General features: G+C 32.3%; 3 protein-coding genes across 4 annotated transcripts; all 3 read right to left on the reverse strand.

Moving 5' to 3' along the window:
- Positions 1 to 20,495: 20,495 nt before the first annotated feature.
- LOC139512844 (inter-alpha-trypsin inhibitor heavy chain H3-like) lies at positions 20,496 to 56,683 on the reverse strand. The gene is made up of 12 exons (XM_071300775.1): positions 56,472 to 56,683; positions 52,238 to 52,395; positions 51,777 to 51,887; positions 39,705 to 39,946; positions 38,678 to 38,844; positions 37,908 to 38,193; positions 35,776 to 36,470; positions 34,260 to 34,350; positions 25,673 to 25,807; positions 23,945 to 24,058; positions 23,105 to 23,470; positions 20,496 to 22,171 (listed from the first exon to the last, which is right to left on the reverse strand). The coding sequence occupies exons 1-12, from the start codon at positions 56,547 to 56,549 to the stop codon at positions 21,930 to 21,932; spliced, it is 2,685 nt and encodes an 894-aa protein (XP_071156876.1). The 5' UTR covers positions 56,550 to 56,683; the 3' UTR covers positions 20,496 to 21,929.
- A 6,640-nt stretch (positions 56,684 to 63,323) lies between these two features.
- Positions 63,324 to 97,410, reverse strand: LOC139512853 (inter-alpha-trypsin inhibitor heavy chain H3-like). 2 transcript variants are annotated; one of them, XM_071300794.1, is made up of 12 exons: positions 97,160 to 97,410; positions 83,187 to 83,344; positions 82,575 to 82,685; positions 81,930 to 82,171; positions 80,754 to 80,920; positions 79,660 to 79,945; positions 78,244 to 78,947; positions 76,609 to 76,699; positions 75,534 to 75,710; positions 69,246 to 69,359; positions 68,151 to 68,516; positions 63,324 to 64,884 (listed from the first exon to the last, which is right to left on the reverse strand). In XM_071300794.1, the coding sequence occupies exons 1-12, from the start codon at positions 97,232 to 97,234 to the stop codon at positions 64,643 to 64,645; spliced, it is 2,733 nt and encodes a 910-aa protein (XP_071156895.1). In that variant the 5' UTR covers positions 97,235 to 97,410; the 3' UTR covers positions 63,324 to 64,642. The 2 variants fall into 2 exon arrangements, with proteins under 2 accessions (XP_071156895.1, XP_071156887.1); XM_071300786.1 differs by lacking the exon at positions 97,160 to 97,410 and adding an exon at positions 85,282 to 85,765.
- Positions 97,411 to 117,950: 20,540 nt separating this feature from the next.
- On the reverse strand, positions 117,951 to 140,164 carry LOC139512865 (inter-alpha-trypsin inhibitor heavy chain H3-like). Its single transcript, XM_071300807.1, has 12 exons — positions 139,903 to 140,164; positions 136,470 to 136,627; positions 135,948 to 136,058; positions 133,637 to 133,884; positions 131,852 to 132,018; positions 129,860 to 130,145; positions 128,201 to 128,886; positions 127,693 to 127,783; positions 125,405 to 125,566; positions 123,799 to 123,912; positions 121,022 to 121,387; positions 117,951 to 118,592 (listed from the first exon to the last, which is right to left on the reverse strand). The coding sequence occupies exons 1-12, from the start codon at positions 139,963 to 139,965 to the stop codon at positions 118,354 to 118,356; spliced, it is 2,691 nt and encodes an 896-aa protein (XP_071156908.1). The 5' UTR covers positions 139,966 to 140,164; the 3' UTR covers positions 117,951 to 118,353.
- Positions 140,165 to 144,179: the final 4,015 nt, after the last annotated feature.

Consider the following 144,179-nt stretch of genomic DNA (forward strand, 5'->3'; position numbering starts at 1 on the left):
TCTAATGCTTAGTCCGATGCTGTGTGTGTTACATTTTAATGTTGTGTCGTTGTTCTCCTCTTATATTTAATGTGTTTCCCTCAGTTTTAGTTTGTTACCCCGATTTTGTTTTTTGTCCATAGATTAACGATTTTTGAACAGCGGTATACTACTGTTGCCTTTGTTTTTAGTGTCATTGGTCATTCCAAGATGATCCGATACAGTTAAGTTGTTATGAAGATCAGCTGATAACGAAATTGTTTTTTTTTTTCTCCTTCATTTTTTTTTCAAGAACACCTTAACTTAAAACGAACTGCATCTGTGTATTTCCGAATGTATAAATCATTCGAGTATAACTGGAACATTTACCACTGGGAGCGAATTTGACATATTTTTTTTTATTTCAGTCATATGTAAGAGCTGGATTTTTTTTACGCCTATTGGTACCAATAGGACTTTTGCAACTAATAGGAAATAAAAAAAATTCAGGTCAATACTGACCATAAAATTATTTCATATGGTACTAAATGGTCCTGAATTGTTAATCATATGAGTTACAAATCCTTAAAAATTATGTAGTTTGTCCCAAATGTTGAGTAATTGCTGTTGCTTCTGCGCGGTTATTACAGAGAGTAGCTATCTGTATATACATTTTGAAAGAAGGCCGAAAGATACCAGAGGGACAGTCAAACTCATAAATAGAAAATAAATTGACAATGTCATGGCTAAAAAAGAAAAAGACAGACAAAAAATAGTACACAAAATACTACTTAGAAATTTAAAGACTAAGCAACACGAATCCCACAAAATAACTGGTGCACTAACCATGCACTAACCATGATTACATTAATATCGCGAGGAATCATGAAAAACAGGTATTTCTATTACATGTACTCAACAAGTTTGATTACACTGTCTTAACAGCTATAATCATGAATGATATTGTTCTTGATACAAACGTGAATAACCAAATTCTATGACATTGGAAAACCTGTTTGTAAGAACATTTATAGGAAAAACCCTAACTGCGATTTCTTTGATGTTGTTAACCTGCTGAGTAATTAAAACCACAATTCTGAAGATGTAAAAAGAAGTTAAAGAAGTTTGTGTGTACCTACAACATTTGTCACTGCATGCATGTAATGGATGATGTCATGAATACATCAAACTTCCTACATGTATATGTATACTTTTTGTAAGAATGAGAAAATGCAGGTTTGGACCTATATGTAACATTTTCATTTCGTTTTTAATTCAGACACGATTTGTTTTGTTCCTCTATATATAGCTATAAATACACATCAAACTTGATAATTAACAATTAAAATTTCAAATTTAATAACACATTATACAATGCTGAATATCGTAAATGGGCTTTTTGACCTCCTCCCCCTTTATGTGTGAGAAAGTTTAAAACAATTCAAATGAGAATAAATATCAGATGTCTGCATTCATAACAAGAATTTTTCTTTTTCACATGGTATATTTACAAAATTATCTTACCAATTTTTCGGCGAATACTTTAGAATGTAGAATGATACAACTCGTAACTGTCCAAAACACTACGGTCCCGATCATCGCAAAGATTTGTAAAAATATCACTAATGATGAAAACTTTGAAATTGAATAACTTTATGGTTTTTATATATTTCACAAGATATACACGGCCGACACTCGGCTAACCGAGAGATTGGTCGGTTAATCTATATTGAGTATGCGGCTATATGGGCGGTTGGTCTGTTAATCGGGTTGGTTATACGTCTGTTAAGAGTAAAACGCAATTTAATGTCAAACTCTGTTATATATACAGATTTTTAGAATATTAAAAGAACCAAATGAAAAAAAGAAAAGTGTGACAAAATGATATCTATCATAGAACATTTTCCACCTGTAAAAACAATTTATAGTCTGCGTAGTTTTCAGAAAAACTAAAAGGCGTCGCGCAGGTATGTAGTATTTATGCTTATACGCACAGCAATTTTTTTAATAAAAGGCGAAACAAACAATTTTAGATATCATTTAAAGGACACAAAAAAGTACTCTGGTTGTAAAAAATAGATTGAAATTAGTAAATATTTCATAAATATAATATAACGTGAATAATACCACGTTTTAGTGAAAATTATGGGAATAATTAAAAGTCTGTTAATGGGTTGGACAATTAAAATTGTGTCAGTTTAGAGTTATTTAGCCACGACAATAGTTTTGCTACTTTTATATTTTTCCATTGAAAAAGTTAAAGGGGCACTATCTACGAGAGAGATTTTTTTGTTCAATCAATAATGAAGGTGAAATAGTGAAGTAACAATTCGCTTTTTTTTCAGCCAAAAAGGTTCAATTTTGTCAAATTACGCTAAGAAACATTGATAATTAGTTGTACGACTTTGCCCCCCGCAGAGCTATAGAAAAACAGTACATTAACGGGTGTTACACGGACTCTTTTTAGATGATACATGGACTCTTTTTAGTTGTTACACGGACACTTTTTATGAATAGAATCACTCGTGCATGAACAATGAGTTCATGGGCACTTTAACTTTCAATTAGATTTGAACCTTCTGGTTCACGGACATATTTCCTGTCTATGCATTTTTTCATCAAAGTAAAGATCACAGCCTGTTTATTTCAAATCAATTAAGGCCCCCTCCCGCTTTTCGTTTCACCCATAAAATTAAACGTTAGCTTTCTTACCACTAAAATATTTCTTAAATATATAACATTTCAACGAAGTTGCATTTTAAAAAAGTCTCAAACTTGATTACATAAATCTTATACTCGAAATGGTTCTTTTGTTTTTATCAAATTATTAGATTCCTGATTTTTTTTTCTGAAAAAAACTCCGTTGAAGGAAAATGAAAAAATGTGTTTATTCTATAACTTACATTTACTGATTTGAGGCCCTTGAAGTTTCTCAAATATTCAGCTTCAAAATGTAATACTTCTTCCTTGAAACGTCGTACAAGTCAGACTACTCGTGCAGAAAAACTATCCGGCAACGGTTGTTACCGGACTGTTTCTTTGTTACCTTTGTATTGTATCTAATACTTATTCACTTACAAGTGAATGAGTCGACCTCTTTAAATCCGTATTCATGTGAACTTCAATTTAACCCCTCGTTAGAGATTGACAACGCATGCATTGTACGTGTACTGGTTATTCAAAGGAAAAGAATGTCAACCATGAAAGTGAAACTACGGTAAATCATTTGATTACTAATTCGATGCACATAAAATCATTCTTATACGGTTAAAAGCAATGAGAAACATCTATCTTTAATCTATAAAATAAAATAAAACAGACCTATAAAAATCCAATTGCACGTGTTGGTTTAATCTATTCATATCTTTATTTATTTTACATCGCTTATATGATCATCTGAGGTCAAATCGATAGTTAATTAGATGGCATCTGGACTAAAATACACACGAAACGAACCTATATATTATCTACCCTCTGTAAACTGTTTAGTTTAGACTTTTGATAGTTTGGATAAATGTTTTACATTGTTATCAATCAAATATGAGAATTTGAGTCAAATCGGTGAACATAAAGTTGACAGCTAGTGTCCCTTTAAGAATGAGATGTTCTTGAGTAAGTAAAATGGCAATACGGTGCAACAGTATCCTTCTAGTAAGAGCATTTTTATTTTGACTTTCTTTGCATTTTATTGAAGGGTGTGTCACTTCAATATAGCGTGATATGGATTGGCCGCTGGAATATGCATACATTTATTATTAACGTTTTCAATCAGCCTTAATATTTGTGTCTGTTCAAATTAAAGTAGCACGTTCTAAAATCCGACTGAAGGTGTCTTTCTGATACAGCACTGGGTACAGAAGATATTTTTTTATTTCCTGTTATGGGCCCTAAAGAGCATAAACATTACAACATCAATAATTTTCATAATACAATACAAACAATGATATAAAAAAAGATTAATGAGAACCATTTAAGTTCTCAAAGAATATGTAGATAAAAAATCTATGATATGTGTTTTTTTTTAAATACTAATGCATTTTAATGCAAGTGTGGTTGAAATAGGTAATAAACAAGCAACCCAAAAAGAAAAAAAGAAAAAAAGATATACAAATATATATAAAAGAAGATGTGGTATGATAGTCAATGACACAACTGTCCACAAGAGACCAAAATGACACAGAAATAACAACTATAGGTCACCGTACGGCCTTCAACAATGAGCAAAGCTCATACCGCAAAGTCAGCTATAAAAGGCCCCGATATGACAATGAAAAACAATTCATACGAGAAAACTAACGGCCTTATTTATATAAAAAAAAAATGAACGAAAAACAAATTGGTAACACATAAACAAACGACAACCACTGAATTACAGGCACCTGACTTGGGACAGGCACATACATAAATAATGTGGCTCGGGTTAAACATGTTAGCGGGATCCAAACCCTCCCTTAACCTGGGACAGTGGTATAGCAATACAACATAAGAATATATTTATAGTACACAATAAGTTGGAGTAATTGTTCAATATATACATATAACGTGTTGTCGTTCTCATATGCACATGATATTTGTCACTGGACGTTAAACCCTAATTCGTCAGCATCATCCAATTGTTTCTTTTCTTTTATTACTTGATCATATGTTGTTTACAAATCATTCTAAAGAAGTAAATGGAAAGGAGCGAATGTAGCTACATTTGGTTATTTTAAGTTTTAATTCATTTTATTCCGTTTAGTGTCTTTCTTCATAAGTGTAGAGGAGAACTGCAGTTGTCCGCATGAAAACTTCTAGCATTTGTCACCAATTTGAGTACATCGCAATCCGATACTGTTTCAACACCCAGGGGTGTTTCATGTCTGTATTCTTTTAAAACAATTGTTATTTTTCTCTCTATTTTAGCAATGCACCACTCTCTACTGTCCTTATATATTATTTTATATTCTGCGTCTCCATCCAGATTCTCGTGTATACCATGAGGGTCCGGATTGGGGGTGTTGTTTATTTCTGTATTCTTTAAATTATTATGCCACTTTTCTCTACATTTTATTTATCTTACTCATTATTCTTTCTCTATTCTTTATATTTTAGCTTCCCAATATACTTTACTTACTGATGTTTAGTTACATTACGACGTTTATCTCTGATTTATATACTTGTTACTAATGTAGATGACTTGAACAAGATAGATGCGACCATTCTTGGGTGAAATTAATATTACTTTAATATTACACTTCTTGAAACCATTTTCATCAATTTTCATTTTCTATTGTCTAAATTGTTCATTGTTCATGTGTTGTTTCCGTATATTTTATGTTTCATTGTTCATGTGATGTTTCCGTATATTTTATGTTTCATTGTTCATGTGTTGTTTCCGTATATTTTATGTTTCATTGTTCATGTGTTGTTTCCGAATTTTGTAGCCGCTCGTCCTGAGCCTACCCATGATCCGACAACACCCCATATAATAGCAATAAAATTATATTTTTATTGCCATTCATAACTCTTCACAGACCAATTAACAGACCGAGTTTTATACATCCGACCCATTAACAGACCAGGTTTTAAATAAAAATTGATTAATGTCACCAAAATACAGATTTTCGTGAAGATTTTTCACACAATGATATGTTTATGTCTTTTTTCGATGTTCAAACTATTGCATGCAAGTAAATTCGACCAATTTGCCATTTTTTGTACATTTTGTGTGTGTAAAATGTGTATACATTTATTGATGAGTATCCCGCCTTTTCATTTTATAGAACGTTTATCGAAGCTAGAAAAAAATTATTACACCACTGGATTCAGTACATTAAATTGTTTTGTCAGACATGAATATTTTTTATGATAAAAATATTTTTAAAAAGTTATACAATGAAACATCCTGAACTTGCAATGATTTTCTCGATAACACCTGATTAACAGACTTTAGCCAACCCGATTAACAGACCAACCGCCGATATAGCCGCATACTCAATATAGATTAACCGACCAATCTCTCGGTTAGCCGAGTGTCGGCCGTGCTCTATACCTTTAGCCAATGTAGAGAAAAAAAGAACTATCTTTAAAAAATATATCCGACGTATTTAAATTTGAGTATATGTTTAAAGCTATCATTTTGATAACCGTTACAAATTGTTTTGTGAATATTCCGATTATGTTTAAATAAGTGATGTACAATTTAAATAACATTTTCTCTGTTTGTGTTCAGTACTCTCGGTCCTCGTATCGTTCTGTTTACATTAACCAAAACCCCGCAGAAATCTCACATGCGTAGGTGCGTTCTAAAAGTCATGTACGTTCGTACAACAAAGTTTACATTAAAAATTATATAATTGTCCCGAATAAACAGCTGCCATGGTTGCAAAGAGCTATTGGAGAAACAATTATTTAATAAAAATATAAATCTTTGTAAGTTCTAGTTCAAATATTTATAGTTTTTCACTTGCTTTCCATCACGATATAATTAATGAGACGTTTTTTCAAACACAACCAAATCACCCACCATGACAGCATTTTGTCCAATCACAGAAAGGATTTTCGAGCATGCATATTCTGTTGCCATAGTTAAGCGTCCTTAAGTTCAAAGGGCACAAACCGAAACTATACCGACTACGTCGGAAAAACGCACAGCAATACGCACTTTAAAACTCAGTATAAAAGACGTCCGAGTGAACATTAAAATGAAATTAACTTAATAGAGGACCGACTTTCACATATGATTTTTTTCTAATATTGCAATATTTGAGGAGTTAAAAGATTAACCAGGTTATTTCAGGGTTTTATCAACAGTTACGTGGTAAAAATTTGACGTCTTCCTCTCTAAATCAAATTTTTTACATAATTTTAAAGGTCTCGTCATCAATGTCGTTTGAATCACACAGACGGCAGACAATGTCTTCTTTCGGTAAATCCTGCAACCTTCTGGACTCAATCAGCAGATAATGACTACCACATATATATATATTAGCACAATGTATAAATGAAATTATAAGGTAAAAATTCAAAATATTTATCAAATTGTAAATATTTTAAAAAAAATTACGATAGCATACTTTTCTTCTTTATTTCTAGTTTTAGGCGATTCTGAATCAAAAGCAAAGCATATCTGTTGAAACTTGTCTTTGAGTTTTTACTTGAGTTCAATACTTTTTGACACCCGTTTATCAGCAAACAGTGCATTCCATGTATTAATTATTTGACATAAATCTCACTTATCAAAAATATTTATTCATGTATGGTATCCGTTTGATTTCTGTTACTTTATCGTTATGATATAAAATAAAAAGTGTGTATAAGACAACACAAATTTTACCTTCTTTTCAATTACGAAGTCTTTTCCAGAAATTTATAATTCGCAACTTTACATACACAGTTATAGTATGTCAACAAAGCACTGCATTCACTATGAAATTTGGAGTAGACTGTTTCAAATGTAATGTGTTGACACAGTTGTAAGGTGTATGACCTTTCTGCACTAACATTTTTAATTGAAACAAATTATTACCGACTGTTATCCAAATTTTCTAAAAGAAAAAAAAAATAGAACAACAAATTGTATGTTATGTAAAGGAAATAAACCCGATAATTAACAGTCCATTCTGTCAAATATTGGTCACTGGTATATCATTTAGATCTAGTAATTATATATCAGTGACCTCTGTGGATAGTAAACTAGGAATTGATAGCAAATGGCAAATATAAGTTATTTCTTGTATATTTATGATCAAAACAAAAACGCCAAAATAGATTGAAATAAATAAGAAAAAACCAAATGACGGATTTTGGCAAAAAGGGGGAGGGTTAAAAACTATTGTCCTATCCCCAAGAGCCTATGAAGATAGAAGCGTGCAATCAATTTAAATTTATTTGACAGTTGTTCACCGGAATTTCTGCATGTAATATTTATATGTTTTCTGTTGAAGATGTGTTTTCGAATGGCCATACCGCTCCTCTTCTTTATATTTCGATTGCATCCTGATATCTTTTTTTAGTTTGTCGGTTAAAATTATATATTGATAAAATTTCGGGTTCATATATTATATTAACTAGTTGTAAAGTTTCCATTTTCAGCTTTAAGAAGGTAAAGCCAATTCACCGTGTATTTAGTTCCCACAGGAAGCAATGAAGTTAATAAGTCAAACTAATAGAATTTGAATATTTTAGCGTCTTAATGAATTACCTTAAGATTTAACCACTATCTTTAAATGTTAATCGACTTAGTAGATCACTGTAAAAGGTTTAATACATTTTTTGCAGTGTTTTACTTTGTATATGTGTTTGTAAATTTCAACTGCACAGGTTTCTTTGTGTATAAAAACAAAGAGTTAGTTGAATATTTAATCAGAGACATATAATACACAGATATAGATAGGCAACATCAGCTGTCGTAAGCGAACGACGCGGCCCGTGTGACTTTAACGAGAAGTCGCCGTATCGCCATTTTGTAAATGCTAACAGAGAATATTAATTGCAACTGACTTAAGATTTTTATTCTTGACTACATCATTTATTTCTAAACAGCCTTATGTAAATTTATATTTTGAATTCTTATATCATTTACTTTCTCTTATTCAAATTATAGCATGTCTTATGGTGGAAAATAGTGTGACAATTAACATTCGAATTCAATGTTTTAAAAGGGAAAGCTGGCTCACATACATTATGAAATAGAACACGGTCTTATTTCTAAGTTGACATTTTATCATTAGAAAAAGAAAAATATTTGGCAGACGAAATAGCTTCCTAGGTCACAGGATCATTCTACATAGAGGTTAAATTTTTTTAAAGTTTCACATACTTTGATTAAATTTGCATTTCATTTTTTTTAATAGCTGTCGGTCGTTTTGATTTTGGATATTTATAAATACAGATCTCTGTACTTAAGTTCCTGGGTAAAAGTGGTTCATCTTCGGAGAATGACTTATCACCTGAATTACTTTTAAAGTCACACATGCTTAGTTCATAGAGTTTGAATGTTTATAAAACAATATATTTCACCCACTTTGATATAATTTAAAATAAAAATAGCCGTATTATAGCTATCGGCGATGTCGCATTGCTTATTTATATTGACAGATCCCTGTACTTAAGTTCCTGATAAATAAATGTTCTTCATCAGAGAATAATTGTACTAAACACATGAATTTCTAAAGTAAGTCACATAGGCCTAGCCTATACAATATGAATTTTTAAATATTTCACCCACTTTGACGTAATTTATAATACTAAAAACAAGTTAGAATTAAGGCTTGCCTTATTGATTTGGTCATACAATTAAACGGAACCCTGTTCTAAAGTTTTTGCTTCAAACTTATTTTTAGTTTCATATATTTATTATATACAAGAAAATATTGTTTCATATGTCGCAAAACAACACTTCATGGAAATATTGTTCGCATACAATTTTTGATATTGGTATACTGGATATTTAGTCTACTTAATATAATTTATAATCTTTTTTATTTCAAAGTTTAAACTCAAAATAATTTAACATTAAAAACCATAACCTTCTCTCAGAATAAAATAGTGGTTCCTTAAATCAAAATGTCACCACTTAATACTCAATAAAAATATATTTTAAAGGGGCACTAGCTACGAGATATATAAAAAAAAACTAAAGTAAGATTTTTTTTGTTCAATCAATAATGAAAGTGAAATAGTGAAATAATAATTCGCTTTTAGCAGCCAAAATGGCTAAATACATTACAAAGTTAAGGAGTCTATTCCTTGGGTAGACCGTCCTTAGCTTTTCGAAATGGTCGAAGTTTATATAATAGGACAGTGACTCAAAAAAGAAACAAAAGAGAAACAACTCGAGGTCAGAATACCGTTAGTAATGATGACCGTGCTTGAAAATAGTAAATAGAAAGCATCTCACTGATACTCAGGAAAAGAATACGCATTTGCGTCATCACATATCTTAATCTTATAGTTGAATTCGAATGTCAAACGGCCTACATTAAATGTTTTGACTCCGCATTAATTGACATTTTATCCGGAATTTTTTAGAACGCAAACCGATAGTATGTTTTTGAAATGTGATCTATAATGTGAATGAATCAAGACCACTGTGTCTAAACCACACCGGCAATATTTGCTCGGACTCGATGGTATCTAACATCCGGCACAATGACGGAACACCAATAGACAAAAGAAAGGTAGGTTTCTCCTTATTTTTTTATTTTTTTTATGATATCGAAGAATATATATACATATACAACTATTTTCTATTGTGAGATGCAATATTTTCTACAACCGTTCTATATTAACGGAGAAATAAGTCAAAATGCATGTCAAAATGACGAATTGAGTGAACCTTGCCTCGAAATTGTTTAATTTCTCGTTAAATTGTTCACATTGTACGGAAAGAAAGGTACGGGAAGATAGATATTGACACGGAGATTGCAAATTTAGTTATTATGAGCATCTCCATAATTGTATCTCTGTGTATGGAACGAAAGAAATGGGTCATGTCAAAATGGAACTGGCCGGTTTCGTCAATGTATACAACCCGGTTTCGTCATAGATTTCAAAATGCATAACCCGGTTTGGTCAAATAAAAAAAATCATAATCGCATTACATTATAATTGATTATTTAACTTCAGCGTTCAAAAGGAGTTTTATGGGTCGTTGGAAAACAAGTTCGTTCACCGGACAACGGCTTTTTATTTATATGAGTCTCAGATTCAAATAAATAATAAGCAAACATTTGAATTCCTACTCTTATAGAACACAAATATTTTAATTTACTTTGCATTCCGAAATTTTTTAACAGCATATTGAGATTAAAGCTCTCTAAATATGCGTTTTCTATATGAGTTATGGGAAAATATGTTGAACATGTTTAAACTTGAAATTAAAGTTTACGATCTTAAAAATCGAAACACACAATTGATATGTGATTTTCTCGCACAAAAGGATGGACACCTTTATAAGTAATTTAATCATTCTATGTATGTAATCTTTTCTACAATCGTTAAGGGATAATTTTAACTATGATTCAAGTTTTGGCACACATCGCGCATTTACTATAAGGCTCTGTCATCGGACGAGTTAAGGTTTTTTCATCATTTTTTATTATTTGTACTTTTGTTGTACTGTTTGTGTCAGTGACAACACTTTGACTCAGTCCATTCCCGAATCACACGCTTGTAATTCCATGGTTGTCTTTGGTTGCTTTATACCATATGCGTTTTGAACATAAAATAGGCTAGTTTTCTTGTTTGAATTGTTTTACATTTATAATTTAGGGCCCTGTTATAGCTTGCTTTTATGCAGTTTGTGTGTTTTTCTCAGTGTTTAAGGCATACGTTGACCTAAACTTGATTAATTCAACACAATTTTTGTGTCTAAAAGAAAGTTGTCTCATTGTCAATGTTTATGGGATAAGTGGTTATCGTCACTTCTTCTTAATAAGACCTAGACATAAATGACGGTCATGTTTTGCAAACCAACTTTTATTCACATTGAAAATACAAAACTGTCAGATATTGTTTTCGAAAGTTATCTTGAAGTTTCAATTGAATTTGAACTGTACAAAAAATGAATTTGAACTGTAAAAATAATGTGAAAAACATGCCTATGAAAATAAATGTGCCTACCAGAAACGGGGAGAAAGTTACAAATCTCACTGCTATGTTATGGATGCTTAAGTGTGAAAACTCGCTTTAGTGCGCAAGTAACACAGTATATATAGTACCAGAAAATCTGGCAGGGCTGCATGCATGATTAATTTGTGCAGAACAGTATAGACTACAGTCGGTTTGGGACTGTTCGTCAATGATTGAATGCATAAATGTATTAATAATTGATAGTAAATATTGTAAACTAAGTGTATATAATATAGTATTTATGGCACAATCAAAACGCATCCTTTTATTTTTCATCTTATTATAAACAAAGAAAATATAATAATTTTACAAAATAATTAGATACCAGTGTTTGCTATTCAGTATTTATGTTCCATTTAAAATTAGTTTGAAGTTAAGTGAAATAAGGGATACGCCTTTCATTAGGAAAATGTGTATTATCATAATTAACTATGTCCAAAAGTGCCCGTTTAAAATAGATTTTAACACGCCAAGTTTACTTTACAATAAATATATATTTAAATTCTCGAAAGACAATGTTCAGATCCGTGCCAAAGTTTCTTTTCATAAATTGTTTGTTAAAAAAAAAACCCAAAAAAACCGGGTGATATTTATAGACGAAACCGGGTGATTCTGTATGCCCGCGTCACACTGTCCCGATTTTTACACCGATGGCAACACGATTATGGAAATTTTCAAAATCGGGACTGATCGTATTTAGATCGGACTATTCGTAGTGCCATCTTTAACCATCGTAGAACCATCGGCCACTTTTTCTAGCCTTCGGGGACAACTTCGGGAAGGGTTCTAAATTTTTTAACATGTTAAAAAATCCCCGAAGGTGCGTCCGATGTTGAGGGTTCGTATCACCATCCTCACCATCGTAATGTCACCGGGAATGCATCTTTGAACATCGTATTGCATTCGTGTTTCCATCGTTTCCATCGGGCAGTTTTGACATTACGATGTCTACACGAATGAATCACGAAGCTACCCGAAGGTCTTACGATGGCAACACGACTTCGTGAAGACCTCGTAATCCCGTCGTGATGCCATCGAATAAAAGTACGAAGGTGACAAGATGGAACTACGACAGCAATTAATCCAGCTTAATGTAAGTTAATTTTCGCGCTTAAATACATTTAAAGTGCTATGCGCGATATGCACTGGTCAGTCTAATACGACAGTTAAGAAAGACGTTCACAAAACATGGAGCTCATATCATATGATTCTATGAGAACAAGAAAGGCGACAGCGTTGTTTCTATTAATTCAAATGGAACAAGAAGAGCAGGTATTACAGGCTCAGGATTTACTTTTACAAATAAAATATTATTTTTTGTCAATTTTTCATATCAAATAACATAATGAAAATCATCAACACTGCAGGTACACGTATATAGGGAAACCAACTTTTTCTTCATTATTCTGATTTTTATGTATCGTCTGAGTTGTTGTCACACGAATGTTTACTCCATAAACATTTTGTTTTCTATATGTCATATTTTGCCGTATTTGTTGCTTTCCCCACATCCTTCCTTTAGTCTATATTATTATGATATTCTCCTGGAAAGAGCTCTTTTTGAATAAAAGGGATCAACGAACCCATTACCGTACCTTTAAGATAGATCAGTAAACATGGGCATAATTATGGGTGATTATTCAGACTAGTGCAAACATTTAACAGTTCAAACAAGGCAATGCCGAACGTGGCACCCCCTCGTGGACAAATATGGACACTGTATTTGTATATGACACATGCAGAAAATGATGAATATGCATATTTGATACATAAACTATTTTTTTAGAAATCAACCAAAGGAGTAGGTTCAGTAAGACCCCTTTTTGGCCCCAAAATATAGCAGTTTTACAAAATTGTTAAAATGTAAACCTTTAGTTATTTATTGGACAGTAGAATGCTTCTGCTACACAAATATGGGCTGTTTTTGACAATACAATGCACATATATCCGGTACTAGGACCATTAAGTCATACTAAATTACTGAAATCCTCATAATTCTAGCATTTTAGTTAAATTTCAGACGGTTTTCGTGTAAAACGAAAGTGGCAGCATTCGTGTTCATCCTTAATATTGAAATGTAAGTTGTATTTTATGATATAACATAACATATATAAAGGTTGAGAATGAACACGGATGCGGCCACTTTCATTTTTACCAAAAACCATCTTAAAAGTGACATTTTTCGGCATATTAGGTAGATTTTTCATATTTAAGCTTGAATCGGATCGTTTTTAATGACTAAATCTGTTAAAATCTTTCACATAAACTAATTAATTCAAATAAAATAGACACTTAAGTGTTTAAAAAGTGGTCAAAATCTTTCGTCAGATGAACCTGAAATTTGAGGCCAAAATCCGTCCTTACCGGACCTACTCCTTAGTCAGTAACTGGAAATACCCACGGTCTTCCGTCTTATGATAAACCAAAAATTAAATGCACAATATAATGTACTATGAATATATTGATCAAACAATTTAAAACGCGTGATGCCTTCGACATATAATTTAAATGCATCGTAAGCTGTACACGACGTCTTTTAGACATCGTATGGCCATCGCGCCATCATCGTAAACCATCGTGTAGCCTTCGTGATCCATCTTGTAGGCATCGGCTGAGATATGAAGCTTAGATACCGTCTTCGGTTAACCTTCGTATGTCCATCTTTTGCTATCGTATATACTTTCGGCACCCTCGTATAGACTTCGTTATTCATCGTACTTGCTTCGGTCACTTTTGGGTATTTTAACGAGATCGGGACCAACTTCGTACGAACTTACAATTTTCGCATTCGGGTGTCCATCGTATATAAAAATCGGGACAGTGTGACACGGGCATTAGTAACAACATTGACGAAACCGGTTTATTTTAATTTGACATGACCCTTTTCTTTCGTTCCATACACAGAAATACAATTATGGAGATGCTCATAATAACTAAATTTGCACTCCCCGTGTCAATATCTATCTTCCCGTACCTTTCTTTCCGTACAATGTGAACAATTTAGCGAGAAATTAAACAATTTCGAGGCAAGGTTCACTCAATTCGTCATTTTGACATACATTTTGACTTATTTCTCCGTTAATATAGAACGGTTGTAGAAAATATTGCATCTCACAATAGAAAATAGTTGTATATGTATATATATTCTTCGATATCATAAAAAAAATAAAAAAAATAAGGAGAAACCTACCTTTCTTTTGTCTATTGGTGTTCCGTCATTGTGCCGGATGTTAGATACCATCGAGTCCGAGCAAATATTGCCGGTGTGGTTTAGACACAGTGAAGACGTGTAGGATAGTTGGTCAACACAATGAATACAATTTTCAAAACCGTACCATAGTACAAATATGTAGATGCTATAAGGTTGAACTATTAAAATAAACAAACAAAAATTGAATTAAAGTTTTATTATAAACTAACGTTCCTGTAAGTATTTTTTTCCAAATTCTTTTGAAAATATATAATATCAATAAACACGAACGTCAAGTATAATTTACGGATGGACATTTTATTTATCGAATGAATCTATTTTTAACTTCTAACATTCCACTATGTGAATATATTACTATACAAAATATAAGCAAAGACTTCTCAATCCATAATAAAACAGTATAAAATAATCAACATTATGGTTGTAATTAAATTTTGTTGTGATTATTGTAAATTATTTTTACGGTTGTTGTGAGCTGCAAGGATTTAAAATCATGCTTTATGAATTGAAAACACACAAGTATAATTGTTCACGACCGTTTAAAATTTAAAAATTTAATAAATTTATCTTACTTTCCGTTTTATGGATATATTACAATACAAAAAAATCCTCCTGCCCCCCCCCCCCCCCCCCCCCCCCCGAATATCAAATGGTCGTCCCCTAAGTAGCACTTAAGCTAACTTTGACATTAATGTATCACCATTATACATGAAAAACAGGGGTGAATATACTTAAACTATGCCTTCATTCATGGGTACCCCAGACATGACTAATTACGGTTTTCCCTGATACAACTTAAGAAAGGAATTCCCACTTTTACATATCAGTCTCATTAAGTAGATGCATTCGTTCTTAAGCATTTAATTACACCAATTTTAACCAGTTTGTTAAAATTTCTTAATTGATAAATCACACATTTTCGTGTAATTTCCCACAATACACCTACATAAAATGTATGGAACAGTGCACTCGATATACATTTATTTGAATAATTATAGAAACATATTTTACTGTTGTCCCATTGTTTACCCACTCTTAAAAGATTAAAATCTTTATACCTTTGGCGATGTGGTAAAATATATTCATTGTAATTTGTATATACATATGTTATATATATTCTCAATATAAACGTAAACGACTTTGCCATACATGCACTAGTATATACCGAGTCTCGCATCCTAATAAGTACAGAGAGAGCCGTGATGTAATGGTTAGTGTATCGGACTACTAACACAAAGGTGTTTGGTTCGATTCCCGCTCCGGGGAGAAAATTTCAGCTGGACTGAATATTCGGCTCTCCCTTGACACCATTTGCGAGTATGGTCTTGATGAACGATGATACTCCGTCGGAAGGGGACGATAAAGGGATACCCCTTGTTAAGATAGAGCCATTATCTCTTGCACATAAAAGATAACATTGTAGATTTCGAAAAAGAGCAGGCTAATGCCGCTACAAGGCAGCACTCGCACCTGCAAAGTGGAAAGGGATTAGTATACATTGTAAGTTGGAACAACACTATAGATGAATATGTTTAAACTAAACTAACTAGTTTATAATTTGAACTCTAGTTACCTTCCTTCGTTTGCTTTTATATTCCCAGTCTAGCATTTAAAAAGCTGCGTCCGTCAACCCATTTGCTACATATTTTGGTTATACTTTTTTTAATTAGGTACTTGGTCAGCTGCTTGACAGTGATTATATATAGATGGACAGTCTGTAACGTGTTAGACATTTTTTTTTTTGAGTTTTTTTAGTTTTCAGAAATCAACTTCTTGTTTGCTTTCGCTTTGTTTTTTTCTGTATTTTGAATGAACTGAATGTTTCGTCACATTCTTCTTAAGTACCAACAAGCTTCAAACATTATTACAAAAATTCAATAAAGCGTACTCTAGCAAAACGAACAAGAATGTTTAGGTTTTCGTGGGAAGCATACATGTACCATACCCCTTCGTTATACATCTTATCGCTATTTTGAAATCTGCGCCAGTTGACCCGAAAATATGCGATCTTGAACTATGGACGTCATATGTAACAATCACTTTTCCAGTACTTAAGAAGAATGTGACGCAACATTCAGCTCATTTAAAATACTGAAGAAAGAAAAAACAGTTAAAAAGGGCTTATATTTAAACATCCCCATAACAAACAAAAAGAAACTAATTACAGAGCTAGAAGAACTTGCAGTCACTAACAGCTAGTTCAAGCCAATAACAACTAATGCAAATCATGTTTCTAAGACTAAAATGTACTTTTTGCCAATAAAAAAAGGTGTGCTTTTTTGCAATAACATTTATCAACAGGATTTACATGTAGTTATTCCTATGGGCACCAATTGTGACACTTACATAGGAGACCTGTTCCTGTTTTGTAAAGAAATCCAAAAGCTCACAAAACCTTTAAGCAGACTTATTCAGAAGGGATATAGTTACGATACTGTTGTCAGGTCATTAAAGATTGCATATTTTGGCTTTAATATTGATTCACTTATATTTGCATCGGAACTAAACACATTTATTAAAAAAAAAAAACAGTTGTTGGCATGACACGGGTTATGTTCTTCTCATATATTTTATGATAGTATAATACTAAACCCCTAACGGGAGGGATTGTGCCTGATATTCATATGATGAAGACATAATCTTTCAATCAGTTTAATTGAGGTCTGGAGCTTGCATGTCAGTTAACTGCTGTCTGTTGATATTTATGTATTATTGTCATTTTGTTTATTTTCTTTTGTTACATCTTCTGACATCGGACTCGGACTTTTCTTGAACTGAATTTTAATGTGCGTATTAATATGCGTTTACTTTTCTACATTGGCGAGAGGTATAAGGGGACGGTTGAGATCTCATAAACATGTTTAACCCCGCCGCAATTTGCGCCTGTCCCAAGTCAGGAGCCTTTGTTGGTCTTGTTTGATTTTTAATTTTAGTTTTTGTGTATACTTCGGAGTTTAGTATGACGTCCATTATCACTGAACTTGTACATATTTTTTAAGGGGCCAGCTGAAGGACGCCTCTGGGTGCGGGAGTTTCTCGCTACATTGAAGACAAATTGGTGGCCTTCGGCTGTTGTCTGCTCTAAGGTCGGGTTGTAGTCGCTTTGACACATTCCCCATTTCCTTTCTCAATTTTACAGTTTATGCATGGCTAGAATTAAAAAGCATTCATTTAACTTAATTTCCAATTAATCAATAAATTCAACAACACTTACCATTACCTTGGTGAAATTTAATCGTTAAATAATCAAATATTTGATTAATTCACTGCCGAAAATTACCCAAGGAATATCACCTTACTGTCATTTTCTAGATTAAGTTATCTTAATTCACACGGGAATGTCTACAAACGAATTTACGACAATAGAGACGATTTTTTTTTGGCGGTAATGTTCCAAAGCACGTGTCAGTAGCGGTGTTATAGATTTCAATGACCGCAATATTTGTATCACTGATAAAAAGTAAACAAACAAAATTACTGAATTCCGAGGAAAATTCAAAAAAGGAAGTCCATAATCAAATGGCAAAATCAAAAGCTCAAATTCATCAAACGAATTCGAATGGATAACAAGTGTCATATTCCTGTCTTTGAAAAGGCATTTCCTTATGTAGATAATGGGTTTTATAGCTAGCTAAAATATTGAGTTATATATTTTGAAATATCACATGCTTTACACTAAATCAATTAGAATTGTACTGATTGATATATTGTGTTGGATTCATGTTTTTCCCGTTAGTTGTAATAGGCTTTTAGCTAGATTTCTAAAGCTGCGAATACTCTAAATCAGTCCTTTCTGTCTTTAATATTTTGTTTCGATCAAACTGATCTTGACAGTCTGTTTTTATGTTGTACTGTTATACCATTTTCCCAGTTTAGACTGGAGTAGGGATCAAACATGTTTATTCCCGTCATATGCTGTGTGCGCTTGTCCTAAGTCAGGAACTCGAAGTCATTGGTTTTCCTTTCCCTGTTTGTCGCTTTATATCAAACATGTTTTATTGTTTATACTGCAACTGGTTGTGTTAATTTCCTAAATATAGTAACACAGCTATATTTTGTACAATGTCAATTTCATCATGAATAACCTTTTCTACAATCAGACGAGGTTCATCAAAGGATGATAATACGTTTGAAATTAAAATTACAAGTTAAATAGCTACCAATGTATTGATTTAAGTTGCAGTATAAAATCAATATTAGGTCAATGTCAGAAAAATATAAACGTTTTTGTACTCGACAAAAAACTGGAGAAGGTATCGGTAGAACCTCGTCCTTCCCCAGTTTCTCAGCCTCATACAACAAAGTTTATATTTTTCTGACATTGACCATACACTGATATTTATTGTGTTTAAATATATGCGCGTTCGTCTTTTTGTTGTTGAATTGTTTTAAGTTAATGTTAGTGCTTTATATAGCTTTCTAAGCCGGTTTGAATATTCTCGTTGTTTATAAAACTCTTACGGAACCTATATATTATAGTTGCTAACATTAGTTGCTGATATATTTTTCGATTATTTACCTCCGTGTCTTGTATCTTCGACTTTTTTCTTTTGATTGCCCACTCTTCATTTTCATTCCTGCTTTTCTTATTAATAAAAATTAAATTGAGAATGAAAATGACCATTGAGGAATGTGTCAAAGAGTCAAAAACAAAACAAAAGAGCAGAAAACAGCCGAATGCCACCAATGGGTGTTCAGCACAGCGAGAAAATCCCGCACACGGAGATGGTCCTCCGCTGGCCCCTAAACAAAAATGTGTACTGGTCCGAGAACAAAATTAATGCGTAGTGCATTTCTTTTAGAACATAAATGAAAATTTAAAAAATCCCACCTGCGACTTCTCAATGAAATTTTTACAGTGTGTTCTACTACTTTTGGGACAAATTTTATCAAAATTATATAAAACTTCATCAGCTCTAACTCAAAATATGGACAATTTTATGTTTAGGATGTCTTGAAATCTTTTGACAGCTTCCGAAGTGCTAATTTTTAACCTTTTCCAGCTGGACCAAATCACTACTTTCCTTTAAAATTCTGTTCCCAATTTGTTTACAGTGTAATAACCCCTACTTCCAATTTGAGGCATAAAACATGGAGAAATAAATTTGGAAGGGGTATGAAAAATATTGGCAGAAAACCCACTGTCAACACTAGGGACTATATTCGTGAACGACAATTGTGGTCCCGGACCTACTGTTCCAGTGATAATGGACATCATACTAAACTCCGAAATATATAAATGAACTAAAATTAAAAACATACAAGACTAACAAAGACCAAAGGCTCCTGACTTGGGACAGTCACAAACATGCGGCGGAGTTTAATATGTTTTGTGGGATATCAGCCTTCCCCGATACCACTAGCCAATGTAAAAGAAAACAAAACTCACAGCAATACGCACAGTAAAACCCATTCTAAAATAAGTTCCACTGAGTCCGATGTCAAAATAGACAAACAAAAGAAACTAAGCAAAATGACAATGATACATAAATTAACAACGGACTACTAGCAGTTACTGACATGCCAGCTCCAGACATTAAAACTAAATTAATAAAAGATTACATTCGTATATAGATGTATTTTTGTCTTAAATTTTGAAATTCCCTGCCATAGTAAAAATTATGCAAATCACAAAGGCACAATGATGTTTAAACAAATGTAAAAATTACTAAACTACTGGAGATCGTGTCAGTGGTTACAACGCAACATGTCGAAATCTACACACTTGTATTTTGATAATGTTTATTCGTTAATGTCATTTATATATAAAAATGTATTAAAGTGAAGTGATGGATCGATATCATTAAAATATACAAATATATAAAATAGCATATGAAATTATAGTCGACATCAAACCATGATATAATAAGATAATTATTGTCAATGTTACTAATTATTATATAAAAATACATATGGGCATATGTTACAGTTACAGGGGAGGTAATGACGTTGCTAACGTAAAATGTTATTTTTCGCGACGTCATAGTTATCAAAGGTACCAGGATTATAATTTAAAACGTCATACGCGCGTTTTGTCTACATAAGACTCATCAGTGACGCTCAGATCGAAATAGTTATAAAGCCAAACAAGTACAAAGTTGAAGAGGACCTGAAATTCCAAAAAGTTGTGCCAAATAAGGCTAAGGTGACAATTCCTGGGATAAGAAAATCCTTAGTTTTTCGAAAAATTTAAAGTTTTGTCAACAGGAAATTTATTTAAATGACCATATAATTGAAGTGCTGACTACTGGGCTGGTGTTACCCTCGGGGACGAAACGTCCACCAGCAGTGGCAACTGTCACATATCGGGAAAAGATACATTTTCGACTGATTTTTATCATTCAAACTGATTTAACTTTTACACGAGTTCATGTTTAAAATGACATTCGGTTTTATTACGTATGAAGATTATTTGTACCAAATTTCATGAAAAAGTCAATGATGCAATTTTTTTTAATTTGATAATATACAGCAAAAAATGACATTTTTTTCTACATTCATGAACATTTTATAAACTTTAGTTATTTCTAAACAAAATATTTTATAAGTTTATAGAATACTTATATCAGGAGAATTTGTAAATAATTTAACAAAAAACAGCTTGTGTTTTAAAACAAAAAAGTTGTGCATATCTGTCGAGAGGAATAATACTTCCACAAATCCGAATTTTAAGCAAAACCTGTTGGATATGCCCTTAAGTTGATCACCAAGAGTTTTACAGGACTCACAAGTGATTATTCTTAGATATTTGTTGGTACACCGCAGTTTTAGAGATAAATTTCGCCCATTAGACAGTCATTATTAACACGTCCTTTTAGCTTAAGAACAAATTGCCGATGAAACTTCTCTTATCTCCCCTACTCGAAGAAAATCCAAAATGTGAAGTTTCTCGGAAATAAACATAAGCCAAGGAAAAGTTGGTTATTAAAGGAATTGTTGATCAATCTATATAAAACCTTACTAAAATGGGTTCCTTTAAACGCTTGTTGACAAACATAAAACGGCCAATATTTGGTTCATTACTGAAACGTTGTTCAGTGAATATGAATGACATTGTCATCAAAATCCTTCCCATCAAAAATGAATTGATGGAAGTTAGCATATTTGTATTTACAAAGATATAATATTGGTTATTATACAAATGTAATTATGTAGAAGCAATATCAGAAATAAAATAATGTTTCAGGTCACTAGCTAGAAGTCCTTCCGTTTTCTTGTAGACATTCCAACACAAGACCATTTCGCCAGTAATTATATCTGGCTTCTTGTGAAGAATGGCATTAAAATGAGTTTTATTCGTATTTTCTGTTTCTCTAAAGTGTCCATGTTGTCTTCCTCTTTTGTCCAGACTGATCTTAAAGAGAGTTGTCTTTTTATGAACAAACTCACCTAAAATGTAAACAAAATGTAATAATTAAAAACAAAACCTTAAAATATGCTTCAACGACACTGTTATCAGTGGCAATTATTTTCATGAAAAGTTCAAAAGCGTCTATGACTTTAAATTGTTAATATTGTCATATTACACCAACTAAAAGGTTAAGTATCTTTAGCCATTCGGCAGTATAGAACTTTAAATATGATATTCATTTAGCTCTACATATGTAAAGAATGTATAAATACACTGCCACATCCAGTAAGAATATTGATGTTACATCCGATGGCATTTTAAAGGTACACCTGAGAACGAAAATTTTTTGAAACTTTTTGAGGTGGACTGTTAAAAGATAAAAGAAACTATCATCTGACAATTTTTCGACCTTTGATTTCGAAAATAAGAACGAATTATGAATTCAAAAATGGTATCCTCTACATCCTTATAAGATAAAAGTCCGTCAGACATCAATAGTTTTCAAGTCATTAAAAAGCAGTTGACAACCAAATTAACTTGATCCTAGATCTGCCCTTTTTGTGACTGCTATAGACCTGGACTGCGGTCGTCTGTTTTTGAACAGTCCTGCTCATGATTTTAACCAAAATTTTTTTTTTTCTATGTTATACATATACATTTATATTTATATGATATTATTATTCCAATTAAATTTGTATGTCGGTATGTTGAATCGAGAAACAAGACATTTTTTGAAATTTGCCATTAATCTGTACACAGCGGTCCAGATCTCAAAACAAAATTAAAAGTGAAGCAGACCAGACCAAAAATTAACAATAGAATATAACTTGATGATTATAGGCGGTCTTGTCAAAGTTAATACAGAACTCGTTTTCATGTTAACATTTGGTTGAAAATCTTGAACAACATAATATGTAGAATCGGACCAAGATCTTCTTTGACGGTTAAAATGATGATTTTAGGAATCTTACCTAAGATACCACCAGCCATATTCGATACTCCTTTTTCGTTATCGATGTACATGTTCAGGTAGCTTACATCACGTTCAGTACCGTCTTTCAAAGGTCGGCGGATTTCAATACTAACGTTATTCTCAAAACCTATATATACTGATCTTTCATGAAGTGCATTTCCATAAATGTGGATTTTACTTCCTTCCATTTCAAAGATGCCTTCATCATTCCAGGATTTTTCATCTCCGTTAAATGTTATTTTGTCTGGTTTTATATGAATTCGTGAAGCAGGTGCCAGTATAACAATTTCTCCAATGAATGTTTTAAACTCTCCATCTTTCTTTTTCATTGTTGATCTTACAATGCCAGCGTTTATGGTTATACCTGTTTAAAAAACGAAGAGAAATAAAAGACAGGAAGCGAAGGAATATTTGTGTCATGCAAATGTAAAAAGTGATGTGTCGACCAAAAGTAATCTTAATGCTGTGTCGACCATGAAACCACATGATGTGTCCACCAATAAACCACATGATGTGTCGACCAATATACCACATGATGTGTCGACCAAAACAGCAATTGGTGTGTCGACCAAGAAAGTAAATTAGATTATTTGTCGATCTGTAAAGAGAGAGAGAAGATAAAAGATACATACTCCACCCCTGCAAATTTCATTTCTCTTTTTTTCACACCCCAATTCGTCAATCCACGAATCTAAAACAGTTTATAAATGTATTATAGATGTTCGTTAGCAATTAAAATGTGTGTGCATTGAGAAAAAGTGTGAAATGGTTGTTGGTTTGTTTATCCTGCACCTTATCAAAACACTTTAAGCAGTTGCTGCTAATTGACAATGCGTACCTGCGATTGGATCTTTCAACATCCGGATAACATCTCCGTCACGTGTATCGACATCAAAGCATATCGGGAATTCTATACCATTAATCTTCAACATAAAATGTGGATCTCCACCACCTGAAAATAAGGTTTTATATCATTCAAAATTGAACTAGAATCCACAAGTTACATGTACAAAGTAAGACAAAGGTGTGTCTACTTCACAGCTTGGATGTCGCTAAATAATTTTATGATAAATTATAATTGCACCTTTCCCTTAACGAACTTCCCATATTTATTGAGAAATATTTAAGAGGTACTGTATATATCTCCGATTCAATTCAATAATCGAAAGTTTCTGATTTATCAAAAGTTTCACGAAAAAGATGTCTTTCCTACCTAAAAACTTGTTGTCTTCAGACTTTGGGCGACAGTTATACTGCGTTTGTATTAATACTTGTTATCTGATTCACATAGAATGAAATTCAAAACAGTGTAGCTGTGGCCATTGATTGACACATTAAAATCATCCATTGACTGGGACAATTAAGGTGAACGTTTGTATGTAACGACCAATGCTCACAATGTACTTTTTAAAGACACTTAAACTATGGGGTCACCAAAGGTTCTCAACACCTAAATAAAGTAATTCGAAAAATTAATCAGAAATAACACGATATTTTGATTTATATCAATTATATAAATCAAAACACAAAGGTTATTCCTGATTCATTTTTCGAATTATTTTATAATTAAAGGCGTGAAGAAACCTTTGGTGACCCCACAGTTTAAATGTCTATCGTAGGTACGTCGTGAACAGTGGTCGCTACAGACAAACGTTCGCGTAAATTGTCTCAGTCAATGGATGATTTTAATGTGTCAATCAATGGCCACAGCTTAACTGTTTTGAATTTCATTCTATGCCTGGTCAAAACATGTACTGCCTTGATCTGTTGGTTTTTTGGTTCATATTTTCACCGTGAACCATGTATTACATTTCCTGCTCCTGATTAAAATTCAGTCAATACCTAAGACAATGTCATATTGAAAACAAAACCAACTGTTTTATCCATGTCTGTCTGTCCGTATTGATTTTCGTTGCATTTTCTTTAAAACCTAGAAATTATCATTGAATTGTTGTCTCTTTGTGGAAAACCTCAAATCTCCTTTATTTTATATAATTTATCAATTTAATCTAGAATAGTAAAAATTGGAACGAACTCCTTCGAATCAGATCAAATGCTCAAGTCTACCATCAAATATAAGATGGATCATATTCCATTTTTTTTTAATGCATTTACTATATTTAAATCATTGGTAATTATTGTTTGTGATGACAAAAATAACGAAACAAAAATACCTCAATTGTTAAAAGGAAAGAGAAAATTCACACTACCCGTTTATAGAAATTGTAAAGAATACACTACATCCTCTTAACAGTAAATTTGTTTTGCCGACTCAAACCAAAACTACATTTTTATTTCATAAACATGACAGATGCAGCTTTACACAGTTCTGTCAACTTTCCTATTTTAATTGTAAACATACAGACCTTATCACATTGGCAACATCATTTATCGATTCACGTGACAGCTAGAAATGTTCGGAGTGACATACAATATTTAGATATAGGAAGATGAGGTGTGAGTGCCAATGAGACAACTCTCCATCCAAATAACAATTTATAAAAGTAAACCATTATAAGTCAATGTAAACAATGGTAATAAATTATCCACTTCAAATTATACAAACCTCCTCCTCCCGAACTATAACCTCCACCTCCACCTCCACCTCCGCCCCCTCCTGGTTTTGGGCTATTCTTTTTTCGTTTCATAATACCCGACGTAGAGCTGGTTTGTTTCGTACTAGATACCTTACTAAGAGCAACTATTTAAAAAAAACATTACTTTCAATGTTTATGTGATAAAACTAACTTAAAGTCGTGTCCCTTCTAAACTGTAGATATCTCTTATGAATTTTGTTTTAAAACTGATTCAGAGTAATTTGGAGAATTTAGAGATCCCTTGTATCTTATGAATGGAATCAAATTTTGTTACCCTCAAAATATCAAATAGCTACATGTAACAACATCAAACTTACAGTTACATAATGTTCTCCTTAAAATGTGTTCTAATTTAGCAAAGTTATACCGCAATGAATAAAAAAAAATGTTTACGTATAAACAAATCAGAAGACAAAATCTGCTTGAATCAATTACTAGAAAGTATTATTTTACAGCTAGTTATCATATCACACTGCAATTTATAATACCACTTCGTTGTTTCCCTTTATAAAATTCTCTGCCAACTATTCAAATATAAAGGTGTACAAGTCATATTTACAATCAAGATGTAATATATATTTATCGCGATTGATTAATTATATAAAAAAGAAATGTGGTATGATTGCCAATGAGACAACTATCCACAAGAGACCAAAATGACACAGACATTAACAACTAAAGGTCACCGTACGGCCTTCAACAATGAGCAAAGCCCATACCGTATAGTCAGCTATAAAAGGCCCCGATATGACAATGTAAAACAATTCAAACGAGAAAACAAACGGCCTTATTTATATATATATATATATATAAAAGAATTATGTTTGTTTTGTTATTTTTGTTGCTCAAACAATTTTGTAAAAGTAATTGACTACAAACAACTGGCATATAAGTGGGAAGTTAAACTGGCTAAATAACCTTTATTAGACCGTTGGTTTTCCCGTTTGAATGGTTTTACACTAGTAATTTTGGGGCCCTTTATAGCTTGTTGTTCGGTGTGAGCTAAGGCTCCGTGTTGAAGGCCGTACTTTAACCTATAATGGTTTACTTTTTAAATTGTTATTTGTATGGAGAGTTGTCTCATTGGCACTCACACCACATCTTCCTATATCTATTTAAACCAAGTTTAACCCGCCATTTTTGGAAAATATGTTTTTGTTATTATAACCAGCCAATAAAGACTATACCAATGTATTCCAGCCGTTTAAATAGTTTGTTGATATAATAAAATTTTAAAACGAGATAGATAATTTATATCTTAAGGTGGTGTAGATGACTGACTATAACATCTATAATACTAAAATTACGAGGTCCAATTTGTCAGCCGTCATCACGTAAAAACGACGAATCAAAGAATTCAGCTTATATATAACTAATATAGTACAAAGGTGTAGATTAAAAATTACACCACTCCAGGCCCTTTTGTTTTCCACATAATTAATATTGCCAATAATTAAGAAGTTCCGGGTCGAGTCCGATACCGATACCAATAGTATATTCACCTGTTACCTATTACCTTATCTGCACGTTCCGCATCTAACAGGTGCACCACCAAACGGTGTATTTAGGATTATGCTATATACACGGATCATAATCACAGGGTTGACACTACTAAATTCAATCATTGTCAAATTGTTACCTATTGTGGTATTTTAATCAGTAAGACTTTCTAAGATAACAATACGAATACTAAAAATCTGGACTAAAATAAGGTGTATATAGGAACCGTTTTCAATTTGTTAGCGGGCATGACATAAAACAGTGAATCAAATTATTCAATTTTATTTATAACTAACATAGGACAATGCTGTTGATTAAAAATTACTCCATTCCAGGACCTTTTGTTATCCAAATAATTAATATTACACATAAAACAGTGAATCAAATAATTCAACTTTATTTATAACTAACATAGGACAATGCTGTTGATTAAAAATTACTCCATTCCAGGACCTTTTGTTATCCAAATAATTAATATTACCAATAATTGATAAGTTCCAGTTCGACGGGTTCAAACAGAAAGATTTGAAAACAGAGAAAACTGTGTATCTAATTATCGGCTTGACTTTATCAGATAAAAAATAATACTAAAATAAGGCTTGCGAATAGTTATATACTTTAATTCAGTCACGGACCCGCGATATCACGGGTGTGTTATAGTAGACGTTAAAATGATAAAACAAAAACAAAATATACACATAGACCAAATTAAAGGTTATGAAAATTATTAAATAAACTTGAGGATGATTTTTTTTCTAGATTGTAAACTATATTCAACTTTAAGAGATCAGTTATATTCACAAATCAATAATATATAACCTGGTTATACATGTACAAATTCATAAAAACTAAACAAGCTAAGATAGTTTTTGAAACCTGAAACGTTTGACAGCAGTTTGCGACTGTATAAAGTTATCTTAAGAGTTGTGAAAACAAGGTCCATGTCTATCAAAAGTTACCTTTATCAAATCTATGTTTTATGTTTGAACTTGTACTTCTTGATTATTGTGTTTAAAGGGGACTAGCTACGAGATATATAAAAAATTTAATAATATGATATTTTTTTTTTGCTCAATCATTAATGAAAGTGAAATTATAGTGAAATAATATATCGCTTTTAGCAGCCAGTATGGTTCTATTTTGTCAAAATAAGCTAAGAAGCATTGACGACGAATTATTCACTTGCAAGTATTTATGTGAACTTCAACTAAACATCTAAGTTAGAGATAGATAATGCATGAATGGTGCGTGCTCAGTTATTTAAAGGAAAAGAATGTCAACATTGAAAATGAAACAAAAAGTAAAATCACAAAAATTTAGAAAAAATCCCTTAATTGCACGATTCGATCCCCAAAATATCATTCTTATAAGGTAAAAACGTTGATCCACATATATCTTTAATCTATAAAATGAAATTAAACAGACCTATGCAAATTTAATTGCACGTGTTTATATCTATCTAAATCTATATTTATCTATAATACTAAAATTACGAGGTCCAATTTGTCAGCCGTCATCACGTTTTTACGATGAATCAAAGAATTCAAGTTTATACATAACTAATATAGTACAATGGTGTTGATTAAAAATTACACCACTCCAGGCCCATTTTTTTCCCGCGTAATTAATATTGCCAATAATTAAGAAGTTCCGGGTCGAGTCCGATACCGATACCAATAGTATATTCACCTGTTACCTTTTACCTTATCTGTACGTTCCGCATCTGACAGGCGCACCACCAAACCGGGTGTATTTAGGATTTTGCTATAATACATGGGTCATAATCACAGAGTTGACACTACTAAATTCAATCATTGTCACATTCTTTCCTATTGTAGTATTTTAATCAGTATGACTTTCTAAGATGTCAATACGAATACTAAAAATCTGGACTTAAAATAAGGCGTATAGGCACAGTTTTCAATTTTTTAACCGGCATGACGTAAAACAGAGGTTATTTATAACTTATATGGGACAATGCTGTCGATAAAAAAATACTCCATTCCAGGCCCTTTTGTTTTCCACATAATTAATATTGCCAATAATTAAGAAGTTCCGGGTCGAGTCCGATACCGATACCAATAGTATATTCACCTGTTACCTATTACCTTATCTGCACGTTCCGCATCTAACAGGTGCACCACCAAACGGTGTATTTAGGATTATGCTATATACACGGATCATAATCACAGGGTTGACACTACTAAATTCAATCATTGTCAAATTGTTACCTATTGTGGTATTTTAATCAGTAAGACTTTCTAAGATAACAATACGAATACTAAAAATCTGGACTAAAATAAGGTGTATATAGGAACCGTTTTCAATTTGTTAGCGGGCATGACATAAAACAGTGAATCAAATTATTCAATTTTATTTATAACTAACATAGGACAATGCTGTTGATTAAAAATTACTCCATTCCAGGACCTTTTGTTATCCAAATAATTAATATTACACATAAAACAGTGAATCAAATAATTCAACTTTATTTATAACTAACATAGGACAATGCTGTTGATTAAAAATTACTCCATTCCAGGACCTTTTGTTATCCAAATAATTAATATTACCAATAATTGATAAGTTCCAGTTCGACGGGTTCAAACAGAAAGATTTGAAAACAGAGAAAACTGTGTATCTAATTATCGGCTTGACTTTATCAGATAAAAAATAATACTAAAATAAGGCTTGCGAATAGTTATATACTTTAATTCAGTCACGGACCCGCGATATCACGGGTGTGTTATAGTAGACGTTAAAATGATAAAACAAAAACAAAATATACACATAGACCAAATTAAAGGTTATGAAAATTATTAAATAAACTTGAGGATGATTTTTTTTCTAGATTGTAAACTATATTCAACTTTAAGAGATCAGTTATATTCACAAATCAATAATATATAACCTGGTTATACATGTACAAATTCATAAAAACTAAACAAGCTAAGATAGTTTTTGAAACCTGAAACGTTTGACAGCAGTTTGCGACTGTATAAAGTTATCTTAAGAGTTGTGAAAACAAGGTCCATGTCTATCAAAAGTTACCTTTATCAAATCTATGTTTTATGTTTGAACTTGTACTTCTTGATTATTGTGTTTAAAGGGGACTAGCTACGAGATATATAAAAAATTTAATAATATGATATTTTTTTTTTGCTCAATCATTAATGAAAGTGAAATTATAGTGAAATAATATATCGCTTTTAGCAGCCAGTATGGTTCTATTTTGTCAAAATAAGCTAAGAAGCATTGACGACGAATTATTCACTTGCAAGTATTTATGTGAACTTCAACTAAACATCTAAGTTAGAGATAGATAATGCATGAATGGTGCGTGCTCAGTTATTTAAAGGAAAAGAATGTCAACATTGAAAATGAAACAAAAAGTAAAATCACAAAAATTTAGAAAAAATCCCTTAATTGCACGATTCGATCCCCAAAATATCATTCTTATAAGGTAAAAACGTTGATCCACATATATCTTTAATCTATAAAATGAAATTAAACAGACCTATGCAAATTTAATTGCACGTGTTTATATCTATCTAAATCTATATTTATCTATAATACTAAAATTACGAGGTCCAATTTGTCAGCCGTCATCACGTTTTTACGATGAATCAAAGAATTCAAGTTTATACATAACTAATATAGTACAATGGTGTTGATTAAAAATTACACCACTCCAGGCCCATTTTTTTCCCGCGTAATTAATATTGCCAATAATTAAGAAGTTCCGGGTCGAGTCCGATACCGATACCAATAGTATATTCACCTGTTACCTTTTACCTTATCTGTACGTTCCGCATCTGACAGGCGCACCACCAAACCGGGTGTATTTAGGATTTTGCTATAATACATGGGTCATAATCACAGAGTTGACACTACTAAATTCAATCATTGTCACATTCTTTCCTATTGTAGTATTTTAATCAGTATGACTTTCTAAGATGTCAATACGAATACTAAAAATCTGGACTTAAAATAAGGCGTATAGGCACAGTTTTCAATTTTTTAACCGGCATGACGTAAAACAGAGGTTATTTATAACTTATATGGGACAATGCTGTCGATAAAAAAATACTCCATTCCAGGCCCTTTTGTTTTCCACATAATTAATATTGCCAATAATTAAGAAGTTCCGGGTCGAGTCCGATACCGATACCAATAGTATATTCACCTGTTACCTATTACCTTATCTGCACGTTCCGCATCTAACAGGTGCACCACCAAACGGTGTATTTAGGATTATGCTATATACACGGATCATAATCACAGGGTTGACACTACTAAATTCAATCATTGTCAAATTGTTACCTATTGTGGTATTTTAATCAGTAAGACTTTCTAAGATAACAATACGAATACTAAAAATCTGGACTAAAATAAGGTGTTTATAGGAACCGTTTTCAATTTGTTAGCGGGCATGACATAAAACAGTGAATCAAATTATTCAATTTTATTTATAACTAACATAGGACAATGCTGTTGATTAAAAATTACTCCATTCCAGGACCTTTTGTTATCCAAATAATTAATATTACACATAAAACAGTGAATCAAATAATTCAACTTTATTTATAACTAACATAGGACAATGCTGTTGATTAAAAATTACTCCATTCCAGGACCTTTTGTTATCCAAATAATTAATATTACCAATAATTGATAAGTTCCAGTTCGACGGGTTCAAACAGAAAGATTTGAAAACAGAGAAAACTGTGTATCTAATTATCGGCTTGACTTTATCAGATAAAAAATAATACTAAAATAAGGCTTGCGAATAGTTATATACTTTAATTCAGTCACGGACCCGCGATATCACGGGTGTGTTATAGTAGACGTTAAAATGATAAAACAAAAACAAAATATACACATAGACCAAATTAAAGGTTATGAAAATTATTAAATAAACTTGAGGATGATTTTTTTTCTAGATTGTAAACTATATTCAACTTTAAGAGATCAGTTATATTCACAAATCAATAATATATAACCTGGTTATACATGTACAAATTCATAAAAACTAAACAAGCTAAGATAGTTTTTGAAACCTGAAACGTTTGACAGCAGTTTGCGACTGTATAAAGTTATCTTAAGAGTTGTGAAAACAAGGTCCATGTCTATCAAAAGTTACCTTTATCAAATCTATGTTTTATGTTTGAACTTGTACTTCTTGATTATTGTGTTTAAAGGGGACTAGCTACGAGATATATAAAAAATTTAATAATATGATATTTTTTTTTTGCTCAATCATTAATGAAAGTGAAATTATAGTGAAATAATATATCGCTTTTAGCAGCCAGTATGGTTCTATTTTGTCAAAATAAGCTAAGAAGCATTGACGACGAATTATTCACTTGCAAGTATTTATGTGAACTTCAACTAAACATCTAAGTTAGAGATAGATAATGCATGAATGGTGCGTGCTCAGTTATTTAAAGGAAAAGAATGTCAACATTGAAAATGAAACAAAAAGTAAAATCACAAAAATTTAGAAAAAATCCCTTAATTGCACGATTCGATCCCCAAAATATCATTCTTATAAGGTAAAAACGTTGATCCACATATATCTTTAATCTATAAAATGAAATTAAACAGACCTATGCAAATTTAATTGCACGTGTTTATATCTATCTAAATCTATATTTATCTATAATACTAAAATTACGAGGTCCAATTTGTCAGCCGTCATCACGTTTTTACGATGAATCAAAGAATTCAAGTTTATACATAACTAATATAGTACAATGGTGTTGATTAAAAATTACACCACTCCAGGCCCATTTTTTTCCCGCGTAATTAATATTGCCAATAATTAAGAAGTTCCGGGTCGAGTCCGATACCGATACCAATAGTATATTCACCTGTTACCTTTTACCTTATCTGTACGTTCCGCATCTGACAGGCGCACCACCAAACCGGGTGTATTTAGGATTTTGCTATAATACATGGGTCATAATCACAGAGTTGACACTACTAAATTCAATCATTGTCACATTCTTTCCTATTGTAGTATTTTAATCAGTATGACTTTCTAAGATGTCAATACGAATACTAAAAATCTGGACTTAAAATAAGGCGTATAGGCACAGTTTTCAATTTTTTAACCGGCATGACGTAAAACAGAGGTTATTTATAACTTATATGGGACAATGCTGTCGATAAAAAAATACTCCATTCCAGGCCCTTTTGTTTTCCAAATAATTAATATTACCAAAAATTTCCAGGTCGACGGGTGCAAACAAAAAGTGTTTAAAAGCAGAGAAAACTGTGCATCTTATATCTTATATCTGTCAGAAATATTAAAGAATTGAATAACTTAGGTATATTTTTAAAATCTGCAGAAAAACTTAGAATTTAATTGCAGTAAATAATATTTTTGTTCTCACTTTATTTAAGTGTTATATCATTATATCATTCTCCGCTCGTATTTCGTATTTTGTATTATGTATTATGTATTATGTATTATATGTTCTTTCATGCACACCTTATATTTATATATATTATATATCTCTTGTAAAATTCTTATATTGGTGTAAAATTGTGTATATGTATCCTATAAGCTGTATTGCTTTCGGAATAAAGTATTATTATTATTATAATCGGCATGACTTTATCAGATGACAATATCAATACTAAAATAAGGCTTACGCATAGTTATGTACTTTAATTCAGTCACGGACCCGCGATATCACGGGTGTGTTCTAGTGTTATATATAATCGGAAGTCTACTCGATATTATTCGATTGCGTCTAGACTAAAATACACACGAAACGAAGCTATACATTATCGCCCATGCCTTTTGAATTGTTTATTGTAGACTTTGCACTTTGTAATCGAGTGTTTGGTTTTGTCAGGTATTATGGACTCCCCTTTTTAATTTACATCGGAGTTCGGTATTTTTGTTCATTATTCTCGATTCTTCATTTTTTTAAGGCTCATTTAATTTTTTTTTCTCTAATTCTTTGGACCTTTATTCTGTATGTTTTACCCATTATTCTCTATACTGTAAACCCCATCAAGACCTCATATATAAAATCAACATACGTCTTGCATCTTCATTCTCTTCCAAGTCACCGAGATCTCGTTCATCTGGCTTTATTACAACCATAGAGGTCAATGGTGTAACGAACTTGTACTGAAAAAGGTCGATAGTTGTCAAAAAATTGTATGATTGAAACATTTGTCAACGTCGGTAATGCTTTTTGTTGTAGGATCTATTACATACAGACCAGTTGAACACTATTTTGTGATCGTCATCACGGATATAATACGAGAACATTAAATTCTCTGAATTTCAGGAATTGTATCTGTGAATTTTGCTTTTTTTTTATTACTTTCAACACATTTCAGATTTCATTATAGTTCTTTTAAAAGTTGAGAAACTGTACTCTTAGATAAATGATCGACTCGTTTTGGCTAAAAACAAAACTAAAATCCAGAAAGAGCATGCGCGTTCATCTAGTATGTATATGTGCATCTCCAACATTTTGAACTAAAATAGAATTCATGACAAAAATAACTTTTTTTTGTTGATCTTGTATAATTGCTTGTAATTTTTTTCTGTTAAAAATTGCTCTACATCTTTTTTTCGCCTCAACACAAAAAAGGTAAAAAAAAATCGCAACTTCACGGCAATCACTCTTATAAAGAAAGAGTCTTCTAACGAGTATGGCAAAATTTTACTTATTTTAGAACTTTTCTTATAAAAAAGAAGATGTGGTATGATTGCCAATGAGACAACTATCCACAAAAGACAAAAATGACACAGACATTAACTTATTTATTATTTTTGCTATCTAAGAAACGTTTCTATTTTTTTAGTTTTCAAGATAATAGATAAAGACGCAACAATTAATAAATAGTTATCAAAGGTACTAGGATTATAATTTAGTACCCCAGACGCGCGTTCTGTCTACATAAGACACTCAGATCAAAATAGTTGTAAAGCCAAACAAGTACAAAGTTGTAGAGCATTGAGGACCAAATATTCCAAAAAGTTGTCCCAAATACGGCTAACATCGTCATTAAAAGGTAAGAACTCAAACAAGGAGTCGCCTGCCGATTTCGGTCATGTTGACTCATTCGTAGATTTTGTTATTTGAATTGTCAATCTAGTATAACAATTATATGAAAAAAACACTACCAGATGAATAAAAATCGTCATTCAAGAGCAATATCGAATAACGATATATGTTATAAGCCTTGTTTGTAGATGTTGTCTTGTTTGTAATTTGTGCTACTAGTATTTAAGTTTCTGTCTATGTATTATAGTTTTCAAGATAATAGACAAACATGAACAAAATAGATAAATCTCGTCATGTAAGGGAAATAACTCTTTCAGTAGTCATCTGACAGTTTTTGATGTAAAAAGACACTAGGTGGATATCAACATTTTGAACATTTCTGTTATTCCATATTTTCCTTATTTATATCGGTTTCAAAGATAATAGCATAACGTGTATTTTACATTTTATATGTTTTTGGCATTTATTTAGCACTTATCTTCATTTTATTTCCCATGTTTTAGAGTCATTTAATAGACCAACTATTTACCAGTTACCTTCAAAGACATTGCCAGAGCCCTGTCATTTAAATTCTTCTTTTCTAATTCATTAGTTTCACCGATGGCTTCTTCTAGAAGTTGTTTGATTGTCAAATATGCCCATATTCTTTCCGTGATTTTCTCAAAGTCACCAGCTTTTGTCAATTCTGGATCACGACTCTGAATATCCGACTTAAGCTCCAGTTCCACATTTCCATTCACCCCATTACCAGTAACCAATAGATTCAGCACTTGTATGTTGTCGTCGGATAGTTTGCCAGCAATAACTAATTCTTTTCCGTTAAAAAACGAGTCAAAGTTCCTTTTTGTTGCATTTTCAGTAACATCTGTGTTTTCGTCAAGATATTTAAAAGACACATTTTGTAATGCTGACGATGAAATTTCATCGTAGAAGCCCTTTATCTGTAGCGATGCATCAGAATCTTCAAATATCTTCCTAGCAACGCCTTTATTTTTTACTGCAACTTTTTTTACAAATTCATAATCTGCATTGCTTCCAAAGGCAAGACTATAAATAGGCAACCCTTTGATATTTGTCCTGTCAATGTTATTAAGAACCACATCAACGCCGATTCTGCCTAGCCCATCAGTAAGAAATACCACAATTTTCTTTCGATTTCCCGTAGTTCCTTTACTTGGGATAGAATTCAAAAACTTTATTCCTGACAAAATAGCATGGTTGATATTCGTCCCTTCAAAAAAAAGGAAAAGAAAAACATCAAGTACAGTGTACAAATATATCTATCATAATGACTCACGATTAAGCTACGGAAAACAATTTACTTTTCTTGTTCTATATGCATTACCTTTAAAGCAATCAAAACATATAGTCTAGAAAGGAAAACACATTATCAATCCGAATATATATATAAAAAATGTAAGCAAAATTATTTTATAGTTTGAGTACCTTGGTTCACCCCGGTTGTGGACTGTTGTTGGCCTTTTCGCCGTTTTACTTTTTGTATTGCCTGATTGATTGGACGTTTTGTATCTTCTCCGTATTGATTGGTTAATAATTTCATTATATGTATGTTTTACGAGCATCCGTTAGTTTGATTGGCTAAAAACCAATCGCGCGTCATTAAAAAATTAACCTTAATATCAAAATGGAATGATACATTCGTAAACACACGTGCTTCCACAAAGAGTGCACATGTAAATAAAAGAAAACAACTGGATAGAAACTTTTTTTTCGTGGTCATAAAAAATGTGATAATAAGAAATATATTTTTAAATATTTCTTATACTAATATGATAGGTTTGTAAAAGTGTTGATCGTGCACATTTTTTTAGAATAACTCAAGCGCTTCATACAAAATATGCTTCTGTCAACTATTTAACACCTCAATAAGATTGAAAAAAAAGCATTTGTTTCTTAAAACAAAAAAAGTAAAATAACATCCACCATATCCTCATTCTTTTATATCCAGATTTTCTTTATATTTGCACTACTTTGTGTATATCATGTTTTGATTCGCCTTTTTTTTTATTTGTTTACCTACATATTTTTATTTACCGTTTGTTTTTATTGAAGTAAAATAATTGTCTTTTGGTATCCTTTTTTCAAAATAAGATAATCACAGAATATTGTCGAGAACACAGAATTTCAGTTTTTACAAATGCTCGGTCTTTAAATATTTTCTGATTGATTGATTGTGTCGACAATATTTGACATTTATTAATATTAAAGAAGGAGAAACTACTACGCCTTTGATTATCCCACTATTTTCTTTCAATATGCCGTAAGGGTTATTCCCATATTAAATTTGTTGTACTTTATAATGACATTTTCATATATAGTAAGGGGCCTCGGTGCCAGATAAGTCAGCTGAGTAGTCGAATAGCCTTCAACACTGATATTGTGAGTTTGAATCCCGAACGTGGTTGGTGCATTCGACTCCAATCTTAATTGACTAGGATTGTCAGTTTTCCTACCTGAGGTCGATTACTTTCTCCAGGCATTGCGACTTTTGCCACGACTTAAAACTTACCGTTACGATATAACACTATAATGCTAAAAATCGCGTTTAATAAAATCTAATAACCAATAATATATAAAATCTATAAAAAAAATGGAGAAATATGTTTTTTAAACTTTGTTTGGCATTAATTCTTTACAATATACTTACCTCCGCCTGTTCTCATATTTTCAACATATTGAAGTGCATTCTGTTTATTTTTGTTGTTAGCAGACATCAATATTTGCTGCCACAAATCAATGTCATCGTCGAAAAGCATTATGTTGAAACGATCACCTTCGAAAAGATCTTTCAAAATGCTATTCATTGCACTCTTTTGTTGTGCTACTTTAGTGCCGAACATAGATCCACTAACATCTAAGATGAATAAGACGTCTTTTGGTAAAGGATCCAAACCTTCTGGTGCAAAGAAGTGTACAAAGTATCCGTCAACAACCTGTTAAAAACGATTACATGACGCGCTTATTGTGATGCATGTACGATGTGTTTTTAAAAACTCATTTATCTAAAATATATGAAAATAGTTTTGCAGATTTAGAAAGAAAACAAACACATAAGCAAAATCATTAAGTAAAATCAAAAGATGACACTTTACAAAACTTCCTTAAAAATTATTTACCTAAATGGTTCAACAGTTTGTTTGGCAAGTCAATGGGTTGTTTATCAATAATTATTATACATTATGGTAGTCATTTATAACCTTTAATCTTCATTTTCTTCAAATATTGACAAAAAAAAATGATACAAAGCGGTGGGTGCGGTTAGGTTTTTTCAAAATAGCTTCTTTGGATTTGATGACTAGATAGTTGAAATGTTTTAAAAATATGAATATGTTAAAAACACATTGAAAGCTGATACGGTCACACTATTTCATGTTTTGCTGAAAGCAACCGAGAACAAATTAGATTTATCTTATTTACCATGACTTCACCAGCGTCAAATTTTCTCTGGACATCATACTGAACAACAAATAACCCCGATATTCCCTGGTCAGACATCTGTTTCTGGTCATCGGTGGTCGGAGCATAATGAATGGTGGCTGACTTTAATGTTGGTCGGTCAATAACAGCGAAAGCGTTTTTCTCTTCTGTTAGAAATAAAACAAAACAATATTATAATTTGAATTTGATTTATTGTCAGGGATTGACTATGAGGGAGACAAAGTGCGACCAGAAACATTTTAAATCAATTCATGATAGGTTTTTCAATGTTTGCGATAACGCTGCACGAACTTTTGTTTCCCTTTCATGTTAATTTTTTCAAACATTTGAAGCAACCATTAAAAAGACATACTGAGAAAACATAATTAACTGCTTATAATACTATGATGTCATTTGCTATTTCTAACATAATTATGTACATAATATTCTTATAAACCATTTATCTAAAAAACACCATTATCTTGAGGGAACGGGATATCTTGTTGTTGTGGGAACGACATATATCTTGAGGGACTACACAGTATGTTAAGGGAACAAAATATTGTTTTTTTTTTCTTCCATGGCCGCATTCTGCTATCCTATTAAGGTGTAATTAATAGATATAGCACTTATACTTTATAGCACACAAATACCGTCATTAATTTTCGATTTTTGTGTTTTTGTGTCTGAATAATCATGCACATCATGTAAAAACTAAGGAGCCCTCAGGTATCTGTTGATGCATTCGCGACAAGCTAGATGAGAGGTTGTACTGTGTGAACGTTTGCCCATCAAAGGGGGCCGTATTCTTAATTCTGTAAACACTTAAAAATCGTTTATAATACCGTGCAATCGTCAACATGGGATCAGTATCAAAAACATAAAGACTCCAACTAACTCTAGTACACTTATCTTTAAATTGTCTTTTTTAATGTGTCAATTATAACCTTGTAATTCCTTTCTACACTTACTACTGACGTAAATTGTAATGTTGCTAACCATTTTTTTCTATCAATGAAATAGTTACCTATAGTCCCCGAAATAATATCATTTCGCAACGGTGGCACTGAGACTTTAGTAATGTCTCTTGACTCCTGAAGATACACCTCAATTTGGAAATCCTCCACAATCTGGCCTGGATCTACATATATTATATGCTCATATTGTTCATATACTCGCTCTAATAATTCTTGGTAAGTAAGGTTAAAGGTCACTATACTCTCAGCTGCTACGTTTACATCAACACTAAAACGATTGGTATGTCTAGGTCTGCAATGGAATGAAATGTTATTTGTAATATATGGCTTGCGCAATATGTTATTTACAGGAATTGTCTCCGAATATTACATAAATATCTATCGTGAAGGTTCATAAATTGCAGCTATTTTTGCAGGTTTTGTTTACCTACATTTATTTAAGTTCAAGACAAAAGTTTCCATTAAATAAATTAAATAAAAATAACCTGCTCTAAATTTCTTCTGTTTTATTCATAAACTAGCTTTATTAGTATTTTCGCTTTAAAGAAAATCTAACCGACGGAGAGTTGTCTCATTGGCAATCATACCACATCTTCCTTTTATATATATAATAATTATTAACTGTTTAAAGTTTAAAAATCAGGATAAAATTCTTTAAATAGAATTGGTTTCTTTTATTAAACAGGTCGGGACCACTACCTTATATGGAAATGCATGAATTATCATACTTATGTCCTAGCACATGTAATTGTTTGTTTACGTGTGACGCAATTTATTTTTACCTGGGTTTTTGACCAATCCACTAAATGAGTAACAATGCATGATGGACTACTATGTGTTTACTATCAACAAAACACGCGTGTTATTTACTGAAGTACAACACATTTTTTCGTGCAATGCGGGATTCACAATTTCGCCATGGCCAACTATTCTCCTCAGTAGAGGAAAGTACGAGTTATCTCGCATTATTTTAATTATCTGCCATGTATTGTTCTGATAACATTAGATAGTACACTTCGCACTTGGATTGTGTGATACAAGTACATGTATGTATACATAAAGACGCCCCGCTGCGGCGTGCGATAAATTTCTCTGTGGGAATATTTGTATCAATATCTATGTCAGCATGTGTCCAACTATACTTGTTAATAATTTTAACAACCATGTAAAACATTGAGTGGGGTATATATTTGTCAATGGATTTTTTCAATGAACACAGAGTTGAAATATCTTTTTAATTCAAAATACTTTATAAATCCTAATAAAATATCATCGATCTTAAAACGTATACGTGTATAAGTCAGAACCTGATGTTCAGTAGTTGTCGTTTGTTGATGTGGTTCATAAGTGTTTCTCATTTTTTATATAGACCTTTGCATGGTTTTCCCGTTTGAATGGTTTTACACTAGTCATTTTTGGTGCCCTTTATAACTTGCTGTTCGGTGTGAGCCAAAGCTCCGTGTTGAAGACCGTTCTTTGACCTATAACGGTTTTTCTTTTACAAATTGTGACTTTGATGGAGAGTTGTCTCATTGGCACTCATACCACAGTTCTTATATCTACTGGTATACACAATTAAAGAAATTATCGAGTGGTGAAAGCTTGAGTCGGAAACCTCACCTAAACCTTAAAAAAAACACCAAAAAAAAACACAATACAATTATATTATGAATTGATTTTAATTTTCAAATCTTCAATCCATTCAGGTACAAAAATAAATATTACATTATGTATACACCACAATTTGTTATAAAACATACAATTCATTTTTACACTACATGCGGATAGATAGCACACTAGAAAGTAATCAAATAAAAATTAAGGCATCACAATGAGACGGATTTCGTTAACAAACAATGGTTAAGGACCCACAATAAACAGAATCAAAATTCAAGATCCCGTCAAGGAAGTGAAAAAAATAAACTGTCTCTAAAAATGTTGAACCCGTAATCACCCCTCCTAAAAAAAATCAAATACTTGTTCATTTAAGGGTTACCACTCAGTAGACATATATACATTAAGACCATCAGCACCGGAATCTAGAAAATCATTATACAGTGACTTCGTGCTACTTTTGACTACCGACTGTGAATCGGCTCCTGACACGAGGAAGCAGAAAGTAGCAACGAAGAAACCGTCTATCTCATACTCTTTAAGAGGACTAACAATTTATCCCTGTTTCTCAACCTGGTTTTCGACCCTAATTTTTTTTAGCTCTTCTCTTATCTCGTCTAGAGACAGATTGTCTACGTCAGAAACTGAGACGGTATTAGATTCCACATATTTGTTTGCCACAATTGCCATTTCTTCGACTATTTTTTTCTTTTTGGCGGATCTCTGCTGAAAAATTTCGTCATTCCAATATGTATCTGATGTTTTTTTGTAATCTCTTTTCAAATGTGTTGACGTCTTTTCTATTATATTTATGTGTTATGGTAAAGAAAATTAATCACCGCCTTCATTTATCAGATTTGATTTCGTTCAAAGTAATCAGTACGATATTTTACGTTTGAAGTTAGATTCATAACAAACCTGACATAGTTTTATAATATAGTTAATTGCTACCTCAGTTTTATATTAATAAGAATTAAAATGTGCTTTGTTATTAAATGCAATATCAGTATTTAGTTCAAATATATAATCTTAAATTAATCCTAATTCTAATGACGTCATTTTTTCGTCATTTTTCATTTTTTGATGCTCTGTTTTACTAATTCTAATGACGTCATTTTTTCGTCATTTTTCAGTTTCAAATAGGACGTCACTTGGCGTAGAGGTTTAAACGTATTCGGATGTGTCTACTTTTGTGTTTCAAATGTCTGGTTATGTAAATGTATTTCAGTTGTTTCCTGTAATTAGTTAATACTTCAGCTTTATCATGTACATCTTTTGAATATTCATTTTATTAAATTTACTGTTTGCAAAAGTATAAATTACTCTAAATTATAGGGATTTTCTGGTAACTTAACGGAAAACCCTTGCCGTTTTTGGCACAACCTTTTTGATCTTTTGGTCCTCGATGCTGTTCAACTTTGTACTCGTTTCGGCTTTCAAACTTTTGTATCTGTGCGTCACACATAGGTCTTGTGTGGACAAAATACACTTCTGGCGTATTAAAATTTTGAACTTGTTGCCTTTTGTTGGCTGTTGTTCGTGTGATTCTTTGTCAATTGTGTTCTCCAATTTATTTATATTGTAGTCCTGTGTTGTCATTTTGATGTTATATTTCACATGGCCATAAAAGTGCGAGGTTTGGCATGCCACAAAACCAGGTTCAACCCACCATTTTTTCCTTTAAAAATGCCCTGTACCAAGTCAGGAATATGGTCATTGTTATATTATAGTTCGTTTCTGTGTGTATTACATTATTACGTTGTGTCGTTTGTTTTCTCTTATTTTTGAGTGTAAATTCACATTGCGATAAGACGTGTCACGGTACTTGTCTATCCCAAATTCATGTATTTGGTTTTGATGTTATATATATATGTTATATTTGTTATTCTCGTGTGATTTTGTCTATATGTGTTACATTTTAGTGTTATGTCGTTGTTCTCCTCTTATATTTAATGCGTTTCCCTCGGTTTTAGTTTGTTATCCCGATTTTGTTTTTTGTCCATTGATTTATGAGTTTTGAACAGCGGTATACTACTGTTGCCTTTATTATTTCTCGCGTTCGCAATTCTCTGATGTCAAATGTTCTATGCGTTTGCGAACTTGAAGGGCGTCAAGGGTTGCATCCCATTTGTTCGTCTTGGAGTGATGGATCTTTTTAATATCATCGTTGATTTTTTCAACTCCTTGACCGCTGAATTTCACCAGTCTTCCGTATTTCTGTGTAAGGAATGGAACATGGTATACAAGACAATGCATATAAGGGGTAACGCTGTCGAAACCCCTCCTTTCAAGTGTACCTAAATTCAAATAAGATCTGACCCACTCCTGACATTTTTCAAAGACATCCCCAATGTGGGAAAACTGGTGAACTTCTACAGTTAAAAAACGGTAAAGTTTCAGAAAAGAATTCCAAAGTTCAACTGTAAGATCATGTGTATCGTGGTGGATCAAAAAACACAATTTTGAGGGAAGATTTTCCAATAGTCTCTTATAGTCTGAACCCGTCAATGAAGACCACTCCACTTCACATTGAGTTCCCTTTTTAGTCCATACCGAGAAAGAAACACCGCACTCTCTTATCTTGACAACAAGCTGATGTAGAAAATATGTCTTCTCCCCATGAATGACATGTTTGTCATCAAGCGTTTTCGTATCTTTTATCAAGTTAGACAACAGTTTGTCGCAAATTCGGAGAAGAAGATGAAGCTCATCAATTATAATATGCTCAGGCTCAATCATGATCAAAGGTTGAGCACGAACACCGTAATGATTACATACAACATCTTCTTCCAGGTTCTGTGCTGTTCTATTCATGTTATTGCCATGATAAAAGTCCCAAGGCTTTGTCATGTCCTCTCTCTCACCTTTATGGATTCTACACCAAGGACAGGAGTAATTGCAAAGTGAACCCCTAGGCCAAGCAAAATTTGTAAAAATGTCATGTCGCCACCCAACAAAATTTCCAAATTAATTTTTCTCCCGTCAACTTCTATGGTTCCCCTCTTGTACAGAGAATTAATTTCCTCAAATATGGGCTTACATGACTTTTTCAAACTATCATAATCTTCTTTGCAATTAACAATGCAAAAAACATTTTGATCTTTTGAAGAGAGAGTTAAACCATCTGTAATAACAGAAAAAGAGAACACGACAAAGTTGGAAATCCTGCTAACTCTTGACACATCCCCCGAAATTTTAATTTGTAGCTTATCAGTTTCCTCTGTATCCTGATATTTTACATATTTAATGATTTCGTTTTCTAAGCTTAAGCTAATATATGCACCAGGGATATTGCCAGGAGTTCTCTCATAATGATATAAATGGTTAATATCATCTCGACACTGGGAAATCAAATATTTTCGTGGTAACCCATCACAATATAAAGTAAGTTCTCTATAAGCGCTTTCGCTTACATTGAATTTTTCTAAAATAAACAACAAATCCTTAATTTTTTGTTTTTCTTCATCTGGTAAATCTTGAAATGAAGACTTATTGTAATCAGTAGGTTGAAAATCAACTTTAAAAGCCTCCCCAATGGAGCTCTGTAACTTAATATATTGTGGGACAAGGCCATAAGATTCTGCAAACCAAAGTGCAGTTTCTGCCTTTGATTTAAACTCACGAATTTTTCTAGATTTGTTGTTATCACTGATTTCAGTAAACTCTTTACCAGAATTTGGGGTAGCAACCCTTTTATGAAGGATTTTTACATAATTAAGGAGGTTTTCATTTTCATATGTGACGATGCCAAGTTGTTTTATTAAACACTGTTTTTTCTCAACTAAAATGTTCTTTTCTACAATTTCTGACCATAACTTTTCATGTAAATCGAAACATCTTTGATCAAAATCTAAATTTTCAATTTGAAATTTTTGTAATGTATAATTCAATTTCTTAACATTTTCAAGTTCATCTGAAAATATTGCTAATTTATGAACAGTACTGTCAAATGCTTTTCTTTTTCGGCTTCCTGTAATTTTTCTGTACAACCATAACACATGAATTGTTTTGCTTTCCAGTCTGCGTTCAAGTCTTTCCGTATATTTCAATTGGAATGCTTCCAGCTGCGAATTTAGAATATCTATGTATCTAAAATCTTGGTAGCAATCTTTTGCTTTCGAAAGCTCCTTGAAAAACGAACTAGTAACTGCAACTGTGACACTTAAATTTGGATTTTGAGCTAAATGTTTATTAAGCTTAGGAGAATGTTCTTGGTCTACCGACAGTTTGGACTGAAATTTCAAATGTTCAAGTTCAGACAAATTTGTAGACATTATGAATGTGTCAGTCAGAAATGTACTTTAACATTTGGCAGGAATATATATATTACAAAGAGTGACTCAAAAGGACATAAATAGTCTAAGGATTCGTCCAGGTATTCATTGGAATAATTAAACACATAACGCATCTACTGCAGATATCATTATTAGTCTTTCAATTGGTGTACAGTACTCTTTAATCTTTCCATTTTCATTTCTGTAAGATTTCCTCATGTGCACATGGGAGCGTATCCTAACTGGGAAAGACAGTTTACTGCCCCTTCCGTTTTTCTTTAGTTTGTAATACCATGCAGTCGACATAGGAAGCTTTGAAGTCTGCTTTATAAAGAATCTGGGTTGACTCGACACCGAAGCAAAATCTGTAGACGTCAGTATCAAAATCTAAAACAATCCTGTTCCCAGTAGAATAAAGTCGCTGTTGAACGGCTTTTTCCAAATTGAATGATGCATACTGGAGCCGATCACTGCTGATGTTCGGACACTCAAATGTCTGCAGTATTGTATCTGGTAAATGTATTGCTGGTTCCCACGTCGACTCCGAAATGTGATAACCATCCCATTTCACCAAATAACTGTGTCCCTGTAAAAAGAGGAAATCTTAATAAATGTGTACTTTAAATTAATCGTTTATATAAGAAGTCAAAATGTTTAAATAAACCTGACACATGTGACAATACCTATCATTCGATATTTTTCGCTATTTTTTGACAAAGTCTGATTCATGTATATTCGATCGTTTTTTAATAATAAGGTATAGGTCAGTTTGCATAAACATGACAGAAGCGGATTAAGGGGGAGGCTGCCTGGTCCCCCTTATGTATAGATACATATATGGTAAATGCATAGCCTATATTATTATACCAGTCAACAAAAGTAACAGTATAAACGTTTGAACTCCCAATTTATCATAAAATATTATTAAAAAGAAAAATAATAAATTAGCCAACGAAAGACATTCTTTTGCAAAGCAAATGCATATGATTAAAAGAATCTGACCAAATTTGAAAGTGAGTGGAAATACCGTGTTATTGAACACACGGGTCAGATCTATTTTGCGGGAAATGACGACAATTAAAAGTCGGCACTAAATTTCGAAGATGAGTATAAGTATTGAAATATCTGCAAATTCATTCAAAATTTTAAGCAGACCATGTTCAAGTTTAAAGTTTTAAATAATTCCGCTTTTTTTTTAATTATTGGGTGAAATGAAGGCAGTTTTCATATTCAGATGTGTGTGAAATATTTGCCATTGGACGTTACCGATTTCTGATGAACTGTCCATGATACGATGTTTGTAAAAAACGATTATTCCGATAATTATCTCTAATAGTCAACCCGATTGTAAAGTAATTAATTGTATGTCAATGTTGTAACTTTCGTTTATATGTTACTGTTTGTTCAAAGTAATAAAGAATTGATATGTAGTTCGTATATTACCTGAGCTTGGGTCATATACGTATAACAGTATAAATATATTTTATGGTTTCAATTAAAAGTAGTTGTTATTAAATACAAAAGACGGGAAATAAATAAAAACTGTTAAATAAACATAATTAAGATTTGAGTAAACTATGAACTGTAAAAGTTCGTGTTTATTGTAGACAGCTAAATAATCGGATAGATATTTTTAGGTAAAGAGATAGGTTCCTTCCATCTCACATTTATAAGTTCGAGTTTGAATTGCGTGCACAAACAAGTTAAGCATTTAAACATGGTTAAGTATGCTATATTTGGGAGCAGTTTTGTAAATAGACTTTCTTCCTTCTGTTCCGGAAATATGAGAGTCCCAGGCGAGTGCAGATTTTTCGGTCAAGGTGGAATGACAGCGGAACACGTGTCAAAACAATTATTACAAGATTTAAAATCGTATGGACCCAATGTGGTTTTTGTCAACATAGGTGCAAATGATATTCGGTCGGACAGTTCTTGTAGGACAATATGTCAGAATATTCATAATGTCGTTTTAGAAATATACAAAGCTGGTATTCGTGGCAGAAATAAGTGAAAGGGGATGTTTCGTGAAATCTCACGGTCTAACGAACAATATATATATGAAACAAAAGAACTCAATCAATAGAAATTTGAAAAAAATGTTTGGTGCAAAGTTGGTGAAATTCCCAGAAATACGCTTTCCAGAGGACTACGGAGACGATTTAGTTCACTTTTCGAACTCTGGAAATAACAAGTACTTCTATCGTATTCGAAGAATATTTCTCAGCTTTAAGTGTAATATTTAAAGAGGTAAATTCGCCATCGTGTCACATAAGAAGTCAAGCAGCTAACAGGAAAATATTTCTTTAATTAGTGAACAAACTACTTCTAGATAAGGTGTGAAATGATATTCTTTGGTCATATCACAGCAAGAACTATTCAGTTACTGATATGATATGGAAAATTTTACTTTTAAAACAACTTTAAAATATATCACTTTTAAAATATCCTAATCATGTATATATGTGATCTGTCTGTACGTTTATACAAGCATATATTCAATAATAAAAATACTTTTCGAATTGCTTGCCGACTTATTAATTCATTTCTATATATTATTGGTATTTTATAATTTTAATCATTTATTTCCAGCCATTTTATTTTACACTTGCACAATTAAATATAAAGATATACAGTAATGTGTCATGCGATTAATTTCGACCGTATTTCCAATCATTATGCTACTAGGCACGATAAAACAGTTACTGTTCCTTTTGCCACGGGAAGAAGTCATAAAAAGTAATTTTCTTATTTATTTTAGATAACTATATTTTGTCTCGAAATTTAAATCATAAATGTAATGAATGTGTCACGTATATTGTGAGAAATAATATGATTCATTTCAAAATTATTGCTATACTCAGCTGTATATTGTAGGAATATTATCGAAAAAAATATCCAATTTGCCCCGATATATAAATATATATAACAAAAAAGGCCTTTTTTACTGCAAGATTGAAAAATAATTGATCACTCAAAGATAACAATTAAGTTATAATAATTATAAAAAAAACGTACATTCAATTATAATATGAAAGAAAGAAATTACCTCATTCTTGGATATCTTCCTTGAAATAAGCCTTTCTACTTCAAATGTCTCCGCAAAAGTTGCTCTTTTAATTTGAGCTTTCTCTATTGGCAAAGCTTCACCAAAATGTAGTTTTTTCCAGTCTATATCTCTCTTTGGTCGTAACGAGCGTTCTGATGCCATCATAAGTTAAAAATTAGTTGATACAGGTATCATGCAGGTAGTCTCGAAAAACATCGTAAAACAGTAGTGAATATGGAAGTTTATTGCCAAGACTGGACATGTAAATTGTCAAAAGTAAAAAAAAAACAGCTGGATACAGGAACTTGTCGCAATCTCGGTCATATAAATCTTTCATAATTCCATTTAACAACAACCCTTATAATTTATAAAGTTATTTCGGTTGTTTCCATATGATTTATTAGTGAACATGTTTAACTGTTTAAGTATCAAAATTGTTTAATAACGGCCGGCCGCCTTATTATTTTAAAACACTTTTTCAAAGATATAGAAATTTAGATGGGATTTCAAATTTTTTACATATCCTTCACGAAAAACATCCAAAAGTCTCAGTTAATGTAAAGGTGAAAGATTTTGTATTATCAAAAATGAAGAAAACTGACAGTTGGACAAAAACATTATTTTAAATTAAAAGTTTCACTTCTTTTACTTATTATAACTGAATTTTTGAATTAATGATGTAAATTTTTTTATAAATGTATAAATATTTTATGTACAAATAGGTTTAACTTTGTTTTGTGACCTGTGAGCGATTTACTTGGTAGGACCATGGATGTATTATATCAATATAATAACTCCATGATTGGACTTAGAACTTTTCTCGCAATCTTCAAACAATGACCACAACTCCAGTTTTTGGATAAAAAAGGCCCCGATTCATAATTTTTTTTAAAATACCAAATTTATACCATTGGAAAGATAATAAAGCAGAGAATATATATTTATGCCAATGAATTTATTTCTAAAAATATTGAAATATGTATTCATATATGAAAACTCCTTTGACCACGTTTTTGGTTTTGAGTTGTATGAAGTAATAGGGAATGAACCACTTTTTTAAAAATGAAAAAGGCCGTAACTTCTGCAAACCCGATTCAATTATAAAATATGTCATTAGAAAGCTAAGAAAATGTATTTTCTAATGTGATGCCAATGAAAAATATATTTATTTTTGTTTACTGTCAGCTAACCAAAATTCAATATTTCCTTTAATAATCTATAGTAAATTTATCGATATCGATTGCTATCAAATTTAGCGCATGCGCACTGCGGGTGCTGATAATAGTTGCGTATGTTAGTTTTTCATTTTTTGTATCCACATTTATAGTTCGTAATATAAAGTATTCGTTCCATGCTTAGATTAACGAAGAAATGTTTCTATACGAAGAAATAAGTGTTTGAATTACCCGATATACAGCCATTAATATGTTTGATGATGACTCGGAGATTTCAGGTATTCGTCCACCAGACAGTAGCGAAACAACAGTGAAAAACACAATTACCCATCAAACAAATAGTTTAGAGTTAGTCGTCGATAATAGCCGGTGCTAATATTCATGAGAGCATCAACTTTTGCATACTGGTAGATAGCTAAAGAAAAACATATGATCCTTGAATTTTGTGTTCGTAAAAAGCCGAAGACTTAGAGTTAGTCAAATATCTGATGAGATCTCTAAACTTTCTAAAAAATTGACTGAAAACAACACATTTAGTAACTTCTTGCGTCCGAAGCGCTTTTCTGGATTTACCTTCATCTATGTTTTCACAAAATTCATTTTATGATAGTGTACCTTCTTTTATGATTAAAAAGTAATTTAAATCAAGGAAAAGAATGTGTTTATTCCCTTGTCTTTAAGAAACGAATGTTCATCAATCGGGGCCAAATATAACCGATTATACGGGATGTTTCTCTTCGTTGAAGGCATTACAGATGCCTATCACTAATTACATCCAATTCATTTGAGCTTAAATGGATAGTTGTCCCATTGGCAATCATACCACATCTCCTTATTTTTGTATACAAACATCTTTCAGAAAGTTCGGTTTTTCAGTATAAAATATTTACTGACGTCTGTAGAACACTAAGTTATATTTTCATATTGAGTATTTGAAAGGTACAGAACATGGACAAAACCTATATCATCCATCATATTTCAACAAAACTGAACAAGACCTTTTTAGATTCTTATCTGACAATGTAAACAAAATAGGTATAATTGATTTTAGACATATTTCAGTATTTGGGACTTTCAAACTGTTCCTTTTGTTTTGCAGGCATTTTTGGTCTCTTCAAGTGTTTTTTTTAATAAATAAGGCCGTTAGTTTTCTAGTTTGAATTGTTTTCCATTGTCATTTCGGGGCTTTTTATAGCTGACTATGCGGAATGGGAATGGGATATGCTCATTGTTGAAGACAGTACGCTGACCTAAAGTTGTTAATGTCTGTGTCAGGCATTTTGGTTTCTTTTGGAGAGTTTCTCTTTGGCAATCAAACCACATCTTCTTTTTTTATAAGCTATTTACCGTCCCCGTTTTAAAAACACTGATTTTTAGCATACTGAATATTATGATGCTCTTACTTTTAGTTCAGGTCCTGATAAAAAATAGTTTACACATCCAGTATAGATAGATAGGTTTTAATAAGTGCCAGTTTTCATGTTTTTCGAGGCAGAAATGTTGTTTTAAAAGAGCTCAAAAATTGTTCATACTAGACAGTGGTCAATTTATCTAAAATTTCACTGTTTCACGCCGTGAAATTATTGCACAAGTACAATGCATAACAATGAAAAAAACCTGTTCAACTACTTTTACAAGGCGAAAAAGAAAGTCGAATCGTGAAGCCCGTAAACAATATCTTTTTAATCTGAGCATGCAAATTGAAGAGTATGTTATACATTTTACAATAAACATATTCGCAGATCAAAAACATTTATTTTGAGAGTCCCAGACACTATATTAGTGGACAGTTTTTCCACTAATTCCACGTGTTTTCAAGTTGTAGTCAACTCGTAGTATCAAACAATGCATTGTAGTTCATTGAGTCGATTGGTCAGTTTTTCAAGGCCGTATTGGCCTTGTGTTTTGGAAATTACTATGCAAATATATATATATATATATATATCAGGAAATCTAGAGTTCTCAACCTGTTTAATTTAAACATTTAATAACTTATTGTGTGCGTGTACTTACTTTTGTGCCACATGTCCGGCACTTTGACCCTTCTCCTTTGCTGTATCATATTTCTCTTTCGCTTTCGCTTTCTCGTTGATTTCTCCGGGATACACCTGTCCATCAATTTCCCTGAAAAAGTTACAGCACGATCTATTAATATTTAAAAATGATTATAGCTAATTTTCAGATGGTAAAAAAAGGTAGTGTGACATTTTTAAAATTTTATTGATTTTTCAATTTTATTTATTAATTAATTGTAATTGCAGTCTACACGAATTAAATTTGCGCTCTTATGAATCAGTTTTGCAACGTTCCCATGAAACATTTTAGGTTTTGTTGAAGATTCTTTTGTTAAGTTAACAGACAATTGAATATGTGATTCAAATATTTTGTTTCTAAAGCTGAAAGGTTACACACGTGACGGACAGATACATTAATGTCCTCGTTACTTTTTGTCAACATCAAAATTTTAAACTTACATAACAAATTCTGTAATAAATGCTGCATTTGGAAGAGTGACTTCAAAATGAGCTTCAACTGAAGCGTTTGCACTGTTAGCAACTTTGCTGATTACTAAAGTTGTTGCAAATCGGAATTTCACATCAGATTTTATGTGCATATAATATATTCTAGGATTCTGAAAAACAAAATAATATACCATATGCATGAATATTCATTTTACTATGTAAAGCGGTCTTTACGATTTTCGTCAACGAAACGGTCAAATGAATTAAAGATACTGTCATACAAGACATTCTGCAAATAACCACATAACAGAACGAAGAGAAATTGACTAATGTTGTTTTAATTTTAGTTTTAGGAAGAACAATTACAGTATTATTAACCCCAAGCGATAACTTCGAAGGCTTACAGACATGTCGTTATGTGCGTCCCCTCCCCAAGTTTTTGTTACACAGTAGTAAAAACAAAAATACAAAATAAAAAATAAACTGCTTTAAAATTAAAAGTTTGTACGAGATTGAATTTTGTCGGTCTGCCAGACTAATATATAATAATTGCACATTTGGTAGATGCAACATGTATGTTTTCATTTAGATGTACATAAATTAATATCCGTTGAGTTCGAATATTTCATTTGATTTTATGATACTAAATATTGAAGAAGAAATTATTTTCGCATTCACGTAATTAAATGTAATTGATAAAACATGTAAAAAAAATTGTAATTCCTACTTTGTTTACTTCAAGCATAGGCTGTATTATTTATTATATCGTTAGAGCCGTAACAGAAACTGCATTTCACATGACATATATTCTAGAACATAACACAAATATCATGCAATTATATTCCCGTGATAGAATGTTGACGCCGAATCATTAGCAAAAGCTTGTGGACGGGCACTAGGAGGGATGATTAAAAAAAAAGTTTAAGAACGTTGAATTTAAAACAGGAAACCTGTTTTGAGTTGTTTGTCGTACCAGTCATTAACTATTGTGCCGGTGGTTGGGAATTTAATATATACCACTCCATAGAAGCTGTACAAAACTGTGATGTTATAATCTTGTTGGGAGACACAGATTTGCACCAGTTGTTTTTCATGAACACAAAACAATGATGGTTACAGCCCATTTTTTAAAACGATATAACTTTAACGTACACGATGGAAACGCCTTGTCGAAATGGACAATGATAGACTAACGAAAAGGAATAATAAAACATCCGGTAAAGTAAAACTTTCATCAGAAGAACATTTTTCACAAAGTGAACATGGACTGTTGCAACGCAAAGGAGTAGGGGCTTTAATGGCCTAAAACGGCCCCAGATTTACATGATAATAAAGATTCTAACAGAGCAGATTTTTCTCCATAAATTATTAAAATATGAGTCAATGATTAAAAAAAAATGTTTTTATTAAACTAAAAAAGGTTCAATGACGTCACAATAGTAGGTGCAAATGACGTCATAATTGGGAAAATAAGCAAAAATACAGAAATTTTGATGGTTTTTCTAAATTTTGACCACCGCACCATGCTTGCACCAATTAGAAATTTTAACATTTTGACAAGTTCATACATATCAAACTTCAGATAAAAAATCTTTTTGGTGCAAGGATGGTGCGATTGTTTATTTTATATTTTTCATAGCCAAGCGGAGCAATAAAAAGCTGAAATTTGCTGTCCAAATTGGACCTTTTCATCTGACAAAGTTTAGTTTATAGATTCTTTTGCCAATAGAAACTTATTTTTTTTGTTTATGAATGTAAAGTGTATTCCTCATTATATTTCTGTAAGTTTATCTAGTTAAATTTCTTTAAAAAATCCGACAGCAATGAACTTCATGTGTAAGGGAGTCAATAACAATTTCGAGGACATTTTTTTTTAATTATGTAATTTTTGATAGACCTTCAATATAACAAAATCTGTACATTTCTGATGTTTTTGCTAATTAACAATTCAAAATCTATTGTTTGAATGGGGCAATCTTCTCTCTCTGGTATTAGGGTCAGATCCATGGTTTATCTTACGAAAGGGGGGGGGGGTGGATTATTTTACTTAAATTTCAGTAATTAGCGAGAAATACGAGGTCTATTTTGAAAATGAAACTACCTATATTCCAATTGGATGTGTCTTTGGGGGTAATGTGCATAGAGAACAAGTTCTATAAAATTTGATGGTAAGAAAACGGAAACGGCATAAGGTAGACTATCCATATATCCGTATATGCATATAAGTACGTCTGAGCCAGAGACAACTCTACAACAGATTTATCCATTGGATCACCAGCAGTGATGGTGATACATGGCTGTGTACATTATGTATACACAACTCGTCTAAACATCAACCTTACAATGTAAGATCTGTAAATTTGCTAGAGGGTGTGGGGTGGGGTGTGGGTGTACTTCAATACTTCATTGATAGAGGGTGCCACTGTTTTGTCACCTCACCCAGTTTTACATTTTGAAAATATATACCTTTTCATAAATTGCGTAGGAAAAAAAGTTACCTTTATACATATTGATTTGGTTTCATGAGGTTGTATGTAAAAGAGTAATAGCGTCAAAAGAGAAAAATTGGTTGATAAAGACACAGCGGGAACACCAAACAAGTTGACAGTCAAAGAAGTTATGGGATCTTTATTATCTGATAGATTTCTTAACTTTTCACTTATTCAAGCTTGAAAAGGTGTAAATAGAAGTACCCCAATCCCTTCCTGAAACATAATTACTGTAATGGAAATACACTTTAAAAAACACCATGTGTCTGTATCTATTTATTTAAAATAATTAATATAAAGATTTCTTAGCGCTAAATGTGTCTTGTCTTAAATTATTCTTCTTGTCGCTGATAAGTGAGACCCCTCCCAACATCAGATGCACAATCTGTATATATCAGTAATACCCGGTGAGTTGTGTTGTTTCTTGATGTTTCAATATTGCTTTCCCCCTTAATATTTACCTTGGAGTTTGTTTCTTTTTACAATTTGCATCTTAAATTGCCTTTCTGTTGCAATATATTTAAAATCAAATCTTGTAAAATAGAAAACAAATTGCGGTTGCCATGGGCACAGATGTGTTGCTAGGGAGAAACAACAGTGAATTTGGCAAAAATGTGCAATTAATTATGTAATATTCAAATAGTGTACAAGTGTAAAGTTCACTACATGCTAAACAGGTTTAATTTCAAATATAGATACATTAAAGCTGTATAATAATCACATTTGATGAGTTTAACTCCGCCATTATAGTGGTTGCTAGGCAACAGAATAAACTAGCTAGACCCTAAATTCAATTATTTTCAGAAGGTCTATGGTATAGACTGACAACATGACAAATTAAATGAAATTTGGGGGTGGGGCCAAAAATGGCCCTTATAGCCCCTAGTCCTTTGAATGTAATACTATGCAACATACATTCAAGTATTCAAAACAAAAATTACGAAATACTGTGTAAACGATTGAACTTTTAAAAACTTTGCTCTTCCAAAGTTAAGGAATTACATTACGATTAAAAATAAGTAAGAGACTGAACTTTATGTAAAAATGATTATCCAGAAACAAGAACGATCAGTTTTGGCACAATTTCGCTGTGGTATACACCTATGTGCATTACATCCGGGCGATTTAGACATTAGGTTCCTGATTAACGTTTAAACGCTGCTTTGTTGAACAATTTTGCCTTTTTAACTTTTTTGGATTCCAGCGTCACTGGTGAGTCTTTGTAAACATTTTTTCCAGACCCGGTACATGCATTTTGCTAAGGTCAAAATGTTGGATCAAACCTGGTTTTGTAGCTAGCAAAACCTCTCACTAGTATGACAATCGCATACAAATTCATTATATTGACAACAATGTGTGAACAAAATAATCAGACATAATAGGTAGACAATGTCAAAAATAAGGGTAAAACAGTCAACATTATGTTATAATCTTAATTTCGATAAAAATTAACAAATATGACACCAAGGAAACACAAAAAAAATATGAACAAAACACATTAGCAAAAATTAATGTCAAGAATATAAATTTACAGTAGCACAATAACACCGAAACATTGACTTCTATAATAATTTATTCTTGTCCTCAGCTTAAATACACATTTCCATAAGACAATTCAGACCAAGTCGTGTATATGAAAGTATTTAGTTACGCATAATATGAATTTTATATCGAGAAAGCATCAGTCACAATACGTACCGCTTGACACATTAATTTTTTGAAGCATGACCTTTCACCCGTACAAATAAACTTCTTACCTGTGTTTCTGAATTTACAATCTGCATAATCAAAAAAGAAATCACTATAAGTGAATGAAGAAACATCGTCCCGTCCATGTTCAGTCACTGTTGGTTAACAAAATTAATAAGCATCTATAAAACATGAATTATGTAGCTGCAGCATGCTAATGCCGACAACGTATTCAAAAACCCAGAACACTTAGTTCGCGGTAAGAATCTGAAAATACTGTGTTATACTAAATCACAATAAAAACAAACAAATGTGTCACGAAGGAAACCCATAAAAGAATTTAATCAAAACATTTTTTTTTAGCAAAAATTAATGTCAAGGATTTAAAAATTTACCGTAGCACAATAACACTGAAACATTGACTTCTATAATATTTTTTTCTTGTCCTCAGATAAAATACGCATATTCCTAAGACAATTCATACCAAGTAATGTATATTCAAGTATTAAGTTACGCATACTATAGATTTTCAAATCAAGAAAGCATCAGCCACAATACGTATAGATATTTGTTTTTGCTTAACACATTTATTTTTTGAAGCATGACCTTTCACCCGGACAAATAAACTTCTTACCTGTGCTTCTGAATGTACAATTTGCGTCTTCAAAAAAGAAATCACTAAAAGTGAGTGAATAATCATTGTCCCGTCTATGTTCAGTCACTGTTGCTTAACAAATGTATAAGCACCTATAATACACGATTTATGTATCTGCAGGAAGCCAATGCCGACAACGTAATCAAAAACCAAAAACACTTAATTCTCGGTTGAAATCTGAAGGTCGTCTCAAAATAATATTAACCTGTAGTTTTTCCAAGTGTATTTTTATCATACTTTAATCGTGTTAATAGCTCAAAGGTAACTTTATAAATCGAACAACGGAATTTGTTTACTAGTTACAACACACGACAGTCAGTATTTTTAGGATATAGTACGCTGTGCGGCCAATTCGGAATATTATTGCCCAATTAAAATACTAATTACTCAATATTATCATGAACAAAATTTTCATATGTTATTTTTCCTGTAAAAAGGTAACTCACGTTTTACTTCCTCTTTTATAGATACTAAGTAAGCGAAGAACTATGAGACAATCCTTCAAATTTTAAGGTAAACATGTTTAAAATGACCAAAACGCAAAAACAAGTGATTGTACTTTAATTCAGATAGAAACCTTTTATGTGCCATAACTTCTAAGTAAGAAGAGACAGAAGGCCACTTGGTTTAGTACATTTTATTTTCGTAGTTTGAACATTTTGTTTTATATCTTTTTGTTAAAGTATCATATACAACCCATCTCAATTTGTCCGCATGTGTTTATCGAAACGAATGTACAAGTTTCAATAATATATGATTCGTGACTGATTATCAAATGTTTTCCCTAAGTTCATCCTTTATTATTATACAACACTTAATTTGTTTGTAGTATTTACAGATTTATGTCTTTTGTTGAAGTTTATGTCGATAATAATCTATACAGGAATTAGCATTACTCTTTACGTACATACATTTATTGCTATCAGGGGTGAATTCTATTTCAGCTTTTGTTGGTTTTCCCCTGATACATTAAATGGAATTCCCACAACTGATTTGTAGACAAGTGCTACTTAATATTAAAGTGTACTTGTACCTACGCTGAAGGTCAAACATTTCACTTTTCTGTATACGTGATGACAGTGATGGGAAATTAGTATTATTAATAAAGCTTTTCTTCTAATGTAGCAGAAATGAGTGTTCCCACATCTTTGAACAAAATAGTGAATGAAAATTATACACTTTGTGAGGAAACTTTCTTAATTATCTAATATTTATTGGAAAGTTATTTATTATGATCTCAACGTCGTCTGACGAAAAGATAACACTGTTATTGGCCTTCATTTTGCATGCCCTTTCCATCAAAACATATGCTGTGAAATTTAAAAAAATGGAGGCATTATAAATATAAAGACAGCATTTTCAACGAAAATTAAAGCATCTGACCAGAAGATATATTGTTGGTTATTGATTTCAATTCCGTTATGTGAAACGATGAGCTGAAGAAATAGAAAGACTGGGTGCTGATTCGCATGGTGATTTTCATATTTTGGTATATGCCATATATATGTTATTATTTCAGTGCATGATTTAAAACTATGGGTGCTGCTTCAGGATTATTAAATTGCACATTATATCCTGTAGCCAATTTAGTTAATTTCTTTTCCTGATTAGTCTATTTTTGTAATATTTATCCTGTACCAAGTCAGGAATAGGACAGTTGTTATCCATTTTCGTTTGATTTTGCCATTTGATTAGGGACTTTCGTTTTTGAATTTTCCTCGGAGTTCAGTATTTTTTGGTTATTTTACTTTTGACGTAGCTCCGTACCTATACATCCCGTCGTCGTGCTTTTGTGCTATGGTAAGTTTTTGTATTCTTTCGGGTTTGCTTATGTGGTTTGTTTAATTTTATTGCTTTTCTTTGTTAACCTATTTGTTTGATTTTATAGCTATTAAAATTATAACACAATGTTGACTGATGTACCCCTGTGGTTTACAGTTTTACTTATTATATCTGTTAGTTTTGTTCACACATCGTTGTCAATGTAATGGATATGTATGCGACTGTCATACAAGTGAGAGTTCAGCTTGCTATAAAACCTGATTTAATCTACCATTTTCTACATAAGGAAATGTCTGTAACAAGTCATGAATAAGATAGATGTTAATCATTCGTTTGATGTGTTTGAGCTTTCGATTTTTACATTTGATAAAAGACATTCCGAATTTAATTTTCCTCAGAGGTCGGTATTTTTGTTTTTGTACTTTTTTCAAGAATGATCTTTCAAAGTCAAAAAGGAATCTTTTGATGAAGGTACTTTATTACAAGATTACGCCTATGTGGTTTTTTTTTGTAGTGTAACTGGAGTATACGTGATATTGCATGCTTGTCATTCAAAATGTATTTGTAAATAGTATATAGTTTCCGTTAAATAAAACAGCCTTTTACCATATACCGTACTCCCCCTTAAGACTTTACAAGATTTTTGAAAATCACGATTAACTTTGCTTTAAAAATAAGAAGCGCACATCTATGACATGTAAGACAAATACATAAAGTTATTTGGTTGATATCTATGTTGTGTTGGAAATTGAATCCGAGGAAGAATCATTTTTCGGTTTCTTTGCGATGTTTTCATTGTCTCTCAAGGTTGCCAATATGTTGGTAAAAACGACATTTCTCGTTTATGTGGCCTTTTTAACTTTTTTTGATTCGAGCGTCACTGATGAGCGTCACTGATGAAGAAACGCGCGTCTGGCGTAAATGCAAAATTTAATCCTGGTATCTATGATGAGTTTATTTATTCACATGTTTTTTTTTAAACACCATAAACATATTTGTATATTTATCTTATCTATTCACAATTTTTCCAGCTTAACTATAGGGACCACAAAAATGAGAAGAAAAAAAAGTTGATGAATGAGAATATTAAATAGTAAAACCATATCAAAGTCCATAGAAAATGGTGTGTAAGTACGTACATTAATGGAGTTAGCAATAAATTCAAAAAAAATAAACAGCCATGGAAAAGCAATATAAGAAAGAAATAATCTCTTGAAGGCAAACTTTGCAACGTCAAAAGAAGATGCCCTTTTCGACTTAATTTAACTTAAAACAAAGAGTAAAATGACAAAAATACCGAACTACTTGGATAATTTTAAACGGAAAGTCCTTTAGAAAATGACAAAATCAAAAGCTCAAACACATTGAACGAATGGATAACAACTGGTATTCCTGACTTGGTAACGGCATCTTCTAATGTAGAAAATGGTGGATTAAACCAGTTTTTTTTATTAGCTAGCAAAACCTCTCATTTGTATGAGTCTCATAAAGTTCCATCGTATTGACAACGATGCGTGAACAAAACGCAAAATAAATGGTGAAAATCGCTACTAAATGGTATTAACCCTATCAAGAAGTCGCCGGACTATTTCCTCCATATGTAGATTTTGTCTTGCTGATATTTTTAGTCTATATAAGTTTCTATTTATCTGTAATAACTTTTCGGATATAAAGCAAAAACGCAAAAAACAAATGATGCATATGTTTTTTTTTTATAACTGGATGGCTAGTTGTTAGTATAAAACTTAATATGTACATATACTTCCCAATAAAATTCTATAATTTGTCCACATTTAGATGAAATGTAAACTTTTTAATTGTTTGTTTTCAGTAAACAATCCGCAGATATGTTTTCCGTATGCAGGTGAACTCAGCGTGATCTTTCTCGTAAAAATCCGGTGGTCGCAACACGCATGGATCTGTCATTTAAATAAACTATTATCTTATTGTACATTTTACTCTTTGTTGATTATTTACTATAAATGTGACAATCTGTAACCTACGGCTTCAAAACACGAAAATTAATTAGCTGTCATATTTTCACATCATAACAGACCGAGAGAAAAAAAATACGGTTATACGGTATGGATGCGTAAAGATTATAAATCGTGCACAGAAGACTAAGTTGATGATATATACATGCATTTGTTCAATAATTTGATAAACATTATATTTTCACCAGTAACTCGTTTCATATTACTTGAATTATTTCATAAATACAAAGATTTGGTTTGCCAGTTTATTTGTAACTATTACATTTATTGACCAGCAAACAAAAATTACATATTAGACTCTAGTTTGAAACAAAGATCGTCGATCTTTTAGCAGAATTCTATGTTTCAACCAAAATTATCAATATATTTGAAGTTGTTTTACGTTAAATGTCAACAAAATGTAATGTCTTTCTTTAAACGAACGTATTGTTTACCTTGTCAGACTTGTAGTAGGGTGCCCAGTATCGAAAATGACGTCTAGTTAACGAGTTCAAGTTAACAGATAACACACGGCTACATTTATATGCAAACTATTGGAAAATCATTATATTTTCCAATCATGAAAGTCGTCGTAAACTCCCGTGGTCACGTTTTTCAAAATTTTGTGGTTTCTTATGGTACACAAAGATACCTCATCGTACAGGCCATCTTCCACGAAAAATAAAGTTATTGCTTTCTGTGTTACTTCTTCAAATGATACTTATCATTTAGCTTAAAAATTAAATTTATCATATAACAAAAACTGAGAAAATTTATATAATCTAAGTATAAGTATTTCATGATTTTAAAAGACTATTTTTTAGATGAAATTTACCACAATTTGAACGAAAGAAAGTATATTGGGTGTTACTTTCACGGGATGTCTACTCTGATTACACCAATAAGACATTGTTCATATGTGTGCCAAATATCTTACGTGTATTGTTAATCGTTGAGAAGAAAATAGCAAGGTAAAACAAAAATTTAGTGATAATTCTGCCTTGATTAAAACACGCCTTTTCTTGTGCCGTTTTGTAGCCTACACTCTCAGGTTATTTACTAGGACAATTGTCACTAACTTCATTTCTCTGTTTTGCTTGTTGTATGGTCGATTTGTATGTTTTGAATAGTTCAGTTATTTTAAAGATCGTTGTATTGTTTTAGGAAATATTTTTTTTGTTGGTTTTTATAGTTAGGTCTTTCCACTTTTCTGTGAAAAGACCTATTGTATTTGTTCTGATTATTATTATTTATTTTTTTCCGCCAAATTTTGTCCATTGATTTACGATTTTTGAACAGCGGTATACTACTGTTGCCTTTATTTGTTCTAGCGATAAATGTTTGTCTTAATTTTATAAGTTTTAATGTTCCATTGGTTTCTAACGCCTTTTTTGTTTGCAATTGATTGTAAAATACATCGGTGCTGTACATAACCCTCTCCCTTGTTATATTTTTGGAATGCTTATAGCCAATTATTGCTCATTGAGTCATTTGTATATGTAGGAGGGGTGTTTTACATGTTTTTAATAGACGTTTCGTTTTCTTTACTTTAGTCCCCCCCTTTTTCTCCGTTTGCAGTATTTTTTTCTTCTGTAAAGCAAAGCTAAACACAGAGCTTTATATTCACCCAAATTCGACCGTTAATTTCGAAACAATTCATTTATAAAATAGTACTCTTTTACACCCAATAACAGAAATTTTATATTTACCTAGAACACCTTACTATCAAAAGACATGAAAAACACATTTTGTTTTCGACAAATGATTAAAGTTAAGATCTTAAAAACATATTTAGATCTTACTTGTAACGAATTGAATACATACATTTCAAATTTAGAAATTGAAATACGTCAAGGGTACTGTTGCTTAACAGCTGTTTGAAAATTTCAAATTTGCACCCTATATGCAAAAAAGTCAATTTAAAGTCTTTTTTGGCGATAAAAATATAAAATAAGTTCTAAATGTAGATGCAAATGATATTTTTCTATAAACTAGTTGTTTTTATTTTGCTCCAAAAGCATATATGTATGAGATACAGGCTATCTTAATGTGACTGTGCACTTTTCTTGAATTTATGCTTTACCTTTGACCCCGATTTACAAAAAATCGTGACCACGGCAGACAACGACGACAACGGTATTTCGATGAGGCTTGTTTTTCTCTTTCTAATGATATAAAACATAGCCGTGTTTTATTCCGTGAAGGCAAATCGATCAAATTTGTTTATTGGGCACCCTACTATTGGTGCAACTGCCACATTTTTCATGAATCGAACATAAACTGAGGGTGTCGCAAGAAAATTATCTGACAATAATTCGATATGAGGAATAAAATATTTCAAAAAAATACCATTAAAAATTCAATTTGTAACATTACTTAAAAATGTCAGAGAATTTCATGTAGTGCTAGTTTAACAAAATTTCCAATAACATGACTTATTTATACAAATAAACATTGTTTCCATTGGGGTATATGCCCATGCTTTTCTAGCATGAAAGAAATAAACACCATTTTTCAAAACTAGATTTAATATCTTACATATACAATACTGTGCTGTTATTTTATAATTTGTACATACCAAATTTAAAGAAGATACATGTAAATCATATATATAAATATTATAAATTCAATATGAATTCCTGTCTTTCACGGAATGTAAATCTTGTCACCTAAGCTTCCAGATATCACCACTCTATTGAAAGAATATATGCTGTGGATCTTGATATTGGAGTAAAGCTAATTAATTATAAATCAATATTCGTTAAGACAAGACTTATACTTCGCGACGATCATTGTCACATTTATGGTTCTTGGAATTTTAACCATACTTTAAGCAACAAGATTTCACCTATTTGAAAATATTTCACCAATTTTGATTGTTTGAATATATACAATGTATTCGCATTATTTAAAACTACCATGGTTTCAAAAATTTAACAAGTTTTCCTTTACATCTCGACAAACAGTAACATAAAAAAAATGGAGATTGATTGTTGTAGGGTAATAAGAAGCACACATTGATGTGTTATAAAAAAAACTTTCTATTGATTGTTCTATGGTGTATGAGGTGATAATGTAATATATGTATATTCATATCATATTTAAGATTGCTGTCTCGGTGATGTTGACTAAATCTCTCTCTGTATTCTTCTGTGTGCTTTTGAATAAAAACAAATGCTTCTCCAAATATGAGAACTTGCATTAATAATGGCTACAAAAAGAGGTCAATACGTTGATAATAGGAACTGATGACGTAGTTCTAGCAGTCTTAACGCCATATTACATAGCATATTAATGACATTGCCATTGAACAATTCCAATACAATGAACTCATTTAACTCACTGAGATAAGGGTATTTCGAATAATAAACAATTTGTTACTACATCCCTTGGATGGTGTAAACATCCCAAAAAACGTGTATGGTGTAATGTTGTGTGGCATATGGTGTAATGGTAGAAGGTGTGCGTTGCTATGGTGTGGTGTAAGGGGAATGGTGTAATGGTGTAATAGTGTAACGTGCAATCGGGAATGTGTGAATGAATGGCGTACGACGTTTGAAACTATGCAAAATATTGATAAGAACTGATTTTAATTTTATACATTAATTTACAATATTGTGTTCAAAATTTCTTTTTTAAAAGAAAATAAATAATTTTGTAGTCACACGCTTTTTTTTAAATTAAATTGCGTTATGGTGTAATGTGTAAGGTTTATAGTGCAAAGGTATAACGTGTATTGTGTAATGGCATATGGTGCATTACGTAATGGTGTATGATGAATGGTGTAATGGTGTATGGTGTTAATGGGAAGTTCACTCCATCCAAGGACTTATGCATAACCAATATCAGAAATGAAATAATCTTTCAAATCACCATCTAAAAGTCCTTCAGTTTTCTTATGGATATTCCAACACCAGACCATTTTGCCAGTAATTATATCTGGCTTCTTATGTAGAATGGCATTAAAATGAGTTTTAGTCATATTTTCAGTCTCTCTAAAGTGTCCATGCTCTCTTCCTTTTTTGTCCAGACCAATCTTAAATAGTGTTGTCTTTTTATGAACAAACTGACCTGAAATATATAATACAAATGTTGTTAAGCATGTCATCAACTATATTTACAATATAAAAACTATGATGTGTCTTAGCGGAGAAGATACCCGAGTTCAAACTCAAAGATCAAAAATAACTTGACAACGCCAAGACTGAAAAAGAAAAAGACAAACAGACAAACAATAGTACACGTGACACAACATAGAAAACTTTAGACGGCGTGCACAAAGCTGAGTCCACAAACGTAACGTCTTCAAATTACTAAAATCATTTAAAAGACGTCGGCATTTCCCCTCAGAAAACAAGCGCGTAACAAAAACACTGGACACTTAGTTTATCACATAACTTTAAATATTTACGTTCAACATATTTCTTTTTTCTTTCGAACAAAAAGTGCAGCAAATGCACATTATGGAAATATAAATAAATATATGCTAAGAGCAGTGACATGGAAATGATTAGCGACTATGTCGTGGACCCTTTTCAGAAAATAACTTTAAAACGTCATTTCTTTAGATTGTAACATAAAAGCTGGACATTAAAAAAATTCAGGTGTTCAGTCTGGACTATCGAATCATTCATATTTTGTAGATAATGTTAAACCTCTGGCTATGCACATTTGGAATACCAAGTTATTTGGAAAATAAAAAGATTGCAATTACATATTTTTTCTTGCCGATTCTACCATTTCGATTATTAGTTCTTCCAAATTTCTACTTCTTACACATATCGAAGATCATTCAAAACTTATCTATCATGGTCGTTTTGATTTTTTTGCGATGAATTTCGTGTGATGTCCGAGTCCGAATCCGAACAATTCTATTATAAGAAAATGCAGGAAAATATGTTGAATTTGTATAAGTTTTAGGTCAAAAACTCTAATATATGCTTATTTAATGTTACAAGTTACACCGTATTTTTGCCGTTTTCTATATGTCCGTGTCATGCTTAATAGATTAAATTTTAATTTACCTTACTAGTAATGTGGATTTTAATGGCATGCATTCATCATTTTATCATAAAAAAAATCTTATTCTTATTCTTATTCAAAAATATTTTAAACACGGTGGAATAAAACTATCCAAAAAGCGCATTTTACAGTTGCCGTCAACTTTGTGCACGCCGTCAATTTAAGAATAAACAACACCAACCCCATCAAAAACAAGGGGTGATCTCAGGTGCTCCGGGAGAGTAAGCAGATACTGCTCCACATGCGGTACCTATTGTGTTTTACTGTTATTATTTTAAATGAACATGTAATAAACAAAAGTGTAATACAGTTACTGAATACATCCAGCATGTCCAGTCAAGTCAATATGTTTATATTAATACAAACCAGAAGTAACAAATATATGGTCACTCATGCCCGTTCGACACAATATAAGTAAAATTTTGGCATCAAATCCTTGCAATACTGATAGACATTTTCAGACTCACTCCATGCACGATCTATAAACTGGTATCTACTCGTTCATGAATTCGTAGGTTATCTTTTGCGTTACAGTAAAAGGTATAATGTTTTTCTACTTTGCATTCCAAATACAGTCATTTAAATCCAAAATAGACTGACTTGATTTTTTAATTCTTATGCTTATACAAATGCATCATTATATAAAATATAAATAATTATATAGTTGGTTTTTTTCTTGCAATTCTGATATGGCATTCTTTAAATAGTCGATTGCAAAAGAGAAAAAAATGAATCCATGTGATTAAGTTTTAGCTATCGTAGATTAAATATACTACATGTTTGTTTCCATTGCAAATACTTTTAAATTCACGTTACCGATTTTATGACGTTGTTGATTTAATTTTCTACTATATTGTATGCCCTTAATACAAAACTGCTAAGAACCTTTTTTTTATTGGCTTTTCATTGTCCTTTTCGTACTTTTTTTAGCTTCTTACAATACTACTTTTAAAAACAATTATCATGGCGAACCCATGCCTTTTGCAAAATAAAGCTTGGATAGTCTTTTCCTGTGGTATAAAATTCAATGTATTTCGAAAAATGAAATATTTTGTGAGAAGTTAATTTATAAATATGATCATATATATACTAGTAATAAAAGCAGTATGTACAAAAGTGCTGACTCCTAAATTGGTGATATCCGCATGGTGTAAGCGGCCAGAAACCGTGGATTTGACATAGTGGTTTTAACAAAATCATTATCAAAGATACCAGGCTTATATATGTGTACGCCAGAAGCGCTCCGTCTACACAAGACACCATCCTAGTGATGCTCCAATAAAATAATTCAAGGGCCAAGTAAAGTACAAAGTTGAAAATCATTGAGGGTATTAAGAGATTTTTTTTAAGTTATTAATATTTGCATAATAATGCCTGTTTAGCAATGGCTTTAATTGTGTCATCCTGTTTGTAGAATTGTCTTCAACAGAAAGGAAAATTCAATTCGGAAAGACTTGTATCAAATGGCAAAATCAAAATATCAAACACATCCAACAAATGGAAAATAACTGTCATATTCCTGACTAGTTACATGTATTTCCTTATGTAGAAAATTGTGAATTAAATCTCTCACTTGTTTGACAGTCGCATAAAATTCCTATGTATTGAAAACTGTTTATAATGTGTGAACAAAACAAACGCACATAAAAGGTGAACAAAAAAGTCAAAAATAGGGGAATAGCAGTCAACACTGTGTTATAGTCATAATCACTATACAAACTTACAAATATGTCAACAAAGAAAAACAAAATGACATATAGACAAAGCACATAAGCAAAAACGAAACACACGAATACAAAGAATGACCACAGCAGAACAACACATTGGCGGGATGCATAATTACCGAGCCGTGCAAAAAGGATATTACCAAAAACAGGACAAAACACTAAAGGTTAATAATTTTCAAAAACAAATAAAAGAACACTATAACACGTTTTTAAGATGATATACAACGTCAGTACCTTGAATCTTTACTTAAAGACCATCATGTATTATTTTTGAAGTTACACGGTCATGAAACCTTCCAATGAACTTTTTTTTAGAAAAAGGACGATCGTACGTTCTTTTAATCCTAGTTCATCAACTTTCTGCTCAGACACTGGTGACGTTTTATAAATTCTAAGTAGCAGCTGCAAGCTCTTAAATACCGAATGACTTGATAAACTGACAGACTATAAAGGGTTTGATGGACAATCAGGAAATTATCAATTTTTTGTCTTCCTATGCCAATGATTTAAAATGCAATTGAGTTATAGATTCATGAATATGTAACTTCTGCTTATCTGTAATTAAAATCTAACAAAATTGAACCTTACCTAAGATACCCCCGGCTATGTTTGATATTCCCGATTCTTTGTCAATGTACATGTTAAGGTGGTTAACATTACGATCAGTCCCTTCCTTCATAAGTCGACGGATTTCAACAATGATGTCATTTCCAAAATCAATATATACTGTTCTATCATGAAGTTCATTTCTGTTCACGTGTATTTTTATTCCTTCCATTTCAAAGACGCTTTCGTCATTCCAAGATAATGCAGCTCCATTAAATATAATGTCATCTGGTCTTATGTAAATGCGTGATGCAGGGGCCAAGATAACAAGTTCTCCAACAAATGTTTTAAACTCTCCGTTATTTTTTTTAGCTGTTGATCCAATAATTCCAGCATTAATAGTTATACCTGTTTAAGAAATGAATATAAAGATTATTAAAGAAACTGAAAAATATTATCCGGAAATGTCAAATTGGTATCCACGATAATTATCAGGCTAAACTGTTATCCTTTGTTTCGAGTTCATTGCGATTGCTGCAACGTATTCTATCAACAAACGTTGATCTTTTCAGGGAAAGGACCTCATCTTTATAGCGGTATGTTAAATTAAAGGAGTCTGTTAGATTTATTTACTTGAGAAGTTTCTGTATGAATTCTGCCTCATATAGATATAGGCAAACATTAGCATGAAAAGAGGAACACAGAAATGCCGACTGTCAGTGGAGAATACATGAATCAAGGCATTTTATGGATCAGATATATATTACAGAACAGTAAAAAAGTCATCTGATTGACACTCTCCAAAAATAGATAGATTTTCAGTTAATTTACAGCTTGATTTACATTGCTGATACAATAGCTATAGATACTTTAGAAAAATGTTTAATCTTTTATAAGTAACTTTGGGCGTTTTGGTACTTTCAAGATACTTGTAGTACAAGGTTTTTATTTCAGAATCAAATCAACAACATTTCAGTTTACGAATCTAAATATTTCTGTAGATAAAAGATGTATGCGTTGAAATAATTACACTGAAGAACTAGGAACACTAGAAACCCTTTTTCATGATCTAATGCGTTTCATTGCACATGTTCTAGTATCCATGTATCTATCAAATAAGCAAATGACAATGCGTACCTGCGATTGGATCTTTCAACATACGGATGACATCTCCGTCACGTGCGTCGACATCAAAGCATATCGGGAATTTTATACCATTTATCCTCAGCATAAAATGTGGATCTCCTCCACCTGAAATGAAGAGAAAGATTAAAGAATAAAACACCAAGAATACATGGAGAATAAAAGATACAGATTAATTTCAAGACATGTTCTCAGATCAAATGTAATAGTTATCTACCAATCGTATAGTTTAGAACGCCTGAAACTAGAGAATCATTGAGCCTGAACCGCAAATTTTATCACATTTTTAGCGTTTATATGATCCAAATTCAAACCAACTTATGATATCATAATCAATTAAACTAAGTTGAGCCAGTTAGGATGGGACCCGGATGCACTCTGCTAAGGAATGGCAATACAATCTGAAACTTTTGTGGAAATATATAACATTGATAGATAGTTTGTTTTGTTCACGTACACGTTCCAAATACACCGTTAGATTGCGCAAATGAAAGAATCCCATATAATATTAAATTTTTAGAAAATCAAGCAAAGATTAATTTTGGAACCCCATTTTTGCCAATTTTTTGTGCCTAAAATCGAAATGCTAAATCCACGTTTAGAATATCAAGAATCCATAAAAATTTAATTCTTGTAAAAATCCAAAATCAGTTAAATTTTGGACCCTCTGAATCGCAATGTGGATAAACTTGAAAACCGGGTCCAAAAATAAAACTAGATTCTACTTGGGTTTTTGAAATCATATAAAAAAATATAAAATTTGGCTAAAAGTAACAACACTTGGCCAGCACCTCACAAGGAAAGGAACATTCATGCTATGTTTGATTTCATTCAATTCAGTGGTTCTTTAGAAGAAGACTTTTGTATGCATTTCCCATAGGGTCCTATGTTAAACTAAGTCCCCCGCTGGCAGCCATCTTGGATGATGGATCGGCTACAAAGTAACAACACTTGGTCAACACCTTATAAAAAGATTCATGCCATGTTTGCTTTCATTCCATTCAGTGGTTCTCTAAAAGAAGACATTTGTATATATTTCCAACAGGGTCCTATGTTAACCTAAGTCCCCCGCTGGCGGCCATCTTGGATGATGGATCGGCTACAAAGTAACAACACTTGGTCAACACCTAATAAGGAACATTCATGCCATGTTTGGTTTCATTCCATTCAGTGGTTCTCTAAAAGAAGACATTTGTATGCATTTCCCTTAGGGTCCTATGTTAAACTAAGTCCCCCGCTGCCGGCCATCTTGGATGATGGATCGGCTACAAAGTAACAACTCTTGGTCAGCACCTCATAAGGAACATTCATGCCATGTTTAATTTCATTCCATTCAGTGGTTCTCTAAAAGAAGTCATTTGTATGCATTTCCCATAGGGTCCTATGTTAAACTAAGTCCCCCGCTGGCGGCCATCTTGGGTAATGGATCGGCTACAATGTAACAACACTTGGTCAGCACCTCATAAGGAATATTCATGCCTTGTTTGGTTTCATTCCATTCAGTGGTTCTCTAAAAGAAGACATTTGTATATATTTCCAGTAGGGTCCTATGTTAAACTAAGTCCCCCCGCTGGCGGCCATCTTGGATGATAGATCGGCTACAAAGTAACAACACTTGGTCAGCACCTCATAGGAAAAATTCATGTCATGTTTGGTTTCATTCCATTCAGTGATTCTCTTCATTTGCATGCATTTCCAATAAGGTCCTATGTTAAACTAAGTCCCCCCGCTGGTAGCCATCTCGGATGATGGATCAGCTACAAAGTAATAACACTTGGTCAGCACCTCATAAAGAACATTTATGCCATGTTTGATTCCATTCCATTCAGTTGTTCTCTAAAAGGAGTCATTTTTATATATTTCCCATAGGGTCCTATGTTAAATTAAGTCCCCCGCTGGCAGCCATCTTGAATGATGGATCGGCTACAAAGTAACACTTGGTCAGCACCTCATAAGGAACATTAATGTCATGTTTGGTTTCATTCCATTCAGTGGTTCTCTAGAAGAAGTCATTTGTATGCATTTCCCTTGGGTCCTATGTTAAACTAAGTCCCCCGCTGCCGGCCATCTTGGATGATGGATCGGCTACAAAGTAACAACACTTGATCAGCACCTCATAAGGAACATTCATGCCATGTTTGGTTTCATTTCATTCAGTGGTTCTTTAAAAGAAGTCATTTGTATGCATTTCCCATAGGGTCCTATGTTACACTAAGTCCCCCGCTGGCGGTCATCTTGGATGATGGATCGGCTACAAAGTAACAACACTTGGTCAACACCTCATAAGGAACATTCATGCCATGTTTGGTTTCATTCCATTCAGTGGTTCTCTAGAAGAAGTTCAAAATGTAAAATGTTAACGACGACGACGACGACGGACGCCGGACGACGGACGCCAAGTGATGAGAAAAGCTCATTCGGGCCAGGTGAGCTTAAAATAAAGATACACGGTTATAATCAGATTAAGAACGAACCAATTTAGTTTTTGTTGAAATCCAACAAAGTTTAATTTTGACCCTTTTTGAATTTTACTCGGAGTATTTTTGTGTTTTTACTTTTTACATCTGAGTGAGGACAAATTTGAATCAGACCATTAAATTAACAAGAGGCTGTCACAACGACAGCAAACCGGATTTATTAACATTTATTTGTGTCCTGGCAATATCACAAGAACCAGTACTGATGAATGGTGAAAGTGAAAATCGTCAATATCAAATTTGACCTCCATTTTGTCATCAGTATCAACATATTAAAATTTGAAAAGCTTAGATTGAATGGTTCAGGAGTAAATGCAACAACGTGAATGGAAACGCCATTTTACAATCTTTCAAGAACCATAACTCCTGAACAGTAAAAGTCAAAATCGTTATTATTGAACTTGACTTCTATTTTGTCATCAGTAACAACATATTAAAATTTCAAAAGCTTTGGTTGAATGGTTCATGAGAAAATGCACGGACACTACAGGAAACACCATTTTTCAATCTTTCAAGAACCATAACTCCTGAACGGTAAAAGTCAAAATCATCATTATTGAACTTGACTTCCATTTTGTCATCAGTCACAGCATATTAAAATTTCGGAAGCTTTGGAAGAACAGTTCATGCATAAATGCACGGACACGACTGGAAACTCCATTTTTCAATCTTTCAAGAACCATAACTCCTGAACGGTAAAAGTCAAATTCGTCATTATTGAACTTGACCTCCATTCTGTCATTAGTAACAACATATTAAAATTTGGGAAGCTTTGGTAGAACAGTTCATGCATAAATGCACGGACACGACTGGAAACTCCATTTTTCAATCTTTCAAGAACCATAACTCCTGAACGGCAAAAGTCAAAATCGCCATTATTAAACTTGACCTTCGAATAGTTGTCAGTAATAACATATTAAAATTTTAAAAGCTTTGGTTGAACGGTTCATGAGTTAATGCACGGACAACATTTGATTGCCGCCCGCCCGCCCGCCCGCCCGCCCGCCCGCCCGCCCGCCCGCCGTACATCCCCAAATCAATAACCGACATTTTTGTCACAAAAATCCGGTTAAAAATCCAACTATACATGGTTATATTTGGCGTATCAAAGAATCACCAATGTTTTTGAAATCAGACAAATTTTATTTTTTACAATTTGGATATCAACGAGGACCAATTTAAAAACGGTGCCCGATATCTCAAATCTAAATACACGGTTAAATTCAGCATGCAAGTACTAAAGATTACCCAAAATTCCAGAATTTGAACTAAGTCTCATTATCACTGTTAAAGAAATAAGCAATTGATACATAGTATTTCAAAGTATTGTATAGGTCCCTTTTACCGAACGTCTAGTGCCATCAACCCCAAAATCGATCCCACCATTCTATTTTTTGGTATGAAACCTTGTGGTACAGTTTCATAGATATTCATTGATTTATACTCAAGTTATAATTGTCAGTAAACGAGAAAAAAAGTGTTTTCAACACCCACTTCTAAACAGTTTGGGCTACAACTCCAAAAATAAATCCTCACCTTTTGTATGAGATATGGAACCTTTTGGTACAGTTTCGTGTAGATCCGTACAATGTATATACTTATACGAAAGTTATTGAAACAAGAAAAAATCATGTGTTGACCACTTTTTGGTCCCAAATTTCTATTTACAGTTCAGACAAAAACACCCAAAAGCAATTCAAACCTATTTTGTGGTATGGAACCTTGTGTTTCAATTTTATAGTGATCCATACCTTAATAATCAAGGTATTGCCTAGAAACCAATTTCTTTGAACAAGACGACTTCACAAAGCTGACAATTTTACAGCATTAAAGGACCGCACATTTTTGTTTAAAAAAAAGTATCCTCTTCTCAAAATCAAATTCTGGACTGCATAGTAGACATACGTACTTTTTCTCAAAGCAAAATTTGTCCCCCTTAATGTAAAAGCATTTTTCTAAAAGAGGGACAAAAGATACCAGAGGGACAATCAAACTCATAGATTGGAAATAAACGGACAACGCCATGGCTAAGAATAAAACATAAAAAAAAAGACAAACAGACAAATAATAGTACAGAAGACACAACAAAGAACACTAATGACTAAGCAACACGAACTCCACCAAAACTGGGGTTTTTTAACGTTTTTAAAAAATGATTGACCCCTTAGTAAAAAGGGCGCAAGGTAATCCACGCAATAAATACAAGCTGTTTTAGCTCACCTGGCCCGAAGGGACAAGTGAGTTTTTCTCATCACTTGGCGTCCGTTGTCTGTCGTCCGTCGTCATCGTCGTCGATAACTTTTTACATTTTGAACTTCTTCTAGAGAACCACTGAATGGAATAAAACCAAACATGGCAATAATGTTTCTTATGAGGTGCTGACAAAGTGTTGTTACTTTGTAGCCGATCCATCATCCAAGATGGTCGCCAGCGAGGGATTTAGTTTAACATAGGACCCTATGGGAAATGCATACAAATGACTTCTTCTAGAGAACCATTGAATGGAATGAAACCAAACATGGCATGAATGTTCCTTATGAGGTGCTGACCAAGTGTTGTTACTTTGTAGCCGATCCATCATCCAAGATGGCCGGCAGCGGGGGACTTAGTTTAACATAGGACCCTATGGGAAATGGACACAAATGACTTCTTCAAGAGAGTCACTGAATGGAATGAAACCAAACATGACATGAATGTTCCTTATGAGGTGCTGACCAAGTGTTGTTACTTTGTAGCCGATCCATCATCCAAGATGGATGGCTGCCAGCGGGGGACCTAGTTTAACATAGGTCACTAAGGGAAATGCATGCAAATGACTTCTTCTAGCGAACGACTGAATGGAATGAAACCAAACATGACATTATTGTTCCTTATGAGGTGCTGACCAAGTGTTACTTTGTAGCCAATCCATCATCCAAGATGGCTGCCAGCGGGGGACTTAGTTTAACATAGGACCCTATGGGAAATGCATGCAAATGACTTCTTCTAGAGAACCACTGAATGGAATGAAACCAAACATGACATGAATGTTCCTTATGAGATGCTGACCAAGTGTTGTTACTTTGTAGCCAATCCATTATCCAAGATGGCTGCCAGCGGGGGGGGGGCTCAGTTTAACATAGGACCCTTTGGGAAATGCATACAAAAGTCTTCTTCTAGAGAACCACGGAATTAAATGAAATCAAACATAGCATGAATAGTCCTTTCGTTATAAGGTGCTGGCCAAGTGTTGTTACTTTGTACTTTTATCTGTTTTTATATGATTTCGAAAACCCAAGTATAGTCAGGTGAGCGATACAGGCTCTTGAGAGCCTCTAGTTTGTTTTATTAAACTGTTCATGTGCAATTTGGTAAACATTTTGAGAATTATAACATATAACTCAGTTAACATTTTAGAACAATGTCAGATGAGCAACTTTATATAAAATTAAGAAGATGTGATACGATTGACAACGAGATCTCTCTCTCTACCAGAGACCAATTGAGTAACATGGAAGTTAACAACTATCGGTCACCGTACAGTCTGCAACAAGGAGCATAACCAATACCGCATATTAAGCTATCAATTGCATATATACGTTTTACTGAACAGATTGTTATGTTATGAAATCAAACCCAACTTGCTCGTTCTGTCTCAAAACCAATGCAAAAGTACATGTATGACAATAAATAAACAAAGGGAAGTAATATTATGTGTACTCAATGTAAAAGGATTTTTTTATTACACCCCTTTATACCATTTTTTTTCTCTATAAAATGTGTATAAAGGCTTTCAAATATTTCTTCTTGTTTTAAATGTACACACCTCCTCCTCCTCGACTGCCACCACCACCACCACCTCCACCTCCACCGCTTCCTCTTCTTTTACTATAAGCTATCCTACTCGTTGACGAAGAACCACCGGATGGTGTCCGACTAGATGTGCTACCTCCTGATGAATAACCTGCTGTTTTCGGATCAGTTCTAGTATCAGCAAGGGCAACTGTGCAAAACAAAAATAATTTCAAAATGTAAATGTTAAGAATGAGATATAGACGTTTTCAAGTTATCTTTGATCGAAATGATTCAGAAACAATTGAGTTACCCATCCTTTGCAAATTATGCTCAGTATTAATGTCGTAGCAGTAAAACATGTATCTAAAACGACCAATGTTTCCCATTTCAACGCTTCTTGTTAGTTTGTATCATGTATGCGTTGTTTAGTGGTTCAGTTTGGCGTTTTTATACTTTATTTCAACTCCTATACCGTTCTCGAAATATCATTGGTTACAAGCAACCACGTGGAAAACGTGTATAACAAATCTTATGTCATTTCGAGTATCTTATTAATACCCGATCAGTGGGAGTGGTATATTTTAATACACAGCTAATTAGAAGTAGATTTACATTACTTATTAAATAAATCGGTGTTATTCTCAAATCAACAAACTTTTATTTATAACAAATCTACAGGGCAATTTGGAGTTTGGCATAATAAATATGATGAAAAACACTCGTCCAAATGTTGAAGACAGCATGCTGACCACTGGATGTGTCTTTAATTTGTTGTCCGGGTCTCAATTGCGTATGATCCTTTAAGTTAATTCCTTTGTATGTAATCAAAGTTCATGAAAAATGTAATGTTTTTTTCTCATCATCGATTTTCTTTTCCACCATTCTTTTTTTATGAATTTGGATTCACAACAACCCCTTGTTTGGGGTCACGTCGTACATGTCTTTTCGACAAAAGATTTTTTTTTCATTTGATATAGAGGTAAGAAGATGTGGTATAATTGCCAATGAGAAAACTCACCACCTGAGACCAGAGTATAAATATATAATCTTAATTTAAAGTAAACCAAATTGTTTAATGGTTGAATAAAAAATAAGGTTCAACATACGTCCTGCGTCTTCGTTTTCTTCATAAGCTCCGAGATCTCGTTCGTCTGGTTTTGTAACAACCATAGAGGTCAAAGGTGTAACAAACTTGTACTGAAAATGTAAACAGTTCATATGCAATTCAGAGAGTCGAAAGACACCAACGGGATATTTAAGCTAATAAATTGAAAAGAAATAATGACAATGCTACATGTAGGCGAAAAAAAGGACAAATTAAAGTTAAAAAAAAACACAATTATTTTTCTCTTACTATAAAAGTGGCTACGGCTGAGCTCCATAAAACAGGTTAGATTATCAGACAAGGGCAATAACTCCTTTTAGGTGTCGATTGCCAAATTCGTCATCTTGTTTTATTTGTAGATGTTATTTTGCTTAAAAATATTGCCTTTTCTATCTACTATAAAAAAAAAGTTATTAACTCAAAAGTAAGATATAACCAATAAGAAGTCGTCTGAATATTCTGTGTAAAGTGGTGCTTCTAGATTAGTATGTTCAGTGTATTTGTGTCTACCCCCAGGTCAGGAGCTTAAAATTCAGTAGTTGTCGATGGTTGCTGGCTGTCATTTGTGCTTGTAGTTTCAAGTTCGTGAACATATTTTAAGCTTATTGTTTTTCGTTTGAATTATTTTCGTGTTTTGTCATGTTAAGAGATTTTTTATAGCTAACTTAAGGGTGTGGGGTTTGGTCCTTGTTGAAGTCCTATAGTTTTTAAAATTCAAGTCATTAGGAGTTCATTGGTGGCTAGTTGTTTCATTGGCAATCATACAAAGATATCCTTTATATTTTAATCAAAATGGTTGAATATTTAATAGAATAAAATTGTCTTTTAAGGGATACTGCTATAATTTCTTTCATATAAAATGTGATTGATTTATTTTGAGATATTGTCTTGATGGTCACCTTAGGTGACTACATTTGGTCTTAATCTATAATGGTTTTTATGACACTATCAAAATACCTGGAAATGGGAATTTAGAAGCATCAACAGCAAGGTATGCTAGCAAAACAATTTACTAAGAAGTGATGTTGTCTAAAACAAAGAAAGACTGCATGACTTTTTTGCTTTTTTTACTTCATTCAAATACTGAATTTCAATGTTCAGATACGTGTTACAGCTTTTCTGTAAAAGCATGCAAAATAAAACTTTGATCAACTTGCTTGATATGTTTGCTTAGATGTTTGCAAACAATAGAAAGCGGAGTTTCAGTCTGTTTTGTATATACTTGGATTTGATTGGACAATAAAAATTGACATGAAATGAAGTTAATAAAATTGAGAATGGAAATGGGGAATGTGTCAAAGAGACAACAACCCGACCAAATAAAAAACAACAGCAGAGGGTCACCAACAGGTTTCAATTTAGCGAGAAATTCCCGCACCCTGTTTATTACAATGTTTATTATCTGATCAAATTCCAGTATATAGTAAACTGACTGAAACAGACTACCTATCTGTTGTATACAAACATCCAAACAAACATACAAAGCAAGTTGATCAAAGGTTTGCTTTGCATGCTTTTATAGAAGAGCTGTAATAAGAAGAAAAAAATTAAGTAGGAAGAAATTCGAGATACCTTTTTTATATTATGTTTCCTAGTTTTCCACGAGTTATTAAATTAAATGCACTAAATTAATTACCTTCAATGACATTTCTAAAGCCTTGTCATTTAACTTTTTCTTTTCTGCTTCATTGTTTTCACCGATCGCTTTTTCTAGAAGTTGTTTGATTGTTAAATATGCCCATATTCTTTCAGTGATTTTTTCAAGGTCACCAACTTTTGTCAATTCCGGTACTTGACTCTTAATATCCGATTCGAGTTCTAGTTCCACGTGACCATCTACCCCATTGCCAGTAACTATTAAATTCAACACTTGTACGTTGTCGTCTGATAATTTTCCAGCAATGACGATTTCTTTTCCGTTGAAAAACGTATCAAAGTTCATTTTAGTTGCATTTACAGTGACATCTGTATTTTTGTCAAGATATTTAAAAGAAACATTTTGTAAAGCTGATGATGAAATTTCATTGTAAAAGCCTTTTATCTGCAAAGATGCGTCAGAGTCTTCAAAAATCTTGCGAGCAACACCTTTGTTTTTTACTGCAACCTTTTTCACAAATTCATAATCTGCGTCGTTCCCAAAGGCAAGACTGAAAACAGGCAATCCTTTGATATTTTTCTTGTCGATATTGTTAAGAATGTTATCTCTATTTTGTTCACCTTTTGATGCTTGACCGTCAGTTAAAAACACAAGTAATTTCATACGATTTCCTGAAGTTCCTTCGCTTGTTATGGAATTAAGAAACGCGATTCCTCTTAACATAGCAGTGTTAATGTCCGTCCCTAAAAAGAAAAAAAGTCATCGGTTGGAGTATATTTGTTTTTTGTGCATACACGATTCAAGAATGTGTACTCTTTAAAAAAAAAGATAGACCAGGTTTTTTTTCGGTAGATGAGTTCTTCGATGTACAATTAAAAACCCATCCCGCATAAGAGAAACATTGCAAAAAATAACATACAAATCATTATACTGAATAAACCAAAACGAAGAGGTACATACAATCTTCAAATATGTGTTCAAACTGTACTGAAAACACGATGATTTTTAAAGATGGGACTGACTTGAGTTAACTGCAGTTTGAAATATCAAAGAGTCATAAGACTGCAAATCTGATAATTAGTGCATACATCATTTTAGTATAAGAAATTTTAAAAAGAACGATTTTTAGATACTTGTAACGAAGTTCAAGTCTTTTTTTTTTTACCAATGAGTTAATTCCGGGGATTATTTACAGTTGTTCAGCTTATAAGTTACGTTTGTTGTACCAGAAAAATCAAGTCAAATTTAAACGATAAGAATGTCTTTTCTTTCAAATTATGTTGATAAAGCTTCAGGGTGACATTTTATCGCACTTGTTTTATTGTGTATTTAAAATAGTTGCGGTAAGTTTGATTCATCATCCCCTTATCCTTATTTGGTATTTAAAAAAAAAAGGATTCGCTCTTCTATAAATGTTATGCCATTTATACTATTTATTCTTTACATTAAACTTACATCCAGACGCTTTCATTTTTCTTGCATAATCACGTGCTTTTTGTTTGTTCTCTGTGTTAGCTGACAATAATGTCTTCTGCCACAATTTTGCACGTGTACTAAACTCCATGATGTTGAATTGATCACCTTCGTGTAGGTCCTGCAATATGCTATCCATGGCATCTCTTTGTTGTTGGATTTTAGTGCCAGACATCGATGAACTTACATCTAAGATAAATAACACGTCTTTTGGTATAGGATCCATACCTTCTGGTGCAAAGAAATGTACAAAATACCCATCTACAACCTGTGAAAATATGATTTTCAATTGTGCGTTTTGTAAAACTTGTAATAATTTAGAATTATTCATTTATTTTTATAACATTCTGTCAAATTAACTTCATGAATATCCCTATTAAATCACAAAGATGCAATTGAAATTAAAAATTCAAATTGTTAAAGGTGAAAAGACTGAAAAAGTTTCAACAACAAAAAAAATCAACATAAATCAAGGTTTCATTCAAATAGCAACAACAAGAAGTAATAAGATAAGCCTACAACACGGACATGAAAAAAAACCAGAATATTACTAAATCTGCAACAGTGAAACGCAAATTCAACAGAATTTTAATTAAATTGCAATTCAAATAGTTATTCTTTTTATCGTTTGCTTATCCAATTAATCGAAAATCATATAGAGCATTACTATATATAATAATCATGGGGTCATACGTAAAACAAGCATGTGTCCTAAGTACACGGATGCCCCACTCGCACTATCCTTTTTCTATGTTCAGTGGACCATGAAATTGGGGTAAAAACTCTAATTTGGCATTTGAATTAGAAAGATCATATCATAGGGAACATGTGTACTAAGTTTCAAGTTGATTGGACTTCAACTTCAAAAACTACCTCGACCAAAAACTTTAACCAAAACTTTAACCTGAAGCGGGACGAACGGACGGACGGACGGACGGACGGACGGACGAACGGACCCACAGACCAGAAAACATAATGCTCCTTTACTATTATAGGTGGGGAATAAAAAACAATAAGTGGAGTCTTATATAACGACAAGTATTTACAGAACGCAATTGAATTGATTATAGTTTTACCATGACTTCACCAGCGTCAAATTTTCTCTGGACATCATACTCGACAACAAACAATCCTGATATTCCCTGGTCAGACATCTGTTTCTGGTCATCGGCGGTCGGGGCATAATGAATAGTGGCAGACTTCGATGTTGGTCGGTCAATAACAGCCAAAGCGTTTTTCCCTTCTGTGTAAGTAAGAAAATGGATTGATTCGGTTAAAAAAGTAAAGACACATTTATAGTATTTAATATAATAATTATATCCATCTAATGTATTTGCAATCTTGACTATTGCCTTAGAACAAATGTTGGAAACATTGGATGGTTGAAAGATAAAGGCCTATTGTCATGGTGGTCCTGCTAGTTTCCAACTTCCGAAGCAAGGTTGTCGGCTCTCCGGACATTCCCGAAGTCCTGCGTTTATGAGCTTCGGTCCTTGCTTGGAAGTTGGCTAGTTTCGTGAGGCTTTTAATCGCTAACGAGGAAAACAGACAGATCTGACAAATATTCTTCTAACGTACAAACGAAATACATATGAATATACCAAATAACTATGGTACTTCAAAAATGATATTGCTTCAGAGGTACAAAAATGTATAAATATGGCCTTCAACACTGTATAGGTGACTATGTCATATCTTAAGCTTTAAAATGTCCTTTGTCTTCAAAAAACGCGTTCAAAGCATTCTCTAAGAAATAAATATCATGATAGATCATCAAACTACTTTGGCACTCTTACTATTTTATATAGTACATGTCAGTACTATGCAAATGTACGAAAAAGGGATATTTTGGGTATACGACAACAAAAAACCAAATGATTGACACAAAAACCAAACTACAAATGTATACATTTGTACTAAGTCTAATATTTTCCCTGTCAGAGCCTTAGAAACCGACTATACATTATGTCTTTTTCTCAATGTTGATGGCCGTTTGATTGTCTATAACTGCTTACATCCACTTCATTTAAACGGAAATGGATATATACTTGTCTCATTGGAAATCATACCACACCTCCTTGTTTGTATTTCCACTGGAAATCCAACATATTATCATGAGCGTAACAAATGTAATCTTAAATGTATGTAATTATATACTTCACGACTGATATCTTATGCTTTATAATTCTTTCCTATCTAAACCGTTGCGAAATATAATCTACCGACTTCCACCTTAAAGAAAAACTATTTACCATTGGCATCGGAAATAATATCATTTCGGAGTGGAGGCACTGAGATCTTAGTAATGTCTCTTGACTCCTGAAGATACACGTCAATTTGGAAATCCTCCACAATCTGCCCTGGGTCTACATATATTATATGCTCATATTCCTCATATACACGCTCTAATAATTCTTGGTAAGTAAGGTTAAAGGTCACTTTACTCTCGGCTGCTATGTTTACATCAACACTAAAACGATTGGTATGTCTAGGTCTGCAATTGAATGAAATGCAAATAAATTAATAAACGAATGATATGTAAATACCAATTACACAAAAACATGTCTTTTGATATCTCAATCTGCCTCCTATACCTCTTGACAATTTAGAAAAACAAACACACAATAAAACGCACAGTAAAACTCAGTTTAAGAGAAGTGCGAGTACGATGTCAGAATTGGTAAGAAAAGCAACTGATCAAAATGACAATGATGCATAAATTAACAAAGGACTACTAGAAGTTGAACGCAAGTGTTTTGGGATCCAATGCCTTAAAAAAAAATTAAAACTGATTTTTTTTTAAAAGAACTTTTCAAAATTAAATACTTTATTCAAGGCATAATATAATGATATCTACACAAAAGTGATATAAATAGTCATTTTAAGTGTGTACTTACTTCTGTGACACATGTCCAGCACTTTGACCCCTTTTCTTTGCTGTATCATATTTCTCTTTCGCTTTCGCTTTTTCGTTGATTTCTCCAGGATATGTCCGTCCATCGATTTCCCTGAAATTTAAGAGCAGTTTGTTATAGGAGAAAATCCTAGTAAAATTAAAATATAAATGTTGATAATTATGTTTTCCTTCAGACTGCGTAAAAAACCAATCTTAATTCATGATTATAAACCTGTCAAGTTATTCTATATTGCAACATATTTTCGTTTTTTTCAAAAATTAAAATGTTGGCTGTACGTTAAGATTTTATATTTATTTTGACGAGTAGGAGGAATTGCTTTAACGCCGAGTCGCACTTATTACATACTGGTCAATGTGATATATATTTGGATTTCGTATTGCTAAGTATTTTTTCTTCTTCATTGTTTTTGTATATTGCTGTTATTCTTTTCTTTTGAGCCATAGCCTTGCCAGATTATTTTCGACATGAGTTTGAATGTTCCTTAAGTATCTTTCGCCTCTTCTCTCTAATCATTATAGCAGTTATAATTGCCTTTTATTTCTTGTCTCTAACTTTAGATATAATCTATTATAGTTCAAAAGGAAAACTTACATGATGAATTCTGTAATAAAAGCTGCATCGGGAAGGGTGACTTCAAAATGTGCTTCAATTGGAGTCTTCGCACTGTTAGCTACTTTGCTTGTTACTAAGGTTGTTGCAAATCGGAATTTTACATCAGATTTTATGTGCATATAATATATTCTAGGATTCTGAAGAAAAAATATTAATTACATAAATTCTAAAGCCATTGCATGCTTATCTGTTGTCAAAACGCTTGATTCTATCAACATATAATAAAAAAAAATGAGCAAAAACAAAAAAAAGTATGAAAATTGAAGACAAAACCTAAATCAACTTAACTGATTGGTTCCATGTTATTTAGTATAAATACAATCTAAATATAGATACACATACACGTCCAGTCATCACGAACCCGAAAATATTAATAAAAATTGGTCACCATTTTTTAGCCCAAAAAATCAACAGCAAAAATTAATGTACAATCGAATAAATATTAGAAAATGTAAAATGACATTGAAAGTTTTTTTCCGTAACTTAATAGGTATCAACACATAATTCGATTGTACTCTTTTTATTTTATTCTTTGGCTATAACTCAGATTTCTTTCCTTTTCTCAAAGTGTCAAGTTCAGGTATCAGTTCTGTCACTTATTTAAATAACGTGAGCAAATTGAGGAAGCTTTGCACAATAAGTAGGTTTAAAAATGCATTTACCTTTTATTGGTATTATTTGAATATTTTAGCATATACAAAGATACTGACAGTAACATATCACAGGGTACTGAAAAAAATCTGCTCTAGGACTTCCTTAAACCAGGGACTTTCTACACTAGACTGTCCCTGCTCAAACTTTGCATGTGCCTGTAATATGTCCATGTAGTATGTACAAATGTAACCATATATTCTTCTATATGTACAAATACATGATTCAGTGCTTTTAAAATTACGTAGCTTCAATCCTATATTTTGGGGGAGGGGGTCAAATGTGACATTTCCAAATGTATTTTTTGGACATGTTCCTTTATTCGTGATTAAAGAACTACTTACATGGTGTTTATCATATTACTAGAGCTGTGTACTGGTACACGCATGTAGTATAAATGACGATAAACATATTTGAAGTGCAGTACGTATTGACATTTTATAACAGTTATTATAGTCATTTTACCCAATTTCGTAAATCATAAACATGAAATTGTATTTATAATGAAAAGTTCAAAGATAATTATACTTCATGGAGTAGTTTCATATTACTAAATATTTGTAGATGGTCAGTTTCCATGACAACAAAAACTTTTTTCAAATAATTTATTCGTCGTCACAACTATTGTTCTACAATTATTTTCTTTAACGACGTTTTCACTCAAATGTCATAAAAACTCGTTAAAATGTGTGTAATAATAGTAGCATTGAGTTTTTGAGATATCATATATACTAGTATATATTGAAATTTCTAGTTTCAGGTTACACTAAAAGTTAAAGTTGAACAGAGAAGAGGTAATGAAAATATAATATTATGAAATGTAATTTAATACTCAGTTGTCATTTTCTGAAGAAAACTTTTAAAACACATTGTTGTTATTCTTTTAATTGAATAGTGTAGACCCGAAATCAAATGTCAATCCTGTTTCAGAACTGGTTTGTTTAACAGATAACCTTACATGTAAAGTACAATGTATACTTATATTATCATGGCTCTCAGTCTAAAATAAGGCATTTTAAACCGAATTGTCTTGATAGTTTATTTTGGTGTTTTTTTTCGAGCTAGGATTTCGCAGGACTTTTCATGATCATACATCAAAAAAGAGGTTCCTGCAAGCATTTTTTCCTTTATACGATTTATGTTATGTTTGTAAATATATGTTTACTGCATAAGCAGAAAGCATCCCGATTATTTTAATTAATAGCATAAAAAATTATCTCCTTCTAATAATATCTTAATATTTTAAAAAACGTAAAAAACATATTGAAATAAATGCGTTTATGTTCAACTTTACAAACATGATAAACATAAAAACGAAAACTTTGTTTACATGTTTTTAAATAATATTTTTCTTATCTGAAAAGGTCTAAAGGTTACCTTTCTCTTCTCTATGAGATGTGTCGTTTTGAATTACTATATTTACCTGCAGAGTTTCTGAATACCCAATTTGCATTATAAAGAAAGGAATCACTAAAAGTAAATTAAGAATTCCTGTCCCGTCCATGTTTGTTCACAAGTTATAAACAAATAGAATACATCATCTGAACTGTCGCCTACGTACAAAACAAATCCCAAACTAATAACACTTGTTTTCGGTTAAAATCTCTCAAGGACGTCGGTTTATAAATAGATCACTTATGAATATTGCACCTGCAGGTTTTCTTACTTGGTAGAGTATCGGATATTTATTTTTGAATTAAATTATATCTCAGTAAATTATACTGTTTATATCAGATTATATCTCTAACAAAGGGACATGATTTATTTTACATTGTCCTAGTTAAATCATACGACAGATGAATGTAATTATTGTTAGCTAAAGCCGAATAATATGTCACAGTTTAAGATGAATAGCCTAACAAAACATAGTATACTGTAGCTTCTATTCTGCGGGACATGATTATAACAGGTATTGCTTAGGGTTTTGGCCCTTATATACTATATTATTTAAAATTATTTTTTAGCTTGCATGGTCGAATTGCCATCTCTAGGGAAAACGGTACTATTTATTCTGCCATAGGCGACAATGTTAACATTTTCTAAATTTACCACTTTTTAAGATAAAAACCTGGATAAAACAGTTATATGTTGTGTTAGTACTTTATTACTCTGTTTTAAAAATTAAAGCCAAATAGTATCATGACCAACTTCCAACGGAGCTTGTTTATGTTATCCATGCCCACCGTCATTTTGCACCAAATTTATGAAATTTTGCAAGTCTTTTCGAATAATTCTCTAGAAAATATTTCAATAGGTTTTAAAATTTATATTGTAAATATACACACTGCAGTTATTCATAGATAAATAAAAAATATATTGTACCCTTACATCCAATCACAGCGCTCCTAATTTGACTTCCTTCACCTGCCTTGGGTACACAAAAGGCCAACCTAATGCTGGGAAAATTAAATACTACCGTTTTCCCTATACTGTGACATAAAGATATAAAGAATTCTTATGACATTATTAATGCAATACTGGGCTATTGTGAAAACCTTGGCTATAATAAATACTTGTATGTCCCCAGTACTTAAAGAAACATAGATCATTTTATGTGCCCACCCCTACATGCTGGTTTACCTCATTCTCTACTTCTTTCAGAAAAGCCTTAATAAACAACCTGTATCCAATCATATCTTATCTTATTTAAAAAGAAGGATAAATAGTTCCATTTAAACAGATAAAATGGACAGTTCCATTCAATTTGTATTCATTTTATCAAAAATTTACAAGAAATGCACAAATTCAAGATTTTTCATACTAATCTCCATTCCATGCTTTAGTATATGCCATATTGTGGTTAAAAATTTAAGAGCTTGTTATAAAATCTATTATTCTGTCTTGAGATGATGAAAACAAAGATATTAGACACTTTAAACATTAAATATGCAAACTACTCAGCTGTAAAGTTGCCTTTGTTGCCTGTATTAATCAATGAAAAAGCTGAATTATGTCCCTTGGGAGTATTAATTTCCAACAAAAGTCCTTTCAAACAGTAGGAAATGAAAAATTATTTATGTCTGATATAATAAAAGAAAGAAATTACAAAATGAAGCACTTTTGAAATATTTGCTGCATGCATTATCAAGAATGTGAACAATTCTTTACACAGGAGAGTATAAATTCTATGTAAATTTAGCCTCAAGTGGGCCTCTTTTTTTCTTAGATGAACAATTCTAACACTGAAAATGCTTTCAATGTGACCAAATATTGCCTAATTCCATAAACAGTACAAACTAAACCAGACAATTTCCCATTTTAATAGATTATGTTTACAGAAATATCCAAGTTATACATTTAGGGAATTACGCAGCAAAAAAGGCAAACATTTCAGTAAAAAATATTTGTCGCGACTTGAATTCTGGTGTTTCCAATTGAAAAAATCATTGCGAAAGGTGAAATCAAATACAAAAGAACTATAATATGGTGCATTTTACACAATACAGTTAATATTGATATCCTAGAATAAAGTTTTATATCATTACCAATCAATTTGACCTATCATGATGACTCAGCACTTTTCTCAACACAGTATTGGTCTCAGTCAAAAATTTCTATTCTTTGTGATAAAAATCAAATGTACTAATCAAAAGCTTCAAAATAGTATAAAAGAAATGAAGTTTGAGTGACTTTGATTTCCCTTGCTATCTTCAGTATAGGGAAAACGGTACTATTTATTCTGCCATAGGCGACAATGTTAACATTTTCTAAATTTACCACTTTTTAAGATAAAAACCTGGATAAAACAGTTATATGTTGTGTTAGTACTTTATTACTCTGTTTTAAAAATTAAAGCCAAATAGTATCATGACCAACTTCCAACGGAGCTTGTTTATGTTATCCATGCCCACCGTCATTTTGCACCAAATTTATGAAATTTTGCAAGTCTTTTCGAATAATTCTCTAGAAAATATTTCAATAGGTTTTAAAATTTATATTGTAAATATACACACTGCAGTTATTCATAGATAAATAAAAAATATATTGTACCCTTACATCCAATCACAGCGCTCCTAATTTGACTTCCTTCACCTGCCTTGGGTACACAAAAGGCCAACCTAATGCTGGGAAAATTAAATACTACCGTTTTCCCTATACTGTGACATAAAGATATAAAGAATTCTTATGACATTATTAATGCAATACTGGGCTATTGTGAAAACCTTGGCTATAATAAATACTTGTATGTCCCCAGTACTTAAAGAAACATAGATCATTTTATGTGCCCACCCCTACATGCTGGTTTACCTCATTCTCTACTTCTTTCAGAAAAGCCTTAATAAACAACCTGTATCCAATCATATCTTATCTTATTTAAAAAGAAGGATAAATAGTTCCATTTAAACAGATAAAATGGACAGTTCCATTCAATTTGTATTCATTTTATCAAAAATTTACAAGAAATGCACAAATTCAAGATTTTTCATACTAATCTCCATTCCATGCTTTAGTATATGCCATATTGTGGTTAAAAATTTAAGAGCTTGTTATAAAATCTATTATTCTGTCTTGAGATGATGAAAACAAAGATATTAGACACTTTAAACATTAAATATGCAAACTACTCAGCTGTAAAGTTGCCTTTGTTGCCTGTATTAATCAATGAAAAAGCTGAATTATGTCCCTTGGGAGTATTAATTTCCAACAAAAGTCCTTTCAAACAGTAGGAAATGAAAAATTATTTATGTCTGATATAATAAAAGAAAGAAATTACAAAATGAAGCACTTTTGAAATATTTGCTGCATGCATTATCAAGAATGTGAACAATTCTTTACACAGGAGAGTATAAATTCTATGTAAATTTAGCCTCAAGTGGGCCTCTTTTTTTCTTAGATGAACAATTCTAACACTGAAAATGCTTTCAATGTGACCAAATATTGCCTAATTCCATAAACAGTACAAACTAAACCAGACAATTTCCCATTTTAATAGATTATGTTTACAGAAATATCCAAGTTATACATTTAGGGAATTACGCAGCAAAAAAGGCAAACATTTCAGTAAAAAATATTTGTCGCGACTTGAATTCTGGTGTTTCCAATTGAAAAAATCATTGCGAAAGGTGAAATCAAATACAAAAGAACTATAATATGGTGCATTTTACACAATACAGTTAATATTGATATCCTAGAATAAAGTTTTATATCATTACCAATCAATTTGACCTATCATGATGACTCAGCACTTTTCTCAACACAGTATTGGTCTCAGTCAAAAATTTCTATTCTTTGTGATAAAAATCAAATGTACTAATCAAAAGCTTCAAAATAGTATAAAAGAAATGAAGTTTGAGTGACTTTGATTTCCCTTGCTATCTTCAGTATAGGGAAAACGGTACTATTTATTCTGCCATAGGCGACAATGTTAACATTTTCTAAATTTACCACTTTTTAAGATAAAAACCTGGATAAAACAGTTATATGTTGTGTTAGTACTTTATTACTCTGTTTTAAAAATTAAAGCCAAATAGTATCATGACCAACTTCCAACGGAGCTTGTTTATGTTATCCATGCCCACCGTCATTTTGCACCAAATTTATGAAATTTTGCAAGTCTTTTCGAATAATTCTCTAGAAAATATTTCAATAGGTTTTAAAATTTATATTGTAAATATACACACTGCAGTTATTCATAGATAAATAAAAAATATATTGTACCCTTACATCCAATCACAGCGCTCCTAATTTGACTTCCTTCACCTGCCTTGGGTACACAAAAGGCCAACCTAATGCTGGGAAAATTAAATACTACCGTTTTCCCTATACTGTGACATAAAGATATAAAGAATTCTTATGACATTATTAATGCAATACTGGGCTATTGTGAAAACCTTGGCTATAATAAATACTTGTATGTCCCCAGTACTTAAAGAAACATAGATCATTTTATGTGCCCACCCCTACATGCTGGTTTACCTCATTCTCTACTTCTTTCAGAAAAGCCTTAATAAACAACCTGTATCCAATCATATCTTATCTTATTTAAAAAGAAGGATAAATAGTTCCATTTAAACAGATAAAATGGACAGTTCCATTCAATTTGTATTCATTTTATCAAAAATTTACAAGAAATGCACAAATTCAAGATTTTTCATACTAATCTCCATTCCATGCTTTAGTATATGCCATATTGTGGTTAAAAATTTAAGAGCTTGTTATAAAATCTATTATTCTGTCTTGAGATGATGAAAACAAAGATATTAGACACTTTAAACATTAAATATGCAAACTACTCAGCTGTAAAGTTGCCTTTGTTGCCTGTATTAATCAATGAAAAAGCTGAATTATGTCCCTTGGGAGTATTAATTTCCAACAAAAGTCCTTTCAAACAGTAGGAAATGAAAAATTATTTATGTCTGATATAATAAAAGAAAGAAATTACAAAATGAAGCACTTTTGAAATATTTGCTGCATGCATTATCAAGAATGTGAACAATTCTTTACACAGGAGAGTATAAATTCTATGTAAATTTAGCCTCAAGTGGGCCTCTTTTTTTCTTAGATGAACAATTCTAACACTGAAAATGCTTTCAATGTGACCAAATATTGCCTAATTCCATAAACAGTACAAACTAAACCAGACAATTTCCCATTTTAATAGATTATGTTTACAGAAATATCCAAGTTATACATTTAGGGAATTACGCAGCAAAAAAGGCAAACATTTCAGTAAAAAATATTTGTCGCGACTTGAATTCTGGTGTTTCCAATTGAAAAAATCATTGCGAAAGGTGAAATCAAATACAAAAGAACTATAATATGGTGCATTTTACACAATACAGTTAATATTGATATCCTAGAATAAAGTTTTATATCATTACCAATCAATTTGACCTATCATGATGACTCAGCACTTTTCTCAACACAGTATTGGTCTCAGTCAAAAATTTCTATTCTTTGTGATAAAAATCAAATGTACTAATCAAAAGCTTCAAAATAGTATAAAAGAAATGAAGTTTGAGTGACTTTGATTTCCCTTGCTATCTTCAGTATAGCGAAAACGGTACTATTTATTCTGCCATAGGCGACAATGTTAACATTTTCTAAATTTACCACTTTTTAAGATAAAAACCTGGATAAAACAGTTATATGTTGTGTTAGTACTTTATTACTCTGTTTTAAAAATTAGAGCCAAATAGTATCATGACCAACTTCCAACGGAGCTTGTTTATGTTATCCATGCCCACCGTCATTTTGCACCAAATTTATGAAATTTTGCAAGTCTTTTCGAATAATTCTCTAGAAAATATTTCAATAGGTTTTAAAATTTATATTGTAAATATACACACTGCAGTTATTCATAGATAAATAAAAAATATATTGTACCCTTACATCCAATCACAGCGCTCCTAATTTGACTTCCTTCACCTGCCTTGGGTACACAAAAGGCCAACCTAATGCTGGGAAAATTAAATACTACCGTTTTCCCTCTAAACGTCCGTCGTCGTCATGATCAATATATTGCAAAAAAGATTTTTATGCTTTCAATTTTGCAAATAAGTGACCGTCAGTTAAAAAAAAAGAATATAACAGTGAAATGCAAGTACATGTAATTGTTTACATGCACGAATAAGAGTATAATCAAAATATATAAGTATACGAAAATGTTCGGAGTTTTTATTATCATGTGCCAACTCAACCATATACTTGTGTAAGTTGTAGAATAGGGACAATTAAGAGCTTATCAAATTTCATAGATAATTCTATTTCTCAAAACAAGTGAATGTGCCTTCTTCCAATACCTGAATACCATATCACAAACAAAAAACTCTTGATATTAGTATGCTCAAACGGATTCGGAAACGATTTAAGAAAGAAAACCTATCGAATTTTGATATTAACAGGTCTTGAGAATTCATATGAAAGTGTTTAATAACAATTTTAATAACTGATCCCTTTAGTCAAAACGTTGTTCAGTGCTACACACTGCTGTTGATGGCAGTTGCGACAGATACAATAATTTATGTATATTGCAAAAACAAAATAACACGAAGGTAAAAGAACACGAAGTAATTCGTTTTGAAAAAATCGTAGCTTTTCTTCCAACAAAATCTAGGTGTTTTTTATGCCCCACCTACGATAGTAGAGGGGCATTATGTTTTCTGGTCTGTGGCTCCGTTCGTTCGTTCGTCCGTCCGTTCGTTCGTCCTACTTCAGGTTAAAGTTTTTGGTCAAGGTAGTTTTTGATGAAGCTGAAGTCCAATCAACTTATAACTTGGTACACTTGTTGCTTATGATATGATCTTTCTAATTTTAAAGCCAAATTATACTTTTGACCCCAATTTCACGGTCCATTGGACATAGAAAATGAAAGAGGGAGTTTCAGGTTAAAGTTTTTGGTCAAGGTAGTTTTTGATTAAGCTGAAGTCCAATCAACTTGAAACTTAGTACACTTGTTGCTTATGATATGATCTTTCTAATTTTAAAGCCAAACTAGACTTTTGACCCCAATTTCACGGTCCATTGAACATAGAAAATGAAAGTGGGAGTTTCAGGTTAAAGTTTTTGGTCAAGGTAGTTTTTGATTAAGCTGAAGTCCAATCAACTTGAAACTTAGTACACTTGTTGCTTATGATATGATCTTTCTAATTTTAAAGCCAAACTAGACTTTTGACCCCAATTTCACGGTCCATTGAACATAGAAAATGAAAGTGGGAATTTCAGGTTAAAGTTTTTGGTCAAGGTAGTTTTTCATGAAACTGAAGAATAATCAACTTGAAACTTAGTACACTTGTTGCTTATGGTATGATCTTTCTAATTTTAAAGCCAAATTAGACTGTTGACCCCAATTTCACGGTCCACTTAACATAGAAAATGAAAATGGAAGTTTCAGGTTAAAGTTTTTGGTCAAGGTAGTTTTTGATGAAATTGAAGTCAAATTAACTTGAAACTTAGTACACATGTTTCCTATAGTATAATCCTTCTAATTTTAATGCCAAATTAGATTTTTACCTTATTTCACGGTCCATGGAACATGGAAAATGATTGAGTGGGGCATCCGTGTACTTTGGACACATTCTTGTTTTAAGAGTGACTGTTCTTACAAGTTGCTAAATCTGTCAAAATTTAGGGTTTTGAATGTAAATTTTGATTCAAAATTGAGTTTCAAAAAATAGTTTCCTGTTTTTGAACGTAATTTGACGGTTTTCGTTGTTGCGAAACACAAAGATTGTCCCGACAAATAAAAAAATACCCATAATATATGATTAACGGTTTTTGTTGTTGCAAAATACAAAGATTGTCCCGACAAAGAAAAATACACATCAGATGAATGGTCGGTGCTTAACCAAATATTTCCCCAAAACATACATGTAAGTACCAAAATGACATTTTTGTGCCCATTTATAAATTGCCCATTGCCTATATGATGCTGTAATTAAAAATTCTTTAAAATAGAATAAGATTATTAACTCATGCAGTTTTATGTAATATGTGTAGCTTACAGTATGTGCCTTTTCAGCGCACAAGTTGAAAGTTCATTAACCTATTTATATATGTAATATGTAAGCAATTATAACACTAGTTGGATTTCCCTTGAAACAGTAAATAACATGGAATTCCCACAATCACAACTGCAATGCAGACAAGTGCTACTTCAAATAAAAATTACATGAAGGTCAGGAAGTATCTTTACTGTATACGTACGTTACGTACTACTAACCTCACTTACACTGATAGCTGGGACATTGAAAAGATATAGAGTGACATTATACCAGACAGCTTCAGCCTCATTTGCTTTATTGGATGAAGAGGGTTTTCCAGTTTGATTGAGTGGACATGGTGGTACCGCTAGAATCTCCAACAAGTCAAAAACATTTAAAGATAGTCGGTTGTTTGTCCAGTATTTAAAAGCAGTATATTTGTTAGTCCGAGATTACTCTGTAGTCCAACGGCTGTTTTCCCAAACACGGCCCAGTTTGCAGAGGCGGATGCAGGAATTTTCGAAAGGGGGGGTGCTAACCCAGGTAACCCAGGGCAAAGGGGGGGGGGGTGCAAAACATATGTCCCGATACAAATGCATTGATCGGCAAAAATAAAGGGGGGTGCGCACCCCCGGAACCCCCCCCCCCCCCCTCGATCCGCCACTGGTTTGTCTTGCAAAACAGCCGTTAAACGTTAGAGTAATCTCGGACTATATATTTGTTTGCACGCATATTGAATATTTAGAGAGTAAACCAACCTTATATGGCAAAAAATAAAGTGTTTCATATGAACAGTTTTCATGGTTATTATTATATCCGAATTTATTAATCTCGATTCCATCCTTCTCTATATGTACCCTGAACCTTACATGTAACCGTGTCTTCGACATGTTTGCTTTAAGACATCACTTGCCTTTCTCACTTTTAATATTTTCTAACGTTGGACCGAGAAGCTTGCTCAACCAATTAAGATGTATTATGGGAAAACATCTTAAAGTTGTACCAAAGAAGAAAAACTCGGAAGTGGTCTCTGAAGAGACAGACTTGATACGTAAATAATTACTATTTAATAAATAATAGGATAACCTAATTTGTACACTTTAAAGATGATAATCACATGAATGACACGGAAGGCAAGTATCATCTTAAAATTAAGAAGTTTTAAGAGTTACTGTAAGTGCTTAGTATCATCAGATGACCATTATAACACACATATTCACGACGAGAATAAAACAATCACGAAGTTACTGCACAAGTCGTCGAAATAATTTACTTTGAGACATCACGGAAATTTTTGTGTGCTAGTGCAATCGTCGTATAATCAAATATAAACTAAAATTTCCATTGATGCAAATGGTTGATATAAACCTTTAATCTGGATTTAAAAAAAATTAAAATGAGAGGGGGGTGAAAAAAAGATCTTTTAATACTGACGAAAAGAAAGGCGTCTATATATTTTTCAGCAGATATATTGTCTGCTTATATGTATCTAACTATCTATAATCCCATTTTACCCGTTTAACGAGGTTTATATATCCTTTTTAACAGTATTTTTGCACAATATTTGTAATTGCGTATTTTTTTCTCTGTTTTGTTGTTGTGTCATTTGTCATTTCAAGACGATCCGATACTGTTAAGTTGTGATTAAGATCAGCTGATAACAAAATTGTTTTTCTCCTTGATTTTTCTTCAATGACACCTTGATTTAAAAAGAACTGCATCTGTTTATTTCCGAATGTATGACTCATTCGAGTATAACTGAAACATTAGCCACAGTGACTTGGAACAGATTTGACATAATTAACGTATGTGGGTTTTTTTTCTCGTATTTTTGTTGTCTAAGTCATCTGTAAGAGTTGGATCGCATTTCCCCACACCTATTGGTACCCATTAGACTTTTGCAATTAACGGGAAATAAAAAAAAATCAGGTCAATATGGCAATACAATCATTTCATATGGACCTTTCAAATAAATAGTGTTAAAAAAGGAGACCGTATGAGATATCTGCGGTTGTCCAAACTGTTTCGTAATTGATGTTGCTTCCAGGCGGTAATTACAGAGAACAGCTATCTGTAGATCATACATACCATGAGTACATTGATATCGCGAGGAATCGTGAAAAGCAGGTATTTCTATTACGCAACAAGTTTGATTACACTGTCTTAACAACTATGAGGATGGTTGATGTAGTTCTTGATAAACACGTGAATAACCGAATTCTATGACATTGGAAAACCTGTTTGTAAGAAAATTTATAGGAAAAACCTCAACTGCAATTTCTTTGATGTTGTTAACCTGCTGAGTAAATAATTTATTTCTGAAGATGTAAAAATAAATTTAAGAAGTGTTTGTGTACCGATAACATGGATAACATTTGTCGCGGCAAGCACGTAATTGATGCTGTCATGAATAAACCAAAATTCCTATGTGTATACATTTTGTAAGAATAAAAAAATGCTGGGATATACATAAATGTATCATTTCATATAGTTTTTAATTCAGACACGATTTTTTTGTTCCTAAATAATTACATTAGATGTATGGTTCATTGATTGGCTTACAGCAATTTCGCGTCATTCTGAAATTAATATTCATTACACAATGAAGATGACACGAGGTCCCACAATAAAGTGCAGAGGCGGATCCAGGGGGTGGTCATCCGGTGCCGGTGACCACCCCCTGGGTTTGCAAAAATGGTGCACCATGTACCAAAAAATGGTGCACCATGAACATTTTGAAAAATAAATTCGTCGATCAAATCAATTTGTCTATCGTAATCACCAGTCATTAAGTTGTCATTACTTACCTTAAGGCTAAATACATGTACCTTGACAGGTATGTTTATGCAATAAACATGTAATCAACAATCGCTAATTACTTGGTCGATTTCTTCGATGTTAAGGTGTAAAAATGAAGAGACAGTCCTCAATCTTTGATGTTTTTAGCAGGTAATTTATACTTTTTTTTACATTACGTTTATCTAAATTTTTAAAGTTTGTATAATAACTTTTCTCGACCAATAATATTTTTTTACTGTGATGCCAAAATTCAAAAATAATTTTAAAGTTTTAAAGTCACATAAATAAACATTAAATGTTCGAACGCTCACATTCACAACGTGTTACACTCGTTGTGCAAACAATTTTGAGAATTGCACATATATTGGTATAATCAAGGAGGTTATAATATAACCTCCTTGGTATAATCAAGTTTGTTGCATTTTTTAATGGTTTCAGCAGCTGACTTTGGCAATGTATCTGTGGTATGTTTCCAGAAATGCAACCACCTATCTACTTCCGAAGAAATTCCAATTGGACTAGGCATGTCAGAGTGATAAAAATCAAGAAACGGTTTAATGTTCTCGAGTATTACATGAGCGTGTTGTTCTCAAAATTGTTTGCACAATGAGTGTAACAAGTTAATTAAAGTGCACAGGTAAAATAAAGATAAACTTGATAAAAATCGTGTTTTTATGATACTAGCTAAAATAAATTTGATTATATATATTGAATGCTTATTTTTGTAACTTCATAGGGGTGTAAAAGCGTTGACCGTGCGCACATTTTTAGAATGAGGCGCTTCCGCGCATCATACAAAATGTACTTCGATTAACACTTTTACAACCCAATGAAGTTACAAAAAGAAGCATTCAATTCTGAAATAAACGCACTCCGAACTAGATAATTCTAACAATTATTAAACAAGAAAAAATACAAATTAATAACACATTATACAAAGCTGAAGATCGTATGAGGGCTTCTAGGGTCCCCCTTTAATGAGTGACAAAGTGTAAAACAATTCAAATGAGAAAAAACATCTGCTATTTACTTTTATTACGGCAGAATTTTATTCCAAAGATATTTACAAAATTATCTTACCAATTGTTCGGCGAATACTTTAGAGTGTAGAATGATACAACTCGTAACTGTCCAAAACACTAAAGTCCCGATCATCGCAAAGATTTATGAAAATATCACTAATGATGAAAACTTCGAAGTTGGATGATTTTGATGGTGTTTATATATTTCACAATGTATAGTCTATATTCGTGATAAATTGTGACCACGATCAGCCTTTATGTGTCATGGTAATTAGTAGATGTGATTTATCCATTGTCATGATTTTAAATGTTAAGATTATTATCATGCGTTTTAATCAATTACAATAAATATTTAAATGACACCTTTAAAATTTATTAGTTTTGAACCGGGTGCCCTGTGCACCCAGCAAATATTATTTGTCAATTATTGGATGAGGAATCTAAATAAACATTCAATTTAATGTTTTCCGCATCGAATAATTTTCAACGAATGTATCTTTTACACGGCCGACACTCGGCTAACCGAGAGATTGGTCGGTTAATCTATATTGAGTATGCGGCTATATCGGCGGTTGATCTGTTAGTCGGGTTGGCTAAAGTCTGTTAATCAGGCTTGAGTTCAATATCGTAGGAGCTACGTAGCGGCTACGTAGCTCCTACGATATTGAACTACGTAGCTGCTATCAATATCTATGTAGTAGCTAGTCTATAGCTTCACGTTCAATAGTCAAAATCTACGTAAGACTATCGAGAAAATCATTGAAAGTTCAGCATGTTTCATTGTATAACTTTTTAAATATATTTTTATCATAAAAATGATTCACTGTCTAACAAAACAGTTCAATGTACTGAATCCAGTGGTGTAATTATTTTTGTTCTTGCTACGATGTACGATCTATAAAATGAAAAGGCGGGTTACTCATCAATAAATTTATTCACATTTTACACACACAAAATGTACACAAAATGACACGTTGGTTGAATTTACTTGCATGCAATATTTTGAACATTGAAAAAAGACAGACATTATGTTTGTTAATCATATTGATATCATTGTGTGAAAAATCTACACGAAAATCTGTATTTTGGTGACATTAATCAATCTTTATTTAAAACCTGGTCTGTTAATGGGTCGGTTGTATAAAACCCGATCTGTTATTTGGTCTGTTAAGAGTTATGAATGGCAATAACAGTATAATTTTATTGCTATATGGGGTGTTGTCGGATCAAATTTGTATGGGTAGGTTCAAGACGAGCGGCTAAAATATACGGAAACAACACATGAACAATGAAACATAAAATATACGGAAACAACACATGAACAATGAACAATTTAGGTAGCACTCCACAGTTAGAAAAAAAAATTAAAAATGAGCCACAAAATGTTTTATCATCTATTCCTGGATTTCTAATACATTAACCCAACTGTTTGTGTTGTACATGTGCATATGTATGTAATCAATATCTTCCATAGATTTGATTTTCAAAAGTTAAAAGGGTGAAAAATAATGTTATGTGTATCCATGGCAACACTCTGCATTTATTTACCATAAAATATTGCAAAAAGGGGGGTGAACATGTCACATATTCCCCCGAAATTTTGATCAATGCCTTTGAGTGATACCTTTTTTAGAAACTGTTTACATTAATCTTCCTAATGATCAAATAAAAAATGAGTGTCTTCCGCCTAATATTTTCATAAAGTCTAATCACAAAGTTCGTGCGACAAAAAGTTGGAAAAAAACACAACAATAATTGCCGGACCAATGTATGGTATGGACATACAAATACGGACTGTCATACAGAAAACAGCCTATAATACATACATTACATAATCTTGATGTTCATATACACCCAATACGAAGGCTATTTTAATATTCAGCTATCCAAAAATGAATTTTATTGCACACTAGCTCTTATATTAACTACACACCTAACTGTGGAGTGCTACCTTAGACAATGGAAATTGAAAATTGATAAAAATGGTTTCAAAAAGTGTAATATTAATAAAAGTAATATTAATTTCATCCAAGAATGCGAGTCGCATATATCATATGGATTCTGGTTAATTGTCATGAATGACACCAATTTGTCATCTACATTGGTAACCAGTATAAAAATCAGAGATAAACGTCCGGCCCCTCATGGTATAAACGAGAATCTGGATGGAGACGCAAAATATAGAATAATAGATAAGGACAGTAGAGAGTGATGTATTGCTAAAAAAAAAGAGAAAAAATAATCATTGTTTAAGAATACAGACATGAAACACCCCTGAATGTTGTAACAGTAACGGATTGCGATGTACTCATATTGGTGACAAATGCTAGAGGTTATTATGCGGACCAATGCTGTTCTCCTCTGCACTTATGTAGAAAGGAACTTAACGGAATAAAATGAATTAAAACTTAAGATAACCATGATGTAGCTGCATTCGCTCCTTTCCATTTTGTAAACAACATATGATTAAGTAATAGAAGAAAAGAACCAATTGGATGATGCTGACGAATAAGGGTTTAACGTCTAGTGACAGATATCATGTAAATATGAGAACGACAACACGTTATATATACCATGTGTTGTATTAGAAAGACACTTTCAGTCGGATTTGAGAACGTGCTTCTTTGAACAGACACAAAAATTAAGGCTGATTGAAAACGTTAATAATAAATTCATGCATTTTCCAGCGGCCAATCCATATCACGCTATATTGAGGTGAACCCTTCAATAAAATGCAAAGAAAGTCATAATAAAAATGCCCTTACTAGAAGGATAATGTTGCACCGTATTGTCATTTTTTATTTACTCAAGAACATCTCATTCTTAACTTTTTCAATGGGAAAATATAAAGGTAGCAAAACTATTGTCGTGGCTAAATAACTCTTAACTGACACAATTTTAATTGTCCAACCCATTAACAAACTTAATTCCCATGATTTTCACTAAAACGTGGTATTATTCACGTTATATTACAATTATGAAATATTAACTAATGTCAAATTATTTTTTAGAACCCTTTAAATGATATCTAAAATTGTTTGTTTCGCCTTTTATTAAAAAAAATTGCTATGCGTATAGGCATAAATACTACATACTTGCGCGACGCCTTTTAGTTTTACTGAAAACTGCGCATACTATGAAATATTTTTACAGATGGAAAATGTTCTATGATAGATATCATTTTGTCAGACACTTTTCTTTTTTGGATTTGGTTCTTATAATATGCCAAAATTCTGTATATTTAATAGAATTTAACATTAAATTGTGCGTTTTACTCTTAACAGACGTATAACCAACCCCAATAACAGACCAATCGCCCATATAGCCGCATACTAAATATAGACTAACCGACCAATCTCTCGGTTAGCTGAGTTTCCGCTGTGTTTTAGTCTAAGTAAATAGTACATTGTCCACGCCATTTTACGATTGTATTTATAAATGTTTTGGAATAGTGATAAAAATTATGATTCTTTCGCTTACCAAAAAAATTTGTTTGTTTTTATTTTCGTTGCCAGACGGAAAATTTATTTTCATAGATATAATAATAATAATTCTTTATTCCGTAAGCAAATATACAGCTCATAGGATTAAATACATACACAAATTTAATACAGTTTACATAAACATATACAGCATTAATATATAGCGGAGTTTGGCATACAATTTACATTTGTAATAAAGGTACATAACAAAAATCAAGTGTTACGAATTTTCTTTGCTTCATACAGGTATTTACCCAGATTATTTAATTCTTTAATATTTCTTACAGATAGTAATTGAACTAATTTGAAAGTAGATGGGTTTCTATAATAATATATCTTAATATATTTACTTCTGACATTTACATATTTATCACACTCTAATAAAAAATGATATTCGTCTTCGATTACTTTCTTATTGCACATATTACAAACACGCTCATTTCTGGAAATATTAAAGTATCTTCCAGTTTCTACATTAAGTAAATGTGAATTGATTCTATATTTAGTTACATATGACTGGTATAAACTGTTCAATGGTCGATTCAAATAAAATTGCAAAGTATGTCCATCATGTATATATTGATATCAATTACATTTTGAAGTATTTTCAAAAAATGACAAGCCTTCAGCTATGTAATTATCAACAATTCTTTTTTTAAATTCATGCAAAAATAATTGACTATTTCCAACACTTTGTGCTAACCATATATCATTAAATCCATATCTGTTTAGTATGTCTCTTATTTTACAACTCCAATTGAGTTTATCATTCGGTTTAACAAAACTAGATTCGTACATGTCTTCATAAATACTACTAGTAATCAATATACAATTATTAGATTCTAATAACTTCAACCAGTAACGTACCATTCTTACATATCTATTTATATACAATGGTAAACGCCCAAGTTCAAAATACACCATATGGTTTACAGTTAGTTTTCTAACCTTCAAAATTCGTTTTAAATAGTACAAGTGAAGCGTTTCTATATCAGCTCCCTTATGGAAACCCCATATTTCACAACCATAATTCACAATACTTGTTACATATGTATCAAATAAGGATATCAAAGTCTCAGTGTTATAACAATCATCATAAATCTTACTCAATAAACAAAATGTAGCCTTTCTACCCTGTTCAGATAGTGTTTTCTGTGTTACAGTAAAAGTACCGTTATAGTTTAATAACAAACCAAGATATACAAACTGATCGCACATTTCTATCATTTTACCATTCAAATACCATTTTTCGTTTTCTTTCAGTACACCTTTGTTACGAAAAACAACTATTTTGGTTTTTCTTAAATTAATGTCAAGACCATTCTTGTATGAACTATCATATACAGTGACAATCATTTTTTGTAATTCAGAAATACTTTCGCTGAAGAGAACTGTATCATCAGCATACATAAAAAGATAGAGATTTAACAATTTTACTTCATATGGTTCTATTCCTTGTTTAATTAACTCAATTTCTATGTCATTTACATAAACTGCATATAAAAATGGTGATAATGATTCGCCTTGCATTAGGCCAACATTACAATGAAAGAAATCTGAAAATTCCCCATCTAATTTAACACAAGTTTTTAACTTAGAATACATTGATTTAATAAGATTCAGTAAATTTCCACTAATACCGCACTTTAACATTTTTTGCCATAAAACATAATGTGACACACTGTCAAAAGCTTTGACAAAATCAATAAAACAACGTCGTGTGTACCATATCCGGGGACAAATCCAAACTGCGCATCAGTCAATATGCTGTATTCTTTGCACCACTTTAATAGTCTTGTATTAATGACAGAAGTAAACAATTTCCCAACATGAGACACAAGCGAAATTCCTCTGTAATTTCCTGTATCATCAACTTGACCTTTTTTAAATAGCGGAACTAAAACACTCTTGACCCATATTTCAGGAAACCAACCGGTAATAAGTATTACGTTAAAAAGTTTACATAACAGTGGCAGTAGGGCAAATTTACACTCCTTCAAAAATTCATTTAATAGATTGTCGTAGCCTGTTGCTTTTTTAGTTTTCAATTTTTTCACACAAACATCAATTTCTTGCTCCGTAAAAGGTCGGTCCAATTCTTCATAAATGACTTCATTGTTGACTTCTACTTCCGGTCCGTCGTCAAATTCTTCTTTAGAAACTAAGTTTTTAAAATGCGTAACAAAATCGTTTAATTTTAAGTTGCTTTGTATGGCCTTTTTTCGTTTCCTGAATTTTCGATAAAAGTACTTAGGATTTGTTTTTCTCATAGAACTCAACATGTTTCCTCTCTGTTTTTTGTATCGTCTTTTTAAACTATTCTCAGTTCGTTTAAATCTTTGTTTAGCAAGATTTAAAATTAGTCTATTTTCTTCACACTTATTTTGGTTAAATTGTGTCAACGAGCGTCTATATTCTATATACAATTGTTTGCAATCATCGTTTATCCACGGTTTATCTTGCCTTTTATGTATAGGATTATAAGTTCGCTTTGAGCTGTTACAATAATCACATTTTAAAACTTTAGTCACTTCTGTTTTTGTATATTTATTGACAATATCGGAGAGACACGAATTAATATTGTTCACAATTTCGTCGATATTCCTTGGCTCGTCGGATAAACTATTCATCAGTTCATTAACTTTATCGGAATTCGCCGCAAGGTCCCTTTTAACGTCATCTTTAAACCCTTCATTCCATTTATAACAATCATATTTTACAGTTTTACAAGTACATATTTCATTTAAAGTTAATCCTTTAAGTTTAAATACAACTTTTAACGGTGCATGACATGAAAAAGTAGTAAAATCACCAATGACAAAATCATTAACAATAGAAAATGAATGACAAGACAAAAGCAAATAATCAATTATGCTACATCCATTCTTATTTTGAAATGTAAAAGTTTCACTTTTTTCCCCAAAACGACCATTACACACTCTTATACCAGAAGATTTACATAAGTTCAAAATTTTACGACCAAACGAATTAGCCGGCTTTCTGTCCTCTGTTGTTCTTTTACTTGATAGATCAGGGGCCTGTTTATCGAAACTGTCCTAAGTTCCGTCCTAAGAATTTCTTAGGACAGACTTTAGGATAAAGTTAGGACCGACTTACGACACGTCTCAGCATGCACATCGAAGCTATCTTAGGAATATCTTAGCTAGGACCTCCTAACCGATGTCCTAAGTATTGGTGGAACAGAAAATACAAATTAGATATGAAAAAATACTATATGATATCATATTTTATCAATAATTTTGATTTTTCAAATATAGTTAATTAGAAACTAATTATTAGTGTTACATAAAAGATAATAAATGATTATTGTATAATATTTGTACATTTAAACTGTATAAAACCAAACATAAGACAAAAATAATAACTACGTATTATATAAAAATTTAACAAACTAATTGTAAACTAGATATATAATCGGTAAAAATCCTTACATGTTTTTGAGTGAGTTGAATTCGAAGTGTCAAGGTTTCAATATTTTTAGTCCAAAGACAAATCTCGTGCATTTTTCATATAAATCCGGAGTATTTCAACTATTTTACTACTGGAAAAAACAACAATACGTGTGAAAATGATCAAAAAGCGAAATTGAATATATCCTAAAGTTAGGACCATCCTAAGACCATCTTAAGACACCTAAATTGATATCCTAAAGTTAGGACAATTCCTAGGGTTTTCCTAAGTTGAGACATGTTTGATAAACCCACTTAGGACTAAGATGTGTCCTAAGTTGGTCTTAGGACACGTCCTAATCCTAAGAGAGCTTCGATAAACAGGCCCCAGGTTCATAATTAAGTAAATCAGTTTCATTGCAAAGAAGATGTGGTATGCGTGCCAATTAGTCAACTCTCAATCCTAATTCATCCATACAAATGTTACCTGCATTTTGTCTTTCTGAACACTCATTTTGACCTTGTCTTGTGCAAAATAAAGACAACAGTAGTATACCGGTGTTTAAAAGTCATCAATCGATCGAGAGAAAACAAATCCGGCTTACTAACCAAAACTGAGAGAAACACATCAAATGTAAGAGAGAAACAAAGATCAACAGGAACACCGAAGTGCAAAAAAAAAACCCCGCCAAAACACACATTTATTTTAATAGTCTATGTTCTTACCAGGCAGAATAGTTTTATTTGCAACAGTTTCATAAATGTATCATTGTTCTGCTTCTCTCGTACTTTATCATTTACTTTAGTCCTCGGGATTATACTTTTTTTTGTTTGTTTAACATATTAATCATTGTTGGTTGCTTCACGTCCAATTAAGAAATAATTGATGCAAGCTATACTTTACTGTAGTTTTAACATGGGTAGGCATTATATTCGTGATTATTTTTGCCCGAGTGATAGTGATGGCTAAAATAACACGAATGTAATGCCTACCCATGCTAAAACTACAATAAACTATTATAATAGCTTGCATCAATTATTTCGATTCTGATTAGGACAATTAAGGTAATTTCTATGTCCGATGTGTATAAGTGTGAAGCGATTGTGTAGGCTCTTCCATGAGCCTCCCTTTTTGTTTGTAAACAAACAAACGACTGGCAATGTGATTTTAAAAGGGATGAGTTTTGAACAGCCAGAATGAACGGTTGTCGTATCTAGGTCAAATATTTCAGTTTCGAATTGCAACACGTTACAGTCATAATAAATGAATTTGTTACAACATGTGCATCATTTAAGAGGTTGGAAGTATTTTAATTTAATCAAATAAATTAAATGCATGTCAATTTGAAAAAAATAATTATTCTGCAGAAGTCAATATACGTATGTGTAAACAAATTTTATTAGATTTAGAGCATTGGGTTTATCCATGAAGTGAATGCAGCACGTCATATTATAATTGCATATATTTCATACATGTGACAATAAATACAATAGGAAGGTCCTATAATCAAGACCGTCTGACTACTGGAAAATGAGGGAAAACTATATTGAATATTGACAGACATTTTCCCTTGAAACAGGCTACCTACGAGCCCCGCAAGGGGTTTACTGTCGATCGGAAAAAGACTTTGTTAACCACATTTTTATTCCCAAGTCAGTTTTTTTATGATATATATAGAGACCGTTTCGTTTAAATACTTGCTGATTACATTAGATTAATGGGATCCTAAACGTTTTGCCTATTAGTGCAGCGGCTACAAGTACATTTCAGACGAATTGTTCACATTCTGCTACAAGCATGAAATTTGGCACAGACCTTCCTTAACTATTACTTATTTAATTCAGTTAGGGAGGCATTTCAAAACAAATGCTCACTTCCGGTTAAATCCAAAATGGCGGACATCATACTTAAATCAGCCCAATATCAAAGGCTAGTATGTGAAAAGGTGTTATTATCATGCTACTATCATAATATTTGAGACAAACCTTTGTTATGGTTATGTACTACTTCTTGATATATTATATAGAATAGATATCTTCAAAAACCCTACTTCCGGTGAAATCCATATGGTGGACATTGTACTAAAATAAGCGTATTTTTAGGTAGGGTAATTGAAATGTGTTTTAACGTATTGCTACTATCATTATATTGTGCAGGAACTTTTCTCTTTGATGCTTCTTATGGATACAATATATAGGACATATGTCTTAAAAACCCCTACTTCCCGTAATATTCAATATGGCGGACATAGAAATATCAATTTTTTATTCTAATATTCAACTTATTTTTACAAAATGTAAAGAAATGTTTTATGTGTTGATCATTAAATTTTTGGCTTTAAGTAATCCTCAAAACCACTACTTCTCTTATATATGTTAATGTTTTTGATACAAAGTTAAGCCTGACTTCCGGAAAAAAAACATGTGGCGTAAATTATAGAGATGAGTCCTCAATCTATATCCTCGATGTACAGATTTGGATAGATTGATTAAAACAAAATAAAGTCATTAAAGTACTAAAACATCTTTATAATTACTAATATATGGCCGCAAATAATGTTTGTTCACAAGCACATAAAAAATTGCATGAGAAATTCAATTATCGACATTTACAACGACCGCGACATCATTTCTTACATCCACAATGTACAAGCTCCTGACAAGATGATGAGGCCTCAGAAAGAGTTTTTTAGAAGGGTTCGAACTTCCCATCGATCCTCTTTGTCCCTCCGCCATCCATTAGCGTCTGGACTGTGTAGCATATGAGCTAATTTCATGCTCGTCTCCCTAAACACCCGCCTTAGTATGTTGCACGTTTTTCATTGAGGGAATTACCTCAATTAGCCTTCCCTTTTACGCAAATAGTTATTTTCTTGCTTCGTTAACCCCGTCTGATTAGGTTGTGCGATCTTACAGTAAAACAACGGTGATTTAGGCTGATCAATCCTCATTCTTAATGTAAAAGTCACATCTTCAAATGCCTTTAATGTCTCCAACATTTCAAGCCAACAGAGAACCGTATCACAACCCGTAAAGACATGGATCACAGGAAGTGTGTTTGATCACTCTTTGCATCGTGCATTTGTAAGGTCATGGATAGATATTTATCCAAAGCTTTCCCCCCTCCAAAACACAAGCATTAGTTCGTATACCCCTATGTCACGGAATAGCGAAACAGTAATGACAGCATCATCAATAACGAACTGTTCCAATTATGACTCATTTAAGTCCGTGTTTCACTGCATCAGACACATGCACCATGATTCTAGTGTCAGCCTCTAAATGTGAACATGGTGCTAAACTTGAAATATCATTATGTGGTGGATAAGACAGAACATCCAAGGCATTTGTTGCTACAACTACCATACACATCTAAGACTTCATCCACTCTTATAACAGTTTCAACGTGTTTTTTAAGGTAAGGACATAATACCAAATCAGCATACTCGTTTGGAAACACCTTGAATAGTTATCAAAGGTACCAGTAACAACGGTGGACTTAGTCTTGGATGCCTACATAGACAAAAGTGTGAAGGCTGCCACAAGAAGCAAGAATTATGGGAAAGGAAATGCACAGACGAGTCCAGGGTCAAAACAAATGCCTCAAAAAGTTTTCTGAGAGATGACGACAATAAGAACTTTTTAGTTTTCTTTAACAGCCGCTTGCTCAATAACATTTTCAGAAGTTGTAGCAAGTAATGCTCAGAAAGGTCTGTGTTATCAATCACATGATGACTTTTCAAGTTTAGCACCATGTTCACATGAAAAGGCTAACACTAGAATCATGATACATGTGTCGGATGCAGTTAAACATGGACTTACATGAGTCATGATTCAAACAGTTGATACTTATGTTGCTGTCATTGCTGTCTCGCTATTCTGTGACATAGGGGCTGACTAGCTATAACTTGTGTTAAGGGGTGGAAAAGCTTTAGATATATATCTTTTAATGACCTTTCAAATGCACTAGGCATTGAGCGATTACACGTTTGCTAGAAAAGGAAAAAAAGACTGCGTGGGAGACATGGATGGCGTCTGAAGATGTGACTTTAGCACATAGATATGGATTTTATACTGTCATTGATAGAACGTTACATGGTTTTACTGTAAGATCGAACAAACTTATCAGATAAGAGGAAACAAAGCAAGAGAACATCTGTTTTTGGAAGAGGAAAGACTATTTGAGGCTATTCCCAAGACTCGGTCTGTTCTTCCAGCATGTAAAACGTGCAATATAACATGGCGAGTGTGAATGAGTAACATATTTTAAATTGGATCCTATTCTAACTAGTCCAGACACTTATGAATGGCGAAGGGACAAACATGATCCATGGGAACCCTTTTGGACAACTCTATGTGAGGCCTCTTCATCCTGTTAGGAGCTTGTATATTATGGATGTAAGAAAGGTTTTCACCAGCTTTGTAAATGTGGAAAATCAGGTCTCCCAGTCACTTTTTTTGTGTGCTTGTGGTGGTGATTATGAATAAACATTATTTGCGGCCATATATTAGTAATTATAAAGATGTTTTAGTACTTAAGTTACTTTATATTGCTTTAATAATCAATCTATCCAAATATCTTCAAAGAGGATACAGATTGAGAACTCATCTCTATAATTTACAACATATGTTTATTTTTACAGGAAGTGTTAACTTTGTATCAAAACATTTTAAACACAATTGTGAATAAGCAAAAAGTTTAGTTACAGGCACAAAAAAAAAAAACTTTTTTTACATTTTAAAAAAAGTTGAATATTAAAATTAATATTTAATATTTATATGTCTGCCATATTGGATATTACCGGAAGTCAGGGTTTTAAGACATATATCCTATATATTGTATTCATAAGAAGCATCAAAGAAATGTTCCTGCACAATATAATGATAAAAGCAATACGTTAAAACACATTTCAAGTACCCTACCTAAAAAGTACGCTTATTTAAGTACAATGTCCGCCATATTGGATTTTACCTGGGTTTTTGAAGATTTCTAATCTATATAATATATCAAAAAGTGGTACATAACATAGGTTTGTACCAAATATTATGATAGTAGCATGATGATAACACCTTTTCACATACTAGACTTTGATATTAGGCTGATTGAAGTATGATGTCCGCCATTTTGAATTTAACCGGAAGTGAGACATTTTTTTCAAATACCTCCCTATCTGAATTAAAAGAGTTATAGTTCAGTAAGGTCTATGCCAAATTTCATGCTTGTAGCAGGATGTGCACATTTTTTTCACATAGCCGCAGTACTATATAACTTAGACAGACATATCGCATTATTTTTGTTATTTTGCAAAAATTTTATATTTTTGTACACTTCAATTTATTTATAAGTATACAAGTAATCATTACATGAGGCAAAAAATACATTGAAATATTGTATTTTATAAGTTTGAATTTGTTATTTTATTCTTTAGGTTGCTGTCTTGCTGACATATACTCCAACTTTGATGTTGAATTGTAAAGATCTGATGCATAATTTATTAATATTCATTTAGATCTATAATTATTTAAAATTTTCTATATTTATTATTATTTTACACCAAATTTTCATTTTTTTTTTGTATGTTTTAAATAACATACATTTAACTGAGAAATGTAGCCAATTATCATAAGACGCCAATTATTGCTCACTTAAATAAGATAAGATCACTTAAAATATTGTGAAGTTAACAGGTCGAGATACATTAAATCATATTAAATTGAAGCAGGTCATACATATATGAAGTACATTAATTGTTTTAATTGTTTGATTGATTATAATCTAATTTAATCTTATCCGGATTAATCTTAAACCAATATATGTATACTTGTCTATCTCTGGAGTACTTACATCTCTTATTTTGAATGTCTTTAAACAATGTATTAATATAGTGTGATTTGTATTAGATTCGTATATAGAATTCAAACAGACAGACATCACTTATTTACTAAAGAGGTTTGGACAAGCTCTTAAACTATTTCATCTACGGGGTAAAAATCTCTCGTTAATGAAACCCAGTTAGTTTGCATCGGAAAGTCTTGTTTTACTTATATCTGTAAAATCTTAATGTTACCAATGTATGCCTAACTATAATATATTGCAATTGCAAATTGGTGACTTTTAGTGGTTTTTGTAATATGTTACATCAAATAATACTCATAATTCATTGGTTGTAATTGAACGTGTATTCGTTTGTTTTTATTAAGACTATCGTTGTATGTTAAATGTACGAAAAAGATAATAGAATCTTGACAAATTCTTCAAATTGCAGTTATGCCAAATCTAAATGCATTAAGATTTTTAATTTGTTATAGATTTCATTTAAAGATGTAGAATTGTAACAGCTATTAAGAGACAATTTGGAAAACGATTAAGTTGTCCTGAATATATTTTTGTAGCCAATTCCTATCAAAGGCGATATTAAAATACATGTGTCCTGTAATTGACTCTTCTCCTATACAGTTATCTTGGAGCGATATAGTACACGTGTATAGTATTGAATCTCCTGGTAAATTATGTCCAGCCTCTATTGTGAGCGACCGGTTATATTCAAATAATTGATCACTTCACAGTTTAATTTCAAGTCCTCGTTGCTTTTAACCTTAAGTCTTTTGAAAGTTATGTTCCTCAATATTCTTCAACTTCGTAATTTATTTGGCCTGAACATTTTTAAATCAAGCGTCACTGATGGGTCTCCTGTTGACGAAACGCTCGTATGGCGTACACAATTTTAAACCTGGTATTTATGATAAGTTAATTTTAATATGAAATTATATAAAATGCGATTTCTCAGTTTTCCCTGTTTCTAAAGCTCATAGAAATTAATTTTATATTTTCCTGCAATGTACGAATATCTTTATACGTATAAAAATGTAATTTCGATTCAACCCAAATTACGGAGCCGACGCTTCCAGTATAGACAAGGAGCCGACGCTTCCAGTATACACAAACGAGTATGTTTGTATGGACACCTTGATCAAAACACATATAACAAACAATTACATAATGATTCTAATTTAGCAAATTCTAACATGAAACATTTAACACCACCATCTACACTATGTTATCATCGAATGGAAGCCCATTGAAGCCCTCCAATGGAGATATCACATTTGTAAAATTGTAGATTGCCGATGAAAATAGTAGCAAAATGTTCTTTTGTAGTGTACACCAAGGAAACAAATAATAGCGGACCAGTCAATCAAAGTAGTAGCAGAATGGTCTATTGAATTGTAAGCCAACATTACAAGATAAAAAGACACCTTAAAATATCAATTTATATTGCTTAACTTGAACAACAAAAAAAACATTTAGAACAAAAACAAATTATAGCGGACCAATCACGTTCACATATTTGTATATATGCAAATCATAAAGAAAAGGAATGCATGGGTTTTCGTGCTCGGCATATTATACAACAATCGCGAACAGAGAATAAAGTGTCGGACAAAAAAGTGTTTAGACGTTAGAACTGGTCACTGTTGAGTTGTTACCATAAAAAGATAACCATAGCTGTATTCGGAAAAACCTTTCGGCATTTTGGGTCCTCAATTGACATGAACATCGTACTTTATTTGACCTTTTTCACTCTTTTGATTCGAGTGTTACTGATGAGTTTCTGTAGACAAAACTCTTGTCTGGCGTACAAAATAATTTAAATATAAATAGGAAGATGTGGTATGAGTGACCTTTCTACATTCAAGTCGCAATGTATAAAAATTAACAATTATAGGTTAGAGTACAGCATTAATGCAACACGCAGCCTTAGGACACACCGAACAGCAATATTTAGAACAAAATCAAGTAGCCATAAAGTGCACGAATAAGTTGAAACAATATAAATACGATATTTATAAATAACAGATTTAGGGAAAGTGTCAAATAGTCAACTCTAACCTGGAACAAAATGGCGTAAAATAAAACAGCATACACAGGTTATTTTTAATATAATAATTTTGTTTTTAGGAGTACGGAAGTAAACATTTTTTGCAAAATTGATAAATTTGTTGTCAATAGGTCAATGGTACCAGACTTATAATTTGCTACGACAGAAACGCGTTTCGTGTACGTAAGATTCCTCATTAAAGCTAAGATTAAAGTAAAGGCTCTAAAGAGCCTGTGTCGCTCACCTTGGTCTATGTGCTTATTATATATATATATATATAATATATCTATCTATAATGCACTTGTGCATATTATATATATATATATAATATATCTATCTATAATGCACTTTGCCCAGTAGTTAGACAGAAAATTTAGTCAATTTTCGAAATGATGCATACGGTAACATTCGGCAATCCTCGGTAAATTCCGCTACTCTCCTTCTACCTTAGATGAGGGTACGGAATCGGCCGAGTTGAGACGAATGCTACGTTAAGTTTTCTGATGATAACGATCCTAGTCATTTTGGATTTATGAGATCTATGATGAGAGGTGTCCAATTTGGGTATATTACAAATAATTATGGTGAACAACTATCCAACATGAAATGTAGACACCAGTGTGTTACAAGTGTAAAAGCATTTACACTAATTCATGATCATTCATAAACCATTAGGGACATATGCATTTCTCGATAAAATCAAAGTTTAAAAATATAGCACAGAACAACAAACGTAAAAACTTTGTAGACCAAATGAAGATTTTAGAATATGTATCTTATAAATGATTCACCATATGAACGATTAACCAATTTATGATGGCGTTCATTCAACTTTCGAATTGATTACTTTTCTTTTACCATTTTAAACTCTTGTTTCAAAAGCACACACGAAAACACCAGCATTTAATCAAGAAATCATGATAGGTTAATTAGTTATCAAAGGTACCAGGATTATAATTTTTGTACGCCAGACGCGCGTTTCGTCTATATAAGACTCATCAGTGACGCTCATATCAAAACATTTATAAAGCCAAACAAGTACAAAGTTGAAGAGCATTGAGGATCCAAAATTCCAAAAAGTTTTGCCAAATACGGCTAAGGTAATCTATGCCCGGGATAAGAAAATCCTTAGTTTTAAGAAAAACTCAAAGTTTTGTAAACTGGAAATTTATAAAAAAAAAAATTACAACATTATTGATATTCATGTCAACACCGAAGTGTTGACTACTGGGCTAGTGATACCCTCGGAGACGAAACGTCCACCAGCATTGGCATCGACCCAGTGGTGTAAATAGTTATCAAAGGTACCAGGATTATAATTTTTGTACGCCAGACGCGCGTTTCGTCTATTTAACCTCATCAGTGACGCTCATATCAAAACATTTATAAAGCCAAACAAGTACAACGTTTAAGAGCATTGAGGATCCAAAATTCCAAAAAAGTTTTGCCAAATACGGCTAAGGTAATATATGCCCGGGATAAGAAAATCCTTAGTTTTTAGAAAAATTCAAAGTTTTGTAAACTGGAAATTTATAAAAAAAAAATTACAACATTATTGATATTCATGTCAACACCGAAGTGTTAACCAAGTTAAGAATATCGTAACAGAATCTGTGAGATATATACTTTATAATATTGGTTTTTGTATATGTATTAATATAATGAATAAGCTTGATGAGGATTAAGATGTAGATATACTTGTCAATGTTAGATGCAAGAAAGCTGTCACATAAAAAAAAAATCATAAATCATTATGGTAATAAAACTGAATTAATCTCTCAGCCAGTGTACTCCATCTATAATGTTCTAGATTGTTTTATTATCTGATTACACAGTAAAATCACAAAAATTCTGAATTCAGAGGAAAATGAATCGCTTACCTGTTATTTGTTTTGCTTAAATCTTTTATCAATGATTATTCTTGCTTTTCATATTATAATGAGTGGCTTAAAAATGTCATTTAAATGCTTATTGTATCTGTAATATTTTCGTCAATAGCAAATTAATGCATTTCACCCGTCTGTTCCTTTTTAGCCATAGTGTCAATGTTTCTGTGTTTCTGTTTATCTGTTTGTCCTTTTCATTTTTAGCCATGGCGTTGTCAGTTTATTTTCGATTTATGAGTTTGACTGTCCCTCTGGTATCTTTCGTCCCTCTTTTTTTGACATACAAGGAAATTAAATACAAAATTTATACTAGATTCATTTGAGAAGATTTTTAAAGTTAACAAAAAACATAAACAACTTGTGTAAAATTGTCCTTAAAGGGCAATAACTTATAAAGGGGTCAATTGACAATTTTGGTCATTACACTTTATCTTTATTTTCAATATTCAAGATAATAACCAACAAGAGGCTCTCAAGAGCCTGAATCGCTCACCTGAATTTTTTTGGTTTAATCTCTCATCAATGATTATTTTGGCTTTTCAATTTATTTAAATGTTCTTGAAATCGTCCTATTCTCTTCAAAAGCCAAAAAAAAAATCAATTTCTCCTATGTTCTATTTTAGCCATAGGAGCTATGTTTCTTGACATACAAGGAAATGAAATATAAAATTTATACTAGATACTCTGAAACTCTGAAACTCATTTAGCCTAAGTTTGGCTGAAATTGATACAGCAGTTTCAAAGGAGAAGATTTTTTAAAGTAAGTCAACATGATGAACAAATTGTGAAAAAAGTTTTTAAAGGGCAATAACTCCTTAAGAGGTCAATTGACAATTTTGGTCAAATTGACTTATTTGTAGATCTTACTTTGCTGATCATTTTTGCTGTTTACAGTTTATCTTTATCTATAATAATATTCAAGATAATGACCAAAAACTGCAAAATTTCCTTAAAATTACAAATTAAGTGGCAGCAACCCAACAATGGTTTGTTTGATTCATCTGAAAATTTCAGGGCTGATAGATCTTGACCTAATGAACATTTTTACCCCATCTCAGATTTGCTCTAAATGCTTTCGTTTTTGAGATATAAGCCAAAAACTGCATTTGACCCCTATGTTCTATTTTAAGTAACGGTGGCCATGTTTTTTGACGGATCAAAAATCTAAGCACACACTTTGTGCAGGATAATCTAAAGAACAATCATGCTAAGTTTCATCCAAATCCATTCAGTAGTTTCAGAGGAGAAGATTTTTTAAAGTTAGCAAATATGATGAACAAATTGTGAAAAATTGCCATTAAAGGACAATAACCCCTTAAGGGGTCAATTGACAATTTTGGTCATATTAACTTATTTGTAGATCTTACTTTGCTGATCATTTTTGCTGTTTACAGTTTATCTTTATCTATAATAATATTCAAGATAATGACCAAAAACTGCAAAATTTCCTTAAAATTACCAATTAAGTGGCAGCAACCCAACAATGGTTTGTTTGATTCATCTGAAAATTTCAGGGCTGATAGATCTTGACCTAATGAACATTTTTACCCCATGTCAGATTTGCTCTAAATGCTTTCGTTTTCGAGATATAAGCCAAAAACTGCACTTGACCCCTATGTTCTATTTTAGGTAACGGCGGCCATGTTTTTTGACGGATCAAAAATCGAAGCGCACACTTTGTGCAGGATACTCTAAGGAACAATCATGCTAAGTTTCATTTAAATCCATTCAGTAGTTTCAGAGGAGAAGATGTTTGAAAAATTGTTAACGACGACGACGACGTCGACGACGACGACGTCGACGACGACGACGACGACGGACGCCAAGTGATAAGAAAAGCTCACATGGCCTTTTAGGCCAGGTGAGCTAAAAACTACAAAATTTCCTTAAAATAACCAATTTAGTCTCAGCAACCAAACAATGGGTTGTTCGGTTTGTCTCATATTTCAGGGCTGATAGATTGTGATCTTTTGAACATTTTTACCACATGTCAGATTTGCTGTAAATGCTTTAGTTTCTGAGATATAAGCAGGATCTGCATTTGACCCCTATGTTCTATATTTAGCCATGGCGGTCATGTTGTTGATGGATAAAAAATTCGGATAGAATTCATAAACAAGATTCCTAAAGGAACATTCATTTAAGGTTAAAAAGTATAAGGCACAATAGTTTCAGAGGAGAAAAGTTTTAAATGTTAGCAAGCTGGATGAACAAAGTGTGTCCAATTGTCTTTAAAGGGCAATAACTCATTACGGGGTCAATTGACAATTTTGGTCATTTATCTTTTTTGTAGATCTTACTTTGCTGAACATTATTGCTGTTTACAGTTTATACTTATCTATAATAATATTCAAGATAATAACAACAAAATGCAAAATTTTCTTAAAACTACCAATTTAGTGGCAGCAATCGAACAATGGGTTGTACGATTCGTCTAAAAATTTCAGAGCTGATAGATCTTGACCAAATGAACAATTTTACCCATATCAGATTTGCTCTAAAAGCTTTAGTTTTTGAGAAATAAGCCAAAAACTGCATTTAATCCCTATGTTCTATTTTTAGTCATGGCGGTCATGTTTGTTAGATACCCTAAGGAATATGTAGAGTTGCAGTTTGAAGGTTTTTGGTACAGTAGTTTCAGAGGAGAATATGTTTGAAATATTTTACGACGACGACAGACGACGATAGACGACGACAGACAATGGAGGACAGACGACAACGGAAGAAGACGGACGACAAATGATGACATCAGCTCACATTGGGCCCTTCGGGCCCCGGTGATCAAAAAAGGAAAGTCCCTAATTAAATGGTAAAATCAAATGCTCAAACACATCAAACGAATTAATAACGACTGTCATATTCCATTTTTTGTACATAAATTAGGCAGTTAGTTTTCTCGTTTGAATAGTTTTACATTTGTCATTTTGCGGCCTTTTATAGCTGACTATGCAGTATGGGCTTCGCTCATTGTTGAAATCCATACGGTGACCTATAGTTGTTAATTTCTGTGTTATTTGGTCTCTTGTGGAAAGTTTTCTCATAGGCAATCATACCACATCTTCTTTTTGTACTTAACAGGTAATGATGTCAAAAAGGGATACAGCATAAAATTGAGAATGGAAATGGGGATATGTCAAGGAAACAACGACCCGATCAAAGAGCAGACAAAAGCCAAAGTTCACCAATGAGAAAATCCCGCACCCGGAAGTGGTCCTCAGCTTGCCCCTCAATAAAATTGTGTAATAGTTCAATGGAAATGGACGTCACACTTTATTCAAAAACATATAAATGAACTATAATTAAAAAAAACATACAAGACTAACAAAGGCTAGAGGCTCCTGACTTAGAACAGGCACAAAAATGCGGCGGGTTTAAACCTGTTTTGTGAGATCTCAACCCTCCCCCTATACCTTTAGCCAATGTAGAATAAAGAAACACAGTAATACGCACAGTAAAACTTAGTTTAAAAGTAGTCCGAGTCTTATGTCAGAGTAGGTAACAAAAGAAAAATGATAAAGATACATAAATTAACAAAGACCTACTAGCAGTTACTGACATGCAAGCTCCAGATCTCAATTAAACTGATTGAAAGATTATGCCTTTATCATATTAAATGCAAGTACAATTCCTCCTGTTAGGGGTTTAGTATCAAACCATCATAAAATATATGAGAGGGGTTTGGTATCATACCATCATAAAATATATGAGAAGAACATAACCGTATCATGCAAACAACTGGTTTTAGAATAAATGTGTTTATTTCCGATGCAAAGACCCTATGAGTGTATCAATATTAATACCAAAATATGCAATCCTTAATGACCTGACAAAAGTATCGTAACTATATCCCTTCCGAGTAAGTATGTTTAAAGGTTTGGTTAAATCTTGAGGTGAATTAGACATTTTTTTTAGCTTTGTAAAAAATATAACCACAAAATATTGGATGTGAAATACCTGTACATATAAAATGTCTGCATGTTGATTTATATTTACGAATGATGTTCTTATACCGATGATAAAATTCACTAAATGTTTGGACTAGTTTGTGATTTCAAAAACCCTGGTATAATAATTTTTCAGTAATACAGAGATTTCTTTCGTTGAAATAATATACATTGTTACAAACACGAGCGACGACAGCCGTCAACATTGTGTTATAATCTTAATCACTATAAAAACAAAACAAATCTGTAACAAAGACGCATTTATTTATTTACTACGGATCTTCCCCTCAAGGAATATATAACCTTACATGAAGCTGTCATTTGCAAAATCTTAAGGGATTTTGGCGTACAACATTTTAATTATGTCTACGATGAGTTTATGTGTAAATAAATATATTATATTAAATTCAAATCAACTTTTATTTGCCACAGATGGTGCGCGTTTTGCAGTGTATTAGATCGCGAATAATTTTCTATAATTAGAATCGTTGGCTCAAATAATAAAATCCATTTAAAAACATATTGTATGAAATAAGTTTTATAACAAACTCGCACAATAAATGTGATACATTTTTAGCTAAGAGTACAGTGACAACTTAAAAAGCACATAATAATGACACAAGTCAAAAGTTATTTAAAACAGTAGTTTTTCAGGCATGCATATCAGGTACAATGTATTTTGAAATATTTTCATCTAACAGGCCTTCCATAGGCTTGGGTACATTCCAGCATGTCGTGTCCTCTCCAGTAATCACGTTTTGTTTCTGGTCCAAATTCGTGTAGAAACGATACATATGGCCGTCTCCAACTTCCAAGAAATGACCATGTTCATTACCTTGCTTATCCAATGTAATCTGGAACAGCTTAGTAGATTTGTGTACAAGTTCTCCTAAAACAACATAATTTACAATACAATTATGTGACAACCATAGCTGTGGTATTTTTCTTAAAATCTTAGCTATACTAGTACTTACAATATATATGACCTTGGTCTATGTGCATATCCAACAAAGGACACTCTCTAACATTGTAGATGAGAATAGACTTCATGACAGAACTCTTTATTTTACTGATCGCGTATTTCTTATATTTTAGTATGTTTGATTTCTCTATTTCTTCTTTAGCTTTTGCTCAAACACAAAAGAGGATACAGCATCCTCAATTAAGGGTAATCATACCGATGAAGAATGACAATCTACTAACTATATCGGCAAAATTTGAATTTTTAACATATCTTGCCTTCTGATCCTTTTTTAATTTAAAGTGTTCATCAATCTATAATAATTTAAATCTTATAAGGCATATCGGGAACAAAATATTTCTCTCTTAATATCATAGTTTTCATGATAATAGCCAAAAATGTAAAACAAATGGTATTTTTTTTTATTTCTGGGCATAAACTCCTATGAAAATTTGTCTAACAGTTTTAATGACGATGGACATTTGGTGGAGCTTATTAATCTGAACATTTTTGCTCCTTTCAGATTATCTCTATTTATAAAGGTTCAAACAATAATAGACAAAACTTATTGTTACCCTTATAAATATAGGACTCAAATCTATGGTGGATTCCAAATCTATGGCATATTCCATATATATGGCAAATGTGACGTCATGCCACACCAAATTTATGGCGGATTTTTTGTGTTTTCAAATCTATGGCATATTTCGTGTGAATGTAGAACAAGGCGGTACATATACGATCAATTACTTGTCTTAAACAAGTGGAAATGAACGACAAAGGGGGCATGTCTTTAAACATCCATAATGGTCAACCAAATCTTGATGGCAAACAAAATATTTCGTAAATGATAATTTTTTATACCTTAATACAGACCACAAGATTGAAACGACATTAAAGATAAGCATTTTATAAACTTTGCATGGTACTAGTATCTGTTTAACCCATTCATTAAACACTAATAGTTAGTCTCTGAACATACATTACAAGAAGGAATTTCTTTATTAAAAAATATATTATCAATAAAAATGAAAAGTTTGAATTTTCAAATAATATTTATTTTATCGAAAATACAATTTATTTATTCGATGACGATTTAAATTAAATTGGTATCCGGTAATTTTGTCTTTCACTTTATAAACTTTGCCAGCCGTAGATAGTAAAATATTTACTATAACTCCTTTTCTTACATATCCGGTACTGAAAAAAAGCGGTGCCCTTATTCATCGCGGGTATTCGGCAGGTACATCACATTTTGTCCCTCTTCCGGATAATTGGTCACATTGTTCAGATCTCTTTAAACCATCCGCAAATTATTGTCGAGGGAAATACCTTCATCTGAAATGGTGTTAAAATCTATCGATTCCGTCATCGTTAGCGGGGGCGACGATGTAATATGGCGTTATTCAATTGTGACGTTATATGTTACTCTTCACCCCGGAAAATTTTGCAAAATAAAGATCTGCCATAGATTCGGAGAAAACAAAAATCTGCCATGGATTTGATTTAATTGACTTTTGTAACTTCACATTTGCCATATATAAGGAATCTGCCATAGATTTAGAACCCGCCACAAATATGAGTCCTACACATATAAAGAAGATGTGGTATGATTGCCAATGAGACAACTCTCTACTGTTCTATTTCAACCATGTCCTCCATGTTGATATGTAGGCCGGGTCATATATGACACATTTAAAAACTAGATACCTAAAAGTTGTCTGAGCAGTTTCAGCGGGGATATTTTGCAAAAGATTACAAAAATTAACAAAAAACTGTGAAAAATTGATTATTAAGGGCAATAACTCCTTAAGGGGTCAATTGTTCATTTTTGTCATATGTTGACTTATTTGTAGATCTTACTTTGCATAACACTATTGTTGTTTACAGTTTATCCCTACCTTTATTAGTATTCAAGATAATTATAAAAATTTGCAAAATTTCCCAATTTAGGGATAGAAACAACGGGTGGTCTGATGCGACTGAAAATTTAAAGGCAGATAGATATTCTCGTGAAGATCAATGATGAATTTAACCCCCATGTTCTTTTTTTAACCATGGTTAAGAGAAGATTCTTGTAAAAGTTACGGCGACGTCGGACGCCAAGTGATGAGCAAAGCTCACTTGGCTCTTTTGTGCAAGGTGAGCAAAAAAATAAACTACCAAAGACGCTTGACACCTAGCAGAACAAATGATTTTCTGTACATATTTTTATAAAAATAAAATATATAAAATATCTGTCTTAGCGAAATATGAAACAAAAATATCTGCATTTGTGAGAGAAAAAAATACTGCCACATGCAGGATTCCTACATGATATTACAATTTTGTTATATCGATTCTATAAAGTTCCTCACCAAGTATCCCTGATGCAAACTGTGATATCCCTGTCTCTTTCTCTATATAGATGTTCAAGTAACTCATTGCCATGTTTGTATCCTGTTTCATATGTCGTCTGATGGAAACGATGACGTCATTTCCAAAGTCAATCATCATAGTTCTGTCATGGCGACCAACATGCTTCACGATGATTGCAACATTTTCCATTCGAAAAACGGTTTTGTCATCCCAAGATAGGGACGCACCATTGAAATAAATGCTACTAGGTTTCACCACTATTTCCACAGTTAGTGTGCGTAAAACAAGTACCCCGAAGAATGTTTTAAAGTCTCCGTGTTCATTTCTAGCAGTCGATTCCACAACAGCAGCATTGATAGTGACACCTTTAGAAATATTAAAAAGAAAAAAAAAACATAATTTGTGCTGTTATAGTTAGAGCTTTAAAAGTGGAGTGAGAAATGAAAAAAAAATATGAAATTATATCTGTTTTAAAATAAAAAGTGTTTCTTGATACAGAAATTTTGAATTTTAATAGAATGCAGTTCATAATTATTAGTATTGTACCAAGCGATTAAAATTAATTGCAATAGTGATACCAATATTGCCGTGTATCAAAAGCACTGTTTAAAGTATCAGCTGTATGTCATGTCAAAATAAAAGTTATAAATTTCTTCATCTAGTTGCACAAAATAATTTTGAAAATATGAGTAATGTTTTTACGGGAACTTTCATACAAGATGAAAGTATGATAAGGTTTCCCTTTGTTGCCCTTGATTTTGGAAATCCTGGAGTACTTAAAATCTTTCAAATAACATTCTTCTTCGAACGTAATATTTCGTTGTGTGTTTTTTTTTTTTTTTAATTTAGTTGCTTTAGTTTTGGAGTTTAGTGTAACTTCCCTGAAATAGTACACATCTTTGTTTAGGGCCAGCTGAAGCCTGTATCCAAGTGTGGGAACTTCTCGCTGTATGGAAGACCACTTGGTGGCATTATGCTATTTTATGAATTTTGTTCGAACTGTCTAATAAAATTGAGAATGGAAATGGGGAATGTGCCAAAGAGACAACAACCCGACCATAGAAAAAAACAACAGCAGAAGGTCACCAACAGGTCTTCAATGTAGCGAGGAATTCCCGCAACCGGAGGCGTCCTTCAACTGGCCCCTAAACAAATATATACTAGTTCAGTGATAATGAACGCCATACTAATTTCCAAATTGTACACAAGAAACTAAATTTAAAATAATACAAGACTAACAAAGGCCAGAGGCTTCTGACTTGGGACAGGCGCAAAAATGCCGCGGGGTTAAACATGTTTGTGAGATCTCAACCATCCTCCTATACCTCTAGCCAATGTAGAAAAGTAAACGCATAACAATACGCGCATTAAAATTCAGTTCAAGAGAAGTCCGAGTCTGATGTCAGAAGATGTAACCAAAGAAAATAAACAAAATGACAATAATACATAAATAACAACAGACTACTAGCAGTTAACTGACATGCCAGCTCCAGACTTCAATTAAACTGACTGAAAGATTATGATTTCATCATATGAACATCAGGCACAATCCTTCCCGTTAGGTGTTTAGTATCATACCATCATAACATATATGAGAAGAACATAACCCGTGTCATGCCAACAACTGTTTTTTGAATAAATGTGTTAAGTTCCCAATTTCCCATTTCCAGCCTCAATTTTATTTAGATGTTTATAAGACGCAAGTATGTACGATGGCATTCAATTTTGTAGACTTTGTTTAACATACTAACATTAGAGTATTTGGTACAATTTGCACACAGACTGCTAAAGTAACCTAGTTGCGAGATCTTGTAGATGATATTTAGATATGAACCAAGGCGTTACCAACAAATATATTTATTCACATTTTTTTTAAATTTAAATGATTCTCCTTATATATTTCAAATATCTGATCACATAACTTATTTCTATGTAATTTTGTTAAAAAAAAATATATTTTATGTTTTCAAATCTACTAACTTGTCGACGAAGTCTACATTCAAATTAATTAAAGAAATGTTAAATATTTGACAATTGGAAGGCTTGGTGGTAAAGTATAATGAAATATAAACTCTATGTATATTCTCAGAATAGAATTTCATAAATCTATTTGTAACAAACTTTTATTAAAAACAAAATCGCATTCTAATTACCAATATGATACTTCAATTCAACAGGTTTTGACTCATATTGTCTCCTTCATTGATGTTTTTTTTTTATCAAATTGTTGGTATATAAACGTCAAGTGACAGACATTTTATATATGCTAAGGACACATACTTAATATATTTGAATTAATTATCAACAAGTGCAATTGGAAACATTAAAAAATCGCATGCGTCTGTAAAAACGGTTTGATTTCATAACTTTAAAAACTTTTAAAAATGTTTGTTATACTTCTATTTTCGAGCAACAATATTTCTTTTTCTCCTTTTCTTACATCGTCTTAGTTGCATTTCGAACTATATATCAATGTTATAGCCTGTGATCGTTGCTCGCTGCTCGACAGTAGACATATCGACGAAGTTTTAGATTGCGCCAGGAATACAGGCTATCAATGTTAAATCTAACGTTGATTTGGATCTGCAATATCTATGAAATAAATATAGTCTTTACATAAAAATTTCAATAAGTTTAAAACAGTTGACTTTCAGGGGGAAACGAATTCTTAGGAATTGATCAACTATTCATTACCTGTTTTCGCACAACTTTTATAGTGAGGTGATGTATGAATTCAAGAGTATTATAAATCAAGAATACTTTCAAGATACAGTACCTGACACTGGATCTTTCACCAACTGGAGGATTTCACCATTCTTTGCTTTAATATTAAAACAAACGGGTAACTCTAGATCCTTCATTCGAACCATAAAGTGTGGATCTCCGCCAGCTAAAACAGGATACACATTTCATAGTTAAATATTATTGTTAAATAACATAGTTTAGTATGAGCATTTGAATTTTTCAGAGGGAAACCTTTAAAATGTCATTATAACATAACATTTGCCTAGAACAAAATATTGTAATTGTAACACAGTTGTAAGGCATTTTAACTCTTTTTTAGAGTTTTAGCAAAATATGTGGTAAAAGAGCAACATTTGTATTAGCATCAAAAGGTCAAAGCTCGTTGTTAAACGGATGTATGTTGTTGAATGACTGAGATATTGAATATCATATGCAAGCTTCCTCTATCTCAGCGTTGTTTCATTTTTTCTGTGTTTCTTTTAACCTAGAGAACAACAAACATTGAAGAAAAAATACTATTTTTACTATTTGATGTCATGAAACAGAGTAATGAAACCGACTTCAAATGTACAGTTAAGATTTGGTGTATGACAGATATACTTCTTAAATAGATTTAGCTGCCTTATATATAAAAAAGACCAAAATGACACAGACATTAACAACTATAGGTCACCGTACGGTCTTCAACAATGAGCAAAGCCCATACCGCATAGTCAGCTATAAAAGGTCCCGATAAGACAATGTAAAACAATTCAAACGAGAAAACTAATTCATTAAGCTTATTCATTTTTACCTAATGGACTCGAATTTTTATCACACTAAAATATTTACTAGACATTACAATGAAACAGTAAACAAGTATGCATGAAATCGTAATAATGTATCAGCAATCTCGTGCTTTTTTTTAGACGCACTCTATGAATTATTACGAAGACTGCCGATGGTTATGTGATCCAATATAAACTAAATAGACACATAAAAAGACAGACGAGAAGTTGTATTAGTTTAAATTTGTTCGTTTTTTTTATCTATATTCATGATAGTTATTGATGATGATTATGAATTTTTAAAGTTAAAACAAATGAACTTATGATTACAATATGTCTTATGTCTATAATAAGTCTATATAGCCGAGAAATAAAATTTAGATATATGGTAACAAAAAATTTATGAGGAATAAATGTTGTCTGAAGTACTAGTACGTTGCATTTTTTACAAATGGTTGATAATACATCTTGTAATCGAAAGCTTTCATTAGCACGATACTGAAGTGCTTGCATCAACTTTATATTCTTTCTCATTTCTACCCAGTACAAGAAGTTAACAAATTATATAAATCTGATTATAAATCAGATTTTTTTTTCAAGTTTTGCATAAAAGGATCTGAAAACACTCCAATTTACTTTCAGTTCTGTTAAATATTACATCAGCCAATCAAATTTCAACTTGAAGGTGAGTTATTATCTGACGAAACCAGAGGATCGCTTATTTAATAGGTCGTTAAAACCGAAAGTAGAATGTAGTGTTTACATATCTTTGTAAGCAAGGCTTGGACACGGGATTTATATTTTAATCATATTGTATAAACATCAAACTGACAATGTCAGTGTAGACTATGTAACTGTATGTTAAAGTACCTCCCCCACTGAAACTTCCTCCCGACGGGCCTCCACCAGCGTAGAAACTTCCTCTCGAAATGTCATAAACCGGCACAGGCGCCCGATTCATGTAAGCACTCCCAGGTTGTCCATGCTGTTGTACTGATGAACTTGTCAATAATGACGACCCAGACAGCGCAACTAAAACAAGTAAAACAAAGAATTAACATACTTATTAACGATACTTTAATTCTAAGATCGACATTTCTGAAATATTTTTGTCTAGGAATTATATCATTGGTTCATGTCGTTTTTTCAATTTTTTAAGGTAAACTTGACAAACTAGCCGATTTTTGTTCTAGCTATAGAATGGAATAGTTTTCGTAGATTATATACCTCATTCTTTTAGATTTAGTACATTTTATGAAACATGAATTTGTGTCTATAAATCATGGTAACATCTAGGCTATCAGTTTGTTGGTATTGAAATTAAAACTTTGTAAAAAGGCTTGTTTATAATTCAGATTTGAAAAATAATTACTCGTGTACCAATACTAAATTAGAAGTTTTACCATTTGATGTCTAATATCAAATCTTGTACATTATTTTCAGTGCATATTAAAAAAGAAGATGTGGTATGATTGCCAATGAGACAACTGTCCACAAGAGACCAAAATGACATAGACATAACAAGTGCATAGCCTTTTTTTTTTTTTGTCTACTTAATATTTGAATCTTCAAACGCTATTTGTCCATAATGTGCAATAAACCAGTTTGAAAAAAAAGACACTGTTTACTATAATTTCCTAGCTTAATTATCGGTTCACATGTGTTGTCTTACTACATAAGTTAAAATTAGCTTCTATATTTCTGTGGAAATAAATTATTGACAAAAAATTAAAATTACATTTACAGGAAAACAAACTCTAAATTTGTTCAATTTGATGTTCATATACAGAGAGATGAAATGATTTTTTATTTTAAATTTAGAAGGAAATCTGTTTTGATTGACTGTAACAATTTGTGTTGTAATATTTTCGTTAGAAATTTTTCAACTTATGCTTCATTTCTAAAGTGAATAACGTGAATGTGTACCCCCTTTTTGCAGTAGCAATAACCAGATTTGTCAATTGTTTTCTTGTAAACAGAAACTGAGATGTATATGCACTTGTGATTTAATTGCTTGTGTGAATTTACTTTTAATATTAAACATTATGAGGAAAAACGATCGGGCAAAGAAACTGTTTTCCCTTCTGGACCACTTACGTGCACTCCACACTCAGAATTGAGTTGCATTAAATTTGTGTGCTTCTTTGCAATATTTGGGTTACATTTCTTGTATTTGAGTATTTTAATCTTAATTATGGTGCTACTGGTTTTTTAGCTCACCTGCCCCGAAGGGCCAAGTGAGCTTTTCTAATCACTCTGCGTCCGTCGTCCGTCGTCGTCGTCCTTCGTCGTCTGTTAACTTTTACAAAAATCTTCTCCTCTAAAACTATTAGGTCTAATTTAACCAAACATGGCCACAATCATCATTGGGGTATCTAGTTTAAAAAATGTGTCCGGCGATCCGGCCAGCCAACCAAGATGGCCGCCATGGCTAAAAATAAAACATAGGGGTAAAATGTAGATTTTGGCTTATAACTCTGAAACCAAAGCATTTAGAGCAAATGTGACATGGGTTAAATTGTTTATCAGGTCAAGATCTACCTGCCCTGCAATTTTCAGATGAATCAGACAACTGGTTGTTAGGTTGCTAACCCTTAATTGGTAATTGTAAGGAAATTTTGGTTATCTTGAATATTATTATAGATAGAGATAAACTGTAAACAGCAATAATGTTCAGCAAAGTAAGATCTACACATAATTCAACATGATCAAAATGGTCAGTTGACCCCTTAAGAAGTTATTGCCCTTTATAGTCAATTTTACCAATTTTCCTTAAATTTTTGTAATATTTTACAAAAACCTTCTCCTCTGAAACTACTAAGACAAATGTAACCAAACTTGTCCACAATCATCATAAAAGTATCTAGTTTATAAAATGTGTCCGATGACCCTGCCTGTAAACCAGGTTGCTGCCCCTGAGTTAGTAAATTTACAGAAATTTGGCTGTTTTTTGCTATTATCTTAGATATAATATTATAAACTATGATGTTAAACTTATTTTACATGATTTCAAAAGCATCAGAAAATAAGGTGAGCGACGCAGGCTGTTTAGAGCCTATAGTTTTTTTTCACACATACTTTTTGGTGGCAGCATCGGTATCTTCTTTTAAGTTTTCATAAATGTGTGTTTGATGAAATTTAAAAATATTTTTCCTTACGTTGTGCGTCTTCATTTTCTTCGAATGATCCGACATCTTTTTCATCTGGTTTTGTAACGACCATGGATGTCAAGGGTGTAACAAACTTATACTGTAAATAAAAAATGTAGTGGTAATGTAACCTACTTTTCTATTATTTTTCTACCTTTCTATTACATTCCTATTTTTCTATGTATTGTAAAGCCTTGTAAAAAAACCATTTAAATAGTACTGTAGTGGTGGAATATCAATTTCAAGTAAGACATATCGCATAAAAAGTGACCATGCTGTCAATAGTAATCAAATCCAGAAAGCTAATGTATTGCAAAACAATTGTTTTTTTTTTTTTTTTTCTCAATTCTTAAAATAGTTGCAGAGTATATGTATTTCAATATATATATAATGTCTTGAGTGTATCAACCATTTGTTAAAAATGCAACGTACTTTCAGACAACATTTATTCCTGATAAAGATTATAAATTCTGTGACATTTTTTGTTTCCCGATGATATATCTAACGTCATATATACCTTAAGAGAAAGATCTAAAGCTTTTTGATTCAATTGTGTTTTTTCTTCAGCATTGTCAACTTCTATTGCTGACTCCAACAGTTGTTTTATTGTTAAATATGCCCATATTCTCTCTGTAATTTTGTGGAAATCTTCAGGTTTGGTCAGTTCTGGAACACCTTTGTTTACATCTGAATCAAGAGACAGTTCTATATGTCCATCAGAACCGTCCCCAGTTACAACCAAATCCACTTCATTGACATCATCATCGGACATTTTACCGGCAATGATTAATTCCTTTCCATCAAAAAACGTATCAAAACTTAACCTTGTTACATTTTCAACAACTTCATCGTCTTTTCCAAGATATTGAAATGTTAAATTTTGTAAGGTCGCAGACGATATTTCATCATAAAATCCTTTTATTTGCAAAGAAGAATCTGAATCTTCAAAAATTCTTCTGGCAATTCCTTTGTTCTGAACAGCAAGCTTTTTGATGAAGGTATAATCAGCATTATTCCCAAATGCAAGGCTGAACATTGTTATTCCTTTTGTGTTATATGTTTTCACGTTTTTCAGAATTTTGTGGCTGGCTGTTTCTGCTCTTCCATCAGTCAGAAATACAATTAATTTGATACGTTGACTGTCTAGTTCTACGTTATTTAGAAACTGTATTCCTTTCTCCAAGGCATCATTAGCTTTTGTTCCTATTCCAAAAGTACTTATATTTATTAAAATAGTTATCGATTAGTAATCTTTCTCGCACCGTAATTATTGACGTGGACTAAAATATGTTTATTCTGATCTAATAGCTTTTCTGTTTCGTATTCGCCGATTTGTATAAAAACAAAATAGCAGAAAACCGACTTATGGTTGTATTATGATTATTTAATTTTGGGAAATTCGGTTGTCATCTTTTAAAAAAACAACGAGTGACGGTATTTTCTTTCTTTTTTATTCTTTGGTGTGAAGGGGGCTTTATTTCGTTCGTTTTATGTAACTCACATCAAGGTATGTTAACTTTTGGACGTAAAACACTTATAGGGAGGGGATCGGATGTGATCAATCATCATCACAATTACTCGTGTAGAGTTGGGAAGTCATGGGTAAAACTAAAGACTGGATAATTAATAGTGTGTGCTTCTACACTAGGGACGCAGCATATTAATGTGTTTCGGTAAGGTGATGTCTTCCTGCTCTTCATTGTCCTCATCCTCATTATCATCATCTAGTCCAAAAATGTATTTATTGAAAATTTCAGCAAATAAAATTATGGTGTATTTTTACAACACGACGGGTGCCACATGTGGAGCAGGATATGCTTACCCTTCCGGAGCACTTGAGATCACCCCTAGTTGTTGCTTATTCTTTAGTTTTCTATGTTGTATCATGTGTACTATAGATTGTCTGTTTGTCCTTTTTCATTTTTAGCCATGGTGTTGTCAGTTTATTTTCGATTTATGAGTTTGACTGTCCCTTTGGTATCTTTCGTCCCTCTTTTATAGGGACTTTCAACATATTTTATTTTATCTATTCCTAGAAATTCAGGTGACCATGGTACATATGTCTTCAGTGTATTTTAAATCCCTCTCATTATTTACATGTTTTATGCAGGTATATACAATAATAAAATCTAGTACCGTGTATATTATATAGTATACAAATAATCAAGGTTAGTACCTCCACTGGCCGCCATCCTTTGACTAAACTCTCTGGCGTTAAGTGTTGTATTGCTATTTACAGAAACCAGAGACTCCTGCCAAAGTGTAGATTGTGAACTGAATTCCATAATATTGAATCTGTCTTCTTCGTTTAAGTCTTGCAAAATCTTATCCATGGCATCACGTTGTTGTTGGATTTTCACTCCCGACATTGAGCCGCTAACGTCTAGAATGAACAGAATGTCTTTCGGAATCGGTTTCATACCAGACGGTGCAAAGAAGTGGACAAAGTATCCATCAACAACCTTAAATAAGAAAATAAATAATGATATTTTATAATTTTATTAGCGATTATAATAGTGATATTAATTATATAATACAAATGATATCTGACGAAAAGTTTAATTATGGCCTATACTTCGCTAGTGTGCCCACATCTTGAGTACGTTTCTGCAGTATGAAACTATATCGAAAACATCACATTGACTCCCTAGACTTGGTTCAAAGAAGATGTGCCAGATTTGCGACATTAATATACAGTCGAGAACCAGGGACAGTTACAAACATCATGAAAACCCTAGAATGGCAAACGCTTGAATCTAGACGGAAATCCAGTAGATTGAGCATGTTTTACAAAGCCACGAAATATGGAAAGGCAGCAGTCAACATTGTTACCATCATGCGTGAGAAGACCATTTACCTCAACAAGACAATACCATCCAGAAAAAATCACTCAGATGCCTACAAATACAGCTATATACCACACACCAATACCGACTGGAACAGCCTGCGTCTTTTATACATCTCTTGAATGCTTCAAGGAGCAACGTCGGGGAGTGCAGCTTTTTTATTTGCACTTGTAAATACTGAGCAAGTTGGTTGACGTTTGAACAGCAGTATATGCGCTATGGATAATACAGATTAATAGTGCATTTATAAATAGGGTGTGCAATTTGAACTTATCCCAATGCACATACTTGCTCTTGCGGTTTAATGTCCGACCCAAACTTCAAATATTTTTCTGACATTGTTCAAAAACAATACACATATCATTAAAATACTTGAGTTTGCAACAGTGATGTTAAAAAATGGATATGGTTTAATTTAAATATACTGTTGTAAAATGTTATTCAAACAGAAATCATTTTAATTGAAGGAAGGACTTTCCTTCGTGCATGGCTCTGATTGTTCTCCGAGTTTGGCTTCCAAGTTTTATTTTGTTTTTTAACAGCTCTTCAACGTTTTTATTAGGTTTTTGCATTAAAAAATCACCGAAAAGACTTAATTGATTGTCGAAATGAACATCTGGTGTAGTATAATTGGTACTGTTAATGTTATTACTTTCACTGTATTGATGCCTCTGCTAGTGACTTGGTATACATTAGGCCGTTAATTTTCTCACAGACAGTTGAATTGTTTTTCATGCCGGGGCCTTTTATAGCCAACAATACGGTAAGGATTTTTCTCATTGTTGAAGGTCGTACAGTTTCCCATTATTGCTTACATCCACTTCATAAACTTGGATAGTTGTAGCATTGGCAATCATTCCACATCTACTAATTTTTATATAGTAATCAGAACTTCCAAATTAACAGGAATTATTTTTGTTGTTGTCATATTAAATTTTATTAATTAACTGTTCTAAAAACTTTAAAATGGTCGAAATACTTAGAGTTTCTACCCAAGGAATATTACTACCGTAACTGTTTCTCGAAAATTATTTCGGAATTTCAGGTCCTAAATGCTCTTCAACTTTGTACTTTATTTTGCCTTTAAACTTGTGTTGCAATAACTGCAAAATATATAGCATTTCCCTTGATAAGGAAAGTCAGATTTTTTGTTTTATAAATAGGTCTATAAAATTAGCCGAAAAATATTAGATCTGATTTTTTTTCTAACTTTTTCTCTTACTTCGTAGGAGGGTTTTTTGTCCAAATCACAACATTTAAGTTAAACTATAATGTAATAACTTCTGAAACATGTCATTATATCAACTTTATATTATACTTACCAAAACCTCTCCGCCATCAAATTTTCTTTCAACGTCATATTCAATCACAAAGAGCCCGGATATTCCTTGGTCGGATTGTTGTTTTTGGTCATCAGTAGTAGGTGCATAGTGAATCATCGCTGATTTTGTTGTTGGCCTATTAATCGTCACCAAAGCATTCTTGCCTTCTAAAACATTAAAAACACAATGACTTACCATATCCCATCATGATTATATATTTTATTAGATGTCTTAGAAACTGTTAATATCCTTGGTTTTTTTTCTTCAAACATTTCAGAATGATTTATCATAGTTTAGCTGTATATAAACAGAAATGTATACGCAAACATAATCTTTTAAAAACCGCTACACTTACGTATCAGCATTGTATGCAACATGTATTCCCTTAGTTACATTATTTATTTGACTTGTGTGTGTGTGTGTGTGTGTGTTTGACAATTTGTGTGTGTGAAAAGACAGTATCAAATGGTGGTATATTAATCCTATAATAATAATTGATTTTTTTGGTAAAATGATGTACCTCATACCAAAAATTCTTTTGATGACATATATTTGATTGGAAATGCACAAAAATGTCTCAAAATGATAACGCTTTAAAAAAATGAATAAAGTTTTGAAATTAATTTTGAACTTAGGTACTAACAAGTGTTTGCTTAACAGAAAACAGACACATTTAAGCACCATTTTTTCGGTGCAAACATGCAAACTTTGATTTTAGGACCAACACAGTAAAGTGAAACTTTATTTTGCCGTTTTAAAATCTTGCCTTGTAATAACTTTTTGATTTTTAAGAATGTCTACATTGCTGGAGTATAGATCTCGTATTGTTTTTCAATGATTTCCATTTAATAGGGTTAGCTCTTACAAGGAAGGTTTTGCTCCTATTGAATGAATTAAAATTTTACGAACACCATCAGTTGGTTGACAATTATAGAATATACTTGACCACGGGTATGTTCCAATTATTGTATGCACATTTCTGTCCAGTTGTATTTGATTGTGACTTCCTAAATTAATACTGATAACCGGATGTATACGTTTATGAGCAACACAGCGATTGTTATATGTGATGCAAGATCTTCTTAATCTTTAAAAATCACCCCGTTTATTTGGAGAGGTTTATTTGCAAAACATTTTTATGCCCCACCTACGATAGTAGAGGGGCATTATGTTTTCTGGTCTGTGCGTCTTTCCGTCTGTCCGTCCTTCTGTTCGACCGTCCGTTCCATTTCAGGTTAAAGTTTTTGGTCAAGGTAGTTTTTGAAGAAGCTAAAGTCCAATCAACTTGAAACTTAGTACACATGTTCCTTATGATATGATCTTTCTTATTTTAAAACAAAATTAATCTTTTGACCCCATTTTCATGGTCCACTGAACATAGAAATTAAAAGTGTGAGTTTCAGGTTAAAGTTTTTGGTCAAGATAGTTTTCAATGAAGTTTAAGTCCAATCAACTTGAAACTTAGTACACATGTTCCCTTTTGATTGATCAATTTACTTTTAAGGCCAAATTAGATTTTTAACCTAATTTCACGGTCCATTGAACATGGAAAATGATAATGCGAGTGGGGCATCCGTGTACTTTGGACACATTCTTGTTTGTTATGAATAGCACTGGTTATGTCGGTCTTTTATTACCTTATGAGTATTGGTCGTTCCTTATCTTATTAAACTTTGTTTTTGGTTATTTCATGCACCACTGTGGTTTGCGGATGGTTCAGAACAAGGAATATCTTATAATTGCTTACATCCATGCATGTAAACTATGTAAATATTGTTTTCTTACCATCAATACTACTGTCAGAAAGTATGTCATTTCTAATCGGTGGCACAGAGACTTTAGTGATATCCCTCGACTCGTGTATAGCTACGTCTATTTTGAAATCTTCTACTATCTGACCGGGGTCAATATATATGATGTGCTCATATTCCCCGTAAACTCGCTCCAATAATTCTTGGTAGGTCAGATTGAATGTTACTGAACTCTCGGCTGCAACGTTAACATCAACACTGAACCGGTTGGTATGCCTAGGTCTGTAAAGAGATAGCTTAATGTTTGTAAAACCATGGAAATACACTTCCATAATACTTCCATGCTAAAACAGAATCAAAGGCTGTTAACACTGGCGGATCTATAAATTTTCATAAGTGGGGACCCACTGACTGCCCGCTCCAGTCACGCTTCAGTGATTCCCTATTGAAGCAACCAAATTTTTTCACCCTGCCACCCCCGCCCCTTCTTAATCCGCCTCTGCGTCAACAATGATGAAGGATTGTCAATTCAATTTAGATTTGATACGTGTGGCTACCGTTAAGAATTACTAGTAATCAAATAAGGCAACTACTCCTTCAAACAAAAGTGTTACGCTTTCTGTACGCTACAGCACATTTACAACAACACTTTAAGGGGTCTATTTGGGGAACAAAATCCAGCTTATCCTTATTTCTTATGACGACAATCAAATATTTCACGCTCTTAAATCTTCTAATTCTGTAGACCTAAATTATATTACAAGAGGAATTGTTTACATGCGCTGGCTCTGAATGTGCTTCAACTGTAATCTGCCTTAGGCCGTTTTGTTATTAAATAACTGTGTAATTAAAATGCTGAATCTTGACTCTTGTATTGGATTTCCTGTCACAAAAGGAATGCCAAGAAACACGAACGTGCGTTTCAGAGAAGATCATGACCTAGAACTCCATGAAAACTGGTACCCACAGAAATTGAACACAATGTCACTAAAACATATACGGGAATTGAAAAGAAAATTCTGCATATTGCACAAAAAAGGATGATAATAACCAGCGACGCTCAGATGAAAAAAGTTTGAAAGCCAAAACAAGTACAAAGTTGAAGATTACCGAGGACAAAAAGTTCCAAAAAGTTGTGACCAATACGGCCAGGGTAATCCGCCTGGGACACGAACATCCTTATTATTTAGAATAATTCATACTTAAAATTGCAACGATTGCATTGTCTAAAAACACGAATAAATCATAAATAACAAGAAAAACTGTTCAGTCAGTTTTGTTTACAATAGCGAGCGTAGCGTATCGGAATTTACGATTTTAAGCCCGTCTACTTTTGTGGACAACACAATCAAATATAGACACGATTCCAAAAGGAAACGGTTATGTGTCTTTTATAAATCATAAGTATTTCTAAAAATACATCTATGTATTACTTATAAATAATTGAGTCAGGTATCTTCATTTGTTACAATGTACCACAAGTTACTTAATATTAAAACCTTTACTAAATTCTTTCATGGATACACAGATGTGGTTTGCAAGTTTATTCTAAAAACAGTTGTTGGCATGACACGGGTTATGTTCTTCTCATATATGTTATGATGGTATGATACTAAACCCCTAACGGGAAGGATTGTGCCTGATGTTCATATGATGAAATCATAATCTTTCAGTCAGTTTAGTTGAAGTCTGGAGCTGGCATGTCAGTTAACTGCTAGTAGTCTGTTGTTATTTATGTATTATTGTCATTTTGTTTATTTTCTTTGGTTACATCTTCTGACATCAGACTCGGATTTCTCTTGAACTGAATTTTAATGTGCGTATTGTTATGCGTTTACTTTACTACATTGGTTAGAGGTATAGGAGGAGGGTTGAGATCTCACAAACATGTTTAACCCCGCCGCATTTTTGCGCCTGTCCCAAGTCAGGAGCCTCTGGCCTTTGTTAGTCTTGTATTATTTTAATTTTAGTTTCTTGTGTACAATTTGGAAATTAGTATGGCGTTCATTATCACTTGACTAGTATATATTTGTTTAGGGGCCAGCTGAAGGACGCCTCCGGGTGCGGGAATTTCTCGCTACATTGAAGACCTGTTGGTGACCCTCTGCTGTTGTTTTTTATTTGGGCGGGTTGTTGTCTCTTTGACACATTCCCCATTTTCATTCTCAATTTTATTGAATGTTCCTGTAGAAAACTTAGTTCTAAGGTAAGGAAGCACAAAAGTCATCTTAATGTTTACACTGGTGGGGTCTACCAAATCCTGAAATTTATTTGAGTTTTGGTGACTAGTGGTCTCATTGGCAATCATACCAGATCTCCTTATTCTCTTATAGTTGTGTACATACTTTTGTGAAACGATTCCAGCTGTTTGTCCCTTTTTCTTTGCTGTTTCGTACTTTTTCTTTGCTTTCTCCTTCTCATTGATTTCTCCTGGATATAGTTTGCCATCAATCTCCCTGTTTATTTAATGATAATATTATTCAATAAAAAGGACAAAAGGGATATTATATGAAATGTAAGATATAATAAAACATAAATTGAGTATACCGGATCATGCATAGACAACATTTCTTATGACGAAACATTAAAACGCATATTACAGGAACAGTGTAGATTTATCATATAGGGCATAAAATCGCAAAACAACTTTGACCAACCCAGAAGCAACTAATCCGAGTTTGTATTACATTTTTGTCTGCATAGTATATTGATTCATAGTAAACGAAGTCAAAGACGGCCCATAGTAGAACTGTTAACTACTGCTTTCGTTTCATTCAAAATTTTGAAAAATGCTTTGTTCAAAACAAGACGTATTGAAAATTATTGTTTTTCAAATTTTATATTTATTTGTTGTTTTAGTAACTTACATGACAAACTCGGTGATGAATGCGGCATCTGGAAGAGTAACATCGAATTTAGCTTCTACAGACTTGTTATCGCTATTGGCTACAGTACTTGTAACAAGTGTTGTGGCAAACCTATATCTGATATCAGATTGAACATGGAGAGAGGTAATTTCTAGGTTCTGAAATGAAAAAAGTATAAGCTTTTGAAAAGCTTGCATACCAAAAAAACAACCCAATTATCACAAAATTGGTTAGTTTCTTCTGAAAGAAGTATAGTTTGAACATGGGAATAAAAAATAAGTTATAATACATCACAAGTATTCAAAGATTTGCCTGTGTTTCCTTTTGTGTCAATGGCAAAAATAGTGCATGCATATTTAGGATGAAACATAAGAAAACTATGTATGTGAGAGCTGTAAAAAACGGATATAAACCCTTTTTGTGTGACATTTATCACATCTAAGATGTATAAAATAAAGCGAATGGCAAAATAGTTATAGTGTGTTTGACCTAAAATTGTATCCGAAGAAAAACTGAAGTAAGTTCGATCCTTGAGGCATAACCCTTGAGCAGTTAGAGTTGCTTTGTAGAGAATAGTATCATTGCAAACTAATACATGTTACATCATGAACATTTTTTTAATTTTGTGGATTTTAATATCCTAAGTTTTGGTATGAAATAGTCTTAGTAAAGGTTTGATACTGAATAATGGTATCTGTTGTTTCGATGTAATAAAATATTAAAGCTGACTCGAGAAAAGTGTTGATGAAACGATAAGGAATGATACAAAATTGTGCATAACAAATACCAAAAGCGTTCCTATTCACAACGAGACCTTCCACATTAAACAAAATATCACACAAGCGCCTCACTGCAAATGTAAGACAATTTAGCAATATTCTTTTCTAAAAAGTATAAATTTATAAATTATATAAGACATGATTATCTAACAAGAACTGTTATAAAGTGCCCGAAAATCCCTGAACACAATAAAAAAAAAACAGTTGTTGTTCTTCTTCTTTGGGTCAACAAGGCTTCAATACTACATGCTGTTGATGTAAGCATTTAAAAATCAACGGACATAACAAATTTAAAAGTAATGTATGAATAAGTGAGATGACTTGTCAAAGTGCACAAAAAAAGTCAATAAAAAAAAACGTGTCTGAAGTTTTTTCGCGTTAACAGTCTTATTGTCAATGAGGTCCTTTACATAGCGTGAAGTTGAGTATGGTTGAACCCTTAGGCGATCGCGCTAAATCAACGCATTGAGATACAGCTGTGTGGTGATATCATCAAATTAACAAAATTAAAATAAATGTATAAATCTAAAATGCGGTGAAATAATAATACTTCATATTAACTTCAACAGGATTAAATTGAAGTAGGTTTAGTGGACACTTGAACAACTCTGGACCAGAGATATTATCGGCTTGTATATCGGAAAGAAATAATTATTCCTTGCCACTTGATTGAAACCTATTCAATAAATGTAAGTGTCATTGACTGTTAATAAAAATGTCAAGTGCATAGTGCTTATTAATTCATAAACTTGCAAACATATAAATAATTGAAAAATGAGTCATCCTACTTTTCAAACTAAAAAAGGAAAAAAGTACTCATATTTTATGTGAATGAATTAATGTTTGTAGTGGTAAACAGTACTGTTGCATGATTGTTTCCTTTCAATATATGTGTTTTTAAGCATACCAAAAGTAGGCAGGACTATTCGTTTAGTAATATTCTGCGTGGAAATAATGAAAATGATAGTTTTTTTTACTCGATTTAGGTTTTCAAATACATTATCGTTATTAATCTGTGCGGTAGAGGGCGCAAAGGTCGCCTGAAATAATGTCACACGAAGGTCATTTTATTAATAATAAGTTTTTCAAAATAAATTTTACTTCACTTCACATTATCACAGCTTCTTTTATTAGTGCACTTTTAAATTCTTTAAAAACTTGGCTGATTTTAGTATATTTAATATACTCAAGCTAAAAAAAGTGAATCATATAGAATAAGGATCTAAATAGAAATCTCAAAACTATCACAAATTCCATAAATTAAACATGAATAAAGGCGTCAGTTCGAAAAGGATAAGGACGATTTCAGTTAAGGGGGCTCCTGGGTATAAATCAATTTTTTTTCTAATATATATATATAGGATTTCGCTAAATTTTTTTATAAATGAACTTTATCATATACTTAAAAGAAAAATGAAATAAAAAGATGGGGTCACCGTTCATTTAAGCTCACAATCTGCCTCTGGAAGAAGCATACATTTTTGTTAATGTCCTTTTATTCTGTTGAACTAATAGGAGAAATAGATGTAATATCGAAATAAGAAAATAACCTTATTACAGAAATCGCTTAAATTTTACAATTATTTAGTTTATGTACAGCTTATTTGAAAACAATAATAAAAAATATAGGTCACCGATGAGTTAAAAAAGATATTTCAAATTTAATGCCTTAAATAGACATTAGAAAAATAATGGAAAAGAAAATATAAAAATAGAGTAATGAAGTCTTTTGTGCAAAATATACAAGAGTAGGTCCCTTTGAAAAAAAATTAGTTTAGTTTTGTAACCAAACTCTGTTCATTTCAATTAATATCTAAACGAATGTAGTAACAAATGAAGCACTGATCAACTGTAATCATATTCATGGTACCTATTTATCTGCAATAGATGCGCATTTTGATAACAAATATCTCTGTACAGAGTGATGCTCGAGTCCACAAAATATTTGGACATCCAAAACTTATTAAAAAAGTGAAAGGATTGTAAACCAAGAACGAATGAAAGTTTAGCCAAAGACGCGTATGGAATCTGATCTTTACATGTACATCTAGGAGATGTATAATTCCTTGATTTAAACAAATTTAACAGCAAATTTTAAAAACATCAATGTCCGCATTTTCATGCCTGTACCGAATTCTACTTAGATAAAACTCATATATTTATTTAATAATTTACCATCTGCTTGTTAATTGAAAAAAAGGAACGTTTCCATTGTGAACATCATTGATAAAATTCAGAATGGAAAAGAGAAATATGTCAAAGAGACAACAACCCGACCAAAGAGCAGACAACAGCAGAATGATATACTTGATATTCTTTAGATGTGTTTCTTATCTTCATGTTTTACTTTGGAACGTTTCCATCGGTGGATCATAGAGAGGGGGCCCGGGGATATTCCCCCCCTTTTTTTCCCGATTTTTCCCCTTCATAATGTGAACGTTTCAAAATGACTGGATCCACACCTGGTATCAGAAATTCGAAAATATTGTTACCCCTCTTTTTTGTGAAAAAACATGCTTATTCTGCATTTGTACATATTTCTGCATATATAAATGTCTGACAATAGCATACTATGTATTTACAAATCAACAGGCAATAATAAATTACTAACATTATTATATTATTAAATGAAAACAACAACATTAAAAACTTACATTACTTTTGGAATATACAACTGTAAACAACAGAAAAACTAAACATGTAAATCTTGCATCCATGTTGTTGCCTTGAGAAATTACGATTCACATAAACATCTATTTGTATCTCAAGTCTTTAAGATTGAATGACAATGATGTAAGAAGTAAGTAGGGTTTTCCCTTACTTCTGACTACGCAGCCGTGTGTACTTAGACAAAGTACATCTTTAAGTGTTGATACGAATGAAGATCTAGGCATAATATCTATCAAATTTGTTTGTAGTTTAAGTATTTTAATAAATCGGATTATAAGCTAAAATTATATAACAAGTCATTTCTATTTCTGAAGTATATTGAATAATACGAGATAATATTCAGTCTCGTAAAAGTTGAACGTTACGTAAATTTAATTTTAATATAATTGATTACATTATAATTGTTGAGTTAGCAAATAAAACGTTTGATTAACTTTGGGGAACACAATTACGCTAACAGCGGGAAGTATTTAAGATGTTGCCATCTACAAATGTATCTACGAGATGAAAATTAGATATTGGTGAATATCCTAAATATAAACTGACCGGATTTGTAATAAAAATAGATAACTCAGAGATTCATAATGGGGGAAAACCTCATTGTGCATCATCAATACAAAATAATTGGATTTTTATGAGTATTGGCTCCCCTGTTTAGGAATGTGGTTTTTGTGCTTTAAAACGATTATCATTATAGACTTTTGTGACAGTCGTTCCATAACCACGCCTTTTACAAACAAGAAAAATATTTTGTTCTTACTTCTCTAATACAAGTTCTAGCATATGAAAAACAAGAATGTGGCCATAGTACATGGATGCCCCAGTCGCACTATCATGTTTATGTTCAGAAGACCGTGAAATGAGAATTTACCTAACCTAATAATGACTTCACGGTTCAGCAAACAAACAAGCTAACCAAGGCTTCTACCTTTCCCTACACACTCAATGAAATCGGCTGTAATAACATTTTAATTTTCATTTAGGTTAATTTTCATGTGTTTAACAAATACTGACATATCCCAGAAAAAATTTGTGTATTATTTTGATACACTATTATATTTATTTCATATTTCTCTATTAAGAAAGTGTCTCCCTTTAATGTAAGCATCAAATATACTTATATTATTCTTAGATAGACATTTTTATTTGTTTTACTTTAAAAAAAAAAAAAAAAAAAGTGTTACTTTGATAATTATTTTTGATGATGTCGATACGGGGACGTTAAATCCGATGCTTCATGACGACAGATTATCGCATATTCTATATGTTATGGAACAACTGCAGCAAATGATTGAGGGTTCCGTAAGCGATCTTCATGCAGAAAGACACAAAATATCCATATTTATGATTGCCTGTTTGAAATGTTCGGCTTTTATCCCATTTGATTCACTTTGCGAAACTTTAAATTGAGAATGGAAAGGGGAATGTGTCAAAGACCAGTAAACCGCACAAGGCAATCTATCGGTCTTCATACAGCGAGAAAAACCCGCACCTGTAGGCGAACTTCAGCTCTTCCCTCAACCAAAAATAATATATTATACATAGATGAATTCTCACCCCCAAATACCAGAAAAAAACATTAAAAAAGTAGAGGCTCGAATCTGTGTCGCTCACCTAATATTTTTTTGTAATCTGCATTTTAACCCTATTTTCTATTTTTAGCCATGTCGGCCATGTTTGTTGACAAGCGGGGTCATCCGACAAATTTTTAAACTAGATACCCTTATGATTGTTGTGGCAAAATTTTTCAGAGGAGAGGATTAACAAAATTTTACGAAAAGTTGTTTAAACTAGACTTTAAACTCCTTAAAGGGTCAGTTGACAATTTTGGCCTTGTTTAACTTATTTGTAGATCTTAATACTTTGTTGAACATTATTGCTGTTTACATTTTATCTCTATCTATAACATATTCAAGATAATATCCGAAAATCAACGGGTTGTCCGATTCATCTGAAAATTTCAGAACAGATAGATCTCAACCTAATGAACATTTTATCTCTATCTATAACAATATTCAATATAATATCCAAAAACTGCAAAATTTCCTGAAAATTACTCGGAAAATCAACGGGTCTAAGTCTGATTCATCTGAAAATTTCAGAACAGATAGATTTTAACCTAATGAACATTTTATCTCTATCTATAACAATATTCAAGATAATATCCAAAAACTGCAAAATTTCCTGAAAATTACTCGGAAAATCAACGGGTTGTCTGATTCATCTGAAAATTTCAAAACAGATAGAACTCACTGACAGCCTAATGAACATTTTTACCCCAGTCAGATTTACTCGTTATGCTTAAGTTTCAGAGATATAAGCCAAACACTGCATTTTACCCCTTTGTTCTATTTTTAGCCATGGCGGCCATCTTGGTTGTCGGGCCAGATCATCTAACAATATTTTTAACTAGATACCCCAATGATGATTATGAACAAGTTTGATTAAATTTTGCCCAGTAGTTTCAGAGGAGAAGATTTTTGTAAAAGTTAACAGACGATGACGGACGACGGACGCCAAGTGATGAGAAAAGCTCATTTGGCCTTTTAGGTTCAACAAAGGCCAGAGGCTCATGACATGGGACAGGATTAAATATGATTTACGGGATCTCAATTCTCCCCTATTCATCTACCCAAAGTAGAATAAACAAACACACAGCAACAAGCACAATAAATCTCAGTTTAAAGAAACCCCAGTTAGATGGTAGAAAAGGTGTCGGAAGAAACTGGACAAAATGACAATGATATAGAGATAAACAAAGGACTACTAAGTCTAATAGTTTCTGACATGCTAGCTCCAGACCTCAATTATAATTATTAAGGTCTTTCCTTTTTCAAGAGGGAAAGACCTTACTGTATTTCTTCTGTTTATTATTATTCTTCCGCCAAACTTTGACGAAGTTAGCAGCCTTAACCGTAAGACGTGTCGCTTTCATGTTCACACTTTGTATCGGTGTCATGAATACCTATCCGGAACTCACCCTGTGAGTCGAAATATTTTGTCGGTTCGGAGTAATCCTTCCGAAACCCAAAACCCCTGTTATCGTTCCAACACCGTAACCGTAATAGGTAGAAAAAAAAAACAAAGGGTGAAATTTGTTCAGGACCAGACCCCGGTTCTTCGTCACATTTGGATCGAAAGGATTCAACGACTCATTGGTAGGGTTAGGCCCCTATGAAAATTAACCGTTGTCGGTTGGCCACCAAAACTCAGAAACCGTAAGTCGTAGACACCTAGGATCTTCACCATTCATCATCAATTCATGTGACTTTAAAAAATACCTCAAGGTCAAATGTGTATGTTGACCTTGACCTTTGACCTAACACCTTGTTATGGGATAATCTCAGAAACCATTATACTTACAGAAGTTTTGAATAGTGGAAAATGTTTGGGTCATTAAGGCGCAACTTTGTTACATTTTGACCGAAGAGATTTGACCTTTCTGTAAGGGGCATAACCCCTGATTTAGGTTTCTGAAAAGACAAAATCAGCTTTTACTATATAACCAAAGATCCTAGAACCATGGGGTCTTCAGCAATGACATTGGGGACTAATGACCTTGATAAAGGTCACAAAGTCAAGGTCAAGGTCATGTCCCAGATAGCGAATTATGTGTTTTTGACCTTATTTTAAGGATTTCTAAAGTGTTTTAAATGTTTTTAAGGTTGACCTTCACCTTTGACCTTTCAACTTTTTAGTCGATATCTCAAAAACGGTTAATCTTACAGAAATAGTAAACAATGAAAAATGTTTAGGTGACTGAGGCACAACTTTTTTACATTTTGACCGAAAGGATTTGACATATTCTTAAGGGGCATAACCCCCGTTAACGGTTTCTGAAAAGGTAAAATTAGCCTTAACTCTTGAACGAAAAGTCATAGACCCAGGGGTCTTTTACAATGACATTGTGGACCAATGACCTTCACAAAGGTTACAAGGTCAAAAGTCAAGGTCATGTCCAAATTATCGAATTTGTTGTTTTTGTCATTTTTTAACGGTTTTCAATGCATTCTACGTCTATTGGAACATGTACTTTACATTTCGAAAAGGAAAGACCTCTCAATTGTTCAAGAACAATTGACATTTTAATTATGTTTATTATTATGAAAAGAAGGATATATGATTACCAATCATACAACTGTCCACCAAAGTATAAATGAACTTGATGTAAGCAACCGTACGGCATTCAATGAAAAACAAATATGACAGATACGAACCAATGACGATCACTGAACTACAGGCGTCCAACTTGAAACAGACA

The sequence above is a fragment of the Mytilus edulis genome, chromosome 1, assembly GCF_963676685.1.
Source record: "Mytilus edulis chromosome 1, xbMytEdul2.2, whole genome shotgun sequence".
Lineage (NCBI taxonomy): Eukaryota > Metazoa > Mollusca > Bivalvia > Mytilida > Mytilidae > Mytilus > Mytilus edulis.

What these genes read in the sequence shown, in the direction of transcription:
- LOC139512844 (XM_071300775.1), bottom strand. Translation starts at nt 56,549, where the DNA reads ATGGACGGGACGATGTTTCTTCATTCACTTATAGTGATTTCTTTTTTG. An exon ending in CTCTGGCAATGTCTTTGAAG is followed by an intron (nt 34,351 to 35,775) that starts GTAACTGGTAAA and finishes GACCTTTTTCAG; the next exon opens with TACAAGTTCGTTACACCATT. An exon ending in GTTGAAAGATCCAATCGCAG is followed by an intron (nt 23,471 to 23,944) that starts GTACGCATTGTC and finishes TTTTTTAAACAG; the next exon opens with GTATAACCATAAACGCTGGC.
- LOC139512853 (XM_071300786.1), bottom strand. Translation starts at nt 85,362, where the DNA reads ATGGACGGGACAGGAATTCTTAATTTACTTTTAGTGATTCCTTTCTTT. An exon ending in AAAAATGAAAGCGTCTGGAT is followed by an intron (nt 78,948 to 79,659) that starts GTAAGTTTAATG and finishes TTTTCTTTTTAG; the next exon opens with GGACGGACATTAACACTGCT. An exon ending in TGGCAGTCGAGGAGGAGGAG is followed by an intron (nt 69,360 to 75,533) that starts GTGTGTACATTT and finishes TCTTCATTTCAG; the next exon opens with GTGGAGGAGATCCACATTTT.
- LOC139512865 (XM_071300807.1), bottom strand. Translation starts at nt 139,965, where the DNA reads ATGGATGCAAGATTTACATGTTTAGTTTTTCTGTTGTTTACAGTTGTA. An exon ending in TTGTATATTCCAAAAGTAAT is followed by an intron (nt 136,628 to 139,902) that starts GTAAGTTTTTAA and finishes TTTTCATTTCAG; the next exon opens with AACCTAGAAATTACCTCTCT. An exon ending in GTTTGCATCAGGGATACTTG is followed by an intron (nt 118,593 to 121,021) that starts GTGAGGAACTTT and finishes ATGTTGTTTTAG; the next exon opens with GAGAACTTGTACACAAATCT.